General features: G+C 41.5%; 1 protein-coding gene and 1 pseudogene across 4 annotated transcripts; both read right to left on the bottom strand.

Annotated features, from left to right (window-relative positions):
- Positions 1-83,876: 83,876 nt before the first annotated feature.
- UBE2V2 (ubiquitin conjugating enzyme E2 V2) lies at positions 83,877-143,618 on the bottom strand. 4 transcript variants are annotated; one of them, XM_059672710.1, is made up of 5 exons: positions 143,477-143,537; positions 137,460-137,658; positions 108,090-108,238; positions 100,896-101,021; positions 83,877-86,188 (listed from the first exon to the last, which is right to left on the bottom strand). In XM_059672710.1, the coding sequence occupies exons 3-5, from the start codon at positions 108,132-108,134 to the stop codon at positions 86,042-86,044; spliced, it is 318 nt and encodes a 105-aa protein (XP_059528693.1). In that variant the 5' UTR covers positions 108,135-108,238; positions 137,460-137,658; positions 143,477-143,537; the 3' UTR covers positions 83,877-86,041. The 4 variants fall into 4 exon arrangements, with proteins under 4 accessions (XP_059528693.1, XP_059528692.1, XP_059528694.1 ...); XM_059672709.1 differs by lacking the exon at positions 137,460-137,658 and having other exon boundaries at positions 143,477-143,617; XM_059672711.1 differs by lacking the exon at positions 137,460-137,658 and having other exon boundaries at positions 143,391-143,492.
- On the bottom strand, positions 120,279-123,855 carry LOC132219938 (porimin-like; annotated as a pseudogene).
- Positions 143,619-144,179: the final 561 nt, after the last annotated feature.

Raw genomic sequence — 144,179 nt, 5'->3', positions numbered from 1 at the left:
AAGAGTAAAGGATTCTTAGCATCTACACCAGCCCAGATGCCTCTCTCTCAACACCTTGGGAAAAGAAAAGAAAAAAGGATGCTATTTTAGCATGATTGGTTAAATTTTTCTTGCTTCAGTCTAATGCAATTCCAACTAGCATTGGTTATTCAGAAGTGTGTTAGTTTTCATCTACTTGTATATTTTATAGATTTCTTCTTGTTGATTTCTACCTTTATATTATTGTAATCAGAAAAGATCATTGTTTTAATCTTAAATTTTCTAAGATTTGTCTTGTGTCTTAGTATATGATTTATCAGAAAAATATTCTGTGTACACTTGAGAAGAATGTATATTCTGCTATCATTGGGTGGAACTTTTTATACATGTTTGTTAAATCGATTTGGCCTAAAGTATGGTTTATGTTGATATTCTGTCTAGATAATCTACCCATTGCTGAAAGTGAGATACAGAAGTCCCCTACTATGATTATATTGATGTTCATTTCTCCTTTTTGAATTTGTTAGTACTTGCTTAATATGTTTAGGTGTTCCAATATTCAATGTGTATGTACTTGACATCATTCACAAGTTTGTGGTGATGTTGGTGTACACAAACCTACTGTGTCACCAGTTGTATAAAAACATATCACATATAATTATCTATAGAACATAATAATTGATAATGATAAACTACTAGTTCCTGGTTTACTTGTTGATTATACTTTATATTTCATTATTATTTTATTTTAATTTTAAAGTGTATGCTTTTTACTTATAAAAAGGTTTTTGTGAAATAGTATGCTGTTATGCCAGCAACAGTTTCATACATCTTGTGTTTAACTCTTGATTATATCATTTATTGTGCTTAATGTAATCTTCAGTTGTCTTGTTCAGCATTTTCCCTCAGCACACAAAATCTACTGCTAATTTGTCAGTAAGAGTCCATGTCAAATGATTGACCTAAAAATGGAATTAAAAGTGATTAGGACTACAAAGTAGGAAAATCGGTGATGGTTATTGCTTGCCATTCAGTTATGTCCCATTCCACCATAGCTATGATCTTGAACAAATGATAGCCCAGTGGTGTGGCTCAGTGGCTGAGCATCAACCTACGAACTAGGAGGTCACAGTTTAATTCCCAAAAAGGGCAGATCCCCTGTGGGGGTATGCAGGAGGCAGCTGATCAATGATTCTCATCATTGATGTTTATATCTCCCTCTCCTTTTGTCTCTACTAGTAAAATCAATAATATATATATATGTATATATATATGTATATATATATATACATATATACATATATACATATATATATAAAATAATAAAAGCTTATAAGTATATATATATATATATATATATATATATATATATATATATATATATATAATGATAGAAGCTATTAAAGTACCTGCTTTGTTGAAGGCGATAAGACTAACAAAAAGGAAGAAAAAATGGCAGCTGAATAGGCAGACTTGTAGTGTAAACAATTTAGTTGTATTTCTGGAGCCAGACTGGAAATACAACTAAATTGGAGAACATCCACCCAGAATTAACAACTTAGGCACAGTTAAGGAGGCATATATATATATATAGTATATAAAAGCTCAAGCAACCATTACGACCAGTCAACTGAATGACCAGTTGACTGGTCGCTATGACATGCACTGACCACCAGGGGGCAGATGCTCAACGCAGGAGGTGCCCCCTGGTGGTCAGTGCATTCACACGGCCAACCTCCTGCAGCTGGCCAACCTCCCGCAGTCCCTCCCCCTGGCCGGCCTGCCCTAATAGGCCCCGATCAGGACTGGGCAAGATGGCCCAGATAGGCCCGATTGCTGGCCAGGCTGAAGGACTCCGCCCATGCATGAATTTGTGCACTGGGCCTCTAGTCTTACAATAAGAAAGGGCAGAAAATGCCTGGAGACAGGTAGGAAGGGTGACAGGGCTCCAAAGGGGTGGCAGGCCTGCAGGGAGAGAGGGAGAGGGAGAGGGAGAGGGAGAGGGAGAGGGAGAGGGAGAGGGAGAGGGAGAGGGAGAGGGAGAGGGAGAGGGAGAGGGAGAGGGAGAGGGAGAGGGAGAGGGAGAGGGAGAGGGAGAGGGAGAGGGAGAGGGAGAGGGAGAGGGAGAGGGAGAGGGAGAGGGAGAGGGAGAGGGAGAGGGAGAGGGAGAGGGAGAGGGAGAGGGAGAGGGAGAGGGAGAGGGAGAGGGAGAGGGAGAGGGAGAGGGAGAGGGAGAGGGAGAGGGAGAGGGAGAGGGAGAGGGAGAGGGAGAGGGAGAGGGAGAGGGAGAGGGAGAGGGAGAGGGAGAGGGAGTATCAGTTCCCTCAGAAAAATAGAAGCCCAGCCCAGGCTGAGCGCCAAAGCTACATCCCTTGGTGGCAGGCATAGCATCCAACTGTGAAAAGGAAAAGCCGCAGGGCTGCTGGTTGCCGGGGAGTCTGGACCTGAGACCACAGATGCTAAAGGCTGCCCTATGAGGGGAAAGCAGTGTGTGTGGTGGGGGGAGAGGGGGGGAGGTAAACCAAGGTTTTGTTGTTGTTTTTTATTTGTTTTGTTTTGCCTTTGTTTTGATTCTCTAAACCCACAACACAGGACTTTTCCATTGCAATCACTCACCCGAGGCTTTGGATTGGAGGTACCTGAGGACAGGCTGGGGAGGAAAGCAGGGCAGGGAGCCATGGCCAGGAGTCCTACACTGGGATGTACTTCGGCTTCCAAGCCTAAATGGCCATTTCTCCCCAGAGGAGCTAGCCCCAGGGCAGGAGATGCAGCCTGCCACACCCTGCATTTTGAGCCTTACAGAGGAAACAAAGGCAGAGAGGCCAAGCTTACAGGTATGAATAGTCTCAAGGAGCCCGCAGTGACTGGATTGGAGGAGGGGACATCTGCCCCACTATTCTTGGAACCAGACTGATAAAAATTCCAGGGTCCCAGATGATCCCATTGGTCTCCATACAAGGGCCTCTGGCCAACCAAGGGCAGAATAATATTTTGGGCCACTCATGGAGGAGTAGCTCTGGGTCGGGAAAAAACACCCATCTCATTCCCTGAAAGCGAAACAGCACCAACCCCACCTCAAGTCCTGTCAGAAACAGACGCTTGAGTGATTAAGATTGACAGCTGGCAGACAAGCAAAGAGGGCAGATTGGCCCTGCCTGCTTGCAGCCAAGGCCTGTGGAGACAGACACAAGCAGGGGACCAGGTGGAGCGCATGGAGCTTTAAACAGGGTGGTAAAAGCCAAAGACAGTGCCCGACAGTGGTTAGCAGGTAAGTACCTAACAGGAAACCCAGAATTGACAGACAGAACAGAAGAATGGGGTCCTAATGGGGCATTAAAAGTTGGCTGAAGCAATGACACTTCACTTTTTTATTTTTCATTTTTATTTCTTTTTACTTTTTTATTCTTATTTTTATTTTTTTCAATTTTTCTTCTTCTCTTTTTTCCTCCTGTTTTTCTTCTCTTTTCTCCATTTTAGTTTTTCTCTTTCCTTTCTTTTTACCTCTTTTTTTTATATTGATCTTCTTTATCTGCTTTATTGATGGTTACTATTCTAGTCTCTGTTGGTTTATTCACATATCAAATTTGCTCTTCCCTGCTCCTACTCCATTTCTCCTTCTCTTTTCTTTTTCTTCACTACTCAGTTTTTTTTTCTCTCTCTCTTCTCTTGCTCTTTTCTTCTCCTAAGATTTGGAAACAGCCTAAGTGCCCATCAGTAGATGAGTGGATTAAAAAATATAGTATATCTACACAATGGAACACTATGTTGCTGTAAAAAAGAAAGATCTCTTACTATTCTCAACAGCATGGATGGACCTGGAGAGCATCATGCTAAGCAAAATAAGCCAGTTGGAGAAAGATAAATATCACATGATCTCGCTCATTTGTGGAATATAATGAACAACATAAACTGAGGAACAAAAGTAGATCCAGAGACATAGAAGCATTGAACAGATCGTCAAACCTTAGAGGAAGGCAGGGGAGGGTGGGAGTTGGGGGTAAGTGATCAACCAAAGGACTTGTATGCATGCATATAAGCATAACCAATGGACACAGACACTAGGGGGTTGAGGGCATGTGCTGGGGAGTGGGGGAGGCTGGGGGAGGTCAAGGGGGGAAAAGCAGACAAATGTACTACTACTTGTAATACTTTAAACAAGTTTAAAAAAGAAATCATGACCTATATATATGCTGTCTACAAGAGACCCACGTTAGAACAAACGACTGACACAGACTGATAGTGAATGGATGAAAAACAATTTTTTAGGCAAATGGAAATGAAAAAGAAGTTGGGGAAGCAATACTTATATCTGACAAAATAGACCTCAAAGTGAAGGTCATAATAAGAGATAAGGAAGGCCACTTCATAATACTAAAGGGATCCATACAATAAGAGGTTATAATTCTGGTAAACATTTATGCACCAAATAAAGGAGCATCTAAATATATAAAAACACCTCTGGAAGATATCAAAGGAGAGATCAATAGCAATACAATCATAGTAGGGGACTTTAGTACCCCACTGACATCATTGGATAAATTTTCTAGACAAAAAATCAACAAAGAGCCCCAGCTGGTTTGGCTCAGTGGATAGAGCATCAGCCTACAGACTGAAAGGTCCCAGGTTCCATTCCGATCAAGGGCACATACCTGGGTTGCAGGCTCGATCCCCAGTAGGGGGTGTGCAGGAGGCAGCCAATCAATGATTCTCTCTCATCATTAATGTTTCTATCTCTCCTTCTCCCTTCCTCTCTGAAATCAATAAAAATATATATATTTTTAAAATCAACAAGGAATCAGCAATCCTAAAGGACACTCTAGAACAGACAGAACTAATTGTCATCTTCAGACTATCCCACCCCAAAGCTATGGAATATACATTCTTCTCAAGTGCACATGGGACATTTTCAAAGATAGACCACATGTTAGGACAAAAGCTAAGTCTCTACAAATTCAAGAAGACTGAAATCATATCAAGCATCTGCTCAGACCACAAAGGCATGAAAATTAGAAATCAGTTACAATAAAAATACTCAAACACAATCAAATACATGGAGGCTAAAAGAATGCTAAAAGAATGAATGGGTTACCAAAGAATCAAAAAAGAAATAAAAAAAAACATCTTGGGAACAAATTAAAATGAACTAACAAAATTCCAAAATCTATGGGACACAATGAGTGATAGCACCACCGGCCTACCTCAGAAAACAAGAACAACTAGTACTAAGTTATCTAACATTACAACTTAAAGAATTAGAAAGAGAACAACAAGAAAAGCCCAGAACAAGTAGAAGGAAGGTAATAATAAAGATCAGAGTGGAAATAAATGACATAGAGACAAAAAAAAAATACAAAAGATCAATAAAACCAAGAGCTGGTTCTTCAAAAGGATAAATAAAATTGATAAACCCCTAGCCAGGCTCACCAGGAAACAAAAAGAGAGGACCCAAATAAACAAAATCAGAAATGAAAGAGGTGAACTAGCAACTGACCACACAGAAGTACAAAGGATTGTAATAAAATACTATAAATGACTTTATTCCAACAAATGGAAAACCCTGGACAAAAAAGGACATATTCCTAGAAAAGTACAACCTTCTAAAACTCAATCAGGAAGAATCAGAAAACCTGAATAGGCTGATAACTACTGATGAAATTGAAGCAGTAATTTTAAAACTCTCAGCAAACAAAAGCCCTGGTCCATACAGATTCTTGGGAGTTTTACCAAATATTCAAAGAAGAACAAACACCTATTCTCCTCAAACTATTCCAAAAAATTCAAGAGGAAGGAACACTTCCAAACTCTGTCTATGAGTCTAGAATTACCTTAATCCCAAAACCAGTTAAAACATGATAACAAAAAAAGAAAAAAGTGAACTACAGGCCAATATCCTTGATGAACATAGATGGTAAAATCCTCAACAAAATTTTAGCAAACTGGATCCAGCAATACATTAAAAAGATCGTACTTCATGACCACGTAAGACTTATTCTAAGGATGCAAGGCTGACACAATACTCACAAATCAATAAATGTGATACAACACATAATCAGATTGCCAGACAAAAATCACATGCTCATATAAATAGATGCAGAAAAAGCATTTGACAAAATCCAGCACCCTTTTTTGATAAAAACTCTCAGCAAAGTGGGAATCGAGGAAACATACCCCAACATAATAAAGGCCATATATGACAAACTACAGCCAACATCATACTCAATGGACAAAAACAAAAACCATTTCCCCTAAGAACAGGAACAAGACAGGGATGCCCTCTTTCACCACTCTTGCTCAACATAGTACTGGAAATCCTAGCCACAGCAATCAGACAACAAGAATAAATAAAAGGCATCCAAATTAGAAAGGAAGAAGTAAAACTCTTATTATTTGAGGTTGACATGATACTGCACATAGAAAACCCTAAAGACTTCATCAAAAAAACTACTAGATTTAATAAATTAATTCAGCAATGTAGCAGGATACAAAATTAACACCCAAAAACTAATAGCATTTTTATACACCAATATTGAACTCCCAGAAAGAGAAACTAAAAAACAATCCATTTACCATTGCAACAAAAAAAAATTAAGATAGGTGGCAGAGAACCAAGATGGCGGCATAGGTTAACGCCGGAGTTTGCTGCTTTGAACAACTAATTCAAAAGTGAAACCAAAAAACGGAAGGGACATCACCCAGAACCACAGGAACGCTGGCTGAGTGGAAGTCCTACAACTAGGAGGAAAGAGAAACGCATACGGACACTCAGAGGAGGCGCAGTGGTGAAGTCAAATTCTGAGATGCGGAGTGCGCGGAACGGGCTGGCGGCGGAGGGCGCGGTTGTTGTTTTCAATCAGGAGGGAGTCGCAGACTCTGAGCACCAGATCTGGGCGAGTCTTTAGGGACCCAGACTCAAACGGGAGAAGCGGGACTGTCTGGCTTTGGTCAGAGCGAGTGCAGCTTTCTCTCTGAGCTTTGCAGCGGGTGCTGGAACTCAGAGAGGCAGAGCCCCTGGGGACAGGACTGAGAGCCGCCATAACTGCTCTCTCCGGCCCACCCTGTTGATCCTGTGCGACCCGCCCCGCCCAAGCCCTGCACAGAGGCATTTGCCAGATAGCCTCAGGCAAAGGCTAGATTAGCACCTCCCTAGAGGACAGAAGTTCTCTCACTGCTGACACAGCTGATTCTCATAGCCACTTGGCCTGGAGGTCAAACCCTCCCTGGAATTAGCTACAACAATCAAGATTTAACTATAAGACTGCGAACAAAGACCACTAGGGGGTGCACCAAGGAAGCATAACAAAATGCGGAGACAAAGAAACAGGACAAAATTGTCAAAGGAAGATATAGAGTTCAGAACCACACTTTTAAGGTCTCTCAAGAACTGTTTAGAAGCTGCCGATAAACTTAATGAGATCTACACGAAAACTAATAAGACCCTCGATCTTATATTGGGGAACCAACTAGAAATTAAGCATACACGGACTGAAATAATGAATATTATACAGACGCCCGACAGCAGACCAGAGGAGCGCAAGAATCAAGTCAATGATTTGAAATGTGAGGAAGCAAAAAACATCCAACCGGAAAAGCAAAATGAAAAAAGAATCCAAAAATGCGAGGATAGTGTAAGGAGCCTCTGGGACAGCTTCAAGCATACCAACATCCGAATTATAGGGGTGCCAGAAGATGAGAGAGACCAAGATATTGAAAACCTATTTGAAGAAATAATGACAGAAAACTTCCCCCACCTGGTGAAAGAAATGGACTTACAGGTCCAAGAAGCACGGAGAACCCCAAACAAAAGGAATCCAAAGAGGACCACACCAAGACACATCATAATTAAAATGCCAAGAGCAAAAGATAAAGAGAGAATCTTAAAAACAGCAAGAGAAAGAAACTCAGTTACCTACAAGGGAATACCCATACGACTGACAGCTGATTTCTCAACAGAAACTTTGCAGGCCAGAAGGGAGTGGCAAGAAATATTCAAAGTGATGAATGCCAAGAACCTACAACCAAGATTACTTTATCCAGCAAAGCTATCATTCAGAATTGAAGGTCAGATAAAGAGCTTCACAGATAAGGAAAAGCTAAAGGAGTTCATCACCACCAAACCAGTATTATATGAAATGCTGAAAGATATCCTTTAAGAAGAGGAAGAAGAAAAAAAGTAAAGATACAAATTATGAACAACAAATATGCATCTATCAACAAGTGAATCTAAGAATCAAGTGAATAAATAATCTGATGAACAGAATGAACTGTTGATTATAATAGAATCAGGGACATAGAAAGGGAATGGACTGACTATTCTTGGGGGGAAAGGGGGGTGGGAGATGTGGGAAGAGACTGGACAAAAATCGTGCACCTATGGATGAGGACAGTGGGTGGGGAGTGAGGGCAGAGGGTGGGGCGGGAACTGGGAGGAGGGGAGTTATGGGGGGGAAAAAAAAGAGGAACAAATGTAATAATCTGAACAATAAAGATTTAATTAAAAAAAAATTTAAGATACTTAGGAATAAAGTTAACCAAGGAGGTAAAAGACCTGTACTCTGAAAAGTACAGGACATTGATAAAAGAAATAGAGGAAGATATACACAAGTGGAAGAACATACCATGTTCATGGATTGGTAGAATCAGCACCATACTACCAAAAGCAATCTATAGATTCAATGCAATCACTATTAAAATACCAACATATTACACAGACCTAGAACAAATACTCCAAACACTTACGTGGAACCAAAAAAGACCCCGAATAGCTGCAGCAATCTTGAGAAAGAAGAACAAAGTTGGAGGAATCACAATACCAGATTTCAAGTTATACTACAAAGCCACTGAACTCAAAAGAGCCTGGTACTAACACAAGAACAGGCATATAGGTCAATGGAACAGAGCAGAGAAACCAGAAATCAACCCCGGCCACTATGCTCAATTAATATGTGATAAAGGAGGCAAGACCATACATTGGAACAGAAACAGTCCCTTCAATAAATGGTGCTGCAAAAAAAAAAAAAAAAATGAAACTAGACCACCAACTTACACCATACCATACACAAGAATAAACTCAAGAGGAGAAACCAAGATGGTGACATAGGTAAACACCTATTGCTGCCTCCCACAACAAATTCAAAAATACAACTAATTCAAAAAGACAAAAATACAGCTAGTTCAAAAAGACAAAACAGACATCATCCAGAACCACAGGAAGGCTGGCTGAGTGGAAATTCTACAACTAGAAGGAAAGAGAAAAGCACACTGAGACACAGAGGAGGTGCGGAAGTGCAGAGGTACAAAGGCGCACGTGGCAAGGGCTAGCAACTGAGGATGCAGTTGTCTTTTTGAATCAGGAGGGAGTCACAAGCCCCTGACTGCTCTGAACTCCAGTTCCGGGCGAGTCTCTGGGGACCCAGACTCATACGGGGAGAAACTGGACTGTCTGGCAGCAGGCAGAACTCGGAACTTGAGGGCGGCTTTCCCTCAGAGGTGCTTGCAGCAATTACCAGGACACTGAGACTCAGGGCCCCTTAGGGCAGGGCTGAGGATCATTCATAGCTGCTTGCTCTGCCCTGTTGATTCCCTGAGACCCCGCCCTACCCAGGCTGCAGCAGAGGCTTTTGCATATGAATGCCCTGGCCCTTTGCAATCTGAAAATTACCTAACAAACTGCAGCTGGGCCAGACAGACCCAGAACTTCCAGGAGAAGGCCTAAGGCCCCGCAGCAGCTTGCATTGCTTCATAGCTGAGCCTCATCTGGGCACCTCCAAACCCCAAACAAGGAAGGGGAATCTGAAGATCTCCTCATAGCTCCTGCTGGGTAGGCTCAGACAGAGGCTAAATTAGCACCTCCTTAGATCCAAGAGCCAGTATACCCAGTGGTCAGAGTGGGACCATCCAATTATAACTCCTCAGATCCATAAGGGACACACCCAGGGGGCAGACTCAGTGAGCACCAAAGCTCCACTGAAGCAAGTCTTGCCTCATAAGGGTGTCTTCAGCACAGAAGTTCTCCCACCGTAGATGCAGCTGATTCTCACAGCCAATTGGCCTGGAGGTCAATTCCTCCCAGTGATACCTACAACAATAAAGGCTTAACTACAACAAGACTGTGCACAAAGCCCACAAGGGGGTGAACCAAGAGTGTCCACCTCAGGTAATTGGGGAGGCTGAGCCACTGGGCCCTATAAGACACCTAGCACACAAACCACTCTACCAACACAGGGAAGCATAAAAAAGAAACAGGTCACAAATGACAGAAATGGAGGAAAGCAAATGACTGGATATAGAGTTCAAAACCACACTTTTAAAGTTTTTCAAGAACTTTCTAGAAACCGCCGATAAACTTAGTAAGACCCTCAAAAAGACTGGTGAGACTGCCGATAAATTTAGTGAGACCCTCAAGAAATCTAGTGAGACCATTGAGGGTATGAAAAAGGACCAACTAGAAATTAAGCATACACTGTCTGAAATAAAAGACATTATGCAGAGTTCCAACAGCAGACTAGAGGATCACAAGAACCAAGTCAAAGATTTGAAATACGAAGAAGCAAAAAACACCCAACCAGAAAAGCAAAACAAAAAAAGAATCCAAAAATACGAAGATAGAGTAAGGAGCCTCTGGGACAGCTTCAAGCGTACCAACATCCGAATTATAGGGGTGCCAGGAGATGAGAGAGACCAAGATATTGAAAATATATTTGAAGAAATAATGACAGAAAACTTCCCCTACCTGGTGAAAGAAATAGACTTACAAGTCCAGGAAGCGCAGAGAACCCCAAACAAAAGGAATCCAAAGAGGACCACACCAAGACACATCATCATTAAAATGCCAAGAGCAAAAGACAAAGAGAGAATCTTAAAAGCAGCAAGAGAAAGAAACTCAGTTACCTACAAGGGAGTACCCATACGACTGTCAGCTGATTTCTCAACAGAAACTTTGCAGGCCAGAAGGGAGTGGCAAGAAATATTCAAAGTGATGAATGCCAAGAACCTACAACCAAGATTACTTTATCCAGCAAAGCTATCATTCAGAACTGAAGGTCAGATAAAGAGCTTCACAGATAAGGAAAAGCTAAAGGAGTTCATCACCACCAAACCAGTATTATATGAAATGCTGAAAGATATCCTTTAAGAAGAGGAAGAAGAAGAAAAAGTAAAGATACAAATTATGAACAACAAATACACATCTATCAACAAGTGAATCTAAAAATCAAGTGAATAAATAATCTGATGAACAGAATAAACTGGTGATTATAATAGAATCAGGGGCATAGAAAGGGAGTGGACTGACTATTCTTGGGGGGAAAGGGGTGTGGGAGATGTGGGAAGAGACTGGACAAAAATCGTGCACCTATGGATGAGGGACAGTGGGAGGGGGTGAGGGCGAAGGGTGGGGTGGGAACCGGGTAGAGGGGAGCTATGGGAGGGGGGGGGAGAGGAACAACTGTAATAATATGAACAATAAAGATTTAATTTAAAAAAAAAAGAATAAACTCAAAATGGATAAAAGACTTAAATGTAAGACATGAAACCATAAAAGTCCTAGAAGAAACCACAGGCAGCAAAATCTCAGACATCTCTCATAGGATTATGTTTACCGATACATCTCCTTGGACAATGGAAAGTAAGGAGAAAATAAACAAATGGGACTACATGAAAATAAAAAGCTTCTGCACAGCAAAAGAATCCATCATCAAAATAACAAGAAAGCCCACCACTTGGGAGAACATATTTGCCAATGATACATCTGATAAGGGATTAATATCCAAAAATATATAGGGAGCTCATACAACTTAACAAAAGGGAGACAAACAATCCAATTAAAAAATGGGCAAAGGACGTAACTAGACAGTTCTCCAAAGTGGACATACAGAAAGCCAAGAGACATATAAAAAAATGCTCAAAGTCACTAATCATCCAAGAGATGCAGATCAAAACGACAATGATATATCACCTCACACCTATCAGAATGGCTATCATCAACAAATCAACCAATGCCAAGTGTTGGCAAGATTATGAAGAAAAGGGAACCCTAATACACTGCTGGTGGGAATGCAGACTGGTGCAGCCACTGTGGAAAACAGTATAGTGTTTCCTCAAAAAATTAAAAATGGAACTCCCATTTGACCCAGTCATCCCACTTCTAGGAATATACCCTATGAAACCTAAAATACTCATTAGAAAGACTATATGCACCCCTATGTTCATAGCAGAGCAATTTACAATAGCTAAGACATGGAAACAGCCTAAGTGCCCTTCAGCAGATGAGTGTATAAAAAAACTGTGGTACATTTAAACAATAGAATACTACATGGCAATAAAAAAGAAAGAAGTCTTATCATTTGCAACAGCATCGATGGACCTGGAGAGTAGTATGCTGAGCAAAATAAATCAGTCACATTGATCTCACTCATATGTGAAATCTAATGAACCAAATAAACTGATTATCAAAAATACACCCAGAGTCATAGAAGCAAACAGACTCTTGAACCTCAAAGGAAAGGCAGGAGAGGATAGGTGGGAAGAGATCAACCAATTAACATGTATGCATATATGGATAACCTGTGGGCACAGACAATGGGTGGTGAGGGTCTGGGAGGGTGTGGGGGGAGGACAGGAGCAGGCTGGATTGGGTTAATGGGGAGAAAAAGAGAACCCATGTAATACTTCCAACAATAATTTTTTTAAAAGGACTAACAAATATTTTAGTAGGGCCTATGTCAGACATAGAGAGACGTCTAATGATCTGGATTATAGACCAGGCATAGAAACATATTCCTCCCAGAACCATGAAGATCATTGCCAAAACAAAATAATTATTTGCAATGTTGGGGGGGCGGGGACTAAAACCAACTATGATGCTAAATTTACTGCTACTTCTTACCGGTTTAAAAAAATTTAAGAATCATAATTCATTAATGTGAAAGTGAACAGTGAGTCTTTGAGTGCTGATGTGAAGGCAGCTAAAAATTTTTGGAATGTTCTGCATAAGCTGATTGTAAAGAAAAAAATACTTGCCAGAGAAAATATTCAATATGTACAAAACCTTTCTATTCTAGAAACAGATGCCTGAAAGAACCTTTACCTATAAGAAGGCCAAGTCATCGTCAGGTTTCAAGGCTTTTAAGGACAAAATAACAGTCTTGTTTGAGAGCAATGTTGCAGGCTACAAATTGAAACCCTTTGTGAAATGCCACAATTGAGGAACCCAAGGCCTTTAAAAATGGGCAAAGGACCTAAGTAGACACTTTTCCAACAAGAAGACATAAATGAACAAACTCCTTCAAGATGCCCTCCTAAATTGCTGTGCCAGCAAAATTGAGAAGTACTGTTTGGAGAACAACATATCTTTCAAGACATTGCTTATTGTTGATAATGCAGGGACATCCTCCTTTTATTGGTGATCTCTATCCTAATATCAAAGTGATGTTTCTCCCTCTAAAAAACTTTTTCCCAGACTATTGCTGCAACTGAAGACACTACTGCAATTCTGGGAGAATTGAAACATCTGTGACTGCATCAAGAACCTTTCTTAGACTTTGGGTGATGTCACCAAAAAGTATACAAATGGCATCTGGAAAGAGACACTCAAGAGGTTCATCCAAACATCAAAAGATTTGCCAAGGATGAGGCAGGTTGCAAAAATCAACAAGGCTGTGGTTGAGATGACAAACAACTTTAACATGGGTGTGCATGAGAATAACATTAGGAGGTGGTTCCCGAGGACTTGACTAATAAGGAGTTGTTGGAACGGGAACAGGAACACATGGCAGAAAAAGAGGCAAGAGAAAATGAAACTGGAGGGTAGAAAAAATAAGAACCCCATTCCAAGGAAATTCACAGTGAAGGATTTAGCAGAAGCTTTTGAAAACCTCAACAAGCTCCTTAAATGTTTTGAAAATATGGATTCCAGCACGAAAAGGTTTTAATTACTGGAGAAGAATGTTCATGGTGCATTATCTGTTTACAAGTAAATCTATAATTTTTTTTACAGAAGCAAACCACCAGGGACATATTTCTGAAAACACTGACAACTCCTTAAGAGCCTCAAGCAAGTCATTCGGGAGGTATTCCAAAAGAAGGCATGGCTACCATAGGAGATCACTGCTCCAACTGTGTTACTGCCCTTGAAGACCTTCTAGTGCAGCGGTTCTCAACCTGTGGGTCACAACCCCTATGGGGGTCGAACAACCCTTTCACAGGGGTCACCTAAGACCATCGGAAAACACATATATAATTACATATTGTTTTTGTGATTAATCACTATGCTTTAATTATGTTCAATTTGTAACAATGACATTGGGGGTCACCACTACATGAGGAACTGTATTAAAGGGTCGCAGCATTAGGAAGGTTGAGAACCATTGCTCGGGACAAGTTGTGGAGGTGGAAGACAGTGATATTGATGATTCTGACCTTACACGTGATCATCAATGTGTTTGTGTTAGTTTTTAACAAAAAAAAAAAACTAAGTAAAAATATTTTTAAATTTTTAAATAGAAAAAGAGCTTATAGAATAAGGATATAAAGAAAGAAAATATTTTTGTACATGTATGTGTTTGTGTTTTAAGCTAAATGTTTTTACAAAAGAGTCAATAGTTTTTAAAATATTGTCTATAGAATGATGTCAGAGGAATGGTGGTGTGAGAGCCCACCTTGTCCTCATGCCCTGAAATATCAACAAATTAACCAACGATAATTCAACAAAGAAATCCCTGCTATCACAGATGCATGCCTGAGAGACCCACACATTGAACCATCTAAAGGTGGGCAGCCAGAATAAATGGGGAGGCAAGAAGGGAGGGAAGCACAGATGTAGCCCAGGAGGAACAGAGCGTCTGAGTCAGCAGGCCCCTGACAGAGCATGGGGTTCTCCTTTGTGGCCGTATGGTGGTGTTTCAAAAACCATAATCACAACTCCCAAAACTCGCCTCCTGTTACCTTTAGAGTTGGGGCCAGGAGCATGTTATCTCTAAACCAAGAGCTGTTGCAGTAGACTGCTATTTCCCTCGGTTACTGAGACCCAACGAGGGGTGCTTGAGGCAGAACCACATGGAGGTCAGGGGTCACCATTATGGTGAGGGCAAAACAAACCCCAGCAATGCAGCTGTGTTGCCTTACAGAAGCCATGGGGGTTCAAGACTGGGAGATCACAGAGCTAAAAAATCTTGCAATTCAGTGCCATCTACTGGAAAATGATAGAAATACCTCTTCAGATAAAACTTCCTATCAGACATACTTATAGGAAGATAAATGAGTAGGCAAAGGAGAACAGCAAATACCATAAATAACCATAGTAATGAGGATGACCAAAAACAAAATGAAAAATCCCCAAAAAGCAAGCTGGAACACATGGAAATATGTGGTGTACATGACAGAGTTTTCAAGATTGCAGTTCCGAAAATACTCAACAAGATGTGGGAAAATACATACCAGCAATTCAATGCACTCAGAAAACAAATCAAAGAACAAAACAAGTTCTTTATCAAAGAGATTGAAATTTTAAAAAGAACCAATCAGAAATCCTGGAAATGAAGAATGCAATTAGGAGATTAAGGGTGAACTACTGAGCATAGAAAACAGAATCAACCAGATGGAGAAAAGAATTAGTGATATTGAAGATAGGAATCTAAAAATGATGCAGAAGGAAGACGAGAGAGAACTAGATGTAAAGAAAAGTGAAAGAGCCCTGCGAGAGTTATCTGACTTCATCAGTAAAGGCAATGTTAGAAATACAGGCATTCCAAAGGAGGAGGAGAGGGAGCATGGAACGAAGAGCCTATTCATACAAATAGTGGATGAGAACTTCCCAAGCCTATGGAAAGAATTAGATCCTTGAATCCAAGAAGCAAACAGAACACCTAGTTACCTCAATCCACAGAGGCCCACTCCAAGGTACTTGGTATTAAAACTGTTAAAAATTAATGGCAAAGGAAAAATTCTCAAAGCAGCCATGGAAAAGAAGGAAGTGATCTACAAAGGAAAACCTATCAGAAATTCTTCCAACTTCTCAGCAGAAACTTTACAAGCAAGATGAGAGTGGAACCAAATATACAAATGTCTGAAAGAGAGAAATTACCAGCCACGAATAATATATCCAGTAAAATTATCCTTTAAATATGAAGGAAAAATAAAGATGTTGCCAGACATACAGAGGCTGAGGGACATAGCACCAGAAAACCTCCATTTCAGGAAATACTCATGGGAGTTTTTCTACCTGAAACAAAGTACAAAAGGTCACAACACTATGAGTAAGATTATCTAAAAAACTTACCACATAAACAGGGATAAGTTATGACAACAAAAACATAAAAGGTTAAAGGTCTGAATTGGCAAAGGAGGATGAAGATCAGATGCACTAAAAAAAACCAACTACGATATATATGCAATTTGATTTTTTAATAAATCTAATGGTAACCACACACAAAAATCCCAAAACCAGGACACATCGCTTTAAAAAAAAAAAAAAAAAAAGAGGAATCAGAGGGAAAATGTATGGAATACCACCAAACAAAAACAACAGACAAAAATACAAAAGAAAATTCTATTAAGGCACAGATTACCAGAAAGCAGAGGCTAAAATGGCTATATAAAATCCTCATACATCAATAATTACCCTAAATGTAAATGGCCTGAATTCACCAATAAAGAGGCACAGAGTAGGAGAGTGGATCAACATACAAAACCCAACCATAGGCTGCCTTCAAGAGACACATCTAAGCTGTAAAGACAAAGGTAGATTCAAAATGAAGGGTGGAAAATGATTCTCCAAGCAAATAATATCCACAGAAAAGCAGGTGTATCTATTTTACATTTTATAAATAGATTTCAAGATAACAGGAGACAAAGATGAACACTTTATAATGATAAAAGGGTCACTACATCAAGAAAACAACACTTCTTAGTCTATACGCACCAAACCAGGAAGCAACAAAATATACATAAAACTACTCACAGAACTACAGGAAGAAACAAACCAAACACAATCATAGCTGAGGACCTTAATACTCTATTGACAGCTCTAGACAGATCAACCAAACAGGAAATCAATAAAGAAATATCAGCCTTGCCGTAGCCGGTTTGGCTCAGTGGATAGAGTGTCGGCCTGAGGACTGAAAGGTCCCGGGTTCGATTCCGGTCAAGGGCATGTACCTTGGTTGCGAGCACATCTCCAGTGGGGAGTGTGCAGGAGGCAGCTGATCGATGTTTCTCTCTCATCGATGTTTCTAACTCTCTATCTCTCTCCCTTCCTCTCTGTAAAAAATCAATGAAATATATTTAAAAAAAAAAAAAAGAAATATCAGCCTTAAATGAAACACTAGACCAAATGGAAGTAATTGACAATCACAGAACCTTTCATCCAAGAACATCAGGTTATACATTCTTTGCCAGCGCACATAGACCATTCTCAAGGATTGAGCATATGTTGGGTCACAAAACTAGCCTCCTCAACAAATTCAAAAAGATTGACATTATACCAAGTGTATTCTCTGGACACGATGCCTTGAAATTAGAATAAACTGCAAAAAGGAAATAAAGAAACCCACAAATAGGCGGAGATTAAACAACATACTGCTAAAAAGTGACTGGGTCAAAGAAGGAATAAAAGATATAGAGACAAATGAGAATGACAACTCAACATATCAAAACTTCTGGGATGCAGCAAAACCTGTAATAAGAGGAATGTTTGTATCATTACAGGCCTATATTAAGAAACAAGAAAAATCCCAAGTAAGCAACCTAACATCGATCTTAAAGAATTAGAAAGAGAAGTACAAAGGTAACCCAAAGTCAGCAGAAGAAAGGAAATAATAGAAATTAGAGCAGAATTGAATGAAATAGAGAACAAATAGACTACACAAAAAAAATAATGAAACAAAGAGCTGGTTCCTTCAAAAGATTAATAAATTTGACAAACCTAGAATCACCAAGGAAAAAAGGGAAAAGACCCATATAAACCAAATCAGAGAGGAAAAGTCATCACAGATATTCAAAGGATCATACTAGAATATTATGAAAGACTATTTGCCACCAAATTCAATAGCCTAGAAGAAATGTATAAGTTCCTAGAAATATATTTCCTTCCTAGACTGAATCATGAAAAATTGAAAAATCTAAATAGACCAATCAGCAGTGAGAAAATTGAAATAACCATCCAAAACCTCCCAAAAAAATAAAAGTCCAAGACCAGATGCCTTCACCAATGAATTAACCAAATGTTAAAAGAAGACTTAAAACTTATTCTAAAACTCTTCCAAAAAAAATGAAGAAGTAAAACTTCCTAACACATTCTGTGAGGTCAATATAACCGTGATACCAAAACCTGGCAAGGATACCACAAATTAAAAAAACTACAGACCAACATCTCTGATGAATACAGATGCAAAAATCCTAAACAAAAGACTAGCAAACAGAATACAATAGTAAATCAAAAACTAATACATCCTGATCAAGTGGGCTTCATTCCAGGGGCACAAGGATGGTTCAACATACACAAACAATGTAGTACACCACATTGACAAAGGAAAGGACAAAAATCATACGATCTTATCAATATGCAAACAAAATCATTTTATAAGATACAATATCGGCTTATGATTAAAACACTCAACAAAACTGGAATAAAAGGAAAGTCATTCAACGTATTAAAGGCCATATATGATAAACCCTCAGCTTTTCAGTGGTGAAAAGCTGAAAGCTTTTCCTCTAAGATCAGGAACAAGACAAGGATGTCCACGCTCACCACTTTCATTCAACACTAGTGGCCCTGCGCACGAATCCACGCACCAGTAGGTGGCTGCCGCCCTCGCGTAGCTCTCCGCCCCTGCCCCGCCCTCCTGCAGCGCCCCCCGCCCCCCTCCCCCCTCTTCATAGCTTGCTGCCCTGCCCCCTCCTGTAGCTCTCCGCAGCCCACTTGTACCTCACTGGCCCACCCTCCTGCTGATCCCTGATCTGGTAGTGATGTGCTTGGTTGTTACGACTCAGGGCATAATGGCTAATTAGCATATTCCTCTCTAATGATATAGGATAGTGCTGGAAGTCCTAGCCAGAGCAACAAGGCAAGAGAAAGAAATAAAAGACATTTAAATAGGGAAGGAAGAAGTCAAACTGCCACTTTTTGCAGATGACATGATTCTGTATATAGAAAACCCTAAAGCCTCCACCAAAAAACTATTAGAAACAATAAATAAATACAGTCAAGTTTTAGGATACAAAATCAATGTGCAAAAATCCATCGCATTCCTGTATACCAGGGGTGGGCAACCTTTTTGTGAATGCGTGCCAAAACCAGCAAAATCTCTGACTCAAAATTCTTCTGCGTGCCAACCCTCATTTTTGAGAACATGTTACACCTACTTGATATCTCTTGAGGTGTACGTATGTGAAGAACCCTGAAGAAATAATAAAATTCATTATAGTGACAAAAACACAGTACATGATGATGAAACATACATTTATTTTTTAACATATACATGTACATTGATAGTCCGACAGAAAACTTTATGACTCCGTTTGATACTATCAGTGGGATTTTTGCTGCTGCATCACTGATGACAGAGATTTTACATCAGGTTTATATTTCGTGACCTTCAGAGATATGCACGAGCTACTACTTTCATCCATCAGGCTACTCCTATTACGAGACTTAACAAAATTCATCACTGAGAACAAAGATTCACAATTGTAAATAGAAGAATATAAGAGAGGGTTTCGTGTGCCAGCAAAAGTTACTGGCGTGCCATGTTTGGCACGCGTGCCAGGGGTTGCCCACCCCTGCTGTATACTAACAGCAAAACTTCAGAAAAAGAAATGATAAAACAATTCTTTTTGCAATTGAAACCAAAAGAATAAAATACCTAGAAATGAACTTAACAAAGAAGGTGAAAGACCTATATACTGAAAAGTGGAAAAGAGATTGAAAAAGACACAACAAAATGGAAAAATAGCCCATGCTCATGGATTGAAAGAATCAACATAGTTAAAAGGCCCGTATTACCCAAAGCAACATGCAGATTTAATACAGTTCCCATCAAAATCCCAATTTTTTAAAGAAATAGAATGAGAAATCATCAGATTTGTATGGAACCACAAAAGACCCTGAATATCCAAAGCAATCCTGGGGAAAAAAAGAACCAAGCTGGAGGTATCACATTACCTGACTTCAAATTATACTACAGAGCTACAATAATCAAAACAGCATGATAATGGAGCCAGAAACACACAATGGAATAAAGATAGCCTCTCCAATAAATGGTGCTGGGAAAACTGGAAATCCACATGCAAATGAATATAACTGGATTACAGTTTGTCCCCATGTACAGAAATTAATTCAAAATGGATCAAAGAGCCCTAGCTGGTTTGGCTCAGTAGATAGAGCGTGGGCCTGCAGACTGAAGGGTCCCAGGTTCAATTCCGGTCAAGGGTACTTGCCAGGGTTGTGGGCTCGATCCCCAGTAGGGGGCAGCCGATCAGTGATTCTCTCTCATCATGGATGTTTCTATCTCTCTCTCCCTCGCCCTTCCTCTCTGAAATCAATAAAAATATTTTTTAAATGGATCAAAGACCTAAATATAAGACCTGAAACAATAAGTTTCATAGAAGAAAATATAAGTACCAAACTATGGACCTTGTTTGTAGAGAACATTTTACAATGGGGGGGGGGGGCATCAACTGTCTTCCCCCCAGGCAAAGCTGCTTGTATAGCAAATGTCTGCATGGGAAAGACGACCTCCCCAGCACAAGGGAATGACTCAGCACAGGAAACCAGGGTGTCTGCCCTCTGACCTCTAACCCCAGAGCTCCTGATCCTGGCTTCTGCTCATACAGCTTCAGTCCATTCTGCTCTCCCTCTGCTGGAGCACAGGTGAGTGGCTCCACAGGGAATTTTGTGCATTGGCCCTTTAAGAGAGCACCTGAATTTCCAGCCTTCTCTCCCTGGCAGACAGCATCCCTGCTGCTTTTCACAGCCAGATGTTATGTGGGTACCCTTCTCAGTCCTGGTGCTCTCTGCTGGGAGGCCCACATTGGGGATTAGACCCCAGAGTTCTCAGTGGCAACCCCCCACAGCTGGGATATCTCCCCGGAACTTCAGTTGCAGTCTGTGAGAGCTCAGCCAGCCCATTCGAGCCTCAGCCCCTCCTACCAGTCGCTATGCCAGCGGTTCTCAATCTGTGGGTCGCGACCCCTTTGGGGGCTGAACGACCCTTTCACAGGGGTCGCCTAAGACCATCGGAAAACACATATATAATTACATATTGTTTTGTGATTAATCACTTTGCTTTAATTATGCTTAATTGGTAACAATGAAAATACATCCTGCATATCAGATATTTACATGATGATTCATAACAGTAACAAAATTACAGTTATGAAGTAGCAACGAACATAATTTTATGGTTGGGGGTCACCACAACATGAGGAGCTGTATGAAAGAGTCGCGGCATTAGGAAGGTTGAGAACCACTGCTCTATGCGGTCTCCACTTTCTATCCTCAGTTATCAGGGTTCTCTCCAGTGAGCCTTCCATTGATTATTCAGGAAGTTTTCTGTATTTTAGTTGTAATGCCAGTTTGGTCCTGGGAGCATGTCTGTGCAGCAACCACTTACTCACAGCCATTTTTAATCTTTCCTAGCTATGAGGGGATTTTTAGTGTCCACTCTGGTGTAGAGATTGAGCTTTGAGAGGTCCAGAAGAAAGGAAATTACTTTGTTATTACAAAGGCATTGTTTAGCGGGTATGTTGTACTGGTTGCAAAAAGACCCACAGGCTCAATTAAGGTGAAGATTGACCTTGGTCAGGGAAAAATACTGCCCTAGGACATGACTACCCACAATGAGCTGCTTTTAGTTAGAAAATGTTAATTTCAAACCATCCTATGTGTTTACTTTTGGTCTCTTAATTTGTAAGGCCACCACGCAGGCCTCCCCTGAGCTTGTCAGGTCGGCTATGGGGCCCCTTTTCATCCACACGTATCATTTTCCTGATTATGTTTAGTGCTTTGTCCATTTTTCTTTTGGTTCTGGGGCAAATTTAGGACAACTGTTTCTAAAGTCTTTATTTAATAGATCTAATGTTTGAGCTTCCTTGGGGATCGTTTCTATAATATTTTTTTCCTTTTAAATATGTCACATTTTTGTTTCTTTAAAATATATATTTTTATTGATTTTTTACAGAGAGGAAGGGAGAGGGATAGAGAGTTAGAAACATCGATGAGAGAGAAACATCAATCAGCTGCCCCCTGCACACCCTCTACTGGGGATGTGCCAGCAACCAAGGCACATGCCCCCTACCGGAATCAAACCTGGGACCCTTCAGTCCGCTGGCTGACGCTCTATCCACTGAGCCAAACCCGACAGGGCACATTTTTGTTTCTTCATGTACCCTGTGTTTTTTATTTCATGAAAATTGGGCCTTTAAATGTCACAATGTGATATCTCTTAAAACCAGAATCCTCCTTCTCGGGGAGTTGTTTTCTGTTTTGATTATTAAAGACTGCAGTAGTCCATTCGTTTTGAGACTTTTCCAAACAATTTTTGCAAATACTAGTCCTTCTGTGTGTTCACTAAAGTCATGTCCTTTTAGGTATGTTTAGCTAATATTTTGTGACAGGGATGTCCTTGAATTTCAAGAGCTCTCCAGTCTTTGCCACTTGGCTCTGTCCTATGGACTCTTTTACACTTAGTTAGGCTTTCTTTGAGCCTAGGGATGAACCCAATGTGACAGTTTAAAGTCTTGTGATTTTTCTGGGCATGTGTCTTTCCCATGCTTGCATTTGGCTTTCTAATGTCCCCTGTATACAGCTGCTTATGAATGCCCTAATTTCCTAAGTGTTCTATCCAAACTTCTACCCCAACCTTTAGATTGTCTATTTTATGCCTCACCACCACCCCCACAATCTCTTACCCTAGGCATCTGTGAGTGGCCTTATCGTTGTTATAAGCACTGCCCGTAGATTTTCCTCCTGAATTCTGATTAGACAAAATAGAGATGAACACCTTGCATTAGTCTTTATCACCCCAAATAATTCAGAATAGAAATATATAATAATTTTCCAATAAAGTATGCTCTATCCCTTCCAGTTAAAGGGAGAAAACTGGAAACTGGGCTCTTGCTGCTGCTGCTTCAAGACCAAGACAGCCACTATGCCAGGAAAGAAGTTTGGTAAGAGTGAGTAAAAATACTACAAAACTTTCTGATCATTCTGAAGATGATCTTTTCTTAACTGGGTGTAAGCTTGGTGGCTATGAAACTGCTTGCTGTTTAGAGCTCTGACAAAGGTGGTTGAGACAGTTTCTGTGTTTTGTTGGTGGCGATGGAGCTATCATCTTTCGTGTTTCTACAAGGGAACTAGAGCTGGGAGCTTCCTTAGACCACCAATTCGCTGAAATAATCCCTCTCTCGATTCTTTTTTCAATCTTTAGAAATTTGTCATTTTTAAAATATTACTTCAGCCTATTGGATTTTCATGACTCTAGTTTTCAGATGACCTCACCCAACATGTTCTATATCTCTACCAGCTTCTTGTCACCTACAAGCCAATAAGCGAACCCTTTGCTGTTGTCCAGTTCTCTCTTTATTTTTTTTTTTTTAAATTAAATCTTTATTGTTCATATTATTACATTTGTTCCTTTTTTTCCCCCCCCCATAACTCCCCTCCTCCCAGTTCCCGCCCTACCCTCCGCCCTCACTCCCCACCCACTGTCCTCATCCATAGGTGCACGATTTTTGTCCAGTCTCTTCCCACATCTCCCACACCCCTTTCCCCCCCAAGAATAGTCAGTCCATTCCCTTTCTATGTCCCTGATTCTATTATAATCAACAGTTTATTCTGTTCATCAGATTATTTATTCACTTGATTCTTAGATTCACTTGTTGATAGATGCATATTTGTTGTTCATAATTGGTATCTTTACCTTTTTCTTCCTCTTCCTCTTCTTAAAGGATACCTTTCAGCATTTCATATAATCCTGGTTTGGTGGTGATGAACTCCTTTAGCTTTTCCTTATCTGTGAAGCTCTTTATCTGACCTTCAATTCTGAATGATAGCTTTGCTGGATAAAGTAATCTTGGTTGTAGGTTCTTGGTATTCATCACTTTGAATATTTCTTGCCACTCCCTTCTGGCCTGCAAAGTTTCTGTTGAGAAATCAGCTGACAGTCGTATGGGTATTCCCTTGTAGGTAACTGAGTTTCTTTCTCTTGCTGTTTTTAAGATTCTCTCTTTATCTTTTGCTCTTGGCATTTTAATTATGATGTGTCTTGGTGTGGTCCTCTTTGGATTCCTTTTGTTTGGGGTTCTCCGCGCTTCTTGGACCTGTAAGTCCATTTCTTTCACCAGGTGGGGGAAGTTTTCTGTCATTATTTCTTCAAATAGGTTTTCAATATCTTGCTCTCTCTCATCTTCTGGCACCCCTATAATTCTGATGTTGGTACGCTTGAAGCTGTCCCAGAGGCTCCTTACACTATCCTCGCATTTTTGGATTCTTTTTTCATTTTGCTTTTCCGGTTGGATGTTTTTTGCTTCCTCGCATTTCAAATCATTGACTTGATTCTTGCGCTCCTCTGGTCTGCTGTCGGGCGTCTGTATAATATTCGTTATTTCAGTCCGTGTGTGCTTAATTTCTAGTTGGTTCCCCAATATAAGATCGAGGGTCTTATTAGTTTTCGTGTAGAGCTCATTAAGTTTATCGGCAGCTTCTAAACAGTTCTTGAGAGACCTTAAAAGTGTGGTTCTGAACTCTATTTCTTCCATTGACAATTTTGTCCTGTTTCTTTGTCTCCGCATTTTGTTATGCTTCCTTGATGCACCCCCTAGTGGTCTTTGTTCGCAGTCTTATAGATAAATCTTGATTGCTGTAGCTAATTCCAGGGAGGGTTTGACCTCCAGGCCAAGTGGCTATGAGATTCAGCTGTGTCAGCGGTGAGAGAACTTCTGTCCTCTAGGGAGGTGCTAATCTAGCCTTTGCCTGAGGCTATCCGGCAAATGCCTCTGTGCAGGGCTTGGGCAGGGCGGGTCGAACAGGATCAACAGTGTGGGCCGGAGAGAGCAGTTATGGCGGCTCTCAGTCCTGTCCCAAGGGGCTCTGCCTCTCTGAGTCCCAGCACCCGCTGCAAAGCTCGGAGAGAAAGCTGCACTCGCTCTGACCGAAGCCAGACAGTCCCGCTTCTTCCGCCTGAGTCTGGGTCCCTAAAGACTCGCCCGGATCTGGAGCTCAGAGTCTGCGACTCCCTCCCGATTGAAAACAACAACCGCGCCCTCCCGCCGCCAGCCCGCTCCGCGCACTCCGCACCTCAGAATTTGACTTCAGCACTGCGCCTCCTCTGAGTGTCCGTGTGCGTTTCTCTTTCCTCCTAGTTGTAGGACTTCCACTCAGCCAGCGCCCCTGTGGTTCTGGGTGATATCCCTTCCGTTTTTTGGTTTCACTTTTGAAGTAGTTGTTCAAAGCAGCAAACTCCGGCGTTAACCTATGCCGCCATCTTGGTTCTCCCCCAGTTCTCTCTTTAAAGTTGCAAAGAATAGCGGGATCAGTGCAGTGCTCTCCAGGTCTTCTGTTCTTCGTAATGCTCTCACCAACATCTATCCAATAATCGGAGCAGTGTGATGCCATTGTAATAAACCTAGTTATGAACGGAGCAAAGGGAAGCCCAAAAAGTATAGGCATGCCACTTGTGTAGCTTCGTCAGGAAGCTGCAATTGAACACTCCCCAGGGTGCCACCGGTCTGTTCCCCGTGGATCTCTGGGAGAGCAAACGAACAGGTGGAGAATAGACACATGACCAGTAAAATCTGGGTGCAAGAGGGAAGGTATTTGTCTATCAGTGACACCTGGGAACAGGTCATTGGCCAGAGTAGGCATGGTCATTGCAAAGGTGGGAAGATTTGAAGTTATTTCATCTCCTAAACAAAGGGGTTTGCTCTCTTGGGCTCGTGGGCCCTTGTACTCCTGGTTTCTCAGAGGCTCTCACGCTCCTACATTTGGCCACATGGCTCACAGCCAAGAGGACCCCACACAATGGACTAATGAACTGCCACCAGCCTACTACTAAGCCGGGCCCAGCTCCACCATGGAAAGGGAACTTGGGACACTGGCTTTGCTTCTAGCTCTGCTGAATCCCCAGCTGCACATCTTCCAGGACTGGATTAAGGAAAATGGGATTTTGTAAACCAAAGGCTGTAATTCCATGAAAATAAAGCTTTCTACCACATCTCATTCTCTCAGGGGGGGGGCTCTAGAAGTGCTTATTCCAGTGGTACCCCAAGAACCCCATTCCCACTAGCAACAAAGAGAGACCACCCACACATTTCTCTGATAATAAGTTTATTATAATTATTTTGGTTATAAGTGATTTCTAAAATAAGGTTTCCAAGCCATGAAATCTCCCCAGCAGTCAATAGATATCTAGCAGTCCTGCCAATTTCAAAAACACTAAATGTCAAAGGAGTTCATTATTGATGGCTTTTAAGTGACACAGATTCTTTCATCCCCCCAAATTCCATTACAAAAAATTATTTTATTTCCCATTTAAATTTTTAAATGGAATTTTACTTGTAGCAATAAAAACTACAGTTAGTTCATCAGAACAAAAGTAAAAGCTTTAAAATCAAATAGGCCAGTATTCAAATACTGATGTTGAAATTTACTAATTAAGCAAATTACTCAACTTCTAAAAAACTATTTCATTTGGGGGGGGGGGGAATGGAGAAAACAACAACTTCTTGCAGGGATACCATAAAAATTAAATAAAATAGCACATATAAAGTTTTAACACTAAATAAAAAGTCCTAGTCTCTAAAAAATAATAACAGCCAAAACCGGTTTGGCTCAGTGGATAGAGCATTGGCCTGCAGACTGAGGGGTCCCAGGTTCGATTCCGGTCGAGGGCATGTACCTTGGTTGCGGGCACATCCCCGGTGGGGGGTGTGCAGGAGGCAGCTGATCAATGTTTCTCTCTCATCGATGTTTCTGGCTCTCTATCCCTCTCCCTTCCTCTCTGTAAAAAATCAATAAAATATATTTTTAAAAAATAAATAAATAAATAAATAAATAATAACATAATGTAGACCTTTTCCCTAAAACTATTAATTCTAATTTTATTAAAGAGGTATTACATGGATGCCAAAGTATTGGTTTATATGCTTTTTAATTTCCATATTCTATAACATGATTTAATATGATGAACATATCAGGTAGGATATTTATGACTGACAAATGGGGGAGCCCATTAGGGAGATATTTACATGAGGGGTAAAGATCTATGCATGTTGCCCAGTCAAATTAGCACAAGTCAAAGGGTAAGGTTTTCTTTGAATGTACCACAACGATATGTGCTACTCAGATTGTCCCCCATCCAGTTCCCTTTGCTCATGCCTGACTCTTAGAGAGAGAGGAATATAATGAACGACAAGTAGAAATGAAATACTTTTTACTTGACTTCCTCAGAACGTAAAGGGACACAAATCCATGCTGTATTATTTTTGAGATAACATAATGAAACACAAGTCAAAGAGAGAAATTCTCTCCCACTTTGGGACAATATAAGATCCACAGTTAAGGAGCTAAACTAGGGAAAGGGGGCACACCACAACAGACTAAAATACTGCAACACCCAAAGGCATAGCTTTCACCTACAACTGGTGCCATGCTGGCAAAGGATGATTCCCCTCAAGATTTGGCACCACCCAGGCCCAGGCACCACTTCTCTTCATCTCTCACCCAATGTTCACCACACAAAAGGTGTCCAAATGCTATGCAAGTGTGTGAGTTGCATTACCACGCACAGATGGTATGCACGCAGGGGGGAATTGATAAGGAGAATGCTTATGTATGAGAAAGGACATATAGTTTGCACACATAATTTAAAAAGTTAATTTACTTTACAAGTCTTCCTTCGTCTGAATACAACACATTCTTGCATAACAAAATATTGATTTGCAGTGGCATCCTGTATTACTGAGGGTCCATTTTCTTGCTTTCTTGCTGTGCCTGTTTATGGTTTCGGTAGGAGCTACATATCAGCAGAGTAGTCACCACAATTGCTGAGAAACTGTTACAGGTGAGAATGAGTTGTTTTGTGGTGTTGTGAGAAAAGAATTTTAAAGGCACACACGTGGAGAAGTTTAAATGTGACAGCAAGGTTTTATTTTGATTCAAGGGAATTAATACAACCTCAGGGACGTAGAGGGTGGGCAGGCTCTAAAAGCACTGCCATAAATAAATAAATAAATAATAAAAGCACTGCCACGAAGCTTTTGTTAATCCTCCATATATTTTCTTGTTCACGTAAAGAATATAGCACCATTCAAACTATCCAAACCAGCTCTCTGAATTGTCCTGGGCCTGAGTAAGGACCTCCTCCTCTCCACAGGGCGTCCACAGCCTCTCTTCATCTGATTCCCTTTCCAGTTCTTCCCAGGCTTGGCTCTGCCCTCTCTGTCCGCACCCTGGCTCTCACTGCACAAGTCCTAAAGTCCTGTTACATCCTCTGGGTTCTACTGCCCGTGCCCAGGAGGAGAATTTCCCCTCCTTCTTCCTCTGGGAGCTCAGTACCTGCAGCATCCTTGGGGAGACGTTCCTGTCTGTGCTGAGGATGTAGCCCCTAGAGTGTGTGAGTGAGTCTGTTGATGCTACAGTTTCCCAGCAAGCTACGTGGGATGCTGCCCTTCTACCTACCTCGGCTTCCCAGTTCAAGTTTATTATTTGGTTCCCATTTGCTTTCTTCCTTATATTAATAACTAGCTACCTACACTAACAAAACCACAAGATTACTGAGAAATATTTTGCAACATTAAACAACTTATTCTAGCCATAACATGAATAAAGCATAATACCAATTCTTCACATTGACAACTAGATGGACATTGAATGCTAGAACTACAAATCATTTTATGTTTATAAAAATATAAATATACGCCCTAGCCAGTTTGCCTCAGTGGATAGAGCATCAGCTTGCAAACTGAAGGGTTCCAGGTTCAATTCTGGTCAAGGACACATACCCGGGTTGCAGACTCGATCCCCAGAGGGAGATGTGCAGGAGGCAGTCGATGAATGATTCTCTCTCATCATTGATGGTTCTGTCTCTCTCTCCCTCTCCCTTCCTCTCTGAAATCAATAAAAGTATATTTTTCAAAAGAAAAAATATATATAATAAAAATTTTGTGAGATACAGATATTTTTAAATTTAAAATTTCAGTTTTATTTCAATAATTTAAATTGTTATATTTATTTTATGAAATGTGAGTTTTGTATTTTAATTTTTAATATTTCAGGAAAAAATATGTTTTCAAAATCATAAAGTGTTAAAAAATAACCTTTTAAGAATTTTAAATGCTTTCATTTCTTTTTTATAAAAATAGGTCTATTTTAATCATTTAGATCATTATTGTCAATTGAATATAAATTATATAAAAATCTTTATTACTTATATATAATAACTGATTTACCAGAAATTAAGGCAAGTTATAACAAATTTTGTAATAAAAGTATATTAATTGTGTATGTTTTATTGCATTATTCCTTCAAACATCTATAGAACACCCAGGTATGTAGAATGCTTAAGTTCATCTTTGATATTTTACTTTCAGTTATATAAAATTTGTAGCTTTACATATATTTTTATTTTGTGTTTATGAAGACATTTATCAAGATACAATAATAGAATGTGTACATTTGTTAAGAGCTTATTACTTGATTTATTATTTAACTCTTACACATGTACTAGTAAGCCACACTTGTTAGAGGAAGTGTGGGTGGAGGGATTCAGAGACTTAAGCAACAAGACATCAGGCCTCAAACTGTTGCTGGAGGATCGGTTGGTGGGTTCCTCCGTTGCTAGTGAGGGTGGGGTTCTTAGGATATCTTTAGGAAATGAATTTTCTAAGGCTCACGTAGGAGAGTGAATGGTTTTTATTGGCGTGGAATTACATGTCTCAGGTTGCAAAGTCCCACTGTCCTTAAACCAGTCCTGGAAAATACGTAGCTGGTGCTCCAGCAGAGCAAAAAGCAGGGCCAGCTCAAAAGTGTCTGTCCGGTGGCTGAGCCGGGTCCAGTGCAGCCTCAGGCTAGATTGAGTCCCATGTGTGGATCCCACTGGTTGTTCGCGTCTTCCCCTCCCCCAGACCTGAGGTCTGTGGGGAACAGATTTGGAGAATGTTAACTGCAGCTTTCTGGCAAAGCTGGGTAAGTGGCATGCCTGTATTATCTAGCCTCCCCTTTATTCCTTTCCTGTTTAGTAACCAGGTTATTACAACAGTATCAAAACTTCTCTGGCAGCTATGGGAGAATTCCTCCCTAAAGCCAGAGTAGAAAATTGGAAAATGGCAGACATAAAGCAGCTTCAGAGAATCATTACCCCAGCGCATGGGAGACGACCTTTAGAGACTCCCAAAACCAGCTTGGGAAATTTAAGGTTAAACTAAAGTTCCAAGAAAGTGTGGAGCAATATATACAAAAACATATACACAAAGAGTACTTTTGAGCTTCTCTGTTTGTGACTATTTCTATCCCAACATCATGTAGCCTGAAAAATCTTGAATTACATAAAGAAACAGAAAAGTTCTAATAACCCAACTTTCCAGAATAATCTGCTTAGCGAACATTTAAGCATATCTTAATTTTGCTGTAATAGGCAACTTACTATTCAAATAACCACAAAGAGAAAGCCATAAAAAAACAACTTAGCTGAGCTACACAAACTATAAGAAAGGAAGCTATAAGCATAAACCACGAAAGGGCAGGAGATTACTAACGTTTCAGGGGTCTTGCAGCACATGCAACTGAATTACCTGTACAAGCACATTATCTTCATCTAGGGTAATCAGTCATTACAAATACAAATTCAAATCCAACATACACTGTCAAGAATTATTTATATAAAACACAAGAGCTGCTAGAGATCATGAAACAGCCACTTACAGGAAGCCCAAATAAAATCAGATAGCTTCCAAAGCAAATATCCTGTGGGTAGTGGATTGACCAACATTCTTACCACAGTAAGGAAATCTGATGGTTTCATGGCTGCTTAACAAGACAAAGGCAAACCTAAAAATGAAAAAAAGCAAAGGGCCCTCTATGCTTCTGAAGCTTGCTTTTTGGGTTTGTTTGTTTGTTTGTCTGTTTGGGGGGGGTGGGGGGGGGGGGTTTGAGTCAACAGCATCTTAGCCCAAGCTGAATAGCTCAGTTAGTGTGTCATCTCAATACATCAAGACTGAGGGTTCTATTCCCAGTCATAGCACATACAAAGAGCAACCAATAAACGCATAAATAAGTGGTACAACAAATTGATATATCTCTCTCCCTTCATCTCTTTCTAAAATCAATACTTTTTTAAAGCATCAACAGCCCATGCAGTCATTCATATTATTCATTACATGAAAATTTAGTCCTCAGTTGTCCGTCAGCTTTATTTTTGTCATGCATACCTTATTTGACTTAACTTGCTTGGAGTAAAGTGCTTCAGGTGACCTAGACTGACCATGAACTATTGGAAAGTACAAAATGTTCTCTAGGAATCCATTTTTCATTAATAAGACCTAACTGGACTGAAAGTGCACTAGAATTGTCAATACACAAAACTGATAATAGCACACCCCCTTTCGTTCTCATTTATTTGATTCCTACAGAAATTAAATGCTCTCGAATCTTCCAGACTGGCCCTCACTATTCAAATGTTTTCATTCTTTCTAGAGTCTGAGAAATGTGTGCAATGGCAAATAATTAGGTAATTGCAATTTTATGGAAAACTGTTTTATCAACATTTGGATCTTTAGGGCTTCTAGTAAATTCAGAGCATTGCTTCTTTGTGACATCTCAGATTACAGAGCTGGGAGTAATTTCTAAACAATATACTTGAAACTAAGCAACCATAGAAACCATCATGGAACATTTCCGTAGAATAGTAGATCAAATCTTAAGCTTAAAATTATGCTAAATTCACATGGAGACATATATAACAAAAAAAAAGAACGGGTAAGGAAGGAAGGAAGAAGAAGGATGTTTAATGTGTAATCTGGGATAAGGAAATATTTTGCAGCAATAAAAATTCTATTAAATCAGTATTCAAAGTTACAGGTGACAGAATATGGGAGTTGGGGATTTTTAACTATTTGAAATAATAAAGAGACTTGAAAAGGACGGAGACACAAAAGGAACAAAAAGTGGAGTAAAATAAATTTAACATAATTTGTATAAACATGATTGTGGATACCAGTATGTGTCAAATGTGTTTTGTAAAGAACCACTGTAAAAGCTGTATGGCTAATGAGTCATTTGGTCTCTGCTGCAACTACTCACCTCTGCCACTGTATTATGGAAGCTGATGATACACGAATGAATGAGTATGGCTGTGCTCCAATACAACATTGGCTCATAGATACTGAAAGGGTAACTCTGTAATTTTCATTTGTCACCAAATTGGTCTTTTGAAACATCAAATGATATACAATCATCAAAATGTGGCCTCAATCCTTAGACTGCAGGCCATACGAAAACAAGAGGTGGTGGCCAAATCTGGCCCATGGGTTGTAGGAACAAGGTCACTGCCATACATCATGTGGGAAAGAGGAGGCAGGTGGGATCTCAGCGAGGGCATTAACTAACTTTGTCCCCCAAAGCGAGAGTTGCAGCATGATGGGAGAGTTTGTTGTGGGAAATTCGGCTCTAGCCAGGCCAGTTTCAGCAACCAAAGATCATCTCTGCTGACTAGATGGCATCAGGTCTCTTTATAGTGGCAAAGCTTCCAGTGGAACAAGTAGTAACAAGAAAGGTCATCTGTTTGAAATGGGAGCTTTGAGAAAAACGGGCTGAGACCTCTGACGACATGGTAGGAGCTGGCAGTGGGGAGCTGACAAAGCGATCAGCATGCAGCCCAATGGGCTGGGCATCATAGAAGATTCAAGACTTTGCGGGGAGCGGGATGGGGAAAGAGACAATTACGTAACCAGAGAAGCAACTGCCACTAGGCATGCTTAGAGGTGTGCCTCACCAAGTCCCGTGGCCTGAACAGAGCTTAAGGCATCAAGACAAACACTGTTCCCGCCTTGTGGCAGGTGTAGAGCTCCTGATACCCTGCAGGCATTTTCAGGTCAACTCAAAAATTAGGTGAGACTGAGCATGCAATTGAGTAGGTCCATGAAAGGCATAGACTGGAGGAGATCTCAGATGGCAGCACTGTAAAAGGATGCTGAACTTGCCCCTTCCCTGAGCAAATTCACATATACGTAGGGAGAGAGAGAAATTATTCCTGTGAGAATCATGAGGGCTAAATGAATGACTCCTGAATAACAAGCAAGAGAAAAAGGCTGAATAGATGGAAAACTGCAGGAGCTGCGGGAATTCTCTGTGCCCATGAGTGCCACTGCTGATGTCCCCTCCATTTCAATAGCAGGACTTCTACTCAGGTGCTCTGGCCTACCTGTAAGATCACCACGGGGCATTCCCAATACATTGCCAGGAGTTTTTTGCCTCCAGACAAAGGAAGCAAGCAAGAACAGGAAGCAACTGGTGTCACCACAAGCACCTGGTCTCCCTGCTGGGAGCCACTCCAGCTCGGCAAGTTAATGCTCTAGGACAGCGGTTCTCAACCTTCCCAATGCCGCGACCCTTTGATACAGTTCCTCATGTTGTGGTGACCCCCAACCATAAAATTATTTTCGTTGCTACTTCATAACTGTAATATCTGATATGCAGGATGTATTTTCATTGTTACCAATTGAACATAATTAAAGCATAGTGATTAATCACAAAAACGATATGTAATTATATATGTGTTTTCCGATGGTCTTAGGCGACCCCTGTGAAAGGGTCGTTCGACCCCCAAAGGGGTCGCGACCCACAGGTTGAGAATCGCTGCTCTAGTACCTTCAGTAACTGCCAGCTCAAACCAGCTTCCCAAAACTAATCAGCACATAAAGACTACACAGAGGCCCTGACTGGTTTGGCTCAGTGGATAGAGCGTCAGCTTGCGGGCTGAAGGATCCCAGGTTTGATTCCGGACAAAGGCATGTACCTTGGTTGCGGGCACATCCTCAATAGGGAGTGTGCAGGAGGCAGCTGAATCAATGTTTCTCTCTCATCGATGTTTCTAACTCTCTATCTCTCCTTCTCCCTTCCTCTCTGTAAAAAATCAATAAATATATTTTTTTTAAAAAGACTACACAGAGGTTGCTTCCACACAAGACCACTTTCTGTACAACAAACAAGAGAGACTGTATTGAGAAGGTCAGGGAGACATGAGAACTCTCCAGGGACTGCAGAAAGTCTCTGGGGTCAAGCGCTGCTGGTGAGTACCATTGTTTATATTCCCTTCCATCTTCATAAGGCGAGGCGAGGCTCTGGCCTACCTGTCAAGGTTGCTGTAGCATGTTCCTGGATACATTGCCTGAGTCTATTTGTGCCCCAAAGGGAGAAACAGGATTAACAAGGCTCTATTACCAGCAACTGGCCTTCCCTCCTGGAACCACTCTCACTCAGTAGGCCAGTGCCTGATGCCTTAGTCACTCACCCAGCTTCTACTAGCCTGCCAGAACTACCCTACACACACCGTCTATACAGAGATTACTTCTGCAAAAGGCCATTTTTTCAAGGTTGGGAGAGAGAGTTGTTTTGTTTAATTCCTATAAACAAAAATAGAAAGTCAAACAAAATAAAAAGAATATTTCAAAAAAACATAAAGAAAGGGGAGAAAATGTCGGCCGAATAGGCAGACCTGTCGTGCACCTCGTCCCAGGGCCAGACTGGAAATACAACTAAATTGGAGGACATTCACCTGGAATTACCAACTGAGGTCCAGCTGAGGAGGAGACATATCAAGGAAGGACAGAAAACACGTGGAGACCGGTACAAAGGGTGAAGTCAAGAGAGGATCTGACCAAGCTTCCAGGGGGGCAGGCTGGCAGGCCTAGGGGAGGAGGGAGTTCTCAGCTACGGGAGGGTCTGTTCCCTCAGAATATACTCACCCAGGCTGGGCCCCACAGACTAGAGCACCAGAGCCAAGACCAGTGGCCCATGTAACATCCAGACATGAAGGGCAGCAGGACTGCTGGCCCTGGTGGCGTCTGGAGCCAGTAGACCAGTGCCAGTCAGAGAGAAAGCGCAGTTTTGTTTTTATGGGGTTTCTTTTTGTTTTTTTTTTAATATATTTTTATTGATTTCAGAGAGGATAGGAAAGGGAGAGAGAGATAGAAACATCAATGATGAGAATCATTGATTGGCTGCCTCCTGCACGCCCCCTACTGGGGATTGAACCCACAACCCCGGCATGTGCCCTTGACTGGAATCGAACCCAGGACCCTTCAGTCCACAGGCTGATGCTCTATCCACTGAGCCAAACCGGCTAGGGCTCTTTTGGGTTTTGTGTTTTTTTTTTTTAACCCAGAGCACAGGAGCTTTCATTTGCAGCTTCTCACCCAAGGCTTTGGTGCAGGGAGGGGGATGCAGAGTCGAGGTGCCTAAGGAGAGGCTGGGGTGGGAAGCATCGCAGGGAGATGTGGAAAAGCAGCAGCCAGGCGCATTTGGTCTTAGGTGCAAATGGAAACAGCCATTTCTCCTGAGAGGAGCTAGCTAGCCGCTCCCAATAGGCTCAGGGCAGGTAAAGAAGAAGAAAAAAACCCCACCTTAGGTGATACAGCCTGTCCCACACTCAAGAGCCCTGCCTGCCACACCCTGCATGGGACCTTTCCAGAGGAAACCAAAGCAGAGGCTAAGCCTACTGGTTTAAACAGTCTCAGGGGTGTCAGTGAGTGGATTGGGGAGGGGCCATCTGCCCCACTATCCTGGGAACCAGACTGGTAACTTTCCCTGCAGAAGAGCTGATAGAAACTCCAGGTTTCCAGCTGAGCGCCCTGGTCTCCTATAAGGATCTCTGTCCAGCCAAAGGCAGAATAATATTTTGGGCCAATCTCAGAGGTACAGGGAAGCACACCCACAACATTCCTAAAGTCCTTTCAGAAACACTTTTCCGTGATTAAAATTGACAGCTGGATAACAGACAAAGGCAGGCAGAGGTGGAGCCGGGGTACCAGAGGAAGTTCGCTGACCCAGCGATGGCCCCATGCTGCTAGCAAACCTAGGTTAGAGGGCAGGTTGGCCCCTCCTGCTTGCAGCCAAGGCCTGTAGAGACCGGCACACACGGCGAATAGTTGGATTGCTCGGAGCTTCAAGCAGGTTGCTAAAAGCCACAGGAGGACAGTTCGTGACAGTGGTTAGCACCTGAGTACCTCACAGGAAGCCCAGAATTGGCAGAGAGAACAGAAGAGTAGGACCCACAGGGAGATCCCACACTAAACTGCTGAAACGCCACTTCACTTTTTTCTCACTTTTTCTTTTCTATTTTTCTTCCCTTTTTTCTTCTTTTCTTTTTTAATTTTTTTCTCTTTTCTATCTTTCTTCTGTTTTTAAAATATAGTTTTTATCTATATGGTTTATTTATTTATTATTATTCTAGTCTCTTTCGTTTCAATCATATATATAATTTTCCTCTTCCCTTTTCCTATTTAATTTTTTTCTTTTTTTCACTACTGAATTTTTTTCTTTCCCTTTTCTTTCTGTTTTCTTTTTCTCCTACGTTCCCATCTTTTTTCCTTTTCTTATTTTAAGTCTATCTGACTTATCTATTTTCCTTTTCAAAACTTTTTGCTTCCTTTTCTTTTCTGTGCTTTTTTGTTTTTGTTTTTGTTTTTGTTTTTTTGCTTTTTGTCCTCCTTTATTTTCAATTGTTTTCCTTCCCTTATTCCCCTAATTTTTTATTCCTATTTTTTTTATTTCAGCTCTGCATCTACATATTCCTTTCCACCACTTTTTTGTTGTTGTTTTTTTGTGCTTTTTTAAATTTGTTTTGTTTTGTTTTGTTTTCTATTTTTACTTTCCATATTTTTCTATCATTCTTGCTCTCTATTCTCTCTCCTAATTCTCTCTTCTACAGTGGTTGCTTTGTTGGTGCTGTGGGGGTATTGTGTATGTTTTTGTTTTGTTCCTTTTGTTTCATGTTTTGTTGTGTTGTAGTTTGTTCTATTCATTCAGCACCTCCACGACAGCTTGAACAACGTAGTTGGGGTGAGTGACATAGTCAGCCAGCCTGAGAGGAGACTCCATCCACAAAGGGAACAATAACATTCAAAAACCAATTACAACAGGAGAACCCAAATAACTCAAGTAAGGGGCTTTCCTAGAATACCCACATCAGAATATCTAAAAGACTGCACCACAGGTCCCACAAAACACCTACTACATAAGACCACCACACAAAGCCTAGGTGCTATAGCAGCTTGATCTAATACACAGAAACAAAAATAAAGGCATAGCAAAAAAAAAAAAATGGAGAAAAAGAAACAACCCCCAAATGAAAGAAAAGTAAGAAACGCCAGAAAAGGAACTAAATGAAATGGGGGCAAGCAATTTGTCAGATAAAGAATTCAGAGTAATCGTAATAAGCATACTAAAACAATTCAGTGAGAACTACAAGCAACTTAATGAGAATTATAAGGAACTAATGGTAATAAGCATACTAAAACAATTCAGGAGAACTATAAACAACTTAATGAGAATTATAAGGGACTAAATGAGAGCTACCAACTTGAAAAGAGAGGTTGAAACATTGAAAAAGAATCAATTGGAAAAAAATTAAATACATGCAAATAATGAAGCTGGACCACTTTCTTAGACCATATATAAAAATAACTCAAAATGAACTCAGTCTTGGGAGTGACTGAATATAGAAGGTGAAGGAAATAAAGAATATATATGCATATACCATGGACACAGAAAATAATTTGGTAAAGGCCAAGGAAGATGTAGGCAGGGGAGGGTGGAGGTCGGCAAAGTGGGTTTGGGACTCCTGCAATAATGTCAACATTAAAATATGTTTTAATAAAAAATTTTCTTTTAATGTACTAAAGACTTCAATGTAAGACCAGAAACCATAAAACTACTAGAAAAAATAATAATAATAAACTCTAAGACATTGTTCTTAGTAATATTTTTTCAAATATTTCTATTGTGTAAGGTAAATTAATGAAAAAATAAACAAAGGGGATTGCTTCAAACTAGATAGTTTTTACACACTTTAAAAAAATTTCAACAAAAACGAAAAAGAACCTACTGAATGGAAGGAGATATTTTCCAATGTTACATCCAATAAGGGGTTAATAACTGAAATTTATTAAAAACTCACAACTTAACACCAAAAAACCCCACCAAATAATCCAATTAAAAAGTGGGCAGAGAACCTGGAAAGACATTTCTTCAAAGAGGACAGACTGGTCGCCAATAGAACTATGAAAGATGTTCAATGTCAATAATCAGAGACATGCAAATTAAAACCATAATAATATATCACCTCAACCTGTGAGAATGGCTATCATCAATAAATCAACAAGTGTTGACAAGAATGTGGAGAAAAGGAGCCCTGACCAGTTTGGCTTAGTGGATAGAGCATTGGCCTGTGGACTGAAAGGTCCCAAGTTCAATTCAGGTCAAGGCCATGTACCTTGGTTGAGGGCACATCCCCAGTAGGGAGTGCAGAAGGCAGCTGATCGATGTTTCTCTCTCATCGATGTTTCTAACTCTGTATCCCTCTCCCTTCCTCTCTGTAAAAAACATCAATAAAATATATTTTTTTTTTAAAAAGAGTGTGGAGAAAAGGAAACACTTGTGAATTATTGGTGGGATTGCAAATTGGTGCAGCCATGATGGAAAACAGTATGAAAGTTCCTCAAAAAATAGAGTTTATTTACAGTGGCCATGATATGGAAGCAACCAGAATCAATATGTAATTGGATAGAAAAGATGTGGTACATATATACAAGGGAATATTACTCAGCCATAAAAATAATGAAATTATACCATTTGTGAAAACATGGATGGATCTAGAAAGTATTATGCTAAGTGCAGTAAGTCAGAGAAAGACAAAAGAAAAAATATGATTTCACTTATATGTGAAATCTAAAAAACAACAGAACAAACAAAATGGAAACAAACTTATAGAACCAGAGAACAAACTAATGGTTGCCAGGTAGGAGCTGATTTGGTGGGCTGTGTGGAAAAGGTGACGGGATTAAGAAGTACAAATTTGTGGGGATAAGGATACATATGTAATAACTTAATAAAAAAATTAAAAAATTTTTAAAAAAAGAAGTACAAATTGGCAGTTACAAGATAATCATGGGGATGTAAAGTTCAGCACAGGAAATATAGTCAATAACATTGTAATAACTCTGTATGGTGCCTGGTGGGTACTAGACTTATTGGGGATCATTCTGTAAATTACAAATCTCTAACTAAACTACTATGTTGTACAGCAGAAACTAGTATAATATTGAATGGCAATTGCAATTGAAAAGAAAAATAAAGAAAAATAAATATTAAATTTTCAATTAAAAAATAGTAATAATAATAATAGTACCTACCTAATACATCCATTATGGAGATAATTTTAAAAAATATGTAAAACACTTAGTGAAATACCTGGCATAGAATAAACATTCATTAAATGCCATATTTTGTTTTTATTATCCGAACAGTGGCATAGCCCTTAGTGTTTGTTATTCCAGAGATAACACAAACCATACATTTCTTTCTTTTGTAGAGTTTTTTTAAATCTTTATTGTTAAAAGTATTACATATGTCCACTTTTTCCCTCATTCACCTCTCCCAGCCCACCCCCAACCCCACCCCAGGCCTTCGCCACCCTACAGTCTGTGTCCATGGGTTATGCATATATGCACACAAGTTCATTGGTTGATCTCTTCCCACCCACCCACCCCCCGCCTTCCCTCTGAGGTTTGACATATGTTTTAAAATGTTCATCCCATGGTTCCAACTGCCAACTACTTTGCTGCTGGCTCCCAAATTTAGATATTTTGTCCTAAAATCCAGACCAAATTCAAAACCAACATGTCCACAAACAAAACTTAAATCCTATATCTTTCCTCCCCCAACCCTGTCTATCAGGGTCAGCTACACAATTTGCAGCACCAGGAAAGAGTGAGAGCGCAGAGGAAACTGATTATGGAACTAAAATATACAGCTTTTCCCCCTAGGATCTCTCTCTTTCTCAGCTTGTCACGGTGTTTATTTGCTATTTAACGTTTTTCTGGGAAAACAAAAATTACAATTTTAATTGTAGGGGTGAATTTCATGGTTCATTCTCATATTATGGAATACCAGTTTTAAATATAAATACAGGAGCATTAAACTCATATGTGGACTCACAGAAATTACACAATTCTCATTTTGTAGCTCATACATACACATGTATTTTGTTCTTACCAAAATGGTGGAAATACAACACAAAACAAGCTGGACTGTTTTTAATTTTGCTCCTTGACATGTACACGTCTACCCACCCTCTGTCTTTGGCTTACTGATGAGTAGGAAGAACTCGCCCTTTCCTTCAATGTCATCATTTTCAGCAAATACAAGAGACAACATGAGCAAAACGGACATAACAGAGTTTGTTTGCTACTCATGTTTCCTAGCATGCCTTTGCCTTCTTTCTGCATTCTCAGACTGGAAAGGGTGGCCTCTCGGAGTTGTCACAGTTCTAACCACTTACCTGGTCCTCACTTTGATTGTAACCACTGAGATTCTATACTTATGTCAACGGGACTGCAAGCAAGAGCCCAGATCTCCTCTGCTCACAGCATGCTTCATCATTCCATCGAACTTCACTTAGAATACTCAAGTTCAGAGACAAAATTATTAACAATTTCAAGACAGTGACAATTAGGCACATGGGTTCTTTCTGAGAGAGGGGTCCTATATCTACCCTGAGTCCTGAGGTTCAGTGTGGAAAATCACAGAGCCTTGGAGGTCCAAACCACCAAGCTGCAGGCCAGCGCAGCCTCCTCTGTCTCACCATACACAAGACCTAAGCAAAGCATGCCGCAAGTCCCCTTCTCTTTCTGCCTTCCTATTGCTTCTACGTTTGGAGTCCTATAACTTTCAGGTTCTTCAACTCTAATCCTGCTCTCTGCCCGTTTATCATCTCAGTAGGGGCCAGTGATACTCCTAAAATGGACATCTGACCTTCACAAACACATGCACACTAATTAAAACCCTCCATCTTCTTTTAAGATTCAATCCATATTCCTCACAATTGCTCAGGCCTTACTTCCTCCTGGCCTCTCTAGCCTAATCTCTCAGCATTTGCTCAGGGGCCCCACATATCACCACACCCGGCTTCTCTTGGTGCACACACTGTTCTCTCAACTCTGCCTCCATACTCCTCCCTCTCCTCTGCCAAGCTCAACCTGGCCCCACCCTTCTTTACCAACCCCTCCTCAACCTGCTACACTCAATGTAGGGCTAATGGCTCCCGAAAACCCTAAATACATGCACCTGGGCGAAGTGTCCCTCCACTCTGCTATCAGCCACAGAGTTTATTAAGTTATGTCACAGAGTTTATCAAGATTTCTTTCCTAAGCTGCCTTCCCCAGGAAGCAATGAACAAGTTTCGGACAAAAACAGTGATTTTCATCCTTCATTTCCAGCACAAGTTTAAAGGACTTGCACAGAGCAATCCTCATAAAAGATTTTCACAAGGACAGTGCCCCCATGACGTCAGAACCTGGCAGCAGCCAGCAGAGGCAGACCCGCAAAATCTCTCATTTTCACATTAAAATCTTTTTTATATGCAAAAGACAATCATAAAGACTTGTCATCAAACATTTCAATGTATCCTTTGATGAGGAGTTATCCAAAAGACTTGAACGGCAGCGTGGTGAAATGGGAACAGCACTCCTCGGAACGCCAGGAGAAGGGGTCTGTCCTCGGCGCTGCCCAGCAAATGCTGTGTGCTGCTGGGCCAGTTACCCAGCTTCTCTGGGCTTCGGTGTGTTTACCTCTCAAGTAAAGTTATTCTATTGGATGATGGTCATAATGCATTCACTTACCAAAGCCATCTGCCACATCCAGGCACTTTCAACAAATTATCTCATTTTTCCCCAAACAGCCCCCTTTCACTAGGGCTTGGAGTTTAAGTATGTGTACCCTCTGGAACCAGTAAAGCAGTGATTATTAGGAATGTGGTCCCACAGTGCTGTACCTCATGCCTCTTTTCTGAAGATCAATCATGTTCCATTTCAAAATTGTCACTTTCCCAGTCCCCCCGAGAGGTAAGAGAAGGCTGAGTGCAGGTGTCTTCAGTTGGCACACACTGTGTGAACTGCCCTGGGCCCCCAGGTCAGTCCCATCTAGTTACCTCTGCAACTCTGTCCAGAAGTGCCTTGCAGCTCTGACATTCTGTGGTTCTTGTACAACCTCTGAATATTTCTTACCAGCCCTTCGCCACACTGTTTTCCTTTCTATCTCAAACCCCAAGGTGGAAAGATGTCACGTTATGGTATAGCAAACGCCAATTCCCTGGACACAGCACATGTGCAAAAATAGCCTGCGCCCAGTGTGCATCCTAACTTTCCCCGGTGCCACCCAAACAGAAGAAAAGGCTCACCCTGAGAAAGAGCAGAAAGCGGTGAGAGCCAGACCACTGGGCAAACTCTAAAATCTGGAATGCATTTTGACTCCAGTGGTGATGCTGAGCGAGGCAGGAGGCTTTCAGGTGGACAGGACACATGTTTGAATGAGCCCCTTCCACCCTCACAGACTGTGGTGTTGTTCCCACACTGACCCTGATGCAAGGAAGCAGAAGCCGCAGCCAGGGAAATGGAGCATCTTGGCAGCCCCTGCAGCTGGTTTCTCAGAATTGCTTGTGTCTTCTTCCAGACAAACCTCTGGAGAACCACAATTTTAAAACTTATTTCAGGTCACAATTACTTTGGCAGGTCTCTGGAAGAGGGGAAAGAGGACTAATATTCCCTTCCCAGCTCCCTCCCCATGACAAAAAGAAAAGTTACAACATAGGCATATTGGAGCCAGTTACAGAAACACATTTGAAGATCGGCAGTGTTGCAAAATGTGCAAACATGGAGAAGTAATTTTGGGTCTAAGTAAATGTCTGGAGACTTCATTTAAATGGCCCTTTGTCTTTGCCTGGCCAAACTGGCACTTCAGGATCACAGAAAAGGCCTTTGTTTCCTCCGTGACTCTGGGAAACTCTGGGTGCAGAAAGCAAGCTTTAGGGAATCTTAGAAGAGCAGAGCTTGAGGATGCACCTCTGCTTCCTGCAGGATTAGAGTGGCACTTTGTTTTTGTTAAATATATACACTTAACATAATTTTTTTAATATATTTTTGTTGATTTCAGAGAGGAAGGGAGAGGGAAAAAGAGATAAAAACATCAATGATGAGATAGAATCATTGATCGGCTGCCTCCTGCATGCCTCCTACTGGGGATCGAGCCCGCAACCAGACATGTGCCCTTGACCGGAATCAAACCTGGGACCCTTCAGTCCACAGGCCAATGCTCTATTCACTGAGCCAAACCAGATAGGGCTACACTTAACATAATTAATTTAAAAGTCTCACTATAATTTACCCAATACAAAATCTCAAACTTGTGTACAATTTCCATCTCTAATGCCAAGTCATTCTATATCACTGCACATCCTATATAATAAAAGGGTAATATGCAAATCAACCAAACAGCAGAAAGACCAGTCATTATGATGTGCACTGACCACCAGGGGGAAGACACTCAACACAGGAGCACTCCCTGGTGGTGAGTGTGCTCCCACATGGGGAGTGCTGCTCAGCCAGAAGCCAGGTCCATGGGGAGCAGGCCTAAGCCGTCAGTCGGACATCCCCCAAGGGCTCCTGGACTGCGAAAGGGCTCAGGCCGGGCTGAGAGATCTCCCCCCACTCCCACTCGCCACTGAGTGCACAAATGTCATGCACCGGACCTCTAATTAAAAAATAAAACTAGGACAATGTCAAGGAGGTCAATTAAAGTGTTGGGAGGGACATCAATATGAGGCTAATTTAGAAAAAAATGATGACATTACAGAGCACAAATGATCAAAATATGTAATAACACAAAGGTTAACAGGAGCCAAATGTGAACATGTTCACCGAGTCCCAGAATTTCGGGGAAGAGGGGCACACTGTGAGCATCACGTGGGAAGATTTAGCATAAATAAAAGGATTAGTGGATAATAAATACATAACACATAAAGTTCCAGATTGGAGATTGCTGTTTCTATTCATGCATTTATCTATCCAATCCATGTATTTAGTCAGTGACAGTGCATGTTTTCAGAGTTAACACAGTCCTCAACAAGTTCATGATCTCAGAAGAAACATGGTTCCAGTCCATTGTTCACACATTTAAGGGCACCTACTAATTGCCTGGCGCTGTGCCAGGGGATGCCCACAGTTTAGATGCTGTGACAGGGCATTAAGCAACCACACACAAAATGGTCAACACAGCTCAATGAAATTGCATAAGGACCCAGAAAGGCTTCTTGGGGAAGCAATGCCTGAGTGGAATTTTAAAGGATGATTAGAAAGCAATCAAGCAAAGAAGGATGGAGAGATGGAAACTTCAGTGAATGGAACATTTTTCCTGACTGCTGGGCCATGACTAGACCCAGAGGCACAGCCATCCAGAGCTCTCAGCAGCTCCTGGCTGTGGCCTGTGGTTAGCGACATTTCTCTGATCTTCCAAGACACCCAGACCTTCGCTTCCCCGCCTCTCTTCCAGTGTGCAAGGCATTCCCTACAATGAAGTTTTCATTCCACATCATGATGGCGGTGCTGCATCCTTGATCAAACCCTGACTGACACAAATTGTATATAACCTCTCACAGCCTTTCCCCGCAACACTCTGCAATAAGAATTCTGCTTCCATTTCTCCATTAAAAAAGCTTGCCCTGGTGGTTTGGCTCAGTGGATAGAGCATCAGCCTGCAGACCAAAGGGTCCTGGGTTCAATTCCGGTCAAGGGCATGCACTTGGTTGCAGGCTCCTCCCTGGTCTGGGCTTGTGCAGGAGGCAACCAATCTACGTGTTTCTCTAACTTCAATGTTTCTCTCTCTGTCTTTCCCTCTCTTTTTCACCCTCCCTAAAAATCATGGGAAAATATCCTCTGGTGAGGATTAACAAAAAACAAAACAAAACAAAAACATAAAAACAAAAAAGCTTGTCAAGGTCACCTGTAACCTTAAACTTCCAAGTCCTATGGTTTCTTATTTGTTTTGTACAACTTGTTGCTCCATCATCCTTTGAAACGGTGGATGACTGCCTCATTCTTGAAAGACTGTTTTCTCTCATTCTCCCCCGGCTCCTTCTTTTGTATATATTTTGATGTGATGCCTTCCTCTTCCTAACCTTTAATTTTGTGTGTGTCCCGGGGCTTGATTCTTGCTTTTTGTCCCTTCTCTGTCAACACACTCTCTCTTCAGCCAACCTCACCCAGAATTGGGGCTATAAATGTGGCCACTGCTGGGACCATCCAACCACTCTTATCCCCATCTCTCAGCTGAACTCCTGGACAAATCCGGAACCACCTTCCTGATGCCTCCTGGCTGATGCCTAATAGGCATTTGAACCAACCAGTTAAAAACTGAGCTACTCCCCTGCCCCTCAAAACCTGTCCTCTACCAGTTCCCCAGATCTAGGTGATGACCATCCAGTCGCTCAGACCAGAACTTTGGAAGATTTTTTTATTCTTCTCTTTCTTCACCCCACTGTCCCCACAACAGCAAGTCCTATAGAGTCCACCTCAAAAATATCCTAAGTAGAACTCCTCTCCACATCTGTTACTTCCATACTAACCCATATCTTCCTCTTTTCTCTAGATTATTATACCATCTTCCTATGCCTAACCTAAAGGGGCTTCCTGCCCACTCTCACCTCTAGCCAGCCTCCATACAGCAGTGAGAGTATTGACCTATCAGTTCAAACTTCCAAATGCTTCCATCTGCAGTTACCAAAGTTAATGGTCCCATGGGAGCCATGCCTCAGCTACACCCTGACCTCATTTCCTACCATGAGTATTATGGTTGTCAGCCAAACAGCCAGCTCACACAGGTCCTGGTGCGTGCCAGTTTCCCTTCCTGATGGCTCAGCAAGAGCATGTAAACAATAATACACATAAAGCCACTTTAAAATGGAGCTGGAGCTGCCAAAGATGCTGCCTTGCACATCTTATGTCTCAAATCTTTGAATAATAAAACAGGGCAAAATGACCTCTGGACTGCGCTTAAGCAACCTTGTTTCCCAAAGAGCTGCAAAGATAACAAGAAAGCAATTATGCCCCAGCCCAGTGATGGCGAACCTATGACATGCGTGTCAGAGGTGACACGCGAACTCATTTTTTTGGTTGATTTTCTTTGTTAAATGGCATTTAAATATATAAAATAAATATCAAAAATATAAGTCTTTGTTTTACTATGGTTGCAAATATCAAAAAATTTCTATATGTGACACAGCACCAGAGTTAAGTTAGGGTTTTTCAAAATGCTGGCACACCGAGCTCAAATGGTTCGCCATCACTGCCCTAGCCAGTTTGGCTCAGTTAGAGCATCAGCCTGCAGACTAAAGTGTCCCGGGTTCGATATCAGTCAAGGGTGCATGCCCAGGTTGCAGGCTCGATCCCCAGTAGGAGGCATGCAGGAGGCAGCAGATCAATGATTCTCTGTCATCATTGATGTTTCTATCTCTCTCTCCCTCTCCCTTCCTCTCTGATATCAATAAAAAATATATTTTTTAAAAAAGCAGTTATTATGACAACTAGATTGATGACTACTGGACTGAAAATTAAAAACACCAATAGAAATGCCTTCCTTCTGTTGATAAAATTGTTCCCCATCCTCTTCTAATAAATACTCATTGCCTTTGTGTCCTAATGGAACACTATTTGGCATTACGCCTGAGTCAGTGCATCCCAAATAGCTATTATTGATCTCAAATCAATGCTTGCTGGCTCTCACTTTGAAAGGCTTTTATTTTAAGGTTAATGAGAGCAGTCTGTTAGGTCTGCAATAACAAAATACCACAGGCTGGCTGCCCTATAAGTAAAATAAATTTATTTATCACAGTTCTGGAGCTGGAAGTCTGAGATATAGATGTCAGCATGGTCAGGCAAGGAGCCCCTTCCAGGTCACAGACTTATTGTATCCTCACGTGGCATAAGGGCTCATTGTTATAAGAGCACTAATCTGATTCATGAGGGCAGCGCCTTCCAAAGGGCCAGCCTCCTAGTAGCATCGTACAGGGCACTAGGATTTCAACATATAAATCTGCTCAACACAATATTTCAACCCAGTATTTAGACCATAGCATATAGGAAGTGAAACTTACGGGGAAGTCTACAGGGATTTTTGAGAAAGAATTTCCACAGGAGAGATATCCTAAAAAGAGAAATTCTCTCTTTTGCCTCTGGATATTGTCATGCCTCGAGTTGACCCCTGGGAGCTGTGGTGTTCATCTTGCTTCTTGTCCCATAACAAAGCCATCACCAAAGACATACGCACAATGCAGAAAGATGAAAAGGTTCTGGATCCTTGATGATGTGTCCCTCAATCACATGACTTCAGAGTCCACCTCTTTTATGGCTTCCGAAGGTCGTAGATCATAAATGTTCTTATGGTGTGAGTCAATCTGAGTTTGGGATTCTCTCACATGTGCCAAAAGCATTGTGAGATTACACCTTCCATCATCTCACTCAGTGCTGCTCCTTCCTACTTAGAGTGCTCTGCTCCAAAATTTCACCTGCCCTGGGCTTCGTTCAAGTGTCACCTCGTCAACGGAATCTCCCTGACCTCCTGGCTGAAGTGGCATCTCCTCCTTAATCTACATTTTGTTGTTGTTGTTGTATTGCCCTCTCCTTTTCTCGTGACATTTGTCATTATATAATAGTCAAGAAATGTGACCCAATGTGATTTTGACAACACAGAATAGACCAGGTTCATGAGATATTACTAATGAAGAATTGGCAGGACTTCATCTCCCACTAGGTATAGAGTTCAAATAAGCAATCCATATTAAAATACCAACAGCATATTTCACAGATCGAGAACAAATACTACAAAAATTTAAATGAAACCGAAGAGACCCCGAATAGTCACAGCAATCTTGAGAAAGAAGAACAAGGTTGGAGGAGTCACAATACCAGATTTCAAGTTATGCTGCAAAGCCACCATAATCAGAACATCCTAGTTCTGGCACAAGAACAGGCATATAGGTCAATGGAACAGAACAGAGACCCCAGAAATCAAACCAAGCCATTACATTCAATTAATATTTGACAAAGGAGGCAAGAGCATACATTGGAGTCAAGACAGTCTCTTCAATAAATGGTGTTGGGAAAATTGAGCAGATACATGCAAAAGAATGAAACTAGACCACCAACTTACACCATACACAAGAATGAACTCAAAATGGATGAAAGACTTAAATGTAAGATATGAAACCATAAAAGTCTTAGAAGAAACCACAGGCAGCAAAATCTCAGACATCTCTCGTAGCAATATGTTTACAGATACATCTCTTAGGACCGTGGTCGGCAAACGGCGGCTCGCGAGCCACATGAGGCTCTTTGGCCCCTTGAGTGTGGCTCTTCCTAAGCCTTAGGAGTACCCTAATTAAGTTAATAACAATATACCTACCTATATAATTTAAGTTTAAAAAATTTGGCTCTCAAAAGAAATTTCAATCGTTGTACTGTTGATATTTGGCTCTGTTGACTAATGAGTTTGCCGACCACTGTCCTAGGACAATGGAAATTAAGGAGAAAATAAACAAACGGGATTACATCAAAATAAAAAGCTTCTGCATAGCAAAAGAAACCATCATCAAAACGAAAAGGGAGCCCACTGTATGGGAGAACATATTTGGCAATGATACATCTGATAAAAGGTTAATATCCAAAATATATAAGAAACTCATACAAGTTAACAGAAGGAAGACAAACGATCCAGTTAAAAAATGGGCAAGGGACCTAAATAGATACTTCTCCAAAAAGGACATACAGATGGCCAAGAGACATTATGAAAAAATGGTCAAAGTCACTGATCATCAGAGAGATGCAAATTAAGACAACAATGAGTTACACTCACACCTGTGAGAATGGCTACCATCAAAAATTAACAAATGACAAGTGCTGGCAAGGATGTGGAGAAAAGGGAACCCTAATACACTGCTGGAGGGAATGCAGACTGGTGCAGCCATTATGGAAAACAGTATGGACTTTCCTCAAAAAATTAAATATGGAACTGCTATTTGACCCAGTCATCATGCTTCTAGGAATATATCCTAAGAACCTCGAAATATCAATCAATCAGAAAGAATGTATGCACCCCTATGTTCATAACAGCACAATTTACAATAGCTAAGATCTGGAAACAGCCCAAGTGCCCATCAGGAGATGAGTGGATAAAAAAGCTATGGTACATTTACACCAGGGAATACTAGGCAGCAGTAGAAAAGAAGAATCTCTTCCCCTTTGAGACAGCATGAGGGAACTGGAGAGCATGATGCTAAGTGAAATAACTCAGTCAGAGAAAGACAAGTATCACATGATCTCACTCATATGTGGAATCTAAGTAACAAAATAAACTGATGAATGGTGTGGATCCAGAGGCACAGAAGCATGGAGCAGAATGAGGAATCTCAGAGGGGAGGAGGAGGGGGAAGGTGGGCGGGTATGGTGGGTGGGTGGGAGGTAATCAACCAATGACTTTGTATGCATAGCACGGCCTTTGGACACAGACAATAGGGCAGTGAGGGCCTGGGGCAGGTGCACGGTGGGCTGGAGGAGGTTAATGGGGCAAAAAAAGGGACATATGTAATACTTTCAACAATAAAGAATTATTTAAAAAAAGAAAGAAACACATCAGGCCAGAAGGGAATGGCCTGAAGTATACAAAGTGATGAAAAGCAAGGGACTAAATCCAAGAATACTCTATCCAGCAAGGCTATCATTCAAAATTAAAGGTGAAATCAGGAGCTTCTTAGACAAAAGAAGGCTAAGAGAGTTTATTACCACCAAACTGGCAATGCAAAAAATGCTGAAGGGACTGTTGTAAAAAGAAGAAATAGAAAGGGACACAGGCATAAAGAATAAAAAAGGCAACAAACAAGTACCTATCCATCCTATACAATAAAAGCCTAATATGCTAAGTTGTCGTCTGGTCAGCCATTCAACCAATCAAAGCGTAATATGCTAATGATATGCTAAGGCCTCTCAACTGCTCGCTATGATATGTACTGACAACCAGGGGGCAGACAGTTGATCAGTCAACCAGTTGCATGACGTGCACTGACCACCAGGGGGCAGACGCTCTGATCGGTAGGTTAGCTTACTGCTGGGATCCTGCCAATCAGGACTGAAAGAAACAGGCCGGACATGCCCTGGTGCCCTCCCATAGTCCCTCCCTGGCTGGCCAACCTCCTGCGTCCCTCCCCGGCCCTGATCATGCACTGGTGGGGTCCCTCGGCCTGGCCTGCACCCTCCCACAATCCAGGACCCCTCAGGGGATGTCAGAGAGCCAGTTTTGGCCCAATCCCACAGGCCAGGCCAAGGAACCCCACTGGTGCATAAAAGCCCAACGACAGTTACAGCAGAATGACCAGAACGACAGGTTGCTATGACACACACTGACAACCAGGGGGCAGATGGTCAGTGTGCTCCCACAGCAGGAGCACCACTCAGCCAGAAGCTGGCCTCACGGCTGGCAAGCACAGCAGCAGTGGTGGGAGCCCCTCTCACCTCTGTGGCAGCTCTAAGGAGCGGCAGGCCAAGCAGTAAGGAGCGAGCAGGAGGGCAGTTAGGAGCGAGGGGTCCTGGATTTCGAGAGGGCACAGGCCAGGCTGAGAACCCCACCCCCACCCCACACAAATTTCGTGCATCGAGCTTCTAGTCAATAATAACCTTAAACGTAAATTGATTAAATGTTCCAATCAAAAGACACAGGGTAGTTGAATGGATAAGGAAACATGACCTATTCATGCTGTCTACAAGAGATCTACCTCAAACTGATGAACAAAAATAGATACAGAGGCAGAGCAACATCGAACAGACTGTCAAACTACAGCAGGAAGACCGGGGAGGGTTGGGGGCAGGGGGCGTTTAAGAGATCAACCGAAGGACTTGTAAGCATGCATATAGGCATAACCAATGGACACAAGACACTGGGGGGTATGGGAGGCTAGGGGAAGGTCAAGGGGAGAAAAAAAAAGGAGACATATGTAATATTCTCTGTAATACTTTAAGCAATAAAACAATTTTTAAAAATAATAAAATAATAATTTTTTAAAAAAAGAGATCTCCCTCAGCCCTAACTGGTTTGGCTCAGTTGTTAGCGCATCAGCCTGCATACTGAAAGGTCTCAGGTTCAATTCTGGTCAAGGGCATGTACCTTGGTTGCGGGCACATCCCCAGTAGGGAGTGTGCAGGAAGCAGCTGATCGATGTTTCTCTCTCATCGATGTTTCTAATTCTCTATCCCTCTCCCTTCCTCTCTGTAAAAAATCAATAAAATATATATTTTTTTAAAAAAGAGATCCACCTCAGAACAAAGTACTCACACAGACTAAAAGTGAAGGGATGGAAAAAGTTTTTTTCAGGCAAATGGAAATGAAAAAAAGGTGGGGTAGTAATTCGTATATCTGACAAAATAGACCTCAAAATGAAGGCCATCAAAAGAAATAATGAAGGCTTCTTCGTAACACTAAAGGGAGCGATACAACAAGAGACTATAACTCTGGTAAACATATATGCACCCAATATGGGAGCATCCAAATACATAAAAAAACTTCTGGAGAATATCAAGGGAGAGATAGACAGCGGTACAATCATAGTAAGGGACTTTAATGTCCTGCTGACAAAAAATCAACCAGGAAACAGCAATCCTAAATGACTCACTAGATCAGATGGAACTGACATCTTCAGAACATTACAACACAAAGCTACGGAATATACATTCTTCGCAAGTGCACATGGGACATTTTCAAAGACAGACACATGTAAGGGCACAGGCTAAGTCTCTACAAATTCAAGAAGACCGAGATCATATCAAGCATCTTCTCAGATCACAATGGCATAAAATTTCCCTGCCAGAAATTACCAAAAAATAAAAACAAGCCCTTGAAAGCATATTTCAGGTTATTTGAAAGGCCTGAAACAAAAAGATGACTCAGATATGTGTCTTTCTTGTACTTTCTTTTTTTATAGATGCCATATTTATAAACTTATTAATCTATATCTCTACTCAGTTTATCAAGTGAATGAATGAAGGTATCCCAGCAATTAGATTTACTATAATTCTCTAATAATTTTATCATTAAGCAATTTTTATATATATTTTTTAAATCCTGTACATTTCCGCGGGCTCCCCACACTTTCCCGGGCCCCTCACGTGGACGTGTGTGAGGAGGGTGATAGGGCGAGGGGTCCCACCCTCCGCTGACCCTGTGCGGAGCTGATGAGGGTGTTGCGCCTCCGCGAGGCGGGGAGTTCCCTTGGTCCCGACTCCCCCACAGGGATGAGCAGGGCGGGCCTCTGGGGACCCTGCCTCAGGCCGCAGTGGCCGCAAGGAGTGAGAACAAAGATCATATTAATTTGAAGGTGGCGGGGCAGGATGGTTCTGGGGCGCAGGCGAAGATTCAGAGGCGCACACCCCTTAGTAAACTAAGGAAAGCCTATTGTGAACCACAGGGCTTGTCAAGGAGGCAGACCAGATTCCGATTTGACGGGCAGCCCATCAATGAAACAGACACACCTGCACAGTTGGACGGGGAGGATGAAGATAAATTGATGTGTTCCAGCAGCAGACAGCAGGTGTCTGCTAAAAAGGGAGCCTGCTACTGTACTCCAGACTCTGTTCCCACATCCTCAGTTAGAAAACTGCTATTTGGTTTCAACGCATCTGACTACTACAGTACAGTTTATTCTTTCATTTGCCCTTCCCCATTCCTTTATTGTACACAGAGTAACTGATGTATGTGCACAAGCATTTGCTTTTTTTTTTTTTTTAACTAAATGGCCAATGGTATGTTTTGATCGACATCAAATGGAGATGGAATGGGGAAAAATTCTGGTTCTGTGAAAACACCCCCTCTCTCCAATAGTGGCATGCTCATTCAGCTCTGATTTTGCTTTCACTGTTTAATAAAAAAAAAAAAAAGAACATAAAAATTCTTGCATACCTTGTTTGATTGGAGAATTTTAATGCTTTTCATTTATCATTGTAAAACCAAGGACAACTTTATAACTCTTTTGTACGTAGCTGTTACATGTAGGGCAACCCGTCTTTACGTAGGGATAAAATACTCTAAAAAATGAATCCTAGATAATTTTCCCTTCAGTCAAATGTCTTGCTGTTTAAATAAACTTCTTGTTAAAAAAAAAATCCTGTACATTTGACCATAGCCAAGTCTATATTAAAACATAACCAAATAATGTGCCAGCATCTATAAAGTAATAATTGGGGGCCTTAAAGAAAAATATTGGTTCAAATTCAATACTAGAAATACTAGAAATTCAATCAGAAAGTAGATAAGAGCTCCGCTAGCAGTTAGTTTTCTTAACCAATCTCTGAATAGTAACCAACAGTTTTTATTTCCCTTCATAACTACTTGGCACATTCTTTGTTTGCTCATAAAAAAGATCAGTGTCTATTTATAACAGGTTTTATTTTTAAAACTGCCAGGATCAACTGAGGAAACACCATTTATGGTTTCTTAGAGCACAGTTGCCACATACATTAGTAGTATTTCAATAAAAGGAGGAGCAATGCTCCCCTTTGATTGCTGAGCACGCCTTTCTCTAACGCCCACAGCCAGGCTGAACCCATAACCTCGAATCACCAGCAAACTCAGAAAGACGGGGAAGTGAGTCACATCCGAGGTAACCGAGGTTGCTGAGCCAGAGAGGAAAAGAGGGCTTCAGAGCCCTGAGGTTTTACTTATGCGCTTACAGCATGACATAAAAGGAAATCCCTCAGGAGAGTCAGAAAAGAAAAGCATCTGAATGCGCTGAGGATGAGAGTCTGGCTTCTAATTTGTTTCTTTTCAGGACGCTCTGCTTCCTGTGCACACATTTGCTTCTCCCAATCTAGACTTCCTTCACTGGACGCAGCGCCGAACCCTGTGGGGTGCCCTGACTTCTATTGTATTATATAATGACAGATAATTTCAGTAAAACACATCCACACATGTTTACAACTACAAAGTTCCTGATATGAACAACTCTGGTCTTTGCAAAATGTCAGCTTTTACGGAGCCAAACCAAGAAAAACTAATAAACAAATGCCCTATTTCTCTGAAGGAAGCACCTACCTCTCTGAAGGAGCAAAACATGATTTTTGCTCTCAGAGGGGCCCAGACAATACATGTGCCTGTAAATCACAGAGAAAGCTTTCATGGAAAGTAATCCATGAAAATGGGTTTTGTCAAGCTCCTTTCTCTCTGTCAGTCTTGCATCAGTCCTGGTGGATTTCCCCAGGTGGCTGTCCTGCTGTGCCTGCTTATCTTCAAGTCAGACTGGTCATTTTCTGCTATTACATTCACCAACAGGACAGAAGAAACAAAAAGGATTTTCAGAATAATCCTTTATCCTGAACACTGTTAAGCTTTACCATATTTCATTCTGGTTAACACTGTTTTGTTGGAACTTCCCAGCCATTAACTGTCCTATATAATAAAAGGCTAATATGCAAATTGACCGAACAGCAGAACGACCGGTCGTTATGATGCACATAAACCACCAGGGGGCAGATGCTCAATGCAGGAGCTGCCCCCTGGTGGTCAGTGTGCTCCCACAGGTGGAGCACCGCTCAGCCAGAAGCCGGGGTCACGGCTGGTGAGCACAGCTGCAGTGGCAGGAGTTTCTCCCGCATCCACGGCAGAACTAAGGATGTCTGACTGACGGCTTAGGCCCGCTCTCTGTGGAGCAGACCTAAGCTGTCAGTTAGACATCCCCCAAGGGACCCCAGACTGCGAGAAGGTGCAGGCTGGACTGAGGGACACCCCCCCCCCAAGTGCACAAATTTCATGCACTGGGTTTCTAGTAATGATAGAATATATTCAGACTTTCTACCTTATTCAGGTTTCTTTATTTAGCTCAACTTTCAGATGTCTCTGCTACTTCCCAATTCTAAACAAATCAAATTCTAGAAATAACCTCATATTCTTTCTCTGCATGCTGCCAATTGAGAAGGTCAGTTCTTACATGGGATTCCTGACTTGGGCCAGTTAATGATATAAAATTGAGGAGAGTGTGGAGGACCTCTGACCCCTGGCTGTTGCCTCAGATTATGCAAATGTGACTGGCTCACTGCACATGAATTGCCAGGATGGCCAAGGACGCAGATCTGCTCCACTCTGTGACTTAGAAAGTTCACCCCACTCATTTAAAAGTTAAAACACACAAAATTGATGTCAGCAACATGACAGTATGAGAAGACATCCAGTCTCTCCCCTTGAAATTACAACAAATTGGACAAAAGATTTTCTGTGCAACGGACCAGCGGTTCTCAACCTGTGGGTCGCGACCATAGGAAAACACATATAGCATATCAGATATTTACATTATGATTCATAACAGTAGCAAAATTACAGTTATGAAGTAGCAACAAAAATAATTTTATGGTTGGGGGTCACCATGAGGAACTGTTTTAAAGGGTCGCGCATTAGGAAGGTTGAGAACCACTGCAATGGACAAACATGCCTGAGCCATCATGCACTGAAACATCTTAAGGTGGGCATATCTCAGCAAGTGGTGGAAAAAAGACAAAGATGGAAAAATGCAGAGACAGAAACCATGCACACCACAACACACCTGGTGGCCCTTTAAACACAACCACAATGAAAGGCTTGGATACAGCACCCACTGGGCAGTCCAGACAAGAGGGCAGAAACAGCAATTGAGCCTAAATGGCTGGCACACATTGACACTGGACCCTGGGCCAGGAGCAGACACATAATCTAAAAAAACTGCAGCCCAACAGCACCACATAAATGATTCCACAGATGCAGGAAGCTGCCTACCTCACCCCGAGACCCACTAGGCAGCAAAATCCTCGCTCAGCAGATCACAAAAGGGCTGGGGGAAAAACAACATGCTTCTAACCTAAGTGGTCTGTATTCACTGCGGCTACACCCACGAGGAAGGGCAAAACTGTAGACTCATGAATCCACATCCCCCCACCCAGCCATCCCCCAATCATCATGGCACAGCCTGTTAGAGGTAGCTGGGACAATTCTGTCACAAGCTTCTGGTTACAGAAAGATGGTAACACAAACACAACTTCATTAGCTATAAGGAAAATGCGAATCAAAACTACATTGAGATACCACCTCACACCTGTCAGAATGGCTATTATCAGCAAGAAATAACAAGTGCTGGAGAGGAAGTGGAGAAACTGGAAACCTCATTCACTGTTGGTGGGAATGTAAAACTGGTACAGTCACTATGGAAAAAAATATGAAGGTGCCTCAAAAAATTAAGAATAATCACCCTGGCCAATTAGCTCAGTTGGTTAGAGTATCATCCTGATATGCCAAGGTTGTGGGTTTAAACCCCAATCAGGGCACATACAAAAATCAGCCAGTGAGGGACAACCAAGATGGCGGCATAGGTAAAGACCTAAACTTGCTGCTGCAGCACACAACCACATTAAAACTACAACTAAAAGACAAAAGAATATCATCCAGAACCACAGAAAGGCTGGCTGAGTGAAAATTCTACAACTAGAAGAAAAGAGAAAAGCGCATTGAATCGGTAGGAGGTGCAGAGGTGCGGAAGTGTTGAGGTACGGAGGCACGCTCGAAAGTGGCTGGCAGCTGGATATGCTATTGTCTTTTTCAATCAGGAGGGAGATACAAGCTCCCGACTGCTCTGAACTCCAGTTCTGGGAAAGAATTTGGGGACCCAGACTCATATGGAGAGAAACTGGACTATCTGGAATCAGGCCGGAACATGAGGGCAGCTTTCTTGCAGAGGTGCTTGCAGCATTCATTGTTCCTGCATGGGGTCACGGGACACAGACCCCAGGACCTCTCTGAGGCAGAGCAGACTGGCAGCCATTGTGGTTTGCTCTGCCCTGGTGATTCCCTGAGACCCCGCCCCACCCAATTTACAATCCCACCCAAGCTGTGAGCAGAGGCTTTTGCATACGAATGGCCAGCATTTCTCCGCCTAAAAACCTGTCAAACTGCAGCTGGGTCAGAGAACCCCAGAGCTTCCAAAAGAAGGCCTAAAGCTAATCAGCAGCCTGCATTGCTTCACAGCTGTGCCTCATCTGGGCACCTCCAAACCCCAAACAAAGAGGAGGAATCTACAGATCTCTCTGTAGCTTCTGCTGGGCAGCCTCAGGCAGTAGCTGACTTTGCACCTCGTTGGAGATCCAAGAGCCAGTGTACCCAGTGGTCAAAGTGAGACCACCCAGGTTACAGCTCTTGACATCCATAAGAGAAACACTCAAGGGGCAGACTCAGTGAGTGCCAAAGCCTCACTGAAGCAAGTCCTGCCCCATCAGGGTGTCTCCAGCACAGAAGTTCTCCCACCGTAGACACAATTGGTCCTCACAGCCAATTGGCCTGGAAGTCAATTCCTCCCAGTGATACTGAAGGGACAGAATGGAACTGATAGCTGTGTCTCTAACTCCTCTCCCTGAAAAAGCCACAGAATGTATCAGTTACTCAGCCTGCCCTTATCTCAGCCAATGGGAAAGCGGGGGAAACTAGCCCAAGTCCAAGAGTATGCTAGCCACCCCCCTGTCTTTGTGTAACCAGACCCTAGCTGCACCCTGCCCTTGCGTCACTAGCCCCCGGCCCTCACTCAACCAACCAGAATTGGCCAAATCAGTGGTCAGAGTGCGCACCCACCCCCTACCCCAAGCCCTATAAATTCTTTGTTCCCTTGGGACTCGGGGCTCTCTCTCACATCCAGTAATGGAGGCGGAGGGGGACCAAGCCCGGGCTTGAATAAAAGGACTCTTTGCTTTTGCATCGGACTTGGCTCCCTGGTGGTCTGTCTTGGGGGATCTTGAAATCTGGGCATAACAATACCTACAACAATCAAGGCTTAACTACAACAAGACTGTGCACACAGCCCACAGAGGGATGCACCAAGAGTGTCCACTTCAGGTAATTAGGGAGGCTGAGCCACTGGGCCCTATAGAACACCTAGCACAGGAAGCCACTCTATCAACATAGGGAAGCAGCCAAAATGCGGAGACAAAGAAACAGGTCACAAATGACAGAAATGGAGGAAAGCAAACTACAGGATATAGAGTACAAAACCACGGTTATAAGGTTACTCAAGAATCTTCTAGAAACCTCCGAGAAATATAGTGAGACCCTCAAGGATATGAAAAAGGACCAATTAGAAATTAAGCACACACTGACTGAAATACAGAGATCCAACAGCAGACAAGAGGATCCCAAGAATCAAGTCAAAGATTTGAAATACGAAGAAGCAAAAAACACCCAACCGGAAAAATAAAAGGAAAAAAGAATAGAAAAATATGAAGATAGTGCAAGGAGCCTCTGGGACAACTTCAAGTGCACCAACATCTGAATTATGGGGGTGCCAGAAGAAGAGAGAGAGAGAAAGATATTGAAAACCTATTTGAAGAAATAATGACAGAAAACTTCCCCTACTTGGTGAAAGAAATACACTTATGAGTCCAGGAAGCGCAGAGAACCCCAAACAAAAGGAATCCAAAGAGGACCACACCAAGACACATCATAATTAAAATGCCAAGGGCAAAAGACAAAGAGAGAATATTAAAAGCAGCAAGAGAAAAACAGTTAGTTACCTACAAGGGAGTACCCATACGACTGCCAGCTGATTTTTCAACAGAAACTATGCAGGCCAGAAGGGAGTGGCAAGAAATACACAAAGTGATGAATAGCAAGAACCTACAACCAAAATTACTTTATCCAGCAAAGCTATCATTCAGAACTGAAGGTCAGATAAAGAGCTTCACAGATAGCCAAAACCGGTTTGGCTCTGTGGATAGAGCGTCGGCCTGCGGACTGAAAGGTCCCAGGTTCGATTCCGGTCAAGGGCATGTACCTGGGTTGCGGGCACATCCCCAGTAGGAGATGTGCAGGAGGCAGCTGATCAATGTTTCTCTCTCATCGATGTTTCTAACTCTCTATCTCTCTCCCTTCCTCTCTGTAAAAAATCAATAAAATATATTAACAACAAAAAAAATGTCCATTTCTTCATATATATAAAAAAAAAAAAGAGCTTCACAGATAAGGAAAAGCTAAAGGAGTTCATCACCGCCAAACCAGTATTATATGAAATGCTGAAGGATATTCTTTAAGAAGAGGAAGAAGAAGAAAAAGGTAAAGATAAAAATTATGAACAACAAAGTGACAACAAAAATATATCTATCAACAAGTGAATCTATAAATCAAGTGAATAAAAAATCTGACGAACAGAATAAACTGGTGAATAGAATAGAATCAGGGGCATAGAAAGGGAGTGGACTGATAATTCTCAGGGGGAAGGGGGAGTGGGAGTGTGGGAAGAGACTGGACAAAAATTGTACACCTATGGACTAGGACAGTGTGTGTGGGGGGGAACTGGGTGGAGGGGAGCTATCAGGGGAAAAAGAGAAAAAAATGTAATAATATGAACAATAAGGATTTTTTTAAAAATCAACCAATGAATGTATAATGAGTAGAACAAACTGAAGTCTCTCTCCCTCTCTCTCCCTCCCCCCCCTCTCTCTCCCTCCCTCTCTCTCTCTCCCTCTCTCTCTCCCTCCCTCCCTTGCTCTCTCTATAAAATCAATTTAAAAAAAAATAAAGAATAGAGTTTAACACATGACTCAGCAACCCCTGTTCTGGGTATCTACCAACAAAAAAGAAAGAAAACATTTATTTGCAAAGATATATGTACTCCTATGTTCTTCGTAGCATTATTTACTGTAGCCAAGACATGGGAAAAAACCCAGTGTCCTCTGATGGATGATTGGATAAAGAAGATATGGTGCGCAAAAACAAGGAATACTCCTCAGCCACAAGATGAAATACTGCCATTTGCAACAACATGGAAGATCTTGCAAGTATCATGCTAAGTGAAATAAGTCAGATGGAAAAGGACAAGAACCATGTGGGAAGTAAAACAGAAAGCAACAGATGAACAAACAAAGCAAAATAATTCATTCACACAGAAAGCAGTACAGTGGTAATCAGAGGGGCAGGGGATAGAGGGAGGTTGGAGAGAGTAAACTTGGGACAAACATATGGGGATAAAAAGAGACTAAACTTTGGGTGATTAGCACAATAAACAGATGATGTATTATAGAATTCTACACTTGAAACTTACACAATCTTATTAACCAGTGACACCAATAAATCTAATTAAAAATACCAAAAGATAGTGTCTTTATCCCTGTTAAATTTGCCTGCAAATTTCCAGCCCCTACCAGACATTAACCTTACTTATATTACAAAGACCCTCCAAAATGCTTCCTTAAAGTTATTGGTTTTAGTTTTTATCCCTTACTACAATTAAAACTTGATTTTTATCTCCAATTTTTAAAAAATGTTAGGGCCCTAGCCGGTGTGGCTCAGTGGATAGAGCGTGGGCCTGCAGGCTGAAGGATCACAGGCTCAATTCCAGTCGAGGGCATATGCCTGGGTTGTGGGCTTGATCCCCATTAAGGGGACGTGCAGGAGGCAGCCGATCAATGATTCTCTCTCATCATTGATGTTTCTATCTCTTTCTTCCTCTACCTTCCTCTCTGAAATCAATAAAAATATATTTTTAAAATGTTAGGGCATTTTTATGTTAAAAAAACAAACAACAACAACAAAAAAAAACAGAACAAAACACCATATACTCCCTCTGCCCCCTGCACATGGTTTCCCCAATAACTTCTTGCTTTGGTGTGGTACATTTGTTTGTTGATGAACCAATATTAGCACATTATTATTAAAATCTTTAGATTATATTTGGGTTCACTCTGGGTTGCACATTCTATGGGTGTTACAAATGCATAAGGGCACGTATCTTTCATGACAGTACCACACTATCCTAAAAATCCCCTGCTCCACCTCCCCCCACCTTTCCCCACCCCCTGGCAACCACTAATCTTTTTACTGTTGGATTTTTCCAAAATTCCATGTAGTTGGGATCATATGGTCTGTAGCCTTTCAGGATGACTTCTTTCTCCTGGTAACATGCATTTAAGCTTGACGTTGTAGCTTGATGACTCGTTTCTTCTTAGTACTGAACAGTATTCCACTGGAGGAGAAGGCTTCTATCTTCTTCCTCCTCTTCTTCCATCCCCGTCACCAGCACCAGCATCATCACCATCACCAGCACCATAGTGGCCATGTGCCCAGCATTGCATTATTCCAAGTGCTTCCTACATGTTCGTTATTCAATCCTTGTAACACCTCTGTAAGGCAGGCACTGGTGAAGCGGAGGAAACATTTTATTGAGATAGTTTAGGGAAGGTGACAAAGCTAACAAGTGGTGGGACGGGGTGTGACTCGGTAGCCTGGCCCTAGAACTCATGCCCTCGACCCTACACGTCCTGCTTCGGGTAAAATGTCTGAATCACTGGCACCGCCGCGGGAGCTCCGCCTCCAGGAGGCGGGTAAAGGGCGACGCTGGCCCGCGGGCCAGGCTCCAAGGAGGAGCCCGCGGCCCAGAGGGGGAGCCGGCCGCCCCCCACCCCACACCCCCGGCCCCCCGAGGCTGGGGTGGCCGGGCGCGGAAGGCCCAGGCAGAGGCGCAGGGTAAAGGGGGAGATGTCCTGCGATGATGGGAGACCTTCTCTCCAGGATGCGTGTTGGAGCGGTGCCAGCTGCTGGATTTGGAGGACTTGCCGACAACCAGGGACTGATTGTGGAGATGTCCTTTTTTCCTTCCTTTTTTTAAGCAGCAAAGTTTTTCTCCCCTCCCCACAGACCCATCTCGAATCATTACCACCCTCCTAGCAGGTCAAGGAACCCTTAAACACCTTCCTCTACCTTGTTTCTCTTCTGTTTTCATTTTTTGCATCAGTATTAATGTCTTTTGCATAGTTTGCATCTTTATTCAAACATGTAAACTTTGTCACCACCTATGGACACGCCCATATAGGAAGGCGCTGGGCGGGTCAAAAGGGATAGGAACCCGAAGTGGTCAGGGCCATGGGGAAATGTCGGTGGTGCCCGGCATTGCCAAGGTACTGGGCCGCAGTGATGGCAGGAGGCTTACTTTGCTTTTGCTTTTTAGAAAAGTTATCAGGATGTATTTTGTGAGGCAGGTTCACAACACTACAAGTCTTGACTAAGGAAAGAGAGAACACCAATACCCAGATTTTTTAAAAGATTATCGTCTTAGGAGTTCACTTACACCATAGGGACTTTTCCCTTATCTCATGTTAGCTGTACCAGTGGTTAAGATGAACTAGAAGTTGTACAGACGTATTGTTTATTGCTGGTTTATGACCTGAATGGGGTGTAATTATGTATTACCAGCAGGGTGTTTTTAACTGTGACTATTGTATAAAAACAAATCTTTATTTTTTTAATCCTCACCAGAGGGTATTTTTCCACTGATTTTTAGAGTAGAAGGGAGGGGGAGAGACGGGGAGAGACGGGGAGAGACAGCGAGAAATACCAATGTGAGAGAAATACATCCATTGGTTGCCTCCTGCAGAAGCCTCTACTAGGGAGGAGCCTGCAACCGAGTCACCTGCCCTTGACCCGAATCGAACCCGGGACCCTTCCGTGGGCAGGCCGAGGCTCTATCCACTGAGCAAACTGGCTAGAGCTACTAACAAATCTTGATATCCAGAAGCACGTGAAGTTTGCAACTTTCCACCCTGCTCATTTTTTTGTAAAGCTTCAGTCGTCTTGGACCTTTTAAACACAAATTTTAACTCAACGAAGCTGTGATCAGTGGAACGGCTGTTTATATTGTGGCATGTTTTTTATTACAGCAGACAATGCTTTCTTTTCCAGTTGTCTTTGAGAATAAAGGGGAAAAAAATCTTCTTCTGTCATGTTTTGTAAATACTGGAGAAGCCTTGACCAATTTGACTTAGAGATGGAATGTAACTTTGCCTACAAAAATTGCTATTAAACTCCTGCGTACAGTATTCTAATTTTCTGTGAGCACACTAAAAGTGAAAAATAAATGTAAATGTAAAAAATAAAATTTTCACCCTAACCGGTTTGGCTCAGTGGATAGAGCGTCAGCCTGCGGACTGAAAGGTCCCGGGTTCGATTCCAGTCAAGGGCATGTACCTTAGTTGCGGGGACATCCCCAGTGGGGGGTGTGCAGGAGGCAGCTGATCGATGTTTCTGACTCTCTATCCCTCTCCCTTCCTCTCTGTAAAAAATCAATAAAATATATTTTTTTAAAAATAAAATAAAATTTTCAGTGCTTGTTTTATTAATTCACAGTGCTATACTGAATATATAATTACACACACAATATAACTTCACTCTATAGTATTTCTCAGAAGTAGTAACTCATCTGTCTACATATTACTTTCCTTTACTTTGTTTGCATAAATATTTAATGAGTGTATCTTTTCCCAAATTCAATAATATGCATATGCATAGATGTAATTGATAACATCAATGACTGGACTCAGTCACCTAATCTTCAATTCATGTTAAATTCCCCTTACTATATGGTATTTCCATAATAACTTCAGACAATTTAGTCAAAGTTACACTTTCCAACATCACGTGTGAAAACTGAATGTTAATTTTAAAAGATTATGAAAATGTCATACTAAGTGACACTGGGCCTGCTTAAATGCCTGCTGTTGTGAGAGGTCCTTGGACAGGTAGTGCTTCAATTTCAACACTGCCTCCTTTGGGCAAAGCCATAGCCTGGAAAGCAGCTTTAGCTGGAAAACTACGCTTGAAATACGGTTTATAGATTTTATTGACTGAATATATAAATGATCGAAGTCATTCATGTTAGCCCGTAACAGTTGTTTGTATCACGTCAGTGAAGTCATGGCATGCAGCCTTCGGAATTTCACCCATGTTTTTAAAATCTTGGCTCTTCCACCACCCCTCCTGGAACGTTCCCCTTGAGGGGTCCACACCTAGCTGTCCTAAAACGTAAATCAGAGGTGGGGAGTGTCCAGCCCACGGGCCTTATTTGGCCTGGCCCTGCCAAGGCATTAGGGGTGAGTTCACTAAATGTTTGGCCAAATATAGCAGGCTATTTTTAAGTCGATAATTTTGTATGGCCCAAGGATGATGTTAGAAATATCCAAATGGCCGAAAAAAGGTTCCCCACCCCTGATGCAAATGGTTCAGCTGACTCACAGACACTACTGTAGGGACCAATGACACCTGAGGTTTTCAAAGTGCTGATCACCTTTGTCATCAAGGACAGGACTGATACTTTTCTCTTGTGGCTCCTGAGAGACCCCCCCTTCTTCCCCCCTATAAACCAGGGGTCCTCAAACTTTTTAAACAGGGGGCCAGCTCACTGTCCCTCAGACCGTTGGAGGGCTAAACTATAGTTTAAAAAAAAAACTATGAACAAATTCCTATCCACACAGCACATATCTTATTTTGAAGTAAAAAAACAAAATGGGAACAAATACAATATTTGTATTTGCATGTGGCCCGCGGGCCGTAGTTTGAGGACCCCTGCTATAAACCCTCGCCAGCCCTAAGGCTCCAAGATCCTGGTTTTAGTATGTAAATTTACCATGGGGTTTCAAAAAATAACACTAGGCCAGATCACTAAGAGCTTAATGTCTAAGTCCTATATATTGATATTAATGTAAATGTAATAAGGACCAGAATGAAAGCAGGGGAATATTATAGTCATGACTGACTATTTCCTCACTTCCTTACCCTAGAAAAATGTTAATTTTTAGTGACTTGATTTCTCACTGGATTTGGGATCCTGAGGAGATCATAGGAAGAATGTGAGTAAAGACAATTATGAAATACAGTCTGGTTCTCAAATTACTACTATGGAAGAGATGGGTGATCTCTTTGAACTACTAGAACAATTTGATCTCCACAGTTACTTACTCCAAATACATGGAAAGTTGGTATATAGTGCCCAGAAGCATAATGAGGAATTGAAGGAACAAAAATCACTTAGACCGCTCAGCCAGCATGGCTCATTGGTAGAATGTCAACCTATGAACCAGGAGGTCAAGGTTTGATTCCTGGTGGGGGCATGTGTCCAGGTTGCGGGCCCCATCCCGTGTGGGGCGTGCAGGAGGCAGCTGATCCATGATTCTCTCATCGTTGATGTTTCTGTCTCTCCCTCTCCCTTCCTCTCTGAAATCAATATATATATTTTAACGATCACTTAGACCAATTCTAGATAATAGAGCAACTCAAGAATATACTCCTTAAACAGACTGACAGTTGTCAGAGGGGAAGGGAGAGGGAAGGATTGGATGAAAGAATGTGGATTAGCCAAAGAACATGCTCTATATGCATAACCCACAGACATAGACAACAGTATGGTGATAGAGGGAAGAGGAGGGTGGGGGTTGGGTGGAGGTGGACAAAGAGTGGGGAAATGGGAACATCTGTAATATTATCAACAATAAAAATTAAAGTAAAATAAAATAGTGAATAGCCAAAAAAGAAAGAATATACGCCCTAGGGTAGTTAAGAATGAAAACAACTGTCAATATTTTATCCTAATAAATGTTATTGCTAAAAATAATTGATATAAAACCTGACCATGGCTATAAACTGCACATGGTAGAATTTAGATCTGCAAATATATATATATATATATTTAAAAAAAGAAGGAAAATGATCTAGGGATATTGGACTCAGAAAAAATTATAACTGCAAAAGATAATGTGAGCATCATGGTGGAGTGAGAAGACCCTTTCGTATCTCCCCTTAAAGTGACGACTTGGACAACTAGAATTCAACAAAGGATCCTCTGCTCAACACACAAACACGTACGACAAATCCATCCACACACTGGTATACCGGAAGGTGACTGTATTGGGATGATAGGGGAGGTGTGATGGTAGCCACAGATGCAGTTCAGTTTGGCAACTACCACGACCCCAGCTGACAAGGTGGCAGTGGAGGTGTCATGCTGGGGGCCTTACATTATGGCCCAGAGGGCAGGAGGAGACAAAGCCACATCCCTGCTTAAAAAGCAGGCTTCCATTGCAGCACAGCCCAGTGGCAGAGGTCTGGCAGCCACTGTCTCAAGGTGACCTTTACTAGCAAGGAGGCAAAGCTTCAGACTCTTGGTGATAAAGAGAAAGCTTTGGACCCAAGGCAACCATTACTGACAGAGGCAAAGTCACAGGTTCACGAAGGTGCCTCCCCTTGCCCACCATTGCAGTGGAATTTGGTAGAGGCACCAAGATGCCTTGGAGAGCACAGCATGGATGGCTTTTATTGGTAACTAAGAGGCAACACCAGAGGTTTGCCTACCCAGAGCCCTATTGCCCACCACACTCAACCATGGGGGTGGTCTCCTGAAACAGGTTACCCAGACAGAGGAGGAGGCTCACCACCCCAGAGCATTTTCCATGAAGCAACATAGCCCCAATATCCCAGAGGGTCCGGTAGAGCAAAGGAAATAAACAAACTTGTGCTATAGCACCATCTACTGGAAAACAAGGAAAGAGCAAATGTTACCTTAAAAAAATTGAAAGTTTACTACCTCAGTTGTGCAGAGAAACAATCTGTCAAATACCATAAACAACCAAGGAAAGAAGATAGCACAGTAAGAAATCAAATTCTCCCAAAGACGAAAATAGAAAAAAAAGGGAGAAATTAAAGTCTCCAGAAATCAAACTCAAGAGACATGAAAGATGTGATTTAAATGACAAAGGACTCAGTGCCCTGGCCCTTGAGGCTCAGTTGGTTGGGCATCATCTCCCATGCACTGAAAGGTTGCCAGTTTGATTCTGATCAGGGCACATGTCTGGGTTGCGGGCTCAATCCGAGATAGTGGGGCATGCAGGAGACAACTGACTGGTGTTTTGCTCTCGCATGGATGTTCCTCTCTCTCCCTCTCCCTTCCTCTCTCTATAAATATCAATAAAATAAATTTTAAAAAAATAAATGACAAAGAATTCAGGATTACAGTTGTGAAAAAAAAATCAATGAAATACAAGAAACCTCAAAGTCACTTATATGAGCTCAGGAATAAAATTAACAAACAAAACGAATATTTTACCAACGATATTGAGATGATAAAAAAAAGAACCAAACAAAAATTCAGGAGCTGAAGAACTCAATAAACCAGAGGAAGAAAGCATTAGGGATTATTAGAAATAGGGATCAGATGGAAGAAAGAATTAGCCAGCTCAAAGATAGAAACCTAAAATAACTCAGGTAGAAAAAGAGAAAACTAAGAGTTAAAAAAAAATAAAATAGCTCAAAACAACTATCTGATTCCATTAGAAAAAGCAACATAAACATAGTGGGTATACCAGAAAGAGAATAGAAAGCCTACTCAAAGAAATAATCAATGAGAACTTCCCCAACCTATAGAAAGAACTGGAAATTCAAATACAAGAAGCTAACAGAACAACTAATTATTTCTGTGCCCCCAAAAAAGGTGTTTTCCACGACACATTATATTAAAACTGTCAAAAGTGAACCACAAAGAATTCTCAGAGCAACTGAGGAGAGACCAACCTACAAAGAAAATCCCATTAGATTTTTTTTTTTTCAGTAGAAACCTTAAAAGCTAGGAGATAGTGGGATAAAATATTCAAAATATGAACAGCCAATAATAATATATACAGCAACATTATCTTTTTAATACATTTTTATTGATTTCAGAGAGGAAAGGAGAGGAAGAGAGAGATAGAAACATCAATGATGAGAGTCATTGATCAGCTGCCTCCTGCACGCCCCACACTGGGGCTGAGCCCACAACCCGTGCAAGTGCCCTAACCGGGAATCAAACCGGTGACCTCTTGGTTCCTGGGTCAAGGCTCAATCGCTGAACCACACTCGGCTGGGCAACATTATCTTTTATACATGAAATAAAAATAAAGGTTTTCTGAGACAAATGCTAATGAAATTTACTACCACAGGAACTACATTATGAGAAATGTTGAAAAAAAACTCTTCTAACTGAAACAAAGACAAAAGTATATAATTTTAAATGACAGCCCTGGCTGATGTCTCTCGGTGGTTAGAACATCAGCATGCACATCAAAGGGTCATGGGTTTGATTCCTGATCAAGGGCACATACCTGGGTTGCAGGTTTGATCCCCCACCCTAGTCAGGGCGCATGCAGGAAGCAACCAATCAATGTCTCTCTCTCACATCGGTGTTCTCTCTCTCTCTCTTCTTTCTCTCTCCTCCTCCCTCCCTCCTTTCCACTCTCTCTGAAAATCAATGGAAAAATACCCCTGGCTGAAAATTAACAAAAATAAAAAATAAATAAATAGATAAGATGACAGAAGCAGAAAAATATAACTATACTTCAGAACAGGGCATTTAACATTTAATATAATGTAAAGGTTAAAGGAGATAAAGCATTTAAACTAAAACTTCTCCAATATGATATGAATGAAAAATATAAAAAAGGGTAATTCAGGACAACAAAAACATAAAAGGGATGGAGGTAAAGGACTGAACTAGAGGTGAATAAAGATAAAATACAATCAAAAGAAAATGGACTATTGTAGGTATGAGACATTTTACATTAACCAAATGGTAAACACAAAACAACAAATCAGAGCACAGACACACACAAAAGGAGGAAACAGAAAGAAAAAAAAGAAAGAAAGAAGGAAAACCACCAAACTAAAATGGCAAACAGAAACACAATGGAAAAGAAACAATGGACATACAAAGTTACCAGAAAACAAGACAAAATGGCAGTAGTAACTCCTCATATATCAATAATCAGCCTAAATGTAAATGGACTAAACTCAGCAATTAAAAGGCACAGGATAGCAGGATGGATTAAAAAATAAGATCCAACTAGATGTTACCTTCAGGAAACCCATCTCAGCTCCAAAGACAAATATAGGCTCAAAGTGAAGGGGTGTAAGATGATACTCCAAGCAAAGGGCATTGAGAGAAAAGTGAGTGTAGGCCCATACTTACCTCAGACAAAACAGATTTCAAGACAAAAAAGGTACCAAGAGACAAAGATGGACATTTTATAATGACAAAGTGAAAAACTCATCAAGAAGACATATTGCTTATTAATATAAATGTACTCAACCTGGTAGCACAAAAATATACAAAACCATTATTAACAGATTTAAAGGGAGAAAAAGTGAGGGATTTGAGTACTGCTGTAGGAATGGACAGATTATCTAGACAATGTCAATAAGGAAATAGCCTTAATTGACACTTTAGACCAAATAAACTTCATTGATATTTATAGAACTTTCAATCCAAAACTAGAGAATGCACGTTTTTCAAAAGTGCACATGAAACAGTCTCAAAAATAGACCATCTACTGAGGCACAACTTTCGATAAATTTAAGAAGAGTGAAATCACACCAAGCATGTTTTTCTTCCTTCCACAATGGCATGAAAGTGGAAATCAACCACAAGAAAGATGGAAAAACCAGAATAATGTGGAGAATAATGTTACTAAAAAATATATTAGATCAAAGAAAGAATGTAAAAAAATTAAAAGATACACAGAGATAAAAATGCAGCATATCAAAATGTGGGAGATACAGTAAAAATAATAATAAGAGAGAAGCTTATGACATTACTAGAGGCCCGGTGCACAAAAATTTGTGCACTGGGGGGGGGGGGGAGATCCGTCAGCCCGACCTGTGCCCTCTCGAAGTCTGGGACACCTCGGGGGATGACCACCTGCTGGCTTAGGCCTGCTCCCCGGGGGATCGGGCCTAAGCTGGCAAATAGACATCCCTCTGGCAGCCTGGCAGCCTTCAGGGGATGTCCACTTGCCAGCGGGGAGCAGACCTAAGCTGCAGTCGGACATCCTTAGCGCTGCTGAGGAGGCAGGAGAGGCTCCCACCCACCACTGCTGTACTGGCAGCCATCAGCCTGGCTTGTGGCTGAGCAGAGCTCCCCCATGTGGGAGCGCACTGACCACCAGAGGGCAGCTCCTGCATTAAGCGTCTGCCCCCTGGCAGTCAGTGTGTGTCATAGTGACCAGTCATTCCCAGTCTTTCTGCTGTTAGGGTCAGTTTGCACATTACCCTTTTACTATATAGGATAGAGGCCTGGTGCACAGGTAGGGGCTGGCTGGCTTGCCCTGAAGGGTGTCCCGGATCAGGGTGGGGGGGGGGGGTCCCGCTTGGGTGCCTGGCCAGCCTGGGTGAGGGGCTGATGGCTGTTTGCAGCTGGTCGCACCCCCTTTAGGGTGGGGGTCCCCACTGGGGTGCCTGGCCAGCGTGGATGAGGAGCTGATGGCTGTTTTCAGGCTGGCCACACCCCCTTTAGGGTGGGGGTCCCCACTGGGGTGCCTGGCCAGTCTGGGTGAGGGGCTGAGGGCAGTTTTCAGGTTGGCCGGGACTGAAGCTCCCAGCCTCTTTTTTTTCTTTCCTTTTTTTCCTGGGATTTATTTACCTTCTATACTTGAAACATTGTTGCCGTCACAGGAGCTGAGAGCCAGCTCCTCCTCGCTCCAGCTCTGAGGCCACGACCTGCTGAAAGCAGTATCTGGGGTTTGTTTAGCTTCTATAATTGAAACTTTGTTGCTTTCGGAGCTCCGAGCTGGGCCATAGCAGGCAGGGAACCTTGACTTCCTCCATCACTGGAGCAAGCAAGCCTCCTGCTCACTTCAGCTGCGTGGCTACCAGCCGCCATCTTGGTTGGGTTAATTTGCATATCTCGCTGATTAGCCAATGAGAGGTGTAGTGAAGGTATGGTCAATTACCATGTTTGTCTATTATTAGATAGGATAGGCTTACCTCAAAAAAACATGAAAATGTCAAGGGATTCCAAAATGGTGGCAGAATAGGTAGAAGCTACACCAGCCGTGGGCAAACTACGGCCCGCGGGCCGGATCCGGCCCATTTGAAATGAATAAAACTATTAAAAAAAAAGACCGTAACCTTTTATGTAATGATGTTTACTTTGAATTTATATTAGTTCACACAAACACTCCATCCATGCTTTTGTTCCGGCCCTCCGGTCCAGTTTAAGAACCCATTGTGGCCCTCGAGTCAAAAAGTTTGCCCACCCCTGAGCTACACTCACCTCCTCCCAGGACCAAACTGGAATTATAACTAAAACATAAAGCAACCAACCTGAATAACCAACTGAAGACTAGCTGAAGAGAAGTCTAATATATACAAAAGGTTTACAGAAGAAGCCACATTGAGATAGGTAGGAAGTGTGGACATTCAAAAAGGGCTGGCCCTGCTCTTACAGGCCGTTGCTGAGATTCCCAGGGGCTGTCTCAGCTGTGAGGGATAGTCCCTGAAAAACTTAGGGCTCCTACCCCACAGCAGGCTCTCCAGCCCAAAACGCTAGAGCTAAGAAGAGATACCCACATAATATCTGCTGCGAAAACCAGCGGGATTTTGTTCACCATGGGAGAGACAGAATCTGCTAGGGACACAGGCACCCTATTAAAAGGCCAACAAACAAAATCTTATTCGCAGCCACTCAGCTTGGACTCTGGTAGAGAGAGCAAGGAGCAGACTAGAATCATGCAAGAGGGTCTGCAGTCTGGTTTGTGGCTCTGGGAAGGGAGCTGAGGGGACAGCCGCTGGGACCCCCTATGTCAGTGATGGCGAACCTATGACACGCGTGTCAGAGATGACACACGAACTCATTTTTTTGGTTGATTTTTCTTTGTTAAATGGCATTTAAATATATAAAATAAATATCACAAATATAAGTCTTTTACTATTGGTTGCAAATATCAAAAAATTTCTATATGTGACACGGCACCAGAGTTAAGTTAGGGTTTTTCAAAATGCTGACACGTCGAGCTCAAAAGGTTCGCCATCACTGCCCTATGTTGAGTCACCCTCCTGCACCACCAATGTCGTCTTTCTTGGGTGGGGCTCACACCGTCCTATGACATCAGCCTGGGGGAAAGCAATAGCCCCACCCTCTGGACTCCCTGTCACCCTACCTTGCAGAGCTCATGAACTGCAGAAGAGTCCAGCTGCTAGACCAATGTAGAGGTCTGGGCAGATGCAGGAGTGTCAATGACTGAGTTGTGTGGCTTTGGAGTTGGGACCATCCCCCTACTTTCCTATAAACCTGACTGGTGCCTCCACCTAATGGGACACCCATTAGCCCCACCCTGGGGGCTCCACGGCCCCACCTGCCCTATGCCACCCTGTCAAGGGCTGGGCATAATCTGGGACAGACTGAGTCATGTGGCTATGGAGAGTGGGACACATACCCCACCTTCCTGCAAGCCTTGACCTCCTGAGCTCTGACTCCTGGAAGACTTTGGGACAGACTTGAGTTGTGCAGTTCTAGAATGGGAGAAATTTTCCCCTCGCACACCCAACTGGTACAGAGCCTTACCTCCACACAGCCAAATCTTACTCTCTTAGGACCTGATAAACTCTGCTGGCCTTACTCAGAAGACTCCATTAAGACCCTGCCCCACAACAAAGGTATGTGAGCACCTAGCGGGTAGAAGATAGACTTGGTAAACCCTGGAACATTTGCTAGGTAGTCTTAGGCCCAGCACTGGCACCAACTTTGAACCTGTATCAATCTGGTGAACACCACTTGTCTCTACCTACTGACCCACTGAGAACCCAACTCATGCTACTCAAGTACTACCAGAAGCTCCTTCAGGGACTGAGCCCATCAGGCAGCCAAAAGGCAGAGGCAGGCAGAGGTGGATCTCCGGGTTCCTTGGGACTTTTGCTGACCTGCCCAGGGCCTGGTGTTGGTAAAAGCCAGCCTCGATATGCAATTGGATCCTTGCCAAACACATCCAGATACAGCAGAGGCTGCCACACACACACAAAAAAGGATGAAATGGCTATAGGAAATCCTCATACATCAATAATTACTCTAAATATAAATCGACTGAACTCACCAATAAAGAGACACAGATTAGCACATTGGATCAAAAACCAAAACCCAACCATATGTTGCCTTCAAGAGACACACCTTAGGTCCAAAGACAAAGGTAGATTCAAAGTGAAAGGGTGAGACCAGGGAGGTGTGGCTCAGTGATTAGAGCTTCAGCCAGCACAATGAAGGGTCACAGGTTCAAATCCCAGTCAAGGACACATACCTCGGCTGCGGGTTCACTCCCGCCCGGAGTCAGAGGTGTGAGGAAGGCAACCAGTCAATGGAAACCAGTGTCTCTCTCAAACTGTTTCTCTCTCTCTTTCTCTCTCTCTATTTCTATCTCTCTATCTCCCTCCCTTCCACTCTCTCTGAAAAGTAATGGCAAACAATCCTCAGGTGATACACACACACACACACACACACACACACACACACACACACAAAAGGGAAAGGGTGAAAAATAAAAATGACTCTCCAAGCAAAAAACATCCACATAAAAGCAGGTGAAGCCATACATATACCTGACAAAATAAATTTCAAGATAACAAAGGTAACAAGAGACAAAGATGGACATTTTATAATGATAAAGGGGACCCTATATCAAGAAGACATAACACTTCTTAATACATATGCACCCAATCAGGGAGCACTGAAATGTATAAAACAACTAGTCACAAAACTAAAGGGAGAAACAGGTCAAAACACAATCACAGTTGGGGACCTTAATACTCCACTGACAGCTCTAGCTAAATCATCCAAACAGAAAATCAATAAAGAAATATCAGCCTTGAGAGAACCAAGACGGCGGCATAGGTTAACGCCGGAGTTTGCTGCTTTGAACAACTACTTCAAAAGTGAAACCAAAAAACGGAAGGGACATCACCCAGAACCACAGGGGCGCTGGCTGAGTGGAAGTCCTACAACTAGGAGGAAAGAGAAACGCACACGGACACTCAGAGGAGGCGCAGTGCTGAAGTCAAATTCTGAGGTGCGGAGTGTGCGGAGCGGGCTGGCGGCGGAGAGCGCGGTTGTTGTTTTCAATCGGGAGGGAGTCGCAGACTCTGAGCACCAGATCCGGGCGAGTCTTTAGGGACCCAGACTCAGGCGGGAGAGGCCGGACTGTCTGGCTTCGGTCAGAGCGAGTGCAGCTTTCTCTCCGAGCTTTGCAGCGGGTGCTGGGACTCAGAGAGGCAGAGCCCCTGGGGACAGGACTGAGAGCCGCCATAACTGCTCTCTCCGGCCCACCCTGTTGATCCTGTTCGACACGCCCTGCCCAAGCCCTGCACAGAGGCATTTGCCGGATAGCCTCAGGCAAAGGCTAGATTAGCACCTCCCTAGAGGACAGAAGTTCTCTCACCGCTGACACAGCTGAATCTCATAGCCACTTGGCCTGGAGGTCAAACCCTCCCTGGAATTAGCTACAGCAATCAAGATTTATCTATAAGACTGCGAACAAAGACCACTAGGGGGTGCACCAAGGAAGCATAACAAAATGCAGAGACAAAGAAACAGGACAAAATTGTCAATGGAAGAAATAGAGTTCAGAACCACACTTTTAAGGTCTCTCAAGAACTGTTTAGAAGCTGCCGATAAACTTAATGAGATCTACACGAAAACTAATAAGACCCTCGATCTTATATTGGGGAACCAACTAGAAATTAAGCACACACGGACTGAAATAACGAATATTATACAGACGCCCGACAGCAGACCAGAGGAGCGCAAGAATCAAGTCAATGATTTGAAATGCGAGGAAGCAAAAAACATCCAACCGGAAAAGCAAAATGAAAAAAGAATCCAAAAATGCGAGGATAGTGTAAGGAGCCTCTGGGACAGCTTCAAGCGTACCAACATCAGAATTATAGGGGTGCCAGAAGATGAGAGAGAGCAAGATATTGAAAACCTATTTGAAGAAATAATGACAGAAAACTTCCCCCACCTGGTGAAAGAAATGGACTTACAGGTCCAAGAAGCGCGGAGAACCCCAAACAAAAGGAATCCAAAGAGGACCACACCAAGACACATCATAATTAAAATGCCAAGAGCAAAAGATAAAGAGAGAATCTTAAAAACAGCAAGAGAAAGAAACTCAGTTACCTACAAGGGAATACCCATACGACTGTCAGCTGATTTCTCAACAGAAACTTTGCAGGCCAGAAGGGAGTGGCAAGAAATATTCAAAGTGATGAATACCAAGAACCTACAACCAAGATTACTTTATCCAGCAAACCTATCATTCAGAATTGAAGGTCAGATAAAGAGCTTCACAGATAAGGAAAAGCTAAAGGAGTTCATCACCACCAAACCAGGATTATATGAAATGCTGAAAGGTATCCTTTAAGAAGAGGAAGAGGAAGAAAAAGGTAAAGATACAAATTATGAATAACAAATATGCATCTATCAACAAGTGAATCTAAGAATCAAGTGAATAAATAATCTGATGAACAGAATAAACTGTTGATTATAATAGAATCAGGGACATAGAAAGGGAATGGACTGACTATTCTTGGGGGGGAAAGGGGTGTGGGAGATGTGGGAAGAGACTGGACAAAAATCGTGCACCTATGGATGAGGACAGTGGGTGGGGAGTGAGGGCGGAGGGTAGGGCGGGAACTGGGAGGAGGGGAGTTATGGGGGGGGAAAAAAAGGAACAAATGTAATAATATGAACAATAAAGATTTAATTAAAAAAAAAAAAAAGAAAAGAAATATCAGCCTTAATGACACACTAGATCAAATTGACATTTACAGACCCTTTAATCCCAGAACATCAGCTTATACATTCTTCTCCAGTGCACATGGAACATTCTCAAAGATTGACCGTATGTTGGGTCACAAAGTAACATCAACAAATTCAAGATTAAAATTGTACCAAGCATATTCTCTGATCACGATGCCTTGAAATTAGAAATCAAATGCAAAAAGAGAGTAAAGAAACCCACAAGTACGTGATTAAGCAACATACTACTAAAACATGACTGGGTCAAAGAAGAAATAAAAGGTGAAATCAAAAGATATACAGACAAATGAGAATAATAGGTCGACTCAAAAATTCTGGGATGCAGTGAAAGCAGTAATAAGAGAGCACTTTATATCATTACAAGCTTATCTCCAGAAACAAGAGTAATCTCAAGTAAACAACCTCACATTACATTTTAAAGTACTAGAAAAAGGAGAACAAAACCCAAAGTCAGAAGAAAGGGAATAATAAAAATTAGAGAATTGAATGAAATAGAGAAAAGACTATACAAAAAATTAATACAACAAATAGTTCTTTGAAGAAAAAAAAATTTACAAACCCATGGTTAGACTCACTAAGGAAAAAAGAGAAAAAAATCCATATAATCAAAAGCCAAAATGAGAGAAGTCACCACTGACAAATATACAAAGGGTCGTACTAGAATACTATGAAGGACTATTTGCCACCAAATGCAATAACCTGGAAGAAAGGGATAAGTTCCAAGAAATATATAAGCTTCCTAGACTAAATTATGAATAACTAGAAAATCTTAATAAACCAATCAGCGGTAAGGACATTGAAACAAACATCAAAAACCACCCCCCCACACCCAGCCCTACCCGGTTTGGTTCAGTGGATAGAGTATCCGCTTGTGTAACAAAGGTCCCAGGTTCGATTCCAGTAAAGGGCATATACCTTGATTGCAGGCTCCTCCCCAGCCTGGGCCCTGGTCAGGGCTCGTGCAAGAGGCAACCAATCGATGTGTCTCTCACATTGATGTTTCTCTCTGTCTTTACTTCTCTCTTTCACTCTCCCTAAAAATCAATGGAAAATATCCTCGGGTGAGGCTTAACAAAAAAAAAAAAAATTTTTTTTTAAACCATCTCCCCAAAAATGTCCAGAACTAGATGGCTCCACCAGTGAATTCTACCAACCATTCAAAGAATATTTAAAATCTATCCTTCTCAGACTCTTGCAAAAAAAAAATTAAAGAAGAGGCAACACTTCCTAACACAGCATGACCCTGATAACAAAATCTGGCAGGGATAAAACAAACACACACAAAAATTACAGACCAATATCTCTGATGAATACAGATGCAAAAATCCTAGACAAAATATAGGCAAATTGAATACAACAGTACATTAAAAAAATAATACATCACGATAAAGTGGGGATTCATTCCAGGGGCACAAGGATGGCTCAACATATACAAATCAATTAATGTAATATACCACATTAACAAAACAAAGAAAAATCATATAATCTACAATGGGGGGAGGGAGCACACATGTAATACTTTCAACAATAAAGAATTTTTTTAAATCAAATAATCTTATCAATAGCTGCAGAAAAAAAACATTTGCTAAGACACAGTACCCATTTATAATTAAGACACTCAATAACATAGTAATAGAAGGAATGTACCTCAACATAATAAAGGCCATATATGAAACCCTCAGTCAATATGATACTCAATGATGAAAACCTGAAAGCTTTTCCTCTAAAATCAGGAACAAGACAATGATGCCCACTTTCATCACTCTTATTCGACATAGTTCAAGTGCTAGCCAGAACAAGGCCAGAGAAATAAGACATCCAATCAGGAAGGAAGTAGTACAAGTGTCACTTTTTGCAGAAGACATGATTCTATACATACGTAGAAAACCTAAAAACTTCATAAAAAACTTATGAGAAACAAATACTGTAAAGTTACAACAGAAAATCAATAAATAAAAATCCACTGCCTTCCTGTATAACAAAACTTCAGAGAAATGAGAAAAAAACCCACTAGATTACAGCATGTCCCAATGTACAAAAATTCATTCAAAATTTTTGGATCCAACATGGCAGCCAGCAGGATGGGAGTGAGGGAGAGAGTGTAAGGGAGTGAGAGGGGTGTATGTGGACGTGCGTGATATGTGTGTGGGAGGTAGGGACAGTTAGATCTTGCAGAGTCTCAGGGGCTAGTGGATCAGGCTCTCCTGGACAAAGAGCCCCTGCTACCTCTCTGGCATGGAAACCACACCATCTTGAGGGGGGGAGCAGTAGCGCCTAGAAGGACAGCCTTTCCACCACCCAACTAGCCTTGGATACCGCCCCAGACCCAACCAGTGAGCCACATGCCAGTGGGACCACACAAGGGACCCTTGCAGAGAGTTGCATACAACCCCCGACCATGGGCTCAGGGACCACACAGTGAGTGGCACACTAGAGCAGTGGTTCTCAACCTGTGGGTCGCGACCCCTTTGACGGTCGAAAGACCCTTTCACAGGGGTCGCCTAAATACATCCTGCATATCAGATATTTACATTACAATTCGTAACAGTAGCAAAATTAGTTATGAAGTAGCAACAAAAATAATTTTATGGTTGGGGGTCACCACAACATGAGGAACTGTATTAAAGGGTTGTGGCATTAGGAAAGTTGAGAACCACTGCATTAGAGGGACCTCACAGGTGATCCTCACCACAGGAGCAGGGACTCCGCAGTGAGTCACATGCTAGCAGAATTCATAACCTCACAGGGAGTTGCATGCCAGAGGGACTATGCCCAGGCCCCTGCAGACCCCAAGCATCTGCAGCTGAAACCTGCTGGACCAGATCCATGGGGGAAGGTACTACAACTCAGAACAGAGACAACCAAGGCGTGAGACTCAAGGCAGACCCAGCCTCGGGGCTGAGGAGTCCCTGACCACTGGACAGCTGGCCTGACGACATTGGGGTTGACCTCACTGGTAGCAAGCCAGACAAATGCAACATCAACAATCAAGTCCCAATTATAACAGGAGAGCCCAAACCACACACACAAGGGGCATTTCTAGTGCATCCAGCACAGGTGAAGAGACTACACCACTGGACCCCTCAAGACCCTTTCTCCATAAGGCCATCCCACAGAGACTGGGAGGCATAACAGTTCTATCTAACACATGGAAGCAAATCCAAAGAGACAGCTGAAATGGGGAGACAAAGAAACAACCCCCCAATGAAAGAAAAGAAGGAAACTCCAGAAAAAGAACTAAATGAGATGAAGGCAAGCAACCTATCAGACAGAGTTCAAAGCAATGGTTATGAATATGCTTAAAGAACTTAGTGCAAATTACAACAGCATGAAAAGGGAAATAGAGGCCATTAACAAAAACCAGACAGAAATGAAGAATGATATTTCTGACATGAAGTACACACTGGAAGGGATTAAAAGTAGACTGGATGAAGCAGAGGATGGAAGACAAGGTAGAAATAAATACCCAATTAGAGCAGCCAATAGAAAAAAGAATTAAAAAGCAGGAAGATAGCTTAAGGGAACTCTGGGACAACATGAAACGTTACAACATCTGCATTACAGGAATACCAGAAGGGGCAGAGGATGAGCAAGGAAGAGAGAACCTATTTTAAAAAATGACAGAAAACTTCCCCAAGCTGGTGAAGAAAAATGTCACACAAGTTCAGAAGGCACAGAGAGTCCCAATCAAGATAAACCCACACCTAGACACATCATAATTAAAATGGAAAATGTTAAAGACAAAAAAAGAATCTTAAAGGCAGCAAGAGAGAGCAAATTACATATAAAGGAGTTCCCATTAGAATGTCAACTGACTTGTCAAGAGAAACACTTCAGGCCAGAAGGGAATGGCATGAAGTACTCGAAGTAATGAAAAGCAAGGGCGTAAACCCAAGACTCCTGTATCCACTCCTGAGGCTATCATTTTAAATTGAAGGTGAAATATAAAGGTTCCCAGACAAAACAGGTTCAAGGAGTATATTATAACCAAACCAGCAATGCAAGAAATGTTAAAGGGATTGCTCTGAGAAGAAGAAAAGGAAAGAAGATCATAGCCATAAAGAATATAAAAATGGCAATAAGTATATATCTATCAGGAATAACCTTAAATGTAAATGGATTAAATGCTCCAGTCAAAAGACATAGGGTAGCTAAATGGATAAGAAAACATGACCCATATATATGCTGTCTACAAGAGTCCCATCTCAGAACAAAAGATATATACAGACTGAGAGTTAAGGGATAGAAAAATATATTCCATGCAAATGGAAAGAGGAAAAAAAGCTGAAACAGCAATTGTCAAATTGGACAAAACAGACTTCAAAACAAAGGCCATAACAAAAGACAAAGAAGGCCACATCACAATACTATAGGGAATGATTCAACAAGAAAATATAACCCTTGTAAACATATATGCACCCAATATAGGAGCACCCAAATATATTTAAAAATTCTTGATGGACTTTAAAGGAGAGAACAACAGAAATACAATCGTAGTAGTTACTAGTATACGAACAAAGCCACTATACACAAAACAGCCTGGTACTGGCACAAGAACAGGCATATAGATCAATGGAACAGAACAGAGACCCCAGAAATCAACCCAAGTAATTATGATAAATTAATATTTAACAAAGAAGGCAAGAGCATATAATGAAGTCAAAACAGTCTCTTCAATAAATGGTATTGGGAAAATTGAACAGATACATGCAAAAAAATGAAACTAGACCACCAAGTTACATCATACATAAGAATAAACTTAAACTGGATGAAAAACTTAAATGTAAGTCATAAAACCATAAAAATTTTAGACGAAACCATAGGCAGCAAAATTTCAGACATCTTTCATAGAAATATGTTTACAGATACATCTCCTAGGACAGTGATGGCAAACCTATGACACACGTGTCAGAGGTGACATGCGAACTCATTTTTTTGGTTGATTTTTCTTTGTTAAATGGCATTGAAGTATATAAAATAAATATCAAAAATATGTCTTTGTTTTACTATAGTTACAAATATCAAAAAATTTCTATATGTGACACGGCACCAGAGTTAAGTTAGGGTTTTTCAAAATGCTGACTCGCTGAGCTCAAAAGGTTCGCCATCACTGTCCTAGGACAAAGGAAACTTAGAAGAAAATAAACAAATGGGGTTACATCAAAATAAAAAGCTTCTGCACAGCAAAAGAAACCATCAACAAAAGGAACCACACTGTGTCATAGCACGTATTTGGCAATGATACGTCTGATAAAGGGTTAATATCCAAAATACATAAGGAACTCATACAACTTAACAGAAGTAAGACAAACCATCCAATAAAAAAGTGGGCAAAGGACCTAAATAGATACTTCTCCAAAGTGGACAGATAGATGGCCAAAAGACATGAAAAAATGCTCCAAGTCACTAATCATCAGAGAGATGCAAATTAAGACGAGGTATCACCTCACACCTGTCAGAATGGCTACCATCAAAAATTAACAAATGACAAGTGCTGGCAAGGATGTGGAGAAAGGGAACCTTAATACACTGCTGGTGGGAATGCAGACTGGTATAGCTGTTATGGAAAAGAGTGTGGAATTTCCTCAAAAAATTAAATATGGAACTCCCATTTGACCTAGCGAACCCATTTCTAGGAAGATATCATAAGAAACCCAAAACACCAATCAGAAAGAATGTATGCACCCCTATGTTCATAGCAACACAATTTACAATAGCTAAGATCTGGAAACAGCTCAAGTGCCCAGCAGCAGAGTAGATAAAAAAGCTGTGGTACATTTATACCATGAAATACTATGAAACAGGGATGGAAAAATATATTCCATGCAAATGGAAAGGGTAAAAAAAGCTGAAGTAGCAATACTCAACAAAGGCCATAACAAAAGACAAAGAAGGCCACATCACAATACTAAAGGGAATGATTCAACAAGAAAATATGACTCTTGTAAACATATAAGAATCTTTTACCCTTTGAGACAGCATGGAGGGACCTGGAGAGTATCATGCTAAGTGAAATAAGTCAGTCAGAGAAAGACAAGTATCACATGATCTCACTCATATGTGGAATCTAAGTAACACCATAAACGAATGAACGAGTGGATCCAAAGACTTGGAAGCATGGAATGGAGTGCGGAATCTCAGAGGGAAGGCAGGTGAGGTGAGTGGGTGAGAGGTAATCAACCAAAGACCTTGTATGCATGTATGCATAACCCATGGACACAGAAAATAGGGTGGCGAAGGCCTGGGGCGGGGGGGGGGGGGGTGGAGGAGGTCAGTGCGGGGGATAAGAGGACATAGATAATACTTTCAACAATGAAGATTTATTTTTAAAATAAACAGTGCTTCCTTATAGTCTGTTTTGTAATATATTTTTTATTGATTTCAGAGACAAAGGGAGAGAGAGAAATAGGAACATCAATGATGAGAATCATTCATCGGCTGCCTCCTGCACACCCCACACTGGGGATCCAGCCACATGTGCCCCGGCCAGAAATTGAACTGTGACCTCCTGGTTCATAGGTCAACACTCAACCACTGAGCGCCACGCCAGCTAGGCCCTTGTCTTTGAGTAATATATTTTTTAGTCAACTAGTGCACTGAACGAGTAACTAAAAGTTTTCACTCTCAATCAGTTCTGTGATTTGCTTTTTTACTAACCACAGGTTTCTCATTACTGTTGGTTTCTTAGTGCCAACTATTAGTACACCTTTTGAGATTGACTATTTACTTTCATATAATCTTTCAACTGCCAAAATTTCTAGGTAACTTTAAAGTAGCTGCTCATTGAACACGGACAACATACAAGAATTCACACAGGTCTACATTTAGCAGCAAATGGACCACTGCACAATCCTTACAAAGTATTTGGTCAGTTATTCATTTGAGAAAGGATAATTCCTGGAACCTTTCTAACTTACGAAAGTGAAATCTATCTGGCTTTTATCATTAATTTCATAAATGAACTTGCCAAAAATTTTTTGAATTGATCTTATGGACTACATCTAAAAATGAAATAGAGCCAACACTTACGAATTTTTCTGGGTGAGAATATCCTACTACAAATCTAAATAACATGGCAACCTTTTCATACCCAATTATTGTTTTCTTTATCATGAACTCACTCCATGAGTTCCCCAAACTCCTTTACTGACAAAATGATGGTGTTGACTTGTCATTTATTTTCAGTATCACCAAATGCCTTCATTAATTTTCTCTTCAGAAAACACTGTTTTACTTTCAATGCTCCACAATACTTTTTAAATAGCCAACATTTTCAGTATGAACCATACGATTTCCATCTACTCTTTATAACTTCTGTAAGGCATATTAATTTTAGCATAAAAGATATTCTATTCCCATGCATGTCCTGCTTTTTAATAAACACAATGCTGGATGGGAATTTAATGCTAATGCTCTAATCAATTCCAATGCTCAGTACACCCATTCCCTTTTTTAATGTTTCCATTACATAAACAAATATATATACTTACCAAAATATTGAGAGTTGGAATCTTTTTGTGAAAATAACCAAAAATCAATCAAATTGGCACTGGAAAATTATATTGACACTTATCAAAAAAGCAAAACCAGTGTCTAATGATACAATGATTCTACACATATGTGAAAAAATACACTTAAAAGGAAATCTGGGAAAAAATTCCTTAAATACCTCCGAAAATCCAATTATTCATGATACTACAATTTCTCATTAGTACTTATACTCTTTAAAATGTATGTAAAAACACAGTTATGTGCTTATTAAGAAACAACATAGTTTTTTGCTCAGGCTGGGTAGCTCAGTTGGTTAGAGCATTGTCCAGATATGCCAGATAAGGTTGCGGGTTCAATCCCTGGACAGGGCACATACCAGAATCAACCAATGAATGCATAAATAAGTGAAACAACAAATAGATATCTCTCTTTCTCAAGTCAATAATTTTTTTTAAAAAGTTAACATAGTTGTGACCAAAGTCTTTTATTTCATGATATGTCTACCAGCACCACCCAAAGCCATACACACCAAATCTATTAAGGAAAATGCATTATTTTCCAGCTGTGTCCTCTAAATTTTCCCAAAAAAAAAAAAAAAAGAATTTTGTACATATATATCTATAGCAATATATATTTAGTGGGAAATGCTTAAATCAATAAATTGGTACTAAGCAATCTAGACTAATAAATTATATGATATTCAAACTAAGTCACTCTACAATTATTTACCCAAATCTGAAGTGTGAAAAACTCTTTTTAAAGGATAATTTAAAATTATAAATTTGGGCATTTTACATGTAAAAGACTTAAATTCCATTGACTATTCTTATTTCTTATAAATGTTTGTTTCAAAATTCAAAATTCTGAAAATTAGAAAGTAATTAAAGCATAACACTGACCTAACAGGACAAGAACTTTATTTTTGTAATCTTTATTAATATAAGATCATCCCCTAGGGCTCATCTGCTAGTTTTTTAAACAAATTTCAAAGGCAATTTTACAGTTCATTTAATACCACACACTCCTACAACCTTAGCCCCTTTACAAAACAGACAAAGGAAAAATAGCTTCAAAACTGTTGTCTTAGAAATGTTACTACAATTAAGAGTGGTTCAGCATTAACTTCTATAATCAACTAGCGTGTCTTAGATTGCCACGTACATCTTGATTGTGACATGCAAAATGGATCTTGCTTTTGCATGCAGATTTCAGCAGAGATCCACAGTCCCAAAACAAAAAGGGGAAACATACAGGGCCAACTCAAACATATACTTGAGGGAGGGAAAACAACAGAAAAACCTTCACAATTAGAGGATATGGGGAAAGAAAAGAGGACAAGATCAAGGTACTCAGATTCTCAGCCCACCAATGTATGAATAATTTAACAGCATTCAGCACCCATGTATGATAAGACACATTTTCAAAGTGGAAAAGAAGTTTTTAAAGAGAATGACTTAGACCATCAGTAACCATCAAGACTCCTGTGTATGACATCAGTGTAATTCAACTTAATCTCCCTTAACAATTTTAAAGTTTTCAGAATGTATTCCAAGGTAATAGTTCATTTCAAACCTATTTTAATAAATTACACATGCACTAATTTGTATCTATATATTCTCTATGTCATTTTAAACATCTTTGATAATTAAAATAGAATAGCCATGTTGAAATTAGAAGTTTAGACAAATTATCATTAATGACTAAGAAAAGTAGCTCAAAGCTTTAGATATGAATGAACCTGACAAAAACATGTCAGGGCCTGTTTAAGAAATCTGTCCTTGTTACCAGACCACCTTTCTATTTTGTACAGTGAACCCATAAGAAAAGAGTGTGTTCAACAAAGTAGTATACCTAGTGCTTTGAAATGAAAAACAATTACTTAAAACCTCTCACTTTGGTAAAAGCAGAACATCAGTTCCAAATTACACAGATGCCGAAGTGAAAGACAGTGGAATGGATAAATTAATCCCAGTCAATAATAAAAGCATTGGGAGAAAAATGTCACCCAAAAAAAAAAAAAAAAAGGTTATGAATCAAAAATAGAATGTATATTTGGATAATTACAATCTATAATTCTATAAAAATTGCTAAAATTCAAGCATCTTTTAAATATATTTCTGGTGAAATCAAAGTCAAAATATAATACTTGGGATTCCTCCTTCTACAAAGAAGAAATTAAATTAATCAAGTAATTTGTTCTCTAAAATACTCTGCAAATTCCAATTTACAAGAAGCATACAAAACATGATAAACAATAAAAACTTTTATATGGATGAAAACCTACAATTCCAATCTTTGCTACCTCAGCAAGGTACTGTCCATATACCACATCAATATAATAGAAATGGCACAGTTTCTGAGAACACAATCCACATTTTATTTACATTTTAAGACTAACTTTAATCTCAAAAATCACATATCCATTCACCTATTTCCTTTTTGTTGATTTCATTTCAACTTAAATGCATGGTTTGTCAAAGACTGTAAACAAATATTTACCATGTCTTTTACATGTAACACACAGAAACAGCTTTTAACAGAAATTCATTGACCTTCCCCATGACATTTTTTTATTATAAATACAGATATGAAAACAATCCTGAACATATTTTTTATACTACTGGTAGTCAGCACCCACACCACTTCAAAAATTAAAACAATTTGAGACAATATTCATTGTACCTGCTACTTTAGACAATTTAAATTGAAGCTCTTTCACTAAGCAAGATGGAGAAAGCATGCCATTTCTTTTTCCTTCTTGGGATTTTTACTTTTAGTAAAAATCACCATACTTTCGTCTTGTAAACCTGAATTCTGTTTTGAATACTCCAGATTTATGGTTAAATGACAGTGCTTTAAAAAAATTGTGCTGCATTTTTTCTCCTGTTACCTGAAAACATAATGTGTATACATATATTAAATATATTCTTACAAATGTCCAGGTCATATTTACCAGCTGGCATTCTTTTACTTAATGTGTGGGTATTTTGCATTGTGATATTTAATCAAGACATTAACATGAGTAGAAGATTGTTGATTTAAGACAAGTTTGAAATCCACTAAAATTAATTGTTGTATGTTTGTCCTTCTGGTGGCTGTGGAAGCTTCATATTTTCTTTGGACATCATTAGACGTCTTAGTTCTTGAAGTACAACTTTAATGCTATATGAATTTTGCCATTTTGCTAATACTGGTATGCTCCGTGCATCTACCTGGAAAGAAGAAAAAAGAATAAAATTCATTACCAGTTTAAAGTAGTATGGCATCAATTTATTAACTATTTAAATAAGTCCATTTAAAATTTCATATCCTGGCTCTATTTTCACAAAAGTTAATATTATTTTAATGTAATAGTTAGGGAAAATATTCCTTCTTTAAAAGGTGTTTCCAAGTAATTTATGTCTTTTATGTGTGTTTTTGCTTTTCTATATTTTACAAATAAACACGTAGTGAACTTTAGTCGTCAGAAAATTTTTAAATGTTGTATTAAATAGCTACACTGTAAATATATTTGGCAATTCCTTCTTGATGAAATAAGGTTAGAAGGTTCCTCTCCATTTCCAACACTGCTCCCCGAAATCTGGGCAATTATCTCCATTGGGATTTAGGAAAGAACTGTGAACCTGACTAATCTTCCACTATGCACGACTGACAGAATGGGGTTGGAGCTCCTTCCAAGTCTCATTCCCAAGTAACTGCCATCACTTGACAGTTCCCCTGGAAAATGCCAGTCACAGGACTTTTCTCTACCCGACCTCAGAACTCACCCACTGGGTACTGCCTATTCTGCCATCAAACCACTGCCAGCCTTATGCCTGGCATTGAAAATAGTGTCAATTGTTTAACATCTCTACTACCTGGAGAGGCAGTAACAGGGCAAAAAGAAGGTGACCAAAATGCTTCAGAGGGTATCTACTGATATCCACAGGGAGTTTGAAAAGTTCTAACATATGCCTGTAAATCTAGAAGACCACACACGTGTAAGGCTGTGCACAGGCTCATGAAAGATCTGACCTTGAGCAATATACAAAAAAAGATTATGTACCATAACCAAGTGGGATTCACCCCAGAAATGCAAGAGTGGTAATATTAGTTATATATATATATATATGTATATATATATATACACACACACACACACACACACACACACATATTATAAATTATACTATATATATATTCTCTGTATTCCTTTGTAGTGGATTGACAAATATTCCTTTAAGAATATTACACAGAGAACCAAGATGGCGGCATAAGGTATAGACCTGTGCGTGCTGCCTCCCACAACAACTTTGAAACTACCAACTATAAGACAAAACAGCTATCATCCATAACCACGGGAAAGCCGGCCCAGTGGAAAGCTCTACAACTGGAAGGAAAGAAAGACGCGCACTGAGACTGAGTAGGAGGTGCAGAGGCGCCAAGAGCAGAGGTACGGAGTCGCGCGCCAGGCGGGCTGCAGCTGGATGCACAGTTTTTTTCAATCGGAAGGGGATACAAGCTCTCAAATCCACTGGCTTGTTTGGGGCGGGATTCTGAGGTCCCAGACCCCTACGGGGAGAGGAGGGACTGCCTTGCAGCGGGTCGGAGAACGAGGGTGGCTTTCTCGCAGAGCTGCTCGCCGGCACTCAGGGAAGCGGAGACGCGGAGTCGTGGAGTCACAGAGAGGCGAGGAGTCGCGGAGATGCTGACGACAACCACTGCTGTTTGCCCCACCCTGGTGATTCTCTGAGACCCCGCCCTACTCAATTTACATCCCCACCCAAGCCGTGCCAGTGGCACAAAAGGAACCACCTGTGCTTTTGCAGCCTAACCCAACAAACTGCAGATTTAAACTCCTCGCATCCATAAGGGACATACTCAAGAAGCAGAATCAGGTTTGGAGGAAAGTGGAGTCGGAGCCGACGCGGCTGGGCCGGCAACATCGAACCGCTGAACCAGCAAATACACAGACAGGTTCACCAGATCCAGTCTCACACGGGACACCGGGAGACAGCTGACAAGCAGTCTGGGCACTTAGTAGAAAACGAAATCCAAGCAAGCATACCAGATATTCAGCCAGCTAGAACGCCTGGAGATTTTGTCCAGCAATGAGACTCCCAACAAAAGACAGAATGCCAAACTTCGTGTTGACCAGTTAAAGTATGATGTCCAGCACCTGCAGGCGGCTCTCAGAAACTTACAGCATCAGCGATACACAAGGGAGCAGCAGGAAAGACAGAGAGGAACTTCTGTCTCACACCTTCACCCCCAACGTGGGATGCGGCGTCCCCTGCGAGGCTGCGACGGCCCCAGTGAGGCTGCGTGAGGCTGCAACGGCCCCTGCAAGGCTGCGACGGCCCCAGTGAGGCCTTGTGAGGCTGTGACGACCCCTGTGAGGCTACGACGGCCCCTGCGAGGCTGCGACGGCCCCAGTGAGAAAAGAAAAAACTAAAGGAGTTCATCACCACCAAACCAGTATTATATGAAATACTGAATGGTATTCTCTAAGAAGAGGAAGAAAAAGGTAAAGATAAAAATTATGAACAACAAAGTGACAACAAATACATATCTATCAACAAGTGAATCTAAAAATCAAGTGAATAAAAAATCTGAAGAACAGAATTAACTGGTGAATATAATAGAACCAGGGGCATAGAAAGGGAGTGTACTAACAATTCTCAGGGGGGAAAGGGGATGTGGGGGGTACGGGAAGAGATTGGATAAAACCCTACACCTATGGATGAGGATAATGGGGTGGGGGAGGGCATGGGGAGGTGGGCACCGGGTGGAGGGGAGCTATGGGGGGGAAAAAACGAGGAACAACTGTAATAATTTGAACAATAAAGATTTATTTTTTTAAAAAAAAAACAAAACAAAACAAAAAAGTCAATCAATGTAATATGCCATAATAAAATAGAAACAAACAACATTATTACCTCGGTAGATACAAAAAAGCATTTGACAGAATCCAATAATCTTTCATGATAAAAACACTCAAACTAAGAACAGAAGGGAAATGCCTCAACCTAATGAAGGAAATCTATAAAAAATATACAGCTAGCATCATAATTTATGGTGAAAGACTAAATATTTTCCTTCTAATATCAGGAAGAAGACAAGGATTTCCAGTCTCATCACTGCTACTCAAGACTGTAAAGGAAGTTCAAAATAAGCAACCAGGCAAGAAAATTCAATAAAAGGCATCCAGATAAAAAAGAAAGAAGTAAAACTATTTCTATTTGCAACTGACATGATCTTCTATACAGAAAACACTAGGTATGCATTAAAAACACTATTAGAGCTAATAAACAACTGCAGCGAGGCTGTGGGATACAGGATCAGCATACAAAAACCAGCTGTATGTCTGTGTACCTGCAAAGAACAATCTGAAAATCAAAGAAACTACTGCCAATTACAGCAGGGATAAGAGAATAAAGTATACAAGTATAAATTTAACAAAAGTGTAAGCTCTATACACCGAAAACTATAAACCATTGTTGACAGAAAGACAAACACCATAAGGTATCACTTATATGTGGAATCTAATGAACAAAATAAACTGACAAGCAAAATAGAAGTATGGCTACATGAAACAGACTGACATCTTATGAGAGAAGAGAAGGGTTGGGGATCTAGAAGAAAACAGGTGCAGAGATTAGCCAAAAAACATATATACCTAACACATAAACAAGGACAATAGTGTGGTGATAGCCAGAGGGAAAGAAGGGAGTAGGATGGAAACGGAAAATGGGGCAATGAGCGTACAGTACAGTGTGCAGATGGTATTTTATTGAGTTGTACACATGAAATCTGTATGGTTTTGTGAACCAATGTCACCCCAATAAATTCAAGTAAAAAAGCTGTTGACAGAAATTTAAGACCCAAATGTATGTAAAGATCCATCCTATACACATGCATCAGAAGACTCAATATTAAGTAACAATATTCCTCAAATTGATCTACAGATTCAATACAATCTCTATCAAAATTTCAAATGCTTTTTTTTTTTAAAGAAATGGACAAGCTTATCTTTAAATTCATATAAAAATGCAAGGAAACCAGAATAGCCAAAGGAATATGAAAAAGAACAAAGTTCTCCAAATTTTAAAAGTTAATACAAACCTTCAGTAATCAAGAAGATAGTACTTCCATAAGGATGAACATACCTATCAATGGAATATAACTGAGAGCCCACAAATAAACCCATGCATTGTACTTACAAACTGAACTGATCTTCGACAAGAATACACAATAAGGGAAGACTAGACTCTTCAATAGTGTTTCTGGGACAACTGGATATCCACATGCAAAGGAATGAAGTTGCACCCTTAACAAAAGACAAAGAAGGCCACATCATAATGAGACAAAGGCCACTTCTTTGTCTCGTTATGGCCTTTGTTTTGAAGTCTATTTTGTCTGATATAAGTATTGCTACTCCAGTTTTTTATTTTTTCCTTTCCTTTTGCATGGATATTTAGGAAGAGATTGACAGCAATAGTGGGGGACTTTAACACCCCACTGACATCACTGAACAGATCTTCCAGACAAAAAATTAACAAGGAAACAGAGGCCTTAAAAGACACACTAGATCAGATGGATCTAACCAATATTTATAGAACATTTCATCCCAAAGCACAGAATATGCATTTTTCTCAAATGCACATGGAACATTCTCAAAGATAGAAGACATGTTAGAGCACAAAACAAGTCCATACAAATTCAAAAAGATTGATATAGCATGCCAAACATCTTTTCAGATCACAATGGCATGAAGTTAGAAATCAACTATAATAAAGAAAACTCAAAAACACTCTAATACATGCAGGCTAAATAGCATGTTATTAAACAACTAGAGGCCCAGTGCATGATTAAATCACGCGTGCGTAGGGTCCCCTAGGCCTAGCCTGCCATCAGGGCCCTGTCCGCCGCCCTACGACGGCTCGCACGCTCCGCGGACGCTGCCGGCACTCCATCCCACCTGCTGCAAGAGGCCTTTTATGATATAGATGAATGGGTTACCAATGAGACCAAGCAAGAAATTAGAAACTTCCTGGAAACAAACAAAAATGAACACACAACCATCCAAAACCTATGAGATACAGCAAAAGCAGTCCTGAGAGGGAAGTTCATAGCACTACAGGCCTTCTCAAGAAACAAGAAAAAGGACTAATAAACTATCTAACACCACAACTAAATAAACTAGAAAAAGAACAGCAAGAAAAGCCCAGAGGAAGTAGAAGGAAATAATAAAGATAAGAGTGGAAATAAATGACAGAGAGTAAAAAAACAGTACAAAAGATCAATAAACCCAAGAGCTGATTCTTTGAGGAAAAGATAAACAAGACTGATGAACCCCTAGCCAGACTCATCAAGAAACAAAGACAGCCCTGGCTAGTTTGGCTCCATGGACAGAGCGTCAGCCTGTGGGCTGAAGGGTCCTGGGTTTGATTCTGGTAAAGGGCACATGCCCAGGTTGTGGGCTCGATCCCCAGTATGAGCATGCAGGAGGCAACTGATAAATGATTCTCTCTCATCACTGATGTTTCTATCTCTCTCTCTCTCTCCCCCTCTCTCTCCCTTCCTCTCTGAAATCAATAAAATACATTAAAAAAAAAAAGAAGAAACAGAGAGAACCCAAATAAAATCAGAAATATAAGAGGTGACATAACAACGGACACCACAGAAATACAAAGGATTGTACACAAATACTATGAACAACTATATGCAAACAAACTGGACAACTTGGGTGAAATGGACAAATTCCTAGAAACATAGAATCTTCCAAAACTCGATCAGGAAGAATCAGAAAACTTGAGTAGGCCACAACTGATAAAACTGAAGCAATAATTTTAAAACTTCCAGCAAAGAATAGTCCTGGACCGGAAGGATTTATAGGTGAATTTTACTAAACATCCAAAGAAAACTAACACCTATGATCCTCAAACTATTAAAAAAAAAAATACAAAAGGAAGGAACACTTCCAAGCTCTTTATACAAAGCCAACATTATCCTAATTGCAAAACCAGATAAAAACACTACAAACAAAGAAAGAAAATTACAGGTCAATATCCCTGATGAACACAGATGCTAAAATCCTCAACAAAATATTAGCAAACTGGATCCAGCAATATATCAAAAAGATCATACACCATGATCAAGTAAGACTTATTCTAGGGATGCAAGGCTGGTACAATATTTGCATATCAATAAATGTGATACATCACATAAACAAATTGAAAGATAAAAACCACATGATCATGCCGAAACCGGTTTGGCTCAGTGGATAGAGCGTAGGCCTGCGGACTGAAAGGTCCCAGGTTCGATTCCGGTCAAGGGCATGTACCTGGGTTGCGGGCACATCCCCAGTGGGAGATGTGCAGGAGGCAGCTGATCGATGTTCTCTCTCATCGATGTTTCTAACTCTCTATCTCTCTCCCTTCCTCTCTGTAAAAAATCAATAAAAATATATTTTAAAAAAAAAAAACCACATGATCATATCAATAGATGCAGAAAAAGCATTTGACAAAATCCAAGACCCTTTTTTGATAAAAGCTCTCAGTAAAATGGGAATAGAGGGATCATACCTCAACATAATAAAGGCCATATATAACAAACCTACAACCAACATAATACTCAGTGGGAAAAAACTAAAAGCATTTCCCATAGGAAGAGGGACATGACAAGGATGTCCACATTCACCACTCTTATTCAACACTAGAGGCCCGATGTATGAGGGACCTCTCGGGATGTCGGACTGCCGGTTTCAGCCAGATCCCTGCAGGCCAGGCCAAGGGACCCCACCAGTGCAAGGACCCGCACACGGGGCCTCTAGTATGCATATAAAATCTTTGGTTAATCACTTCCGTCCTCCTCCTTCCCCCTCCCCTCTGAGATTCATCAGTCTGTTCCATGTTTCCATGCCTGTGTGTTGAGCATCTGCCCCCAGTGGTCAGTGCACGTCATAGCTACTGGTCGAACGGTTAGACAGTCACTTAGGCTTAGATAGATAGATAGATAGATAGATAGATAGATAGATAGATAGATAGATAGTACTGGAAGTCCTAGCCATCAAATAAGAAGAGATAAAAGGCATCCAAATTGGAAAGGAGAAAGTAAAACTGTCATTATTCACAGATGACATGATATTGGTACATAGAAAACCCTAAAGACTCTACCAAAACATTACTAGACTTAATAAATGAATTCAGCAAGGTAACAGGATACAAAAATCAACATCCAGTAATCCCACTTCTAGGAATATATCCCAAAAAATCAGAAACACCAATCAAAAAGAATATATGCACCCCTGTTCATAGCAGCATAATTTACAATAGCTAAGATCTGGCCGAGGCCGGTTTGGCTCAGTGGATGGAGCGTCGGCTTGCGGACTGGGGGGTCCCGGGTTCGATTCCGGTCAGGGGCATGTGCCTGGGTTGCGGGCACATCCCCGGTGGGAGGTGTGCGGGAGGCAGCTGATCGATGTTTCTAGCTCTCTGTCTCGCTCCCTTCCTCTCTGTAAAAAATCAATAAAATATATTAAAAAAAAAAAAAAAAAAGATTTGGAAACAGCCTAAGTGCCCATCAGCAGATGAGTGGATAAAAAACCTGTAGTATATCTACACAATGGAATACTACGCTGCTATAAAAAAGGAATTCTTACCATTTGCAGCAGCATGGATGGAACTGGAGAGCATTATGCTAAGTGAAATAAGCCAGGCAGTGAAAGAGAAATACCACATAATCTCACTCATTTATGGATAATAAAGGACATTATAACCTGATGAACAAAAAGATAGATACAAAGGCCGAGAAGCTGCTGACTGTCAAAGTACAGCAGGAAGGCTGGGAAGTGTTGGGGGGGGGGGGAGTGTAAGAGATCAACCAAAGGACTTGTGTGCATGCATAAAAGCATAACCAACGGACACAAGACAATGGGGGAGCGGTTGAAAGCATGTGCCGGGGAGTAGGGGAGGCCAGGGGAAGGTCAATGGGGGAAAAAGGAGACATATGTACTACTATTTGTAATACTTTAAACAATAAAGAAAAAAAAAAGACAGTGTATTTTATAATTCCATTTATACACAAAGCTCAGAATAAGCAAATCTACAAAGAAAGTAATTTAGTGGTTGTTTAGTGTGGAGGAGGTGAGGTGTAAAGTGACAACTAATGGGTAAAGGACTTGCTTTGAGAATGACAAAAATGTTCTAAAATTGGATTTTGGTAATAGGTCCACAACCCTGTGGACAATAAAAAACATTAAATTATACTTAATGACTGAATTGTATGGCATGTGAATTATATAACAATAAAACTCTTTAAAAATAGGAAAGAGCCTGGCTGGTGTGGCTCAGCAGTTGAGCATCGACCCAGGAACCAAGAGGCTTTTGGTTCGATTCCCAGGAAGGGCACATGCCTGGGTTTCAGGCTCATCCCCAGTAGAAGCCATGCAGGAGGAGCTGACTGATGATGTTCCTCTCTGATCGACAATTCTGTCTCTCTCCTTCTGCCTTCCTCTCTCTCTAAAAATCAATAAAAACATATTTATAAAAAAATAGAAAAGAAAAATAATTTGTATAATTTCTGATAATTGAAACAACGTTAAGAAATATTTAAAATGCTTCCTCTAATGCTTTAAGAGTAGCAACTCCATTAGCCTACATAAATAGACTTCATCAGTGAACAAGTTTATAAAATAAATCAAGAGAATACCAAGTTCTTTCCAAAGCAGAAACAAACACTTCCAGCTGTAAAGTTAAAAGATAGTTAAATAAACATTAAGTGATTGCAAATCCTATAAAATACCAACAGAATGCATAAAAATTTGGGGACAAAAATTAATGAAAAGGGAGGAGAGAGAAAAGGGCATGGGAAAATAAATATCATGTCAGAACAAATCTGCACCTTATCAGTTTATAATATACAATAGCCTCCAAAACTTGAGACCTCACAGATTAAAGTACTGTAAATTTATGCTTTGCAGTGCTGACCACCCATAAGAAATAATTTTGACTAGTTGTGTTAAGTAAATTTAAACCAAAATGACTAAAGCAACACCCATAATTCATCTGGTACATAAATAACCTCAAAATATATAAAATTAGCCTAGCACAATCATTAATGGTCAATGTGAAATTCCCTACTATTTACTAGTTATAAATTTAAGTTCTTAGATATCAATCAAGAGAAAAACGCATGCCCAATATTTTCACCCTACCTCAACATTCTGTACCCACACCTACATTCCAATAATTAAAATCAATATTTATTTTATTGTTTTCAAATCCCCATTCCAGCTTGACATTATGAATTGGTGGAAATAATGTACGTTCACAGGGTCAAGTGGGACAGACATGGACACAGCCCTGTGGAAAGAAACTTGGCAATATTCAATGAAGCTGAAGAAAAGCCACACCTCAGGAGACATTCCACTTCTAGGTAATATGCACTGGAAAAAGTGCTCCTCAAAGTGCCAGGCCTTGAACTGATTTTTACTAGTCCATGACAAGATAAACATAGGGATTGAGAGTAGGTGTTTAGAGAGTTCTACAGCAATTTGACAGAGAAATTTTATTTTTTTAAAAATCAGAGCTTGTATTTAGTCTTTTTTATTTCTAGTATTCAATTTTATTATATTTTACAGGGACAGATCCAAAGACAGAGAAACAGCAATCAGATTATTAATCCCCAGAGGGAAAGTAGGGGAGGGTGGGGGTAAGGGGATGCATGCATATAGGCCAAACCAATGGACATGTACAACAGGGGGGATGAGAGCATGAGGTGGTGGGGGGGGGGGGGGCGGGGGGGTTAATGGGGGGGGGAGGAATGAGGACACATTTGTAATTCCTTAACTAATAAAGAATTTAAAGATTTTTTTAAAAAAGTTTTCTCTACATTAGAACCAATAAATAAATACTAGTTCCAAAGAAGTACTGTACTGCCTTAAGATACAAAAACACTTGTACAATTTTTTCAAAGTGAAAAAAACGTAAATGCCCAGCAAGTAAAAAATGGATTAAACAATAAAGAGAAACAATCTAATATGCATGACCCAACATGGATAAATCTAAAAAAAACACTGACATGATTCCACACAAAATCACACAATATAGAGGAACACACACACACGGGCATAGAAAAAGCACAACAATCATGCGCAGAAATTATAACAGCAAATTCAAAACAAGACTACCTCTAGGGAATGATGGAAAGGGGAAACCAGGAGTTAACTATTTATAATGCAGTCTTTAAAAAAGATGTTACAAATAAGACAAAAATATTAAGATCTGACAAAGATAGATGGAGGATGTTGGTCATATTCTCTAAAACTGTCTGTATGTTAGAAATATTTCTTTTAAAAACATCAAAAATTAAAATAAAAGTGATAAAAAATTTACAGTAACTGCTACAAAGGAAAATAATAACAATGTGACCAGAATAAAGCAACAAGATACCTAATTAAGATTGGGAAATCATGGAAGAAGATTTCTCTAAGAAAGTGACATTTAAATTCAGAATCTGTAAGGATTAGCCAGAGTGAAGGAGATGTCCAGACAGGAAGAACAAAAAGTGCAGAGCTCCTAGTACCAAATGAAAGGTGTGCAGAGCTGTGTGAACTGTGAGTTGATGAGCCATAGCAAGAAGCATGCACATTATGGCTGAAGCTATTAAAGAATTCTAAGCACAAAAGTGATGCGACACAATTGGTGTTTTAGAAAAATCCCTTCGACAGCTTGCTTTGTAAAGATTGGAAGGGGTAAATAAATAGAATCGGAGCAGTTGTTGAAGGGTCCAGACAAGAGATAGTAGACAATATTCATGTGCTGGCAATGTAAATAGAAATACACCTGACTCAAGTTACATTTTCAATAAAGACTGACAGGACTTGATAGACAGGTTAAGGAAAAACAAATAGGAAGGAAGTAAAAATGTCAAAAGGTATATAACAGTCCCTTTTAGATCAGATAAAGGTCATTAAAAAGATTGGTAGAGATTATTTAAGGTCAGTTTGAAACTGAATCCTGAATTTACTACTTCCCACAATAGTGCAGAATCAACCATTAATTACTTAAATTTACAGAGTCTATAATATGAAAACAAACCATCAGTTGAAAAGAAAAGCTACTCCTGACAGAGAAATTATTGTTGTTGTTATTCCTCACCAAGGGATATTTTTCCACTGATTTTTAGAGAGAGTGGAAGAGAGAAGGAAAGACAGAGAGAAACAGCAATGAGAGAAACACATCAATTGGTTGCCTCCTGCACACTCCCCGACCAGGGCCCAGGCCTGGGAGGAGCCTACAACCAAGGTACAAGATTTGACCGGAATTGAACCTGGAACCCTATGGTCCGCAGGCCGATACTCTATCCACTAAGTCAAATTGGCTAGGGCCGTGGTGGGCAAACTGCGGCTTGCGAGCCACATGCAGCTCTTTGGCCCCTTGAGTGTGGCTCTTCCTAAGCCTTAAAAGTACCCTAATTAAGTTAATAACAATGTACCTACCTATATAGTTTAAGTTTAAAAAATTTGGCTCTCAAAAGAAATTTCAATCGTTCTACTGTTGATATTTGGCTCTGTTGACTAATGAGTTTGCCGACCACTGGCAGGGCCTGGCAGAGAAATTTAATCAAAGAAATCACCCTCACCTGGCCAACGTGGCTCAGTGGTTGAGCATCAACCTAAGAATCAGGGGGTTTGATTCCGCTCAGGGCCCATGCCCAGGTTTCGGGCTCAATCCCCAGAGGGGGTGCGCAGGGGGCAGCCAATCAATGATTATCTCATCATTGATGTTTCTATCTCTCTCTCCCTCTCCTTTCCTCTCTGAAATCAATAAAAATATATTTTAAAAAAAGATATCACCCTCATAAAGGCAATGTTATGTCATAAAGAAGTTCCCTAAACAATATCCTTCTGTAAATTTAAAATGTTTCTTAAACCTGTTTCCATCACATCTCTTAATACTACTTAACATAATAGTATTAAGTATTCAAACTGTAATTTCTAGAATAGCCACTGGAATAACAGAATAAAAGAGGTTGAAAGGACCAGTTCAAAAGTAGGTCAGATAAAAGAAACACATGGGAAAATAAAATTCACAAAATAAGATGAATTATTTACACTTGAACACATCAATAATTATTGTACATTAAATGTAAATGGACTAAATGCTCCTTTGAGTTGGCACATACCAGACAGGGAGATCTGGGCGTGACTTGGCAGGTCCTGAACTGGGATTTCTAATGACCTTTGTACCTTCTTCCTCTGTCAAGGTCAGGCTTTTGGCCAGTGCACCCAGCAGAAAGAAGGGTATGAGCCTCTATGAGACCCACCATTGGAGGGTGAAGAGCTAGCTGTGTGTCCAGGGCTAAACCTATTGCCAAAAGTGTGGTTACATACTGGGAGCACTGAGCAAATTTAAGTAAATATAAAGGTGTGGCATAAGTAGGTTTACAACTGAAAATAATACAATCCTATCTATATATATAAAAGCCTAAGCGACCGAACGACCAGTCAACAGGTGGCAATGACACGCACTGACCACCAGGGGGCAGATGCTCGATGCAGGAGCTGCCCCCTAGTAGTCAGTGTGCTCCCACAGCCAACCTCCCGAGGCCAGCTGGCCCTGATCAGCAACGATAGGACTAGCTAGCCAAACTCCCACAGTCCCTCCCCCTGGCTGGCCAAATAACCTCCCACGCTCCCTCCCCCCAGCTGGCCAGCCCCATGGCCCCTATCGGGGCTGCCGGCCAACCTCCTGTGGCCCCAATCGGCCCCAATCGCTAGCCAGGCTGAGGGACCCCACCCATGCACAAATTCCTATATAATAAAAGCCTAATATGCAAATCGGCCAAATGGCAGAACAACTGGTCGCTATGGTGCGCACTGACCACCAGGGGGCAGACACTCAATTCAGGAGCTGCCCTCAGCCCACAGGTCCCAAGCCAGCCAAGGCAAGCGTGAGTGGGTGGGCCCCCCAGATCGCCCCACCGGTCGCCCCGTAGAGGGAGGCGACCAGCAGTGGGGAGGCAGACCAGCAAATGGCACCAGGCCAGCCAAGGAGGGTGCCAGCGGGGGTCCCCCGATCACTCCACCGGGTGCCCCACAGATCGACCCTGATCGCCAGCCAGGCCTAGGGACCCTACCTGTGCACAAATTTTGTGCACCAGGCCTCTAGTAATTAATAAATGATAATACAAGAATAAACTCTGTGTTTCACATACTCACAACTAGAAACCTACTTTTGCCCCACCCTGGACTAAGGATAATGAAAGCCAGGTTTCTCACTGTTGGAGGAGAGAATTACAAATATGGAAAAAATAAAATCTGTAATAAACCCTGTAGTTTTGGAATAGGCTTAGAGGTACAGGTATAAATTCATGATTTTAGATAGGTAGATAGATAGATAGGAAGGAAAGAGGGAGGAGAATAATGTAGTACATTAGGTAAAACTATAAAGAAAAATCAGTAAATATAAAAAAATTTTTCAAGATATTAATTACCATTGGTGGAGAAACAGAACATAGGGATGAGATAAGGAGGAACACACAGAAGTTAAGAATACTGCTAACACTCTATTTCCCAAGATAGATGAAGTTCATTTATTATTATTGTGTTATTGTGATTCCTAACATGCATTTTGCATATCAGTGTGATCTCAACATGGCACCTCAAGAGCCTAAACTTTAAAGTCTAAACCTAACAATCTACTTGCTGGGAGCTGGTCCATCCTTGCTGTTTCAAGGGACCTGGCATATATGGCATACGGTTCTTAATATGTTTGCTCACCTTCTTGGCGCTGTGTTTTAACCAAGGTCACCTCTCCGAGAAAGGTTGTTTCCCCACGTAGGAATTTTTCCCTGAAGTCAGGGAGGGGATGCCTCTCCTAGAAAGGTTGTTTCCCCAGGTAGGAATTTTTCCCTGAAGTCAGGGAGGGGATGAAACTCCTTAACTAAGTGCCAGGCGGGTAGTTAATCACTACAAACAATCATGCTTAAGCTACATTATCTTTACTCCCTGGAATGGAGATAAGAAACGCCCTAACCTTTGTAATAGAGATTGATAGGATTGAATCAACTGGTATAAATACAGATGTAACCAGACAGAGAGACAGAACTCAGAACTTAGAACACAGAACTCATGAGACAGAATTCAGAAGACAGAACCTACACGGACGGAGCCTGGAGACAGAAGAATTTCGCTGGAGAGAACATGGCAATAGACCCTGGACTGAACCTGACTACAGAACATGGCAAGAGAACCTGACTAGAACCTGGTGACTGAACCTGGCTGGAGATCTGAAGCAGAACCTCTCTGGAGATCCAGACCAGAACTTGGCTGGAGATCCTGGCTAGGCTGCTGATCAACTGAACGCTGTCTCCGTGTCATTCCTTCTTCGCCGACTCCGTCCACACCTTTGGGGACCCCTGGACCTGCTGGGGTTGGACCCCGGCATCTACTTATATTAGAAATTCCACTATTTTCACTAACTTTCTTGTGTGAGTCAGGTAGAGTGTGTCATTTTGGTTTATTTGCTTTAAATAAACAGTGTTCAACTATGACTACTTATTCCAATACAGAAATACTTGGTTCCTCAAAGAAAAACCTCTTCATAAATATTCATCATTTTAAGCTCACCAAATATAACTTAACCCTAAAGAAAAATAACATTTTTTTAAACGGTCACCTTTTCACCAAATAAGAACTCAGTGAAATATGACTACTGAAGCAATAACTAAAACCCTAAGAAGTGTTGCTATCACATCTATATAGGCTGGTACCTGAAGGTCGTTAAGGATGGGTTGAGTTGAGTCATAAAAGAAAAACAACATAAAATAAACTTCTTTAGACTTTTATCTAAACAAAGGTCCTTTTTTATTTTTTACTTTCTCCTGACTATATATTATAAGTTATATAAGAATAAAATGAGTACTTTAACTTACCATTCCACTGGAATTATTTATTCCATTCATATTAATTTTGGTTACAAATCTAACTGATGGAGGAGCTTCTGGGTATTTAGGTCCACATTCTACTTTCAGGCTATATATTCTGTTTTCATAATTTGTCTGGAAGGCAAAAAAATAATAAAAATAATGTTCAAGTGCTAATAAAGAGGAAAAGTACTTGATATTATTGTGTATGTGATCAAGAATTTACTTTTCTACATTCATTTAACCTATTGGTAGAATAAACTGCACCAAGTATATTTAAAATAGAGAAAAAGCAGAGATTTTATAAAATAATTCTATAGTTATATCAAAATGATCAGAACTCACTTTTTGTGATACAGGCAATGCCTATAATAAAATTAGAGCAAAAAAACAAACCACTTAAATTCAGGTTTTAGTAAAAAGTTTACATTGTGGAGGAGAGACTACCTGACTATGTCACGCACATATAAAAGTTCCCATTTGTCCCGGTCAATTCTGTTTATTCCTATTGTTCTAGTATTAATATTAATAGTGCTTCTTTTCATCCTCAAAAGAATCTGGTTGGACAATAAATTATATGGTTATCCCACTTATAAGGCAATCAGTAACTTCTAGCAAAAGGAAAAAACACTATATTGTAGCATATTACAGCAAGAAAACAGTATTTCATGCCTCATTAGTTAGAGCAAACTTTGTTTCCACGTCATTTTAAAATACCGGTTCTTAATTGAGACATTTAACATAACCATACTATAAAAAAGCCATTTTAAAGCTACCAGACGTAATGGTTCTAGATTATTCCTGGCTGATATTTCATACCTATAATTAACTCTTATTTATCTTTATGACTTGTTCACTTGGTTAACGAATTGGTATACAATTAAAATATAAAAGTGAAAAATAAGTAAAAGACACAAATGTAATGCCTGTTGGTTTCTACAATAAACCTGGGGGAGAAGGGAGCAGCTAACCATCCGTCTACAGATTTCACTTACCAAAGATTCCTTTCCCTTAAGTAAAAGATACTCCCAAGTGGAGGTCAGATCTTGGATATTAAGCTACTGTAGTTTAAAATGGATGCAACATTCTTGTATATATGGTTAATACTTCCATATTTTACAAAAGAAATAGCTGTATAAAACTCATCAGAGAGAGCCAAGATGGCAGCATAAGGTATAAACCTGTACGTGCCTCCTCCCACAACAACATTAAAATTACAACTATAGCCGAAACCGGTTTGGCTCAGTGGATAGAGCGTCGGCCTGCGGACTGAAGGGTCCCAGGTTCGATTCCGGTCAAGGGCATGTACCTGGGTTGCAGGCACATCCCCAGTGGGAGATGTACAGGAGGCGGCTTATCGATGTTTCTCTCTCATGGATGTTTCTAACTCTCTATCTCTCTCCCTTCTTCTCTGTAAAAAATCAATAAAATATATTTTTAAAAAATTACAATTATAAGACAAAGCAGCTATTATCCAGAACCATGGGAAAGCTGGCCGAGTGGAAGTTCTACAACTAGAAGGAAAGAAAACAGCACACTGAGACCAAGTAGGAGGGGCAGAGGCGCCAAGAACAGAGGTACAGAAGCGCACGCGAAAACCGGACTACATCTGGGTGCGCGGCTTTTTTCAATCGCAAGGGGATACAAGCTCTTGAATGCACTGAACTCATTTACGGCAAGACTCTGGGGTCCCAGACTCCTACGGGGAGAAACTGGACTGTCTTGCAGCGGGTCGGAAAGCAAGGGTGGCTTTCTTGCAGTGCTGCTCGCAGGGATCATTGTTGCTGTGTGGGCGCGGGACTCGGGGACGCAGAGGGACTGGGGCACGCAGAGGCGCAGAGTCACGGAGACACTGACGACAGCCATTGCTGTTTGCTCTGCCCTGGTGATCTTTGGGACTCCGCCCTACTCAATTTACATCCCCATCCAAGCTGTGCTCAGCGCGGGCGCAAAGGAACCACCTGCGCTTTTGCAGCCAAACATAACAAACTGCAGCTGGGTCAGCAAGCTCCAAAATTTCCAAACCCCAAACAAAGAGGAGAAATCTGCTGATATCGCTGTAGCTCCTGCTGTGTGGACTCACACAGTGGTTGACTTGGAGATCCAGGAGCCATGGTACCCCTGGCCAGATACCAGATTTCAACTACTCACATCCATAAGGGACACACTCAAGAAGCAGACTCAGTGAGCACCAAAGCCCCACTGAAGCAAGTCTTACCCCATAAGGGTGTCTCCAGCACAGCAGTTCTTCCACTGTAGACACAGTGGGTCCTCACAGTCAGCCAACAGTGCGGAGACAAAGAAACATGTCACAAATGAAAGAAATGGAGGAAAGCAAACTAATGGAGGTCATAGAGTTCAAAACCACAGTTATAAGGCTACTCAAGAACCTTCTACGAACCTCCGAGGAACTTAGTGAGACCTTCAAGGATCTTAATGAGAATACCAAAAAAATGGAAAAGGACCGGTCAGAAATTAAACATACACTGACTGAAATTAAAAAACACCCATCCAGAAAAGGAAAAAGAAAAAAGAATCCAAAAATATGAAGATAGTATAAGGGGCCTCTGGGATAACTTCAAACGTACCAACATCCGAATTATCAGGGTGCCAGAAGAAGAGAGAGAACAAGACACTGAAAGCCTATTAGAAGAAATCATGACAGAAAACTTCCTCTACCTGTTGAAAGAAATAGGCTTACAAGTCCAGGAAGCACAGAGAACCCCAAATAAGAGGAATCCAAAGAGGACCACACCAAGACACATCATAATTAAAATGCCAAGGGCAAAAGACAAAGAGAGAATCTTAAAAGCAGCAAGAGAAAGAAACTCAGTTACCTACAAGGGAATACCCATACGACTGTCAGCTGATTTCTCAACAGAAACTATGCAGGCCAGAAGGGAGTGGCAAGAAATATTCAAAGTGATGAATAGCAAGAACCTACAACCAAGATTACTCTACCCAGCAAAACTATCATGTAGAATTGAAGGTCAGATAAAGACCTTCACAGACAAGAAAAAGCTAAAAGAGTTCATCACCACCAAACCAGGATGATATGAAATGCTGAAGGATATTCTTTAAGAAGAGGAGGAAGAAGAAAAAGGCAAAGAAAAAAATTATGAACAACAAAGTGACAACAAATAAATATCTATCAACAAGTGAACCTAAAAATTAAGTCAGAATAAACTGGTGAATATAATAGAAGCAGGGGCATAGAAAGGGAGTGGACTGACAATTCTTAGGGGGAAGGAGGTGTGGGAGTGCGACAAGAGACTGGACAAAAATCTTACACCTATGGATGAAGACAGTGGCAGGGGGTAAGGGCATGGGGTGGGGTGGGAACCAGGTGGAGGGGAGATATGGGGGGAAAAAAAGGTACATCTGTAATGATCTGAACAATAAAGATTCATTAATAATAATTAAAAAAAACTCATTGCAGTTTAATGGTAAATATATTAATATGACCAGCACTTTTGATATGTATACAAATGACCAGATAGATCTCAAGGAAATCATCTAGTCTATGGTTCTCCAATCTGGATGCACATCAGCCTCTCTAAAAACTTGCATTTTAAAAATAATGATAATAATAACAGACACACACACACACACACACACACACACACACCGCAAATTCAAAATGTTAAAGATACTCAAGGTATATGCAAACAACCAGAACTCTCATACTGCTGGGTGTCAAAAATCATAACCATTTTGTAAACAAGTTGGCATTTTCTTATAAAGATAAGCATACACCTATCCTATGAGTTAGCAATTCCATATCTAGGCATTTTAACCAAGAGAAATGAAGACAAAGATATGTTTACAAAAAGACGTGTAAAGGATGCTCACAGTAGTTTTATTTGTAATAGCCAGAAAGTAGATAAAATCCAAATACCCATGAATAGGAGAACTGATAAACATACTATGGTATATCAATAAAGTAAAATAATACTCAGTAATAAAAAAATAAAAAAAACACTACTACTACATGGAACAACACAGATGACTCTGAGACATTATTATACCAAGTCAAAAGAAGCAAACTGGTAAGTGAACACATTGCATGATTTCACTTATACCAAGTTCTACAACAGTCAAAACTACTCTAGGCGCACAAAGCAGGGTGGGGATGAGGATGGGAAGGGACACAGAGAACTTTCTGGGGTAATAGAATTGTTCTCTATCTCGATAAGCATGTGGGTAACAAGGTACATTTGTCAAAACTAATGGTATACATTTTACTATATGTACATTACGCCTCAAATTTTTTTTTAAATCAAAAAACTATTAATCTAATTCAGTGCTCAGAGTAAACATCATACTAACTTTTGATACCTTGGGCTAATTTTTCTTTTCAATTAATTTCTTTTAAATTAACAACGAAATCTTTCTACTATATAACAAAAGAATGAAATAAAACAGAGGAGAGTAATAAAAGGAACTAATAATTATTAAGAATGCCTGGCAGGCATGGCTCAGTGACTGAGCATCCATCTATGATCCAGGAGGTCATGGTTCGATTCCTGGTCAGAGCCCAGGTTGCTGGCTCAATCCCCAGTGGAGGGGGTGCAGGAGGCAGCCAATCAATGATTCTTTCTCCTCATTAATATTTCTCTCTCTCCCTCTCTGAAATCAATAAAAATATTTTTTTAAAAAGAATGTACTATAGTCAGATACTCTATTGTCTATTAATTCATTAATTCATATCCAAAAGATGGATATAGTACTTCCATTTACATATAAAGAAACATACATATAAGGAAAAGTAAACCTCTAAAGCTAAAAAATATTGCTTCAGAAAACTGACACACAAATATATCGAAAAACAAAGTTGCTAATCATATAAATCCAGATACTGGAGTAACACACACACACAAAACAAACAAACAAACAAACAAAACAGTAATCTTAGGCAGTAGCAAAAAACAAACAAACAAAAAAAACAGCTGACCAAGTTACAGTATGTTGAGGTAAGAATTTTCCTATTACCCTGGCTGAATGTGGATAGCTAAAGCTGCAGACAAAATTGCTCTAAATATGGCACCTTCTAAACAGAAAACTAAGATGAGACACCAATCTCAGCAGGTTTTATTAAATGGCAAATGAGTGCTGTGACCACTCACCTCCACCCAGTCCCAAGTGCCTCGGTGAGGGAGATAGCTTGAAAGAGGATGCAAGGCAGAACGTCACTGTGTGGTGACTAGTCTGGCTTAGGAGGAGTACGGTGCCATTGCCAGGTCCTCCCCTCCACCCTCTTCCTGCCACCACAGAGTGAGGGTGCTCACAGACTGACTGAAAGCAGAGGGCTCACTGGACAAGAAGCCTGGCCTGGCAGCCAGCAGCACTGGTCTATGTGCCCCCCGCTTGCTGAGCAGGCTCTACCCTCCCCACAAGCTAGAAAGTGTTTGCCCTCCCTCCCCACACTGGGCACAGCCTAGACATGGGAGTTTCCTGCAGTCCTATGACACCAACTTGGAGAGTCCTGCTGGTGGCCCCAGAGATCAGGCAGCTGTTCCTCCACATTTGCTAACTATGCTTTGAAACAGCCCACAAAAATTGTTGAGGAACTTATACATAAGCTCCAAAACATTCTTCAAGTTTAAAGTTCACTGGAGGTAGTGGCTCAGTGGATAGAGCGTCAGCTCACAGACTGAAGAGGCCAGGGTTCCGTTCCAGTCAAGGGCACATACCTCAGCTGTAGGCTCGATCCCCAGCCCTGGTGGGGGTGCATGTGGGAAGCAACCAATCAATGTGTCTCTCTCACATCGATGTTACCCTCTTCCAGTCTCTCCCCTTCCCTGCCACTCTCTCTAAAAATCAATGGAAAAATATCCCCAGGCTAGGATAAACAGACAAAAAAATTTTTTGAAATTTATACTCCATCAAGTTCAGACCATCTCAAACTATTCAATTAAGCAACTCTCTCTCTTTTTTTTTTTTTTTTTTTTACCAGACAGACCATGGTAATAATGTTCACAAGCAGTGAAAATCAAAGTTTTCATTATAAATACCAAGTTATAAAACACATAAAAAATTCTAATCACCAGTATTATATTTCCTTCTTCAAAAGTCTTATGGAAAAAATGGGGGAAGGGGGCATTTGTTAGTTTAGTAGTATATATGAATTTTGCAAAAGAATACCAGAAAATATAAAACATTCATTAATTAATTCTTTAAATTTAACATTGCTAATTACCTGATCCGGTTTTCTTTTACAATAATCAACAGGAAATTTAAATTCTACCCAACAGGAAAATCCGTGAAATGTTCAGTTAACAAGGTAGCAAACACTATACAAAACCAGAGTGAGAAAAAAAACCTTCAAATTTGTGTTTTTTCCAGCAAGTCAAAACATTATACAATACATATTTCAAAGATTCACTGCAGGGAGTGCAATAAATAGGACTTTTGAGTAAGAAACGCAAAGTAGAAAAAAAATTCTCAATCTGAAAATATTTTGAGTAAAAATAAAACTTCACAAACTTTAGAAAGACCTAAGAATAAAAAACAATGGGCCTGCTTCCAACATCGCAAGAAAATATTCAAGAATCATAGACTTTTCAATATATTTTATAAATGAAGAAAATGAGGCCCACAGCATTTACACGGCAAGTCAAATATCACAAAGCAAATAGCAATGTGCTCTCAAAAGAAACCAATTTAGAAATTATTGGTTACACATAGTGAGTTAGTAATATATTATGTCAAAACACAGTGTTTGCTCTTCCCAAATAACCCCTCCATTTCCTCACCTTTTCTCCTCTCTATCTGGAATGTTCTCCATCCCCATCACCACCTTCTGAAATCCTACTAGTCAGTTCTTTAAGGCTCATTCCAAAGGCAACTTCCTCCACTGTTCAGCCTTCCTCAATTATTCCAGCTAGAAGAAACATATTCTAAAGTCCCATAGTGATCTTTCTCTGCCATATTTAGAGTCTGTCATTTACATTTATTTTTTCTTCTCTACTAAACTGCAAACACTTTGCTGGCAATGACTATATCAATCTTTTCCCCCCAATTCTCCAGAAAATCAAGTATCATATTGTGCACAATGGTAGCATCAGTAAATGTATACAAAATAAAAAGGGAGTAATTGTTTCAGTTAGAATTTATCATAACTATTTATTTTAATATATTGTAAAATGCTTATTGTAAAGTGGATATAAATATCAATAAAAATATATAATTTATAGCACTGACCCTTGGTGGCCCAATAATCATGCCTGTCCACCTTGTAAGTGTCATATCTTCATCATCTTCAAGGCCCCAGCTAACCGTACCATCGCCTACTCCTTTTTGTCCTTCTTCAAGTTCTTCCAACAAGCGAAAATTACGAGGAACTTTAACTCCTATACAAAAGAATGTCAATGTAAATGCAAAAAGTTCACAATTATAAGAGCTACACGTATTCAATTTCAGCATTTTCCAAATTAACTTTTATAAATTATTTCCCCAAAAAGCAAAATTTCCTCTGAAAACACATTCTGCTCCAGAAAATTTTGAATCTAATAACCTCGCAAAATGAAAACGCTAAAGAAAGCACTGTACCAATATTAATAGGACAGAACATGTATATAAATTCCTAATTAATCAATTTCGTACTGACATAAATTAATCATCAAAAATCATTATAAATTGAGTTTTTATTCCTAGCCAAGAAAATGAACATGACCAGAAAGTTCACAAAAGTTTGATTTTATTAATATAGATTCTTCTCTAATGATTTTGAAAGAAGAATGTCCATCTTTTAAACTGTACTAAGAGGTACTGTTTTCTAGAATGCTAAAGCAGCCCCACCCATGGTCCCCAGTTAGTCTCTTTCCTGTCCTCGTCCCTAATCAATGGGTCCTATTCTCCCAGCTCATTTCCTTATGGGCATGCCCTTCACCTCTTTGCCCAAGCCCTGGCAAATTTACACAACCTACACACCTTTTCCATACCTCCAGTTCTCTAGCCTTTAACTCCATCACTCCTTACAAATTTCTGAAATCGTAACAAATATCTTCCTCTCTACCTCCAGCGGATCTCAACCTTCCTCATGCCGCGACCCCTTAATACAGTTCCTCATGTTGTGGTGACCCCCAACCATAAAATTATTTTCGTTGCTACTTCATAACTGTAATTTTGCTGCTGTTATGAATCGTAATGTAAATATCTGATATGCAGGATGTATTTTCATTGTTCGCGACCCACAGGTTGAGAACCGCTGAGACTCTTCCTAGCCTTTCAATTTCCCACTCCCTCATTTTCACTAAACCTGGTCTTTGCCATCATTTTAACTTCTAATCCCTGGAATCAAACCCTGATTCTTCCAATTTATCACAAACTTTCCTAGGAGTACTGGCCTAACCTCTCCAAAAAAAATGGACCCTATGGTTTTCTCTGTTCACAACAGCATCTAACATGAAACACCCTCCAGCCCCATTGCACAAGTCCTGAAGAAATCTTTTCTATGGCTCAGGCAGGAGCACAAACTCACACACTCTCACTCTCTCATGCACACACATACAAGCAATTATGAAGCAAAAAGAAAGAAGTGATTTTGTATAACTTCTGTCTCTTGCTGAAATCAAAATATCTTTCTCTTACTAATTCATAGTAATACTTCAACATATAACAAAAAGCTAGTAAGTACTGTAACAAAACAAAAACACTAGCCACTTTATGTTTTGTGCTTCATAAAAAAATGCTTGAAAACCTTGGGCCACAGAGATATGGAGCTGTGATAAATCACAAAAACAAAAGTAATCATTATTATAACTACTGTGATTATTAATAACCATTTGTTTAGCATACACTGGATGATATTTTAAACGAAGTATCCCATTTGCTACTAAAAGCATCCATTCTACAGTTGCAGAAACTCAAGTTTAAAGAAGTTATGTGACAGAGAAGCATGGATCAGACCGTCAAACCTCAGAGGGAAGGTAGGGGAGGGTGGGGTAAGGAGGAGAGATCAACCAAAGGACTTGTATGCATGCATATAAGCCAGCGGTTCTCAACCTGTGGGTCGCGACCCCTTTGGCGGTCGAATGACCCTTTCACAGGGGTCGCCTAAGACCATCCTGCATATCAGATATTTACATTACGATTCATCACAGTAGCAACATTACAGTTATGAAGTAGCAACAAAAATAATTTTATGGTTGGGTCACAACATGAGGAACTGTATTTAAAGGGCCAGAAGGTTGAGAACCACTGATTATAAGCCTAACCAATGGACACAGACAAGGGGGGGGGGGGCATGAGTGGGAGTATAGGGGGGCAATGGGGGAATGAGGACACATATGTAATACCTTAATATAGAAATTTAAAAATAAAATAGCCCTAACAGGTTTGGCTCAGTGGATAGAGCATCGGCCTGTGGACTGAAACGTCCCAGGTTCGATTCCGGTCAAGGGCACGTGCCTTGGTTGCGGGCACACCCCCAGTAGGAGGTGTGCAGGAGGCAGCTGATCGATGTTTCTCTCTCATCAATGTTTCTAACTCTCTACCCCTCTCCTTTCCTCTCTGTAAAAAATCAATAAAATATATTTAAATGAAATAAAATAAAAAAAGAAGTTATGTGACCTGCCAGTTTCTAGACCACAGTCACTCTTTTAGCCCTTAGGTTACATCGTACTACAAGCTACACAAGCAGCATATCATGGCACCGATCTAGGAGTCAGACAGCCCGGGTCCGGCTCCCAGTTCTTCCGCCCACTTGACAAGTGACCTCAGCAGTTATCTCATCTATAAAAGTGAGATAACAACAGTTCTTACCTAACAGAGTCATTGTGAAAACTAAATGAGGTAATCCACTTGAAGCAATAAATCACGGCTACGGTCATTTATTTTTTTATTGATTAAGTTATTACATATGTGTCCTTATCCCCACGTTACCCCCTAGGCTACAGTCATTTTAGTGTCCATACTAGGTAGAATTACATATAACTTCTACTTAACTCCATATAAATGGTGCGAGAATAAAAGCTTTTTGTAGAAGCCTGTAGGGCGACCCCTGGGTAATTTTACCCTAACCTCTAAGTTTCTAATAACATAATTGAGACAACTGCTGTTTTCCCATAGCTATAGTTATGATCTTCACAACATATTGCTACTAAAATGCTTTTTAAAGTAATCTTAAACAAGCTTGATTACACTTACCATTATGAAGTCATTACCCAAGAATAATTCTAATTTTGTATTTTCATAGAGGACAAAATTTTATTCTAAAAATAGATCTCAGTAATAATGAAATACCAAAAGCAGGTCATTATAATAAAAAGAGAGGAATTTTTTTCTGAAAAGTACATCATCTCTATCATATATTGCAACTCTCATTTATCTGTATTTTAATTACTGGTTTTATGGATTATCCAAAGAAATTTTTAAATCATTCACTGGATTCTGCCTAATATACATCTGGATTGCCCATATTGATCACATCAATTGGCCATAATACAGTAAGTAGAAATTATCATTTTTTTTTTGACGGGCTTAAGGTGAGAAATTATCTTTTTGTATCAAAATTCTCGATATATGCTATTCTCTGTAAACCAAAAACTGATCACAAAAGTTACATAATTAAATGTAACTTATTAACCTATTAATTGTAGTTGCATGTTTATTAGGACATCTTCATACTAAAAAAATTGGTGTGATTTATTTTGACAAATCCAAGACAGAAATACTGTCAGGGCATCCAAGATGGCGGTGGAGTAAGTGGAAGTTACACATACCTCCTCCCAGGAATTACAACTAAATTATAAAACAGTCAACCTGAGTAACCAACTGAGGACTAAACAGGAGTCTTATAACCAAGGATTTTCACAAGAAGCCACATCGAGACTAGTAGGAAGGGTGAAGAGACAAGGGCTGGACCTGCACCCTCATGTAGCAGTTGAGAACCTGGAGGGATAGTTCAGCTAAAAAGGTCCCCTCAGAGAAGCAAGAGGTCTCAACCCCATGCTGGGCTCCCCAACCAAGGGCACCAGAGCTGGAAAAGGAGCCCACATAATATGTGGCTGTGAAAATCAGAAATTCTGTGTGCCAGGGAGAAATGGGACTCTGCTAAAACCCAGGCAGGCCCCTTAGATGGCCAGTGCACAAAATCTCATTCACAGCCACTCACCCTGGGCTGTGTCAAAGAATGGCTCAAAGCAGACTGAGGTCGAGAGGAGAGACTGAGTTGAGTAGCTCCAGGGAGTCCCTCACCACAAGCCCACAGATACCATAGTTCCTGGGCCGATCACTCCCTTTCATACAGCATCAGCTTGGGGGGATTGATTGGCTCCCCCCTCCTACCTGTTGCTCACTCTACCATGCTTACTACAGAGGAGTCAGCTGCCTGAACCTGGGGTGCACTTTCCAGAAGGGATCTTGACAAAGTCTGGGCATATACAGGAGGTGTCAGAGACTGACTTACGTGGCTCTGGGGTAGGGGCTATTTTTCTCTTGCACACCCAAAGATAGCGGAGTCCTACAATGCACAGTCCTCCCTACTCACAGTGAAATCTTGGTCTGTTTTGACCTGACGAACTCTACCACATCAATTGGCCATAATACAGTCATCGGTCCCACCCTAACGAATCCGAGATGACAACCCACCACAAAAGTCTGCAAGCACATGGCGGGTGGTGACTGGGCTTGGAGCACAGAGATTTCTGCTGAGTGGCCTCAGACCCAGCACTGGTGTAGGTGCCAGGTAACGACGTCACATAGCAACACCCAGCTTCCTCTCCCTAGCAACTAGCCTCCTTGGAGTTTCTTCAGCCCAGGAACCCAACTTGCTTTATAACCAGGTGCAAACATTTTACAATTTAACCAAACGTTTGTGAAGCATTTTCATGTGCCTCATCTCATTTGATCCTCACAGAAGTCCTGGAGTAGGTAGATAGGAGACTCAGTAGAATCCTAATTTCTTTTCATTAGCCAGAAAACGGAGATTTAGAAAGCTTAGAAATTTGACCTGACTGAAAAGAAGAAATGGTGGACCTTGAAAATGACTTCAGGTTTTCTCACTGCACAGAATTTAGTCAAACACTGCTACAGTTAAGTATTTTACCCTTTGTTCTCCCTACATGATCTACAATAATAATCTGCTTCGTGTTGGTATTTACTGCTGTGTTGCTGACAATTACCTGAGAGAGAAGCTGGGGTGCTTCACTGAGCGGGAAAAAGTTTAGCTAAATCAGAAAGCAGGTCTAATTAAGCAAGTTTATTTTATCCTATCTAATAAAAGAGAAACATGGTAATTAGCGTACGAACCGCTACCCTTCCCATTGGCTTATCAGGGCGGTATGCAAATTAACTGCCAGCCAAAATGGCGGCCAGCAGCCAGGCAGCTGGAAGCGAACATGAGGCTTGCTTGCTTCAGTGATGGAGGAAACCGACGTTCCCCGCCTGCCTTGCCGGCCTCTGAGCCTGCAGTCTGAAACGTAACAAATATAGAAGCTAAACAAAACCCCAGAAACCTGCTTTCAGCGAGCCGGGATCTCAGAGCTGGAGTTATACATTGTTTCGATTATAGAATCCAAACAAACCAGTTACCTGCTTTCAGCAGCAGAAGCCTCAGAGCTGGAGCCAGAGCTAAAGCTGGCCCAGAATAAAAAAAGAAAAAGAAAAAAAGGAGCAGTTGGGAGCTTCAGCCCTCAGCCCCTCACCCAAACTGGCCAGGCACCCCAGTGGGGACCCCCACCCTGAAGGGTGTGTGACCAGCTGCAAACAGCCATCATCCCCTCACCCAGGCTGGCCAGGCACCCCAGTGGGGACCCCCACCCTGATCCAGGACACCCTTCAGGGCAAACCAGCCAGCCCCACCCATGCACTAGGCCTCTATCCTATATAGTAAAAGGGTAATATGCCTCCCAGCACCGGGATCAGCGGAGCTGAGAAGCCTCCCGGCACCGAGATCAGTGTGACAGGGGGCAGCGCCCAAACCCCCTGATCGCCCTGCGGCAATGTGTGTGACAGGGTGTGACGCCCCAACCCCCTGATCGGCCCTGCTCTGTGTGTGACAGGGTGCGGCGCCCCAACCCCCCGCCCCTCCACGGGCCCTACTCTGTGTGTGACAGGGTAGAGCCATAACCTCCCCATCGGCCCTGCCCTGAGTGTGAGAGTGGTGGCGCCCCAACCCCCTGATCGGCCCTGCTCTGTGGGTGATAGAGGGCGGCGCCCCAACCCCCTGATCTGCCCTGCTCTGTGTGTGACAGGGGGTGGTGGCCCAACTCCCCTATTGGCCCTACTCTGTGAGTGACAGGGGGGAGCTCCTCAACCCCCTGATGGACCCTGCTCTGTGCGTGACGGGGGGGAGCTCCCCAACCCCCTGATAGGCCCTGCTCTGTGCGTGACAGGGGAGAGCTCCCCAACCCCCCTAATGGGCCCTGCTCTGTGCATGACAGGGGGAGCTCCCCAACCCCCTGATTGGCCCTGCTCTGTGCATGACAGGGTAAGGAGCCCCAACCCCCCTGATGGGCCCTGCTCTGTGAGTGACAGGGGGTGGCACTGCAACCTTCCCATCGACCCTGCCTTGAGTGTGACAGGGGGCGGTGCCCCAACCCCCCAATCGGCCCTACCCTGAGCGTGACTGAGGGTGGCATTGCAACCTCCCGATCCACCCTGCTCTGTGCATGACAGGGGGCGGCGCCCCAACTCCCCAATTGGCCCTGCTCTGAGCCCGACCAGGGGCTGCACCTAGGGATTGGGCCTGCCCTCTGTCACCTGGGAGCAGGCCTAAGCCAGCAGGGTGTTATCTCCTGAGGGGTCCCAGACTGCAAGAGGGCACAGGCCAGGCTGAGGGACCCCCCCCCCTTCCCCCTGAGTGCACAAATTTTTGTGCACTGGGCCTCTAGTATATATATAAAAAGCTAAGTTGGCTCGCACATGCGTGATACATACAAAGCTCTCACTGGTGCCAATCGCACATGTGTTTCAATCTGTCATTGTCGACTGTGAATTTGGTCGACACTTCTATTATAGAGAAAGAGCAAACAGCGATATTAAAGTATTTCTTCCAATTAATTTTCTTTCATTGTGCCCGGATCGGGAGACTAATAAAAAATATTTTTTAAAAGGACTTGACTACAGCCCCGGCAGGTGGGGCTCATTTGTTTGGAGCATTGTCCTGTACACCAAGGTGTGAAGGGCTTGATTTTTGGTCAGGGCACGTAGCCAGGCTGCAGTCTAATCCCTCGTCAGGATGCACACAGGAGGCAACCGATTGATGTTTTTCTCTCACATCAATGTTTCTTTCTCTCTCTCCTACTTCCTCTCTCTTAAAAAAAAAAAAAAGGCTCATAAACCCACACAGGAGATATTCCTGGATCACCTAAGTCAGGTGATAAAAGAGACTGCACTAATGAGCCCGCAAGACAGCTACTACATAAGGCAACCATACCAAAACTGGGAGACAGATCTAAATACAGACAGGCAGTCAAAATGGAGAGACAAAGAAACATTCTACAAATGAAAGGACAGCAGAAAACATTAAATAAAATGAAGATAAGCAACCTACCAAATAGAGTTCAAACCAATGGTTACAAGGATACTTAAGGAACCTAGGGGAGAATGAATAAACTCAGTGAGAACTTACACAAAGAAACAGTAAGCAAAATGAAGGACATAAAAACCTGTAAGAAAGAACTAGTCTGAAATGAAGAATACACTATAAGGAATCAGCACCAAGTTAAATGAAGCTTAGATTTGAATCAGCAATTCAGAAGACAAAGTAGCAGAAAACACCAATCAGAGCAGTAAAAAGAAAAAGATTTTTTTTAAATAAGGATAGTTTAAAACAGCAGTCACCAATCTTTCAGACCTCACTGACCACTGGTTGGTGACCAGTGCTCCAAAGGTCTCCTTAAACCAGTGGTCACCAACCTTTCGGACCTCACGGATCATCAGTGGTTCGCGGGCCCCTGGTTGGCGACCACTGGTTTAAAGGACCTCTAGTAGCCTGGCCAGTGTGGCTTAGTTGGTTGGAGCATGGTCCCATACACTGCAAGGTTACAGGTTTGATTCCTAGTCAGGACACATACCTAGGCAACTGATCAATATTTCTCTCTCACATCAATGTCTCTGTCTCTCTCTCTCTCTCTCTCTCTCTCTCTCTCTCTCTCTCTCTCTCTCTCCCTCCCTCCCCCTCCCTCTCTCTCTCCACCCTCCCCCTTTCTTCTCTAAGATCAGTTTTTTTTAAAGGACTTCTGTGACAACATCAAGCATAACAACATCCATGTCATAGGGGTGACAGAAGAGAAACAGCTAGGGACTGAGAAGCTATTTGATGAAATAATGACTGACAACTTCTCTAACCTGGCAAAGGAAAAAGACACACAGTCTAGAAAGCAAAGACAGTCCCAAACAAGAGAGCTACACCAAGACACATCATAATTAAAATTCTAAATGTTAAAGACAAAGAGAGAATCTTAAAAGCAGCAACAGCCTGGCCAGTATTGCTCAGTGGTGAGCAACGACCCATGAACCAGGAGGTCACGATTCGATTCCCAGTCAGGGCACATGCCCAGGTTTCAGGCTCAATCCCCAGTGGGGGGAGTGTGGGAAGCAGCCGATCAATGATTCTGTCTCATAATTAGTGTTTCTATCTCTCTCTTTCCCTTTCTCTCTGAAATCAATTTAAAAAAATTTTTTTTAAGTAGCAACAGAAAGACAGTTATCTACAAGGGGTTCCCCATAAGACTATCAGCTCATTTGTCATCAGAAACATTTCAGACCAGAAAAGTTTGGCAAGAAATATTCAAAGTGATGAAAAGCAAGGCCCTACAACAAAGACTTCTCTACCCAGCCAGGCAACCATATAAAATGGAAGAAAAAATAAATAAAAATAAATTCACAGACAAAAAGCTGAAGGAGGCCATCACTACCAAGCCAGTATTACATAAAATATAAAAGAAACTTCTTTAAGATGAAGAATAAAGAAATGTAAACAGCCGAAGACCGGTTTGGCTCAGTGGATAGAGCGTCGGCCTGCGGACTGAGGGGTCCCGGGTTCGATTCCGGTCAAGGGCATGTGCCTGGGTTGCGGGCACATCCCCGGTGGGAGATGTGCAGGAGGCGGCTGATCGATGTTTCTCTCCCATCAATGTTTCTAACTATCTCTCTCCCTTCCTCTCTGTAAAAAATCAGTAAAATATATTTAAAAAAAGAAAAAAAAAGAAATGTAAACATAGCCCTGGCTTTGTGCTCCTGGTTAGAGTATCATCCCGTGGACCAAAGGGTCACAAGTTCAATTCCGGTCAAGGGCATGTATCTTGGTTGCAGGTTCCAACACCAGTGGGGCTGCATTCAGGAGGCAACCAATCGATGTGTCTCTCTCACATGGGTGTTTCTCTCTCTCCCTCCTCCAGCTCCTTCCACTCTCACTAGAAATCGATGGAAAAATTATCCTAAGGTGAGGATTTAAAAAAAAAAAAAAGCAGCCTTGGCTGATTTGGCTCAGTGGATAGAGCGTTGGCCTGTGGACTGAAGGGTCCCAGGTTTGATTCCAGTCAAGGGCACATGCCAAGATTGCGGGCTTGATCCCCAGCAGGGGGTGTGCAGGAGGCAGCTGATCAATGATACTCTCTCATCATTGATGTTTCTATCTCTCTCTCCCTCTCCCTTCCTCTCTGAAATAAAAATATATTTTTTAAAAAAGCAAACATAATAATAAAAAAGAAAATAATAAAATGTCAATAACTATGGACCTATCAATAATCACTTTAAAAATAAATGGGTTAAGTGCTCCAATGAAAAAAATAAGATAGAGGGTAGCTGAATGAATAAAATAAACAAGGCTAAAAACAAAATAGTAAAAAAGTAAATATAAAAATATAAACAAAGAAAATTTTACAAAATAAATAAATAAGACTGTGTACAAGAGGCCCGCCTAGAACAAAGACACACACAGATGAAAAGTAAAGGGATAAAAAAACAAGGTATTTCATGCAAATAAAAATAAATTTAAAGAAAGCTGGGGTAGCAATACTTATATCGGATAAAATAGACTTTAAAACAGAGGCAATAATAATAAGAGACAATGAAGGACATTTCTAAGATAAAGGTATCATTCTAACTAGAGAATATAAACCTTGTAAACATTTATGCACTCAATATAGTAGCACCTAAATATGTAAAGCAAATATTGATGAACCTAAAGGGAGAAATTAACATTAACAGTCATAGTAGCAGATTTTAATACCCCATTAACATCAATGGATAGATCTTCCAAACAGAAAATCAACAAGTACACAGCAGCCTTAGAGGACACACTGGATCATATAAATTTAATTGATATCTTCAGAGCATTTCACCCAAAGCAGAAGAATATTCATTTTTCAAATGTACATGGAACACCTTCCAGGACAGACCACATATTAGACCACAAACCAAGTCTCAATAAATCTGAAAAAACTGAAATCATATCAAGTATCTTCTCCAACCACAATGGTATGAAATGAGAAATCGATTTCTAGGAAAAATACTGAAAAACACACAAACACATGTAGGCTAAATAACATTAGTAACAATGAATGGTTAACAATGAGATCAGGAAGAAAGCAAGACAAACCCTGAGACAAATGAAAATAAAAATACAACAACCCAAAATCTATGGGACACAGAGAAAGCAGTCCTAAGAGGAAAATTAATAGCAATGCAGGCCTGCCTCAAGAAACAACAAAACACTAAAATGAACCATCTAACCTTACACCTAAATGAAAAAGAAAAAGAATACCAAACTAAGCCCAAGATGAGAAGGAACAAAATAATAAAAACCAGAGCAAAAATAAACAAAACAGACTCTAAAAAAATACAAAATATTAATGGAATTAAGAGCTGGTTTTTTGAAAAGATAAACAAGATTTATAAACTTGTAACCAGACTCATCAAGAAAAAATAGACACAAATAAATAAAATCATGAGTGAAAGAGGAAAATTAACAACTGATACCACAGAAATACAAACAAAATAGGTCCATAGGCATGGACGCATGGAACAGACTGACAGATCTCAGAGGAGAAGGAGTGGGGGAGACAGGAAGAGATTAAACAAAGAACTCATATGCATATATGCCCATGGGCACAGACAATAGTGTTATGATGGCCTGGGGTGGACAAGAGCTGGATGGAGTGGGGCAGTGTGGGGATAATTGGGGACACTGTAATACTGTCAACAATAAAAAATAAACTTAAAAAAAAGGCTGTGGTACATACATATATACACAATGGAGTATTACTTGGCATAGAAAAGAATGAAATCTTATCATGTGTGACAGCACGGATGGACCTAGAGCAAGCATGTCAAACTCAAAGGCTAACATAGGCCAAACAAACAAGGTTTAAGTTTATGTGGGCCACAAAAAAACAAAAGCTTCAATTTTCATAGAAACGTAGACTTATTTCGATAAAGACAGGCTGAATACAAAGGGCTGACCTAAATGAGTCATTGTTAACATAAAATAATAGAACATTTTAATTAAAATTAATGTTTTCTTGAACACTAAGTTACCAGACACTGAATAACTGCACAAATAAGTGTAATGCAAATAAACCTATTTTTCTTCGTCTCGTAAAGCAAAATATTTCCTGTTGCGCACACCCAACAAGTCAGTACAAGACTAATGATGTGGCTAGCTAAGATCTGGAAACAGTCTAAGTGCCCATCAGTAGATGGATTAGAAAACTGTGGTACATCTACACGATGGAATACTATGCTGCTGTAAAAAGGAAGGAGCTCTTACCATTTGCAACGGCATGGATGGAACTGGAGAGCATTATGCTAAGTGAAATAAGCCAGTCAATGAAGGAAAAATACCACATGATCTCACTCATTCATGGACAATAGAGACCATTATAAACTTTTGAACAATAATAGATACAGAGGCAGAGCTGCCTCAAACAGATTGTCAAACTGCAGCAGGAAGGCCGGGGAGGGTTGGGGGGCAGGAGGGAGGGGGGTAAGAGATCAACCAAAGGACTTGTATGCATGCATATAAGCATAACCAATGGACATAAGACACTGGGGGGTAGGGGAGGCTAGGGGACTGTCAAGGGCGGGGGGGGAAAAAAGGACACATATGTAACACCCTTTATAATACTTTAAGCAATAAAAAAAAAAAGAAAGAAAGAAAACCCTAAACACTTCACCAAAAACTCTTAGAAACAATAAACAAATACAGTAAAGTTGCGGATACAAAATCATTGTACAAAAATCTGCATTCCTTTATACTAACAATGAAATTTCAGGGAAAAAACTTCCTTTTGCAAATGTATGAACAAGGATAAAATATCTAGGAATAAGCTTAACAAAGAGTGTTAAGGACCTATATACATACAACTACAAAGGATTATTAAAAGAGAATTAAAAAGACACAAAATGGAAAAAAAAAACATCCTGAGGCACCTAGCCCTTTAATGATGTCTTCCAATTATTGGCCCTATGTAACCACTGCCACAAGAAAACAGGACAGGACTTGTCTTACTATGTATGCTCTAAAAATGAATATAACCATTGCACTAACTATATGCTCCAAATATTTATTAAAAACCTAAACCAAACCCTTTTTACCGTTAGTAATTATGAGGACTCTTAATATCTATATATATAAAAGCCTCAGCAACCTTTACTACCGAACAACCGGCCAGTAGCTATGACGCCCACTGACCACCAGGGGCAGACACTCAATGCAGGAGCTGCCCCCTGGTGGTCAGTGTGCTCCCAAGCCAACCTCCCGCAGTCCTTTCCCCCCTCTCCCCTCCCAGCCAGCTGCCCCAATCAGTCCAACTGGGACTGGGTGATGGCCCGGATCGGCCCTGATAGCCGGCCAGGCCAAGGGACCCCACCCGTGCACAAATTTGTGCACCGAGCCTCTAGTATTTATATAATATTGTACACTACCAGTATATGCATGGCCTAGTTTTAGTATTTCAAATAGAAAATACTGTTTTAAACTAATAGAGTTGCATCCATCTTCTTGCAATGGGTCTTTGGATTTCCTTAAATGATGGGACCACATTTGTCATTGGTTCTATACCAAATGCCTCTTCTTGACTAATACACTTGCATCCAATGTAAAGAAGAAAATTCCCAGAGTTAATGCAATACTACCAACAGAGCTGCCAACATCAAATTTTGATCCTTTATTTTCTTTAAAATTTATAGTTGCTGTGATTGTTACGGATGAAGAAACAGATGTCACAGAACTATTATGGATTGTGGTCATCTTGGATGTTGACATCTTGGGATGTGTTTTGTGAAACACTTATTTTGGGTATGACTTTAAGTTGGTGGAAGTCTTATTTGTTGAGACCCCTGGTGTTGTCATTTTAGATGTTGCTATGGGTTTCAAGGTGGTGACAGGTCACATTTTTTGAGACTGGGGAAACTGTAGTTGTAGATGGGTTTCTTTTGGTAGATTCACTTGTAAGGCTGAAAGGCACATATGGGGTATTCCTTGTTGGTTTAGTAGTGGAGCTTTCCAGAAGTGCGGAAGGATTTCTGCTTGAAGATCCCCCCTCACCCCAGCTAGAAAGGGGTGGTATATGGGCTACTTCATTTCCTGCATCTGGCAGCTTTCAACAGTGCTAGCACCAATAGTGCCCCCACAACAAATAGAGCCCAGCCACCCTGCACAAGCCTCATTGTTCTGAGAGCAGGACACACAGTCTCCAACCTAGGTGGCAGTGGCCCTAGCTAGAGTGGCCCTTCTGCACATCCAAGCCCCGTCTGCCACTGCCGTTATGAACATCCAAAACTACAAAGTAAACAATGTATAATTACTGCTTCTCTTTACTTAAGTGCCACAGAATAAACCTAGTTACTGTTTAATTTTTCATCATCTTTCTATATAGCATTTTGGGAAAATAGTTCTAAGATTAATGGGTAAATTATTGGCAACGTTAGCATTTAAAAAGTTATAGCACCTAAGACTTGTTTTAAAAGTATAGGACAAAACCAAAAACCAATAGTGAACTACATTTTTTAAAAAATATATTTTATTGATTTTTTACAGAGAGGAAGGGAGAGGGATAGAGAGTTAGAAACATCCATGAGAGAGAAACATCGATCAGCTGCCTCCTGCACACCCCCTACTGGGGATGTGCCCGCAACCAAGGTACATGCCCTTGACCGGAATCGAACCTGGGACCCTTGAGTCCGCAGGCTGACGCTCTATACACTGAGCCAAACCGATTAGGGCAAGTGAACTATATTTTTAAAGTTCAAGGCTAGAACATTCTGGTTTTATTTCAACCAACTACTAATGCCTGTGAAGAAGGAAAAACACAAAATAGGGATGTTACTCAACTAAAATTGCAGTGTATACATTAACTGCTCTCTAGATTTCTTGGACCGGTGAGCATTTTTTTTTTTATAGTCATGCTAGTCCTTTTTCTGTGTATATATGTGTTATTTTTTAATACTATTAAATATTTTAATCCCTTAATCTCGGATCATCATTAAAAGGGAAGAAAATAGCCCATATACCCACTCCTTTCTAGCTGAAATCCTTTAATTCTATTTTTAAGTTCAGAAAAATCTGAGATCATCCAGACACCAAACACTTTGGAAGAAAATTTTCACTAGCAGTTAGGTGATAATCCCAGACACTTATCTAGTAGCTAGTTGCCAAAACCAAAACCCAAGTCTCCAGGCTTCCCACTTAACACCTTGTCTCCTCTTTACATTACAATGAAGCGCCACTCATAAGAGATAAGACCAAAAGTAATCACTCAAGCAAAACTGAATGCAAGCCACCTAGAAAACATGCTTCCTTTTTAATCTGCAGGATATCATTTGCCTTTAATTCCATTAAACCAGAAATAAAGACTGCCAAATAAATACTAAAATGAGTCTTGCCATGCTGTGTTCATTAAAAATAAGAATTTTCCAATTTTAACTTGTATAGTTTTGAAATGTGGATCCCAGTTAACAGTCTGGATGTACAAAACTCAAAAAATTCAGAAATAATTATGGTTAACATTTTAGTGTATTTCTTTTCAGACTATTTTCCATATATCACAATAGTTTCTGTGTTTTTCCCAAAAGTGAAATCATGTAACTCATAATTTTATTAATTCCTTTTCCCCACTTATGAACATATTTCTATGTCAACCATAAGTAAGTATCATTTAAAATGCTCCCTGTGACTAATAGCCTTATTGGGAGACAGGGGTATTGTACGCCTATATTCCTTAACCAGGTGAACTCATCACCTACTCAAACATTAATGGAAAATACCTGTAGCAACAATAGAATACATTTTTTTTTGTCTTACTTGCTTTCCAACCCTACTTTAGCTGGTCCTCATGAACAGAGGTCAGCTACAGGTTCCTTCCCCCTCAGCCAAATGCCCAAAGTGTCTGACGAGTTAAGGAAGAGAGTGCCTGGGGCACGTGTGCAGTACAGTGACACCGACTGGCTCTTCCAGGTTCACACCAGGCTTACGGGGTGGCTGGCTTACCTGCCCCCTGCAGAGTTCTCTCAGGCACAGGGGTTTCTGTCACTGTTCAACAAACCTGCTGGGTTCTGCTGTTAAGGTAGAACTCGAGAAAAATCCCATCTGTGATTTTAGTTCTCTGGGTCCTGCACCACTCTGGGAGTACTGAGTTCCAGTCAAACCCCCAACAAGCTTACTTAGTTAAAGTAACATATTTATTAAACACCTCTATGACAGACATTTTCTGTGAGCTTTACAAGTAAAAGTATTTCATTCAATCTCACGTTATAACTTATTTTTTGTTTTATTATTTAAACACTAGTGGCCCGGTGCACGAAATTCATGCGGGGGGGGGGGACCCCCTCAGTACAGCCTGCGCCCTCTCCAATCTGGGACCCCTCGGGGGATGTCCGACTGCTGGTGGGATTGGGCCTAAACCAGCAGTTGGACATCCCTCTCGCAATCCGGGACCTCTGGCTCCTAAGCGCTCACCTGCCTGCCTGCTCGATCACCCCTAACCACTCTGCCTGCCGGCCTGCTCGCCCCCAACTGCCCTCCCCTCTTGGCCTGATCGCCCCTGTCTCTGCCTCGGCCCCACCACCATGGATTTGTTCGGAAGGACGTCCTGAAGGTCACCCAGTCTAATTAGTATATTACCCTTTTATTAATATAGATATTTTTATTTATTTCAGAGAGGAAGGGAGAGGGAGAGAGAGATAGAAACATCAATGATGAGAATACCATTGATCGGCTGCCTCCTGCACACCCCCTACTGGCGATGGAGTCCGCAACCTGGGCATGTGCCCTTGATCAGAATCAAACCTGGGGCCTTTCAGTCTACAGGCCAACACTGTATCCACTAAGCCAAACCAACTAGGGCCCTTATAATTTATTAACATCACCATTTCACAAAGTAAGAAAATTAAGGCATAAATTACCAGATTAAATCTTAGGAATGAAACTGCTGATATTCAGACATCTTTTTAACTAACAGAAATAGTAATTTCATAAGGTTCAATCTAATAAGGGAGAATGAGTAAGGAGTCAGGGTTGACATTTCAAAGCCCAATCTGTTAGTCATTATTCTCCACTGCCTCCACATGAAACCACTTTACTTCCCTACTAGCTCCTGCTAAATCGTCTCCAATCCCTGCAAATCTGATGTGGATGAGGAATACATTCTGACCAACTGTGGGAACAACTGTGACAAAATAAATCCTGTTCTGAATTCTCTTAAGAACCTTTTCATATATCACATACTGGTTGTGTTCAAAGCAAAATATTCCTATCCAAGGAAATAATATAAATATCATTTTATATTTTTTCAAAGTACTTTCTCCTATAGCCATCCATCTGAATACAAGAAAAATCTTTTGAGGTATGATGAACAGATATATATCCACATTTTACAAAGACCAAAGACATAAAGTAACTCAGTCAAGATCACAGCAAACTAGTAGGTAGCCAAGTCAAAACTAAAACCAAATTTTCCAACATGGTATGTAACACTCTTTCTGAACTGTATACTATATCTCACCTTATAACTTATTTATAGGGGTAGAGAGGGATTAGGGAGAATACAAATATGTACAACTTAAAATACAGTACATACTTTCCAAGAAATATTCACTGTTGAAATCTGCTTTATAAACAAAAACACTATAAAGTTTTAAAATTTAAGTCCCAGAAATAGGGACTTACTTGCTGCTTTCGCAGTACTTAAACTCACGTTAATATTCTATACTAGGGGCCCGGTGCACGAAATTCGTGCACTGGGTGGGGGGGGGGGCGGGGGGGAGTGTCCCTCAGCCCAGCCTGCCCCCTCTCACATACTGGGAAGCCCTCAGGCGTTGACCCCCATCACCCTCCAATCGCAGGATCGGCCCCTTGCCCAGGCCTGACGCCTCTGGCCTAGGCGTCCCGCCCGGGCAGCGGGGACCTGCAGTGGCAGCGGGGGGTGCCGCGATCGCGCGGGCTCCGCCCCTGCCCCTGCCCCTGCCCCTGCAGGAAGCCTCTGGCTGAGGCATCCGGCCTGGGCAGCGGGGACCCACAGCTGCAGCGGCCCCGCGATCGTGGGCTTCGCTTTAGGCCCAGGCAAGGGACTCCTAGCTCCTGGGACTGCCAGCTTCAACCGTGCCCAGCTCCCATCGCTGGCTCCACCCCTACTTCCTGCTATCACTGGCCAGGGCGGAAAAGGCACCTGATTCTCCGATCATGGCTGGGGGGCAGGGCAAAGGCGGCCCCAGGGCCGCCTTTGCCCTGCCCCCCAGCTCTTAGCTCCGCCCTGGGTTTCCGATCACTGTCAGTGGCAGGGGGCTTCTTCCTGCTTTCCCTTTCGCCTCCCTGCATTGAGCCTACATATGCAAATTAACCGCCATCTTGTTGGCAGTTAACTGCCAATCTTAGTTGGCAGTTAACTGCCAATCTTAGTTGGCAGTTAATTTGCATATAGCCCTGATTAGCCAATCAAAAGGGTATCGTCGTACGCCAATTACCATTTTTCTCTTTTATTAGTGTAGATAATAAAAGGCTAATACGCAAATAGACCGAACAGCAGAACAACCAAACAACTGGTGGCTATCATGTGCGCTGACCACCAGGGGGCACACGCGGAAAATGTTGGGCATCGCAGCAGGGCATGAAACACGGTGGGTATCAGCTGTGGTGGGATGGTGGAGCAAGTGAGCGGGGGTGCTGTGGTCCCACCCAGCACTCGCACCCACTGCCAGCGCCCAGCGCCAGTCCCGATCACTCAGCACCGTCAGCAGGTACAAGTGGCAGCTGCTGGCCCCAATCGCCCCAAATATGGCTTCTCCACCTCCCCCTGCTCCTAAGGGGAGATCGAGGCAGCAGCTGCCACTCGCACCCACTGCTGACACCGGCCCCACTCGCACCCGCTGCTGACGCCAGCCCCAATCGCTCTGCGACATCAGGTGTGAGCAGGGCCGGCACCGTCAGTGCATGGGAGCGGCGGCAGCAGGGCTGCCAGCAGACAGGGGACCAGGGGCTGTGGCGGGAGGAGCTGGGCGGGCACGCGGAGGATGGGCCAAGACCCTATGCCCACCGCAGCCTCGTGGCCCACAGTACCTTTCAAGGTGCACAAATTCATGCACTGGGCCCCTAGTAATATAAGAGCTCTCCATAGGTAATATTTTTCTAATTTTTCAGAAATTCAATATTCAAATATTTTTGTTTTATTTGAATACTTATATTCCCAAATTCCTGATTATTTTCCTGAGAAATTTATGTAAATACCACAATGTAGAGGAACACATATTAAGCAGCAAAGAATAGGGAGACCTATATTTTATCACCCATTTACTTTTACATTCATTCATTCCTCTGCTCCATAAACATTTGACTACTATTAGAAGCAATTACTATACTAGGCATTTACTACCAAGAGGACTAGAACCTTTGTTTACCTTCAAGAAGTTTACAATCTAAGAGAGGAAAATTACTACTGCACAATGGAATGTGGAAAGTATTACGGGAGCTCCTAGAAAGAAGAATTCACTTCAAGAGAAGGGACCATAAGGTCTCCTTGAAGAAGAAATTCTCCAGAAGCACCACAGAGAACAGAAACCATCAAGTTAAAGAGTGGGTGAAAATATGTAAGATGTCAGGGAGAACATCAAAAAGAAAATGAATAGGGCATTCTAGCTACCAAACACTGCAAAGATGTTAAGTTCTCCACAAATTAATGTACAGATTCTTCCCATTTAAACTGAAATTCCTGGAACTTGACTAATATTCTTATGGAAGACATCTTCTAAGAGGCAAGAGTTTGGAGAAAATGTTAAAGAAAAAGAAAATAGGGGATACTCCCTAGATATCATCATCACCAGCCAAAGAAATTAATTCAGATAATGTGAAATCAGCCTGGCCAGCATAGCTCAGTGGTTGAGCCTCGACCTCTGAGCCACATCACAGTTCAATTCCCGGTCAGGGCATAAGCCCAGGTTGCGGGCTTAATCCCCAGTGTGGGCAGGCAGGCGGCAGCCGATCAATGATTCTCTCTCATCATTGATATGTCGATCTTTCTCCCTCTCTGAAATAAAAATATATGTATTAAAAAAAGATAATGTGAAATCAGTTCAGGAATCAACAGATTAATTTAAAAAAACAGATAAATGCATATATGAAAACAGAATCCTCTAATCTAATAGAGAAACATGCAAATTGACCATACCTCTGCGACACCCACAAGCCACGCTCACAAGCCACACCCACCAGCCAATCAGGAGCAAATATGCAAATTACCCCAACTAAGATGGCGGCAGCCACGGAGCTGGAGTGAGCAGGAGGCTTGGGTTGCCCCCAGAAATGGAGGAAGCCAAGCTTCCCGCCTGCCCTGAGCTCCACTCAAGGCTACAAAGTTTCAATTATAAAAGATAAATAAATCCCAGATACCTGCTTCCAGCCCGTGGCTGTGGCCAGCCTGAAAATGGCCCTCAGCCCCTCACCTAGGCTGGCCAGGCACCCCAGCGGGACCCTCCCACCTGAAGGAGGTGTGGGCAGCCTGAAAACAGCCCTCAGCACCTCACCCAGGTTGGCCACACCGCTATGGGATGAGGGTCCCTGCTGGGGGGCTTGGCCAGCCTGCAAACAGCAATCAGCCCCTCACCCAGGCTGGCCAGGCACCCCAGCGGGACCCCCATCGTGATCTGGGACACCCTTCAGGGCAAACTAGCCGGCCCCCACCCATGCACCAGGCCTCGATCCTATATAATAAAAGGGTAATATGCAAATTGACCCTAACAGCAGAACGACTGGGAATGACTGGTCACTATGACACACACTGACCACCAGGGGACAGACTGCCCCCTGGTGGTCAGTGCAATCCCACAGGGGGAGCTCTGCTCAGCCACAAGCCAGGCTGATGGCTGCCAGCACAGCAGTTATGGCGGGAGCTTCTCCCGCCTCCTCAGCAGCGCTAAGGATGTCCAACTGCAGCATAGGCCTGCTCCCGCTGGCAAGTGGACATCTTCCGAGGGCTCCTGGGCTGCCAGAGGGATGTCTGACTGCCAGCTTAGGCCCGATCCCTCGGGGAGCAGGCCTAAGCCACCGTGTGGACATCCCCCAAGGGGTCCCAGACTGTGAGAGGGCGCAGGCCGGGCTGAGGGACCCCCCCCCCAAGTGCACAAATTTTTGTGCACCGGGCCTCTAGTATATAATAAAAGGCTAATATGCAAATCAACTGAACAGCTGAATGAACGATGGGTCACTATGACACACACTGACCACCAGGGGGCAAACACTCAATGCAGGAGCTGCCCCTGGTGGTCAGTGCGCTCCCACAGGGGGAGCACCGCTCATCCAGAAGCCAGGCTCACAGCTGGTGAGTGCAGCGGCAGCAGCGCTAAGGATGTCCGACTGCCAGCTTAGGCCTGACATCCCCCAAGGGCTCCCAGATTGTGAGAGGGCGCAGGCCGGGCTGAGAGACACCTCCCCACTTGAGTGCACAAATTTCATGCACTGGGCCTCTAGTCCTATATAATAAAATCATATTATGCAAATCGATCGAACGGCTAAACAGCGGAACAACCATCTGAGACTACTCTATGACACCCACTGGCACCAGGCCAGCCAAGTCGGGTGTGATGTGATTGGTCGGGGGCCTGGCCATCAGCCCATGATCGCCCCACAGAGGGAAGCCCAGACCACCAGCCGGCAGGGCAATCAATCGGGGGGCTCCACAATCGTCCTACAGAGGGAGGCCCAGGCCACCGACCAGCGGGCTGTAGCAGGGGTCAGCAGCCAGAGGGAAGCCCAGGTGCCAGAGAAGCCAGTGCCGGCAGCCAGGGGAAGGAAGGCCTACTCTTGGACAAATTTCATTCATCAGGCCTCTAGTATTTAATAAAGTCATTTAAAAGTCAACAGGAATCCAAATTAAAGGAGAGCAGAAAAACAGGACAATCAAATGCAACCATGGATCATGTATTAGAAAAAAAAAATTTTATTAGTATTTTGCTTTAAAGGACATCAATCAGAAAACTGGAGGACTTTGAATAGGGCCTATAGATAAAAGTCTGCATCAATGTTAATTTCCTGATTTTGATAATTATATTACTGTAATGTAAGAGAATGTCCTGGTTTTCAGTAAGTACAGTGAATTATTTAGGAGGGAAAACACATTATGTCTATTATATATTCACCTCAGTGAATATTTTAACACATTTGTAAATACTGTCTTTAATCAAATCTAAGATGGCATCAACTATATGATAGACCATTATTTTAAGAAATTAAAAAATACTACTGCCCCACCATCATGGCTCAGTAGTTGAGCATTGACCTATGAACCAGGAGGTCACGGTTAAGTTCCTGGTCAGGGAACATGCCCGAGTTGCAGGCTCAGTGGGGGGCGTGCAGGAGGCCTCCAATCAATGATTCCCTTTCATCATTGATGTTTCCATCTCTCTCCGTCTGTCCTTCCTCTCTGAAATCAATAAAAACATATTTTTTTAAAATACTACCAATTAAACTGGGTATATAACAAATACCCATTTCAGGTATTAAATTGTCTTAGAAATGATGAAACATGGTAGATAAAAATATATCTGAAGCCCTAACCAGTTTGGCTCAGTGGATAGATAGAGCATTGGCATGCGGACTCAAGGGTCCCAGGTTCAATTCTGGTCAAGGGCATGTACCTTGTTTGTGGGCACATCCCCAGCGGGGAGTGTGCAGAAGGCAGCTGATCAATGTTTCTCTCTCATTGATGTTTCTAACTCTCTATCCCTCTCCCTTTCTCTCTGTTAAAAATCAGTAAAATAGCCGAAACCGGTTTGGCTCAGTGGATAGAGCGTCGGCCTGCGGACTGGAGGGTCCCAGGTTCGATTCCGGTCAAGGGCATGTACCTGGGTTGCGGGCATATCCCCAGTGGGAGATGTGCAGGAGGCAGCTGATCGATGTTTCTCTCTCATCGATGTTTCTAACTCCCTATCTCTCTCCCTTCCTCTCTGTAAAAAATCAATAAAATATATTTAAAAAAAAAAAAAAAAAAAAAAAAAAAAAAAAAAAAAATCAGTAAAATATATTTTTTTTAAAAATCTGAAAAAAACAAAATTTAAATCAAATGCTGTACATCTGGGTCCTGGCCGGGTAGCTTAGTTGGTTAGAGTGTTATCCCAATATACGAAAGCTGTGGGTTCATACAAGAATCAAACAATGAAATTAAAAAACAAAACAAAAAACCAATGAATGCATAAATAAGTGGAAAAACAAATGTTTCTCTCTATCTCTCTCTCTCTCTCTCTCTCTCTCTCTCTCTCTCCCCCCTCCCTTCCTCTCTCTCTAAAATCAACAATAATAATAATAAAAATTGTACATCTGAAGCATCTGTATTACACTTCAAACATAAGTGGAAAAAGCTCTGGACTAGAGGATTTGTAAAGTACCTCAATTCTGTAGTATGGGGGGTGCATTATGTTTAGGATACCATGAATCATGCTATTGGTAGTCTTTTAAGTTACAACCGAAATTACTGCGCCCCCAGCTACTCCCAAAAATGTCTACAATTATATGAATAATTCATTCAGAAGTCTATAAGCTGTATACTAATTCAGCTAGTGTTTAGTCAATGAATATATTTGAACATAAAATATTTTTAGTACTGTTTCACTTCAGAAAAGGAAACTAAAAACAAAGTTTGTAAGTAAAACATTATACAAAGGGAAAAGCTAGGTTTTACTTGAGCTATTTATTTTCTCATTAAGTCAGTTACACAGAAACAGTATAATAATAATAAAGTGATGACAATACAAGAGGCATTCAATAAACATTTGGTGAATTTATGGCAGATGCTACTTTCAACTTTCAACATTTATGCACCAGTCCTGTAGCAGGTTTTGCTGCTTTCAAACATAAAGAAATTCTTTCCCCACGGTCTTACACTCCAGTGGAGTGAAGACAATGTAAGCAGATACATTCCAATACAATACAATAAATTGCTGCAGAAGATTTTGCTCAGGTACACTATACTTCATTGATCAAGGGAGAATACAGAAGTTATTGAACATTCTCCAGAAAAGCAGCTAACAATGTTTATTTCAGAACTAGGAAGGGACAATTCCCTTCAAACAAACTAGGGAATGGACAAAAATTAGGCAAGCTACAATATACTCTGGTTCCTCTCTAATATGAATTTCTAAGTAAAATTAGGAGTGGCATACACTCAACAAGATGTGAGGTCTTCTGACAGTCGACTTAAATAAGTGGAACTGCTCTCCTCTAAGTCTTGGAAGTTGCAGTAAGCTTCCAAAGTTAGAAAGTCATATTAAACAAAATTAAGTCAATATTTTCCCTCCAAATCACTGCTTATAGAGTAAACATTTTCAGGAAATTAAAGACTTTTCAATAATTTAAGTATTTCTTCTTAGGAAATAACTACTTACATCACTACTGTTGAGCAAACCAAAACTGATCATTTGGGTAGATGACACCAGCATGAATAACAAATAAAATAGTACACCAAGTTATGCATTGCTTGTACATTTCACTAGATTGAAAAATATATGGCATAATTATAGTACTTACAAAGAATAATCAGTTTGGAGTATGCCTGGTGTCTGGCTATATAACTTTTTTTTAATGTAAGGTTAAACCTCACACCCAGGTGGAACTCAGACTTCTACCCTTCTGTAACATGGAAATCATGTAAAATAACCATAACCAGATCATTAATTAGAATTTATATAATGTAAACATGATGTTTTTAAAACAAAAACCAACTAACTACATACCAGAATCAAGACTTTGCATTCTAATAAAGTAGAAAAAAATTGGATTTGGAGTTTATCAAAATTTAAAACTTTTGCATTTCAAACGCCACCAAGAAAATGAAAAACGTACAGAATGCGGAAAATATGTACAAACCATATATCTGATAAGGGACTTGCATCTGAAATATATGAAGAACTCTTACAACTAAACAATAAAAAGACAAACAACCCAATTAAAAAATGAGCAAAGGATCTGAATAGACATGTCTCCATATAAGATATAGAGAAAGCCCATGAAAAGAAGTTCAAAATCATTAGTCATTAGGGAAATGCAAATCAAAGCCACAATGAAATACTACGTCACACCATTAGAATAGCTAGAATCAAAAAGGCAGGCAGTGTTTGTGAGGATGTGAAGAAGTCACAAGGCTCCTTTTCATTGCTGGAGGGAATATAACATAGTTTCTCTTTGGAAACAGTCTGGCAGTTCCTCAAACAACTAGACATAATTACCATATAATCCAGTAATTCCATACCTAAGTATATACCCAGAAAAATGAAAATATATATCCATACATAAACTTGTACACAAATGTTTATGGGAGCATTATTCATAATAGCCAAAAAGTGAAAATAACCCAAATCAACAAATGAATGAATAAAATGTGGTAGATCTAAACAATGGAATATTATTTAGTCATAAAAATGGATGAGGTATTAACACATGCTACATGATTAAAACTACGTAGATTATACACTTTTAACAGATGAAATAGGTATGCAAACCATATCACAATAAAGGTGTTTTTAAAAATATAAAATTAACTTCCTGAAACCAAACTCAATATTCATTTATAGCTCCATCTCCCAGAGGCTTCAGATTTCTTATGACCCATCACTCGAAGGTGTTATCAAGGACCTTATAGAGAAGACTGGCCTTTTTCCACGGGATCTTGGATTTTAGTCACCATTTCAAAACCCCTGGAGAGGAGGCGGCCAGGTTACACAGCTGCTCACACAAATCTTGGAACCAAGTTTTTCCTACCTGATAAACATAGAGAATCATGTCCAGCAGCACCCTATTTGGGAAAGCAGGTAAGAGAAAGAATGGAGAGCAGGAAGGAATCAATACTGGAAATGTTGAAGATAACTCATCAGGTTATGATTCCTACTTCTGATACAGAGATGAGTTTCTATGAACCCCTTATTCCTAATAACTTACCCTCCCCAAAATAAACTCAGAGGGAAAACCTCAGATTTAAAAGAACCACTAAGGGATCAATTACTGTGTGTATATTTGCCTGCAATACCAAACTTGTATTGCAGATAAATTGCTGGTGGGAATATAGTTTCTCTTTGTCAAACAGTCCAGCAGTTTTTAATATAAGGTTAAACCTCATACTTACATGGAGCTTAGACTTCTATCCCAATGTGTAAATATGTAATAACTAGGGGCCCGGTGCACGAAATTCGTGCACTGGGTGTGTGTGTGGGGGAGTGTCCCTCAGCCCAGCCTGCCCCCTCTCACATACTGGGAGCCCTCAGGCGTTGACCCCCATCACCCTCCAATCGCAGGATCGGCCCCTTGCCCAGGCCTGACGCCTCTGACAGAGGTGTCAGGCCTGGGCAGGGGACCCTCATTTCCCCCCATCACTGGTTCTGCCCCCAGCCCAGGCCTGATGCCTCGGCCAGAGGAGTTGACCCTCATCACCCTCCAATCACCAATCACAGGATCGGCCCCTTGACCAGGCCTGAGGCGTCCGGCTCAGGCAGCGGGGACCCGCAGCTGCAGTGGCCCCGCGATCGTGGGCTCCGCTTTAGGCCCAGGCAAGGGACCCTAGCTCCTGGGACTGCCAGCTTCGACCATGCCCAGCTCCCATCGCTGGCTCCACCCCTACTTCCTGCTATCACTGGCCAGGGCGGCAAAGGCGCCTGATTCTCTGATCATGGCTGGGGGGCAGGGCAAAGGCGGCCCCAGGGCCGCCTTTGCCCTGCCCCCCAGCTCTTAGCTCCGCCCTGGGTTTCCGATCACTGTCAGTGGCAGGGGGCTTCTTCCTGCTTTCCCTTTCGCCTCCCTGCATTATGCCTACATATGCAAATTAACCGCCATCTTGTTGGCAGTTAACTGCCAATCTTAGTTGGCAGTTACCTGCCAATCTTAGTTGGCAGTTAATTTGCATATAGCCCTGATTAGCCAATGAAAAGGGTATCGTCGTACGCCAATTACCATTTTTCTCTTTTATTAGTTTAGATATTTAGCCACTAAAACCAGTTTTCCAAAAGTTTTTGTAATTCAACACAATCACTCACTCCTTAAAAGAACATGTAGTTTTATTTACTTATAATGCCATTAGACTCTAACAAGTGTCTTCTCTTGATTCTTAATGGCATTTATTTTTTATTTATTTATTTTTTTTTTTATTTTTTATTGCTTAAAGTATCACAAAGGGTATTACATATGTATCCATTTCATCCCCCCGCCCTAGACAGTCCCCTAGCCTCCCCTATCCCCCAGTGTCTTATGTCCATTGGTTATGCTTATATGCATGCATACAAGTCCTTTAGTTGATCTCTTACCCCCCCACCTCCTGCCCCCCAACCCTCCCCGGTCTTCCCGCTGCAGTTTGACAATCTGTTTGAGGCAGCTCTGCCTCTGTATCTATTATTGTTCAAAAGTTTATAATGGTCTCTATTGTCCATGAATGAGTGAGATCATGTGGTACTTCTCTTTTATTGACTGGCTTATTTCACTTAGCATAATGCTCTCCAGTTCCATCCATGACGTTGCAAATGGTAAGAGTTCCTTCCTTTTTACAGCAGCATAGTATTCCATCGTGTAGATGTACCACTGTTTTCTAATCCATTCATCTACTGATGGGCACTTAGGCTGTTTCCAGATCTTAGCTATGGTGAATTGTGCTGCTACGAACATAGGGGTGCATATATCCTTTCTGATTGGTGTTTCTGGTTTCTTGGGATATATTCCTAGAAGTGGGATCACAGGGTCAAATGGGAGTTCCATTTTCAGTTTTTTAAGGAAACTCCATACTGTCTTCCATAGTGGCTGCACCAGTCTGCATTCCCACCAGCAGTGCACAAGTGTTCCTTTTTCTCCACATCCTCTCCAGCACTTGTCGTTTGTTGATTTGTTGATGATAGCCAGTCTGACAGGTGTGAGATGGTACCTCATTGCTGTTTTGATTTGCATCTCTCGGATGATTAGTGACTTTGAGCATGTTTTCATATGTCTCTTGGCTTTCTGAATGTCCTCTTTTGAAAGGTGTCTATTTAGGTCCTTTGTCCATTTTTTGATTGGATTGTTTATCTTCCTTTTGTTAAGTTGTATGAGTTCCCTATAAATTTTGGAGATTAGGCCCTTATCAGATATGTCATTGGCAAATATGTTTTCCCACACAGTGGGTTTTCTCGTTGTTTTGTTGATGGTTTCTTTTGCTGTGCAGAAGCTTTTTATTTTGATGTAGTCCCATTTGTTCATTTTTTCTTTAGTTTCAAGTGCCCTAGGAGCTGTATCAGTGAAGAAATTGCCTCGGCATATGTCTGAGATTTTCTTGCCTTTGGATTCTTCTAGAATTTTTATGGTTTCCCGTCGTACATTTAAGTCCTTTATCCATTTTGAGTTTATTTTTGTGTATGGTGTAAGTTGGTGGTCTAGTTTCATTTTCTTGCATATATCTGTCCAATTTTCCCAACACCATTTATTGAAGAGACTATCTTGGCTCCATTGTATGTTCTTGCCTCCTTTGTCAAATATTAATTGAGCATATTGGTTCGGGCCGATTTCTGGGCTCTCTATTCTATTCCATTGATCTATATGTCTGTTCTTGTGCCAGTACCAGGCAGTTTTGAGAACAGTGGCTTTGTAATACAACTTGATATCTGGTATTGAGATCCCACCTACTTTGTTCTTTTTCAGGATTGCTGCAGCTATTCGGGGTCTTCTTTTATTCCAGATGAATTTTTGGAAAGTTCGTTCTAGATCTCTGAAGTATGCTGTTGGTATTTTAATGGGAAGTGCGTTGAATTTATAGATTGCTTTGGGTAGTATGGACATTTTAATGATGTTGATTCTACCAATCCATGAACACGGTATGTTCTTCCATCTGTTTATGTCTTCCTCTATGTCTTTTTTCAACGTCCTGTAGTTTTCTGAGTAGAGGTCTTTTACCTCTTTAGTTAAGTTTATTCCTAGGTAGCTTAATTTTTTTGGTGCAATGGTAAACGGGATTGTTTTTATAATCTCTCTTTCTGAAAGTTCACTATTGGTGTATAGAAATGCCTCAGATTTCTTGGGGTTAATTTTGTATCCTGCTACATTGCCAAATTCATGTATTAAGTCTAGTAGCTTTTTAATGGAATCTCTAGGGTTTTGTATGTATAATATCATGTCGTCTGCAAATAAGGACAGTTTTACTTCCTCTTTTCCAATTTGGATGCCTTTTATTTCTTCTTCTTGCCGAATTGCAATGGCTAACACTTCCAGTACTATGTTGAACAGGAGTGGTGAGAGGGGGCATCCCTGTCTTGTTCCTGTTCTTAGGGGAAATGGTGTTAGTTTTTGTCCGTTGAGTATGATGTTGGCTGTGGGCCTGTCATATATGGCTTTTATTATGTTGAGGTATGATCCTTCTACTCCCACCTTGCTGAGAGTTTTTATCAAAAATGGGTGTTGAATTTTGTCAAATGCTTTTTCTCTTAATGGCATTTATTTATGAAATAACATTATTGGGTTTCCACTAAATGAAAGCAACCAAAAATTTTACAGAATACAGTGTGATACAGAAGGAGAATCAAAGAACCTGAAATTGAGAAACTATCCCTGGACTCAACATCTAGATAAAAAATCTTGTGAAAGTCACTACATATCTATACTTCCATTGCCCATATATAAAATAAACTTGGCCTATAACCTAGATGATCCATAATGTACTTTCCATTATAACTACTATTTCAACATATGTATAGACCTAATATGAGGCCATAGGATTGCTCTCCTCCTGTGGTTTGAAACTTAGCTGAGTTCCAACTGAAACTGTAAAAAACCTATTCTTACACAAATCAGCTAAGACTTTGTAAACACGAATAAATCATTCCCAAACCTAGTCATGAAGTCCCAAAGATTAACTTATAAGTACATTTGCTCTTTAAAAAGTCAACTACTTTTAAACAAACTTTGAACGTTAAATTTTATTCTATTTCTTCCAATCTACATGCATCATATCTGATTCTTTGAAGGTTTATATCAAACAGCTCCCCAAATAACTGTTAAGTGGATGTTTCCACATATAGGCAATCTTTGCTTTCCACAGTTCCCATATGCATGGCTTCTGTTACCATGGTTTGGTTAAATAAGTAGTCTCCCATCAACACAGTTCAGACTTCAGTTAACTATGAGTAATCGCATAAAGTACAAACTTTGCTGCTAGTTAGTTCTTCAGTCCACAAATCTCTATGTAAATAAGAGTTGAGCATCCTATCAGTGGCCAATCACTTCACATCTTTCAAAGTCTGTTGGTGATGGGTCACTGCACATTTGTCACTCAGTTCACTTCAGCAAAGCATGTAGCAGTGTTGCCTCCTTGTCTACCAGTGGTAAGTAAACCCATGTGACGTTCTATAAAAATAGTCGAAAAAGAAAATTAGCCCACAAAGATGAAAGTGCAGCAAAGAAACAAAAACTAGTAACATTGGAAGTGCAATCTGAATCAACTCTAAATAGTTATAGAAGCAATACCCCACCACATGACTGTTGGAGACTCTAGAGGAGCAGCCAGAACTTTGTAAAGTTGAGTTTATTATGTAAATGAGAAAAGTGACACTGAAGAAAGGATGACAATGTCCCAGAGGAAGTAAAAAAACTTCAGAATAAACTCTGAGAGAGATTTCCTTACACTGAAAGCACAAAGGATAAAATATTCGAAACAGCAAATGCACCACGCAAACGTAAGATAATATAAAACTAATTATGAAGTATAAGGGAATTCTGTACTATATTCACCTTTCTGTAAATCTAAAACTCTTGTAGAATAAAGTTGGTTTAAAATAAAAAAAGTATTGCACAGCCCTAGCTGATTTGGCTCAGTGGATAGTCAGCCTGTGGACTGAAGGGAACATGCTCGGGTTGTGGGCTTGAATCCCAGTAGGGAACATGCAGGAGGCAGCCGATCAATGATTCTCTATCATCATTGATGTTTCTCTCTCTCCCGCTCTCCCTTCCTCCCTGAAATCAATAAAAATCTATTTTAAAAAAAAGTATTGCCCTAACTGGTTTGGCTCAGTGGATAGAGCGTCAGCCTGCGGACTCAAGGGTCCCAGGTTCGATTCCGGTCAGGGGCATGTACCTTGGCTGCGGGCACATCCTCAGTGGGGGGCGGGCAGGAGGCAGCTGATCGATGTTTCTCACTCATCAATGTTTCTAACTCTCTATCCCTCTCCCTTCCTCTCTGTAAAAAATCAATAAAATATATTTTTAAAAAAGTACTGCACATACTTTTTTACCTAACACTAATTTAGTACTGAGATATAATGAAATTTTTGAATCACAGGCACTAAATTCTATTCCCTAGAGTAGTATTCCTTAAGCTATGTATGTCCTGTGAAATGTGCTAGGAAGGAAAGTGTGAAAGCCACTTTCTAGTTTAAAGGGAAGTAAGATGCATGATTTGAGGAATATTCAGTAGTTCCTCATAACAGAAAGAACACTAGACTGAGGATAAAACACAACCTGGATTTTAATCTTGAATTATTAGTAACCAACAATGTAAAACCTTGTATTTCATCAAGCCTCTGTTTTTTCATCTGCAAAATAAGAAGACCAACTGGTATGGAAAAGTATGTTTCAGCTTAAAAGTCTCAGTCCAATTAGAATTTCTTCCCAAAATGTTTCTTCAACTATGAGAATGGTAAAATAGATGATTTAGATAATGTGCATTAAAATATAATGCTTGCCCCAGCAGGGTGGCTCAGTTGGCTGGAGCAGCCCCTGGTACACCAAAAAGAGTACGGGTTCGATTCTGGTCAGGGCATATACCTAGGTTGCGGGTTCAATTCCCAGTCAGGATGCATGCCAAAGGTAATAGATCGGTGTTTCTCACATTAACATTTCACAAAGCTCGCTCAGTGCGCGCTCTCTCTCCCTCTCTCTCTCTCACACTCTCTTTTTCCCCCTTCTCTAAAATCAGTAAAACATATCATAGGGGGGATTAAAATATTCATATGTAATCCTACATAATAAAAGGCTTATATGCAAATTGTCCCCTCAATCAGGAGTTTGACCAGGGGGTGGGGCCGGCCAGCCAGTGGCCTCTCCCCCTGGGTGGCCACGCCCCCAATCACCCTCTAACCCTGATCAGGGGTGGAGTCCGCCCACCAACCACCTGCGGCCCCTCCCCTGGGCAGGCTCGGCCCCCATCTGTTCTGATCAGTATGGGCTGGCCAGACCCCAACTGTGCACGATTTCGTGCACTGAGCCTCTAGTGCTTTAATAAAAATGAAACAATATTTGTCAAGTCCTTTTTTTTTTCTTTTTGGCCTATTATCAAACAACTATCTTTATCAAGATTATTTTTACTTATGCCATGGCTGGGTAGCTCAGTTGGTTAGAGTGTTGTCCCGATACACCAGGGGGTTCCATTCCCAGTTAGGGCACATAAATAGAAACAACCACTGAATGCTTAAGTGTAACAACAAATAGATGTTCCTCGCTCTCTGTCTCCCTTCCTTCCTTTCTCTCTCTAAAATCAATCATTAAAAGACTATTTTGACTTAAATAAAAAATGTATTTTACATCCATCAAAATCATCTAATTTTAAATTTCACGCTATGCCACTTTTATTTCACAAATACAGAGGTACTATTTACTTCCCTTGCTACCAAAAAGCAAGCAAAACAAAATATAGCTTAAGCCTGACCAGTTTGGCTCAGTGAACAGAGCGTCGGCCTGCGGACTCAAGAGTCCCAGGTTCGATTCCAGTCAAGGGCATGTACCTTAGTTGTGGGCACATACCCAGTAGGGAGGCAGCTGGTCGATGTTTCTCTCTCATCGATGTTTCTAACTCCCTTTCCCTCTCCCTTCCTCTCTGTAAAAAATCAATAAAATATATATTTTTAAATCCTATACTAATAAAAGAGAAAAATGGTAATTGGCGTACAACCGATACCTTTTTCATTGGCTAATCAGTGAGATATGCAAATTAACTGCCAACTAAGATGGCAGTTAACCGCCAAAAAAGATGGCGGCTAATTTGCATATTGCAGGCAAGATGGTACAGCGCCATCAGAGAGCGGGTTGGGGGTGTGAGTGCCAGCAGTCGCCCGAGACCTGATCCCGCCGGTAGACCCGGACGCGGGCCGGCGAGGCGGCTGCGGCGTCCGCCCGCACTCACGCCCTCAACCCGCGCCGGTTGAGGGCGTGAGTGCCGGTGGTCGCCCGGGACCCGATCACGCGGGCCTGCAGGGCAGCTGCAACGGTCGCCTGGGGCCCGATCCGGCTGGCAGACTTGGACGTGAGCCGGCGGGGCGGCTGCGGCGTCCGCCCACACTCAAGCCGCCAACCCGCAAGAGCGGGTTGGCGGCGTGAGTGCTAGTGGTCGCCCAGGACCCGATCGGGCCGGCAAACCGGGACGCGAGCCGGCGGGGCGGCTGCGGCGTCTGCCTGCACTCACGCCCTCAACCCGGGAGAGCAGAGCGGGTTGGGGGCGTGAGTGCCGGTGGTCGCCCGGGACCCGATCACGCGGGCCGGCAGGGCGACTCGCCCCCAACCCGCTCTCCCGCCCAGCAGAGGACCCTCATTTCCCCCCATCACTGGTTCTGCCCCCAGCCCAGGCCTGATGCCTCTATCAGAGGCGTCAGGCCTGGGCTGGGGTCAACGCCTGAGGGCTCCCAGTATGTGAGAGGGGGCAGGCTGGGCTGAGGGACACTCCCCCCCCACACACACACACACACACACACCCAGTGCATGAATTTCGTGCACCGGGCCCCTAGTGTGTGTGTGTGTGTGTGTGTGTGTGTGTGTATGTATGTGTGTGTATATATAGCTTAAAACTTAAAAATAGTTTCAAAACATAGCCCAAAGCTTTCTCTGCACTCATCTCTCTACCAATACTTTCAAGTGATATAAAGCACAAAAAAATGGATAAATGAAATATTAAAAACTTGACCATGCCAAGTTTTTAGCAACACTTTCAAAACTAATTTCAGGTATAAAAAAACCTCAACTACCAAAAATACCTTCTTTTTTTATTATTCTAAGTTTCAAATTTCATAAATCTAAAAAGCAGAATGAAACTGCCACAATTAGGCTAAATATAAACTTTAAAATGCAGGCTTCCTAGGTATAACGTGCTAATAATCAGCAACTTTAGAATTTACATATTTACTTGGGGTTGGGGATACAAAATTACTTTATTTGAAGGAATGGTACAAATGAAAAGACGTAAGTGGATGATTTGGTACAAGTTACAGAAAAGACAAGGGTTAACTCCAACATGCAGTATTGCTTTGGTGACCAGGAAGTCACCCGTGGCTATGGGAAGGCTTAGCTAAGGCTTAGCTCTCATCAGTCTCCCAGGCCATGCTTGTCAAAGAGATACTCTGCCATGCCAGTTTCAGGGGCCCCCAATTTATGTTTGACTTCCAAAAATTACTAGCCACGATTAACAGAAAGTATCTGCTATTGGTATCATCTAATATTTGGTCTTTTCAAAGTATTTTCTATCTCTCTCATATGAATTATGTTAGATAAAAATCATGTTTAGCCCTGGCTGGTTTGGCTCAGTGGATAGAGCGTCAGCCTGCGAACTGAAGGGTCCCAGGTTCGATTCCAGCCAAGGGCATGTACCCTGGTTGCAGGCACATCCCCAGTAGGGGGTGTGCAGGAGGCAGCTGATTGATGTTTCTAGCTCTCTATCCCTCTCCCTTCCTCTCTGTAAAAAAATCAATAAAATATATATTTTTTAAAAATCATGTTTAAATAAACAATCCATAAAATGAAAACTATCGAGCAAATAAAAATGCACCATTTTATTACTAAGCTTTCAAGAACCTGTAAGTACTAAGTACAACTCTTAAAAAGATACGGCTCCATTCACAAGCACACTCAAGTTCAAATATCAAGTACATTGAAGTTGTAACACTAAAACGTCACTTTTTAAATAATTCTTGATTTATTAGTTAGCTCTGACCCAAAATATACTGAAATATTTCCCCAACTCTAAAATCGTTAAAATATGATAGTCTATGACACCTGTACATAATAAAGACGAGAATTAAGAGACAATTTTTCGTTAAAATGTAGGTAGCATGTATCTTGAAGTATGACCGTAAAAGTACCAATCACAATACACCGAAGCCTCCCCTTTCAGCACATAATCTGAAAATTGGATTTATTATGCAATGAAGGCATGAAAGAGTAAATCAACACTGTCCTATAATCCGGTTTCAAAAGATCATATCCAATTAACATTCTTAAGTAATAAAACTTAACATTTTTGAACTTCACACCTTTTTAAATGGTCAAATTGGCCCTAACCGGTTTGGCTCAGTGGATAGAGCGTCGGCCTGCAGACTCAAGGGTCCCAGGTTCGATTTCCGGTCAGGGGCATGTACCTTGGTTTCGGGCACATCCCCGGTGGGGAGTGTGCAGGAGGCAGCTGATCGATGTTTCTAACTCTCTATCCCTCTCCCTTCCTCTCTGGAAGAAATCAATAAAATATATTAAAAAAAAAATAAATGGTCAAATTTGTAAAACCTTATCGTTAAAACTTAACTTCAAAGTCTGTGCTCACAGGAAACCAAACATTGCATTCCAGGCGCCCGGAGCTGAGCAGCGTATCTCAGAAACCACTTTCTCTCCCATTAGCTTTGCTCTCCTTCTGAGCTGTTATGCAGTTTGCACTGCAGTTTCACTGAATGAAAGAAGAGAACTCGGATCCAATGAGGTAGGAAGGGTCGCCTTTCTGTTATTACAAAAGAGCGACACTCCCCTTCTCATGGAGCCTCTCCTCTCCCCGTGCCCGGGAGAACTGGACCCCCGCCACCGGGACGCTCCGCCGCCGGACGCCGCCGCGCTCGCCCCAGGTGGACACCCGCCCACCCAGAGCTCCTCTCCCCGCGCCCACCCCGCCCGCGCTCCACACCCCGACAGCCGCCCGCGGACCCCGAGAGTGCGCCCGCGCCGGCGCCACCCCGCCCCAGCCCGCGAGCACGCGGCCGCCGCCCGAGCACCACCCGTCGCCCCCGACGGCCGCCCCGGGCCCTGGACGCAGGTCCCGCCCGGACCTCCCCCGGTGCGGGCTTCGCTCCGCCAGGAGCCCGGCGTCCGAGAAGGCGCACTCCGGCTTCACCCACATGGTCGCGCCCAGCTGCCAGCAGCAGACGGAGTGGCAGAGCCGGGTTCCAAGTGCGAAAGCCTACAGCCCGGCCCGAGAACCGACCTGTGGAGACCGCCATCTTCTTCTGCACCCCGACGCGGCCGTCTGCACGCACGCACGCACGGCGACGTCCTGCGTCACTTTCGGGAGCGCGCGGACCAGCCCGCCGCGCAGCTTCTCTTCTCGCGCGTCACCGTGGACTCCGCCCTCTGCGGCGGGGGCTCCGGCCACGTGGGGGAAGGGAGTGGGTTCTTCGCTGCTGTCTGAGCGGCTTTCCGAGACTCTAATTAATTCCAAGTGCAGCGTGAAAGGAAACGTGTATTGGAACGACTGGGAGACGCAGCTGAGTCCATCACCATCATGCGGAGCAAAAGGGGGAAAAGATCTTTAAAGGACACGTGCAGCTGCATAAGCCAGGAGAGCGAGCCTAGAGAACTGCTGTGAGGAAGAACGCGCGCTGCTTCCAAACGCTTAGTGGATTTAAACTTTTATATATGGAAAAGTGTCTTATTAAGAATCTTTCAGCCCTGGCTGGTTTCCAGTGGAAAGCGCGAGGGCCTGGGGACTGAAGGGTCCCAGGTTCAATTCCGGTCAAGGGCACATGCCCGGGTTGCCGGCTCCATCCCCAGTAGGGGGCGTGCAGGAGGCAGCCGGTCCATGATTCTCATCATGGATGTTTCTCCCTCTCCCTTCCTCTGAAATCAATCAACACTAATAAAAGAGAAAAATGGTAATTGGCGTACGACATACCCTTTTCATTGGCTAA

Source organism: Myotis daubentonii, chromosome 17, assembly GCF_963259705.1.
Source record: "Myotis daubentonii chromosome 17, mMyoDau2.1, whole genome shotgun sequence".
In the NCBI taxonomy this organism is placed as follows: domain Eukaryota; kingdom Metazoa; phylum Chordata; class Mammalia; order Chiroptera; family Vespertilionidae; genus Myotis; species Myotis daubentonii.
Note: the sequence above shows the minus strand (reverse complement) of the source record. Positions and strands in the feature narration are given on the sequence as shown.

Coding starts and splice junctions, on each gene's coding strand:
- UBE2V2 (XM_059672709.1), bottom strand. Junction 101,022..108,089: donor TGATTATTGGGCCACCAAGG/GTCAGTGCTATA, acceptor TTTGCCTTCCAG/ACAAATTATGAAAACAGAAT. Junction 86,189..100,895: donor TAAATAATTCCAGTGGAATG/GTAAGTTAAAGT, acceptor TCTTCTTTCCAG/GTAGATGCACGGAGCATACC.